Source organism: Scomber scombrus, chromosome 24, assembly GCF_963691925.1.
Source record: "Scomber scombrus chromosome 24, fScoSco1.1, whole genome shotgun sequence".
NCBI classification, from domain to species: Eukaryota; Metazoa; Chordata; class Actinopteri; order Scombriformes; family Scombridae; genus Scomber; species Scomber scombrus.
Genome location: NC_084993.1, coordinates 7311116 through 7417743, shown reverse-complemented (window position 1 = coordinate 7417743; position 106628 = coordinate 7311116). Strand labels below are relative to the sequence as shown.

General features: G+C 41.7%; 3 protein-coding genes across 6 annotated transcripts; all 3 read left to right on the top strand.

The window, feature by feature from the left end:
- Positions 1–9237: 9237 nt before the first annotated feature.
- Positions 9238–65407, top strand: LOC133976567 (histone deacetylase 4-like). Of its 4 annotated transcripts, none has more exons than XM_062414789.1 (27): positions 9238–9376; positions 11934–12275; positions 26657–26725; positions 35295–35596; positions 39767–39917; positions 41948–42071; positions 43412–43530; positions 50103–50231; positions 50354–50463; positions 51066–51200; positions 51358–51550; positions 53494–53717; positions 56282–56494; positions 57059–57254; positions 58020–58153; positions 58258–58360; positions 58459–58505; positions 58882–58989; positions 59555–59610; positions 59870–59957; positions 60098–60217; positions 60730–60827; positions 61090–61208; positions 61383–61516; positions 63107–63191; positions 63448–63592; positions 64402–65407. In XM_062414789.1, exons 2-27 carry the CDS (start codon positions 12254–12256, stop codon positions 64439–64441), a joined length of 3264 nt encoding a protein of 1087 aa, XP_062270773.1. In that variant the 5' UTR covers positions 9238–9376; positions 11934–12253; the 3' UTR covers positions 64442–65407. The 4 variants fall into 4 exon arrangements, with proteins under 4 accessions (XP_062270773.1, XP_062270774.1, XP_062270772.1 ...); XM_062414790.1 differs by lacking the exon at positions 9238–9376 and adding an exon at positions 9505–9582; XM_062414788.1 differs by lacking the exons at positions 9238–9376; positions 11934–12275 and having other exon boundaries at positions 26611–26725.
- Positions 65408–69163: 3756 nt separating this feature from the next.
- On the top strand, positions 69164–80846 carry LOC133976566 (ribose-phosphate pyrophosphokinase 2). The gene is made up of 7 exons (XM_062414787.1): positions 69164–69459; positions 73480–73663; positions 75478–75576; positions 76229–76353; positions 76533–76706; positions 76962–77121; positions 79139–80846. The coding sequence occupies exons 1-7, from the start codon at positions 69338–69340 to the stop codon at positions 79229–79231; spliced, it is 957 nt and encodes a 318-aa protein (XP_062270771.1). The 5' UTR covers positions 69164–69337; the 3' UTR covers positions 79232–80846.
- A 1515-nt stretch (positions 80847–82361) lies between these two features.
- Positions 82362–85042, top strand: LOC133976441 (thymosin beta-12). Its single transcript, XM_062414654.1, has 3 exons — positions 82362–82472; positions 83738–83850; positions 84041–85042. The coding sequence occupies exons 2-3, from the start codon at positions 83751–83753 to the stop codon at positions 84070–84072; spliced, it is 132 nt and encodes a 43-aa protein (XP_062270638.1). The 5' UTR covers positions 82362–82472; positions 83738–83750; the 3' UTR covers positions 84073–85042.
- Positions 85043–106628: the final 21586 nt, after the last annotated feature.

The following is a 106628-nucleotide window of genomic DNA, read 5'->3' as shown; positions in this document are numbered from 1 at the left end:
AACTCTTGACTGATACTGTACCTCCTCTACGAATCATTATAGAATAAAGTCCTCCTACTACTACTAACAATAATACTAGTCAAACAGCAGCATTGTGCAGCTAATGTGTTGCTTTTAACATTGTTTCTATTTCTGTGCTGTCAGTCTTTTGTCCAGTGGCGACCCAGGAAGCCAAAAGTCCTTGCATGTGCACATTTTTCTTGGCCTCCTCCTGACTCTTAAAATATCATCATAGCGTCTTCCTCATTGTGTGACTGTAACGCTGTCTGTCTACTGCCTGACTTCTTGTTCGCGCGGCCTTGTCGGATATCATCCCCTCTTTCACTCATTCACTATTCCCTGCATGATTAACACAGCAAATTGAGAGTTCAGACACGTATGAATCATCGTCACTCTGCTTGACCGCTGACAGGTGTCACAAAACCGTAATTTAAACGCCTGTTATTATAGAGGCAAAGGTGACGCAAGGCATAATGGGACCGTTAACTACAAATAGTGAAAACACTGTTGTCACTTCAGCTCATTGAGGAAATTATTGAACTGAAATTCTTCAACTTACACTTCCTTTATTTAATGGTTTGCTTTGCAGTGAGGCTAACACACAGACAATAAGTAGCACCAATCTATAGGCAAGGACATAACATAAATACAAAGATAAATGTCAGATAAAGAGCCAAATAAGTGCCATTCTTGGTAAGATAAAGCACATGAATGCACAGGATGTCACTGTATTGCATTCAGATATTCAAACTACAGGAATAAAAGAGTCTTATTGAAAGAGACCCGACTTCTTATGCATTTTATGATCAGGACAGCTAAGAATTAACTGAGTCTTACTGATAACTAAAAAATAAATGTCTTGAAGCTGAGTTTGCTGCACCCCAATCACCTTACCTGTCAGTTTTTATTTGTATCAGACTGATGTGACTAAACCAAGCCAAAATATAATAAATAAGAACAGATCAGTCACAGCGCTGAAGTATTTCTACTCAGGAACAACATCAGTGTCTGTGGAAGTGATACTGGCCATGTGTCCCTCTAAAATGAGTGATAATGTCTTTGTTTTTATCTTCAAAATATACATAAAACTTGTTACACCAGTGGTAGGAAAATAACGCACCCCCTCCCCTTAACAAACACGGAAGTTTTTCTCTTTTCTAAATTCGTCTCCATCAAAACCTTTACATGACTGTTAAAGTTCACAAACCTGCTGTAGATAACAAGGCTCAATGCAAATCCCAATGAATATGACCCTGACACTGTTTATTATGTTTGGATAAGCTCACAGATAGCCTAGTGTCACGTTTACGTTTAAGTTATTTTGAGGTGTTATGGTGATATTGTGTGTGTATAAGTGTTTCTTTCTGTTAAAGTTGCAATTTATATATGTGGTTTGGCCGATAAAACTGATTTTCTGTTTGATTTTCTGCAGTCAAATCAAACAAAGTTCCTCGTGTGTAGCGTGAATCCACCCCGCTGAAGTGCCGGTGAGTGAACATCAATCCCTGCAACATCAGGAGCCTGACCTTTGACCTCTGGAGGATATTTGTTTGTTTGTCCGCAGTAAACCACAGGAATATCATTAGAGGCAGAGCAGCACTCAAAAAATGAGCTCTCCTCTCTTTCTGAATCCCTCCATCTAAAGTTCTCCCCTCGGCCAGAGAAATTTTATGAACACTTAACACAGTTTGTCTACTTCAAGTTTCTTGGTCGGGGCCTCTATGTCGTCTCGCTATATGCTGCTGGCACAGCTCGTGGACTTGCATGCCCAAATAAGTTTTACTGGCTGCCTGGGCCCTCCATTTCAAGCCTACTCTGGAAAAATACAACCATCTCATGATGTGGTGAGATGTGGAAACATCAGGGTGTACGTTATTTAGACGTTTTAAATCTGCAGTGAGTGAGAGATTTATAAACTCTCCGTCAGTTGAGTTGGAAGAAGCCTGTTGAACTTTCACGCTGGAAACTTAGATGACATTAGTTACGACGCTGGTTGCCGCCGCTTTATTTCATCAATCTTTCTCTGCGTTTTTTTTTTCCAAGCCAAAGACTTCACTCAGCTGCTATTGACATAAGCTGCTAACTTTGTTGAATTAATTGGGGAATATTAATTGTTTTTTTGGGACGTTTACAGCGAGTGGCAGTTGATTTTGAAGGATGATGCAAATGCTGATCCAAGAGCTGATATTTTCCCATATAATTAAATTAACTCGTTTTCATACCAAAACATGGCAAGTAGTCACTGTTTTCCCTAGAAACAGCAGCTAGACCATCATGAGACACTCAGAGTCTCCACTGAAACCCAGACTTAGGAAATTCTTTCAGGCTTAGCAGCTCCTTAAGGCAACGTCGCTCATAAATAAACGTCAGAAAACATAAAAAGTGACCGGTCACATCAAAAGATTAACAGCATGACGGAGGAAAGTGTCAGAAGGTGGATACACATGTTTAATCCCTAAGAAGTAACAGAGATCATGCACCGGGTTTTTGACCTCAGAAAACATGTGAGTCAGTCCCCCGAGCAACCAGGACATCCACTGAAACATCAATCATGAGCTCACAGGAAGTTCTTTCACTCCTTTCAGTGCTTTAGTTGATCTTTTGCCTTTTTTTTTTTTTTTTAGGATATTTTGAGAGATTATAAACAGATTTTCCATGAGTTTTGAGTTCACTGATAGAAAGAATTTGATTTTGAGCTGAATGTGAAAATTCAGCAGTTGTGATAAGAAGAGTTTATTTTTCCATCTACTTTAAACTTCTATTTCTCTACATTTCAGAGGAAAATGTACATTTTACTTCACTACATTTATTTGACAGCTTTAGTCAGCAGTTACTTCTTAGATTACAAATGTACATATTAAAAAAAAAACCTATATGATAAACTTATAACACAATATGATGTTGAAGATTAAACCAAAGTCCAACCTTTTATGAATTGCAATCCTTCACAGAAAAACAGCACCTTGTTGGCATCAAGTCTCATCTAAACTTCTCTGATGTTTTCATTTATAAGTCATATGAAAGAGGTGAAATTATTTGACCACATTTCTCCAAAAAAAAGCAAAGATTATCGACAGTTAAAAAAATAAACGCTGCAGAATTATTTTCATAGTTTTTTTTCTACTTTCCTCCCCCATAAGTCATCTGATGATGACCCATGAGATCAATCTTGTGTCCTTTTGAAGCATGCCCCACCCTTAAATTGGGAACCACTGCTCTATCTAACCCCCAAACTGTATCTAAAAGTAGCAAATAATGTTATATATAATAATCAGGGCCCACTTTTGTTACTTTAAGTATATATAGCCGATTGCAGGACTTTTACTTGCAATGGAGCACTTGTATTTGAGTACGTCTTCTACCACCAAACATGAGTCAAATCCTAGTCGAAATTATGACAGAAACTTTTTGTAACTGCAAAAATGTGCTTGCAGAGTCAGAAAGTCTTTTAAACCTACATTTATTGATCTAACACCAGGCTGCGGGACTGCTGAGCGCCGGTGGAGGTTTTCTAGCGCCGAGTGCCTCCCCAGTTTGGTTTTGTCTTAAGTCTCTGAATATGCCTATTTTTACCCAGACACCCTGGAACAACACGTTGGGTGGGCTTTTTGTCTGCCGTCATCAGGACAGCAGGGACCAGGAGCAACCCGTCATAACAACATTTCTCGGTTTATCACTCCGGCACGCTGGTTTACGTCTGAAAAGCGGGACACTCAGGGGTGCTGTTACTTTATAGGGAACACACACTGCCTGACCAGAACGTGGACGCATATTTATCCCTGTGTGTGTGCAGTTTTGTGTAAAGGTGCATGTACCGTACACACACACACACACACACACACACACACACACACACACACACACACACACACACACACACACACACACACACAAACACACACACACACACACACAGTATCAGTAATAAGGCCTGGGAGCTGTTGCTGTGTGAGAGGTAATTACTCCATGCAGCTCTGCGAGGCTTTGATGGAAAGTTTTAGACTAACTGGCTCGACTGTAAGAAGCCTTGACTCTGCTTCTTTTTTAACAAGAACTCTTTATGGCTCCTTTTGCTCTCTTTTCTCTCTTAAACGCTCCAGTTTCACGGCATCCTGGAAAGATTTTAGGTCTCGTTTTTTAAATATGAGCAAACAAGGAAAAGGCTTAATTCAGCTAATGCCACTTATTTACGTTGGAGGCTGTGTCCCATCACATGCCGTCTGATGTAAGATGTGTACAAGTCTTCTCTTTCTTCTTGGCAAAGCAACATTTCTTTATGACACTGAGGTCTGCCTGCTTTGTCTACGCGCCGCGTCTGACTCATGTGGGAGCGTGCTGGGTGAGACGACGGCTTCCCCTCTCAAACCACTAACAGCCAGTTGTGTGTGCGCTCTGCAAGTGGTCTGGTCCACAGCCTGTGTGTGATGTGTCTGCTGTGGTAGCCGAGCGGTCGTTTGCACAGGTCTTACACGCTCGCCTGTTGACTTTCGAGCCTGATCGCTGCTCCTCTTCCAGCCGCCGGCCCAAAAAAACACCATGTATTTTTGGAACATCATTACTCAGGATCTGTGTTTTTTAGTTTGAGCCATGTAAGGCACTTTGGTACAGATTCTTTTAAAGGCATCACTCTCCAAATAAGACCACTAGGTATTAACGTGAAGTGGGAGAAGGTGGTTGTTAGTCTCCTGGATGCAAAATAGTTAAACTAACATAATCAGCGATTTGGCAACCTGAATAGGATATTCACTGAATTGCAAATGTTCTGCTCTGGGCAATATAAACCAATCTAATCCCTGCTTTGACATCACTGCTCTGGACACACTCAATCGCACACATGCACATATACACAGATGTGCGTGTTTTATGCACGTCTGCGTCAGCAAAAAGCTCATAGACAAACAATACAGATGCAGATGTCCAAAACCAATGTGTGCTCCCTGACAGCTGGAGTATAAACTCTGAGTTTTTTGTGTAGAGTGTTCGACAGTGACGTACATCTTTGTAAGTACGATAAGAAGGTTGTGTATGTTTTGAGACAACTGTTGTAACTTATCTGTAAAGCATCATCGTTACAATAAGTCTTCACATTAATACTTCTTTTATAGCTTTTTATTGCTTTCAATTTGCTCAAAAAGCAACATAATGTAGTTTATGGATTTAAGCCTATTGGATTTTTGCAATATTGGTTAATAACTCAGATAATTTGCTCTGAGATTGTTTACACACATTCACGCCCTACTGAGGATGAACTGAACTTTTGGTGATCCTTTATTTTTTCCTCTGGCAGAATCAGCTGAAAAATTCAGTTTGTTCAGTACTGTACCAAATACCTAAAGACATTTCCATCCCCCTTAACTATAATATAAAAAAATGTATTCAGTATTATTCACACAATTTCCAAAGTTAGGAAATTCACATGACATAGGCAGCAAGTCCAGATGAAGCAGCATTTTGAGACAATCTAACTTATGTATCGTGATGTATTTCCGAGTGAAATAGGACAGACAGTCGGGACGTAACCTTGGGAGGAATTTAATTTGAACGCTGAAAAGTGGGCGCGTCATAATGAATCTTCACTCTGTGCCACTAAAAGTTGAGACTGATCGATGGGCGGATGTCATGATATTATTGGTTGTAATCGGTCGGTTCAAGCCTACGTAAGCACCTTTTATTTTACAGGAAAAAATATGATTGGATTTTGATATTAGAATACAAATGTTTTATTTTCATAGCATATATTATTAAACAGGTGCACAATATGGCTGGAGATGTGATTCAAATGGGTTAAACAGGCAATTTGTCATTTCACCTTCACTTTAAGAGCATTTGTAAGAGCTAGAAAACATTTAGTATTGTTTATCATATTATTAACAAATATAGTATATATTTACAAAAAAATAGCTCATTGCAAAAGAAGTCTATCAGCTGTTCAGAAAGCTCTTGGAGTAAATTTTTTTTATTTAAAATGAGATCAGATTCTTGGTGATGCAGGTTTTTGGTTTTTGGTTTTTGGAAACAACGCACAGATGAACGTCTGCAGCTCTGGAGGTTTTAGCCCTAAAGAGCTTACTCAAGCACAACAACATCAGAGATGCCTCCAAGACCGACCACCTTACGTAACCGATGCTCCGTAGTTCATCCACAGAAATTATAATCCTCTGTTTCCATGGATACGGCTGTCCCAACAGGCCTTCCTCGTACTCCAAAAGAGGAACGACCTCGATTAATGAATGCAAGTTGTAGCCGAGCAGCGCAAAGCTGGGACTGAGTTAAAAATAAAAAGATCTTCTGACAGCAATGATAGCGGCGATGGTGACTTAGGGAAGGTCAGTCAGGCGATCGCCCTGTTCGGAGTGCCCTCGAGCAAGATGATGAATTGTTGGCAGCCCCAGTGAGGCTGATCCTGACCTCTTATCTCCCTGTGGAGGAGGAAGGTGAAGAGTAAAAACAGCTGTTTTCCTCTCAGACAGTGAGGAAAAAATAAAAAATGGTGATAATTGAACTATAAGAATATTACAAAGATGTTAGGAGATAAAATACCTTAAAATAAGTTGCTGTGGGAGTAGTCGAGGAATATTATAATGATACTATAGCATCTAACCTTTGACTTGCTGGAAGATGTGGGATTGAGACCATGTAAGAAACTTTCCCCTTCAGCTATAACAAAAACAAATATCACAAATGATGCTGATGAAAAACTTCAGTCATGTTTAAACCATTTCTTCTCTTCAGGCCCAGAGTCTCAACCTATCTGAATGTATCTGTGAACTTCAGTGAGCCGTCAAAGCAGCCCGAGGACAGGAGAGGAGCTTCATCTACCTGCACTGGTGAATAATAACACCGTCTCTGCCTGCAGATGCAGCCTATAAAGAAACTGGTTAGCATATTACAGTAATCAAGCCGGCTCAACCAGGCAGCGACGTTGCAGTTTTGCCTGTGGGCGGCTGCTGAGATGCAAAATCAAATATAAAGTAATGGAAATAAAAGCAGATTGGATTAGAGTCGGCAGTGGGGAAGGCGTTTCATGTTGCAATGAGTGAGAATTGGATAAAAATGTTTGTTTCATTTTGACGCTGCTGGTTATGTGAAGTGTTGAGTAATGGGAGGAAGGTTAGTAATGTTGCGAGAGATCACTTTCTATCATCTGTGCGATTCTCTTCCTGTATTTGAGTGATTAATGATTTCTGTTGTTGGCGTGGATACATTTGTGGATGCTCTCTCACACTTGACAATGACTTGTTTAAATCTACAATAACTACAAAAAACAAGAATTACAAGGAGCATGACAGAGCAAAAATGTAACATTACAATCTCTAGATTAAAGCTTGTTTGTTCCTTGTATTATAACAATTAAAGCAGCCATATGGTTCATTTTGCAAGGATACTACATAAAATACACAACAAAACTACAATACAGTCATGTAGGCATATTTTAAGAGCATTATAGTCATACCATAGATATGAGAGAGATAAAACATATGATTGAATTGCTATAAAAGCCTCTCTGAGGCACACAGACTAACTTAATGTCTATTAAACTATTACAGGAACATCTTAGTTATGCTGTACTGATATAATAGGAGATCAATCTATCATACATTAGGATCGAGTTATTAGAAACACACTGCTGAGATGCAGAGGCTAACTAGAAGTGAAAGCTCATTACAGGTGTATATTCATGTGAATTCATGATTAAAATGGATAGAAAGCACCATAAAGTATAATTAGGTTGCTGTACATCATAATTGGAGTAGCATAAAGACATTAATTAACAGTGCAAGTATATTACATGGTTGTTTTTATGGGTGAAAACCAGCGCTGCTTATTAACAAAGATTTCTGTCAGCAACAACTATTCAATCAAATAATCATTTTAGTCATTTTTTTAATCAAAAGTGCTTAACATTTGCTGGTTGCAGCTTGTCAGATGTGGGGATTTGAAGCCTTTTCTGTGTCATACATGGTGGCAAACTGAATATCTTCAGATTTTGGCCTGTTGATCAGATAAAACAAGACATTTGAGCTCGTGAGCTCTAAGAAATTATGATGGGCATGTTTCACTGTTTTCTGATATTTTACAGACCATACGATTAATCTATAATGAAAATAATCATTAGTTGTGGCCCTAGTATAAAGTTATAACCATTTATTGGGTCACTGTTAACATAATAGATCCTAATATGAATAATATAGGTGTATTTTGATACTGTGGTTTGTATATACAATGCAGTGGTTGAAGTTATAAGTTATTGAAATATTTTACTTCAGTAAAAGTGGCAATAACACTGCATAAAAAGACTCCATTACAAGTAATATGTCTGCATTAACTTCATCCTACCAACATATTTAACATACAAGGACTACTGGCTGGGGTCCCAGGTGACCCCAAGAATGAACTACTGTATGAAACAACCTACATAGCAAAATGTATTTATTCTCAAAATATTATTCTTTATGTTAATGTATATTGTGGGGAAAAAAATAACATTTAGGGTCTTTGAAAGAGCACATGAGGAAATCTGTGTCTGCTATATCTGTGTGTGTCTGTCTCCTTTTCTACCCCCCTATAGTGTGTGATACTTTAAATTAGGACCCATGGCAAACATGAAATCTATAAATAGTTACATCAATTTAAAATTGCATGGGCAGAATTGGGTGGTTTCAACTGGGGTCCCCTGGGTCCCCAATACATTGTTGTTGTTTTTTTAAGTATAACAATATATGAATAATTGACAAAGTTATAAAACAAATTGGAATGATAGAATAATGTGAGCCAATGTGAGATATTACAAATAAGTCTACTGGGGTCTGTGGGTTAAAATATTAAATTTAAAGTATTGAAAGTAGTATTTAGTTTTATTCCACCACTGACTATAAGACTGTATAATAATATTATAGGATGCCACAAACTATAAAAACCCAATAAGGCAGGAAAAAAAGTTAATAAAAACTCACTGGGTGAAACAGAGTCCTAAAGGAGATATATATAAGATGCATGTTTGAATATTACAGTAATATCTCCTGCACTGCAGGACACTTCCGCAGACTTTCTCTTTATTAGTGACAGACATAATCACAAGCTTTCATCCAAATCACCACACCACACACACACACTCGCAGATAATCACATTTTCAGCAGGCTAACCCCGCCTCTGGTAAATGCAGGGGCGCTCCATGTGACGCTGCTGGGGCTGTAACAAAAATCCAGTATGGCGGAATCTGTCAGGAGATGAATTTTTTCGTCTCCCCCCTCCTCCTCTCTCTCTCTCTCTCTCTCTCTCTCTCTCTCCTTTGCGCGGAGTCTAACATGGGAGAGGAATAAAAAAAAACCCGCGGGACACATGTTGGGACGTGTGGCTGTCTCCTGGCGTGTTTAGGTGAGCTGTTGGCTACTTTGTGTGTCCTCTCGGGATGAATGTGTAGCCGAGCTGCGCTGCTTTGATGTTGATATTCAGGCAAAGGGGATGCGATGCACAGACAGGATTCATCAAAACAATGTCCGGGGCTGAAGTTTCCACTCCGGGGCTTCACCCGATTATTCCTCGCCGTTTACCTTTGAGCGTGAACCGTACCCACTCTTCTGGTAGGAGTGATTTTTTTCCCCCACATGTTTAAAAGCTACACATTTCCATACGATTTATTTTCTGTAGCGGGCGGGAAGTGTGTAGGCAATAAGGAGGGGAGGGTGTGGAGAGGGAGAGGGAGAGAGAGAGAGGGGGGGGGGGATTGAACAGGCGATGTTTATTATGCCGATTGTTGCTGAGCTATTTTTAGAGCGTGGCCGAGCTGTAGGCTTTAATGCAACATAGCCAGCACGCCTCTTTCGCCTTTATACCCGTGTTATTGGCGAGAAAAATGCGTAAAATGAAGGCACAGGCCTGCGTAAGTGTGCGTTTGAGAGTATGTGTGTGTTTCTGTGTGTGTGTGAATGGTTTCGGGATGGGCGGTGGTAATTCTCTGCATGCGTCAATCTTTCTTTTTTTTGTGAATGGGGGCGTTGAAGCTGTTAAAGCAACATCAAAGCAGCATATTAAGGCTGGTTTGAAGCTGGCGTGAAGCGTAGGAGAAGGTTTGTAGAGGGAGATCTTTGTGATTTTTAGTTGTTGTTAAGATATGTTAGGGAGTTTTAGGGCAGGCATTTGTAGCAGCTAGTGTGATGCATAGTGAATGTTAACTGATGCTTTTATTTGGGAGAAATCTATCAATTTTTTTGGTGCAAATTTAGTTGATTCCACTTGTTATTTCTCCCACCATTAAGTCTGTTTTTAACCCCATTTTCCAGCTCTGTGTGGTTATTATTTCTTCACTTTGGGCTTCAGGGCTTGTCTCCCCAGATCTGTCACCCTGCATCAAGCAAGCTCTTTTAGGGACAATGGCCTAGGACACACACACACACACACACACACACACACACACACACACACACACACACACACACACCCCCCCCCCCCCCCCCCCCCTCCCTAGACAGATGAGATGCCCCGGGAGAATGGTGTTGCTTGGATCCCCCCTGGAGTGTCAGTTACTCCCCGTGACACACACGTTTGCCCCCTCCTTGCCTCTCCCATCACAAAGCTCAAGTGCAGTGACCGACTTTTCTTTTTTCGGGGGCAATTTGTCCCATGACTGCACTGTCTGGCCCTCTTGTCTTGAGACCCAATCCCCCCCCCCCTCCACGCCTTTACACACACATCCATCCTGCATCAGAGGACCTCCGAGACCTCTGCCAACACACACACAAGGGCGTGAACATGCACGCTACCCCCACACCCACCTCGCCCCTGGGCAGTTTTGCCCCTTTCTATTCGTGGTGGTAAAGTCGACTTGATGCTCTGGGCTGGAGCCGTGATTACATCTGACACCCCTGCTCCAGGCTCCAGGAATTTGGGGCGACTCTCTGAAAACAAAGAAAAGAACAATCGTTTATTTCCAGAAACAACGAAAGGCCAATCAGTTACTTGCAAAAACAAAGAGAAGAATCAAAGCTTCCAGCTCTGTAAAAATCACACGTTCATGAGACTTACATGACTATGAAAGTAATACATGATACTTTTTCCCATATTTTTTCACCCCAGTCGAACAGGAACTATGTCAGGGGCAAGCAATTTATTGCCTGATTGGTTTACAGCTGCTTTGCAGTGTAAGCACGAAGTTTGGCTTAGGGTCGTATTGAGTTTTCGTCAGCTGTCTCAGGGTTTTTCACCTTAAAAAACTCGGGGTGTATATCTATCACAAGGACTCCATAATTGACCAGATGAAAAGCCGAAAATTTCAAGATGTGGATTAAAGATAAATATTTAAATTTAATTGACACTTTTTTCAGTCAGACAACTTTCAAAGATGGGTTCTTTTGCATTTCTCCATTGCCCACAACGCAGGTGTTTCCATTGGCGTACTGTACTTTTTTTGATGGCAGCACTGCTATAGAGAATGAATTTAACCACAGTTACTTGGTATAATCTTGCAGTCATGTGACACCAGGAGGCAGCAGAAGTTTCTTGTCGTTGCTACCCATGCAAATAGCATTTTTACTCTGCCAATATAAACAACTGATAAATGGACTTACTTTGTCTAACTGTAAATGCTATAAATCTTAGCCATGACGGACATAAAACTATCAGTTTCTTTTGATAATTATAGATGACCAGTCATATCAGATCTATACTGAAAGTGGAATCCAAGACTTTAATTGTCATCTCTAAATGAATGTCACGATCAATACTGTAAATCACTGGAAAACGTGCCATGTCTTGAGATATTAATAGAATATCTTGTTTATGTGCCGCTTTCATTTTTTTCTTTTTCTTTTCTTGCTTGTGTAAATCGTAGATAAAAACCTTAAATATCACAAGAATTTGCCCGTTCAGAACTTAAATGTTTTAGTTTTAAAGATAAAAAGGGGTGACATATTCCTTTGTTTCTTCTCTCTGATAGGTTGCTAGACAGTGATCGTTGGAGTAGTCAAACACAGAAGGCTCATGGGGATTGGCTGCTGCTGCCGCTGGACATCTGAAGGATCCTTGAGGGATCGTCCTGCTGGATCAGCCTGAACACACACTTTGAAAACACACATCCAAGGTTTTGGCAGGATAACGATCTCCCTGATTGCCACTCTGTAAATCACATCTGCACTTGCACACACACACACACACACACACACACACACACACACACACACAAACACACACACACACACACACACATTCACACACACGCCTGCTGTACTGCACTGGCACCTGACCGACCTGTCAGCGATGACGTCACACAGCCACCAAGGTAAGATCTTTGTCATTAGTGTTATACTTCCCGTGTCCTTGCTTGTCAGCATGAATTGTGTGTTTCACTCACATTTTTTTTATTGTATTCAAGCCTGTAAGATAAAGTTACACCATCACAGTTTGACTAAGCAACCTTTTTTTGGAGAATTTTAAGCCTCGAGTGACAGTAGAAAGCAAGGTGAGACCCATGCATCCAGCTGATATCGCCCTTTTTTCTTAATTTCTTTTTTACTAAGCTGATGCATCTGAAGCCTCTGATTCAGTTAGATTCTCTTTATTACTGCAGATGTTCATTTGCTTTTTTTGGAAATTAAAGGAAAATAAGCTATGTTCTACATTTTTGTTATTTTTACATCATCAACAAATCCCATGAAAAGCCCCAAACCAATGTTGCATTAGTTTGCTTCTCAGTACTTTCCAACTTTCCTACCCTTTCTGTGGCCTCAAGCTCATTCGTTCCTACTGAAGACGTAAATCTCTTAAAATGAGTCACAAATGTATAGTTATATTTTTAAAAAAAAGGCTTGTCACCTCCTAAAACAACTGGGCAGTATAGTTTTTAGCAAATGTTATTCAAACAATAGTGAATAGTACTTTTTAAGGACTGTTTTCCACTGTGAATTTGGCATTTTGTGCCTTTATTGGGCACCATACAGTACAGGAAACATAGAGAAGAAGAGGGGAATAAAATACAACAAACATCAATGACTGGATTTAAACTTGGGATGTGGCGGTTTCATGGTATGTGTCTTTACCACTAGGTCATCAGATGTTGAATATCAGTATTTGGATTCTTGTTTGTAAGAAAAAGAAGTTTGTCTTTAGATTTTTAGGGAAACAAAAAAGGTCAAAATTTGCTTTATTAAATATAGAATACTGAAACAACTTAATATCATAAGCATGCCAGTTTGGAAAAGGACAGAACAAGAGACACTAAACAAAACCTTTCAGCATCTTTTCACCTCTCATCTTTGTTATCAACCCTGAACGTGCACTGAAGAAACGCTGATCTGTCACTGCTGCCGAAATGTGTCAGAGCATCTTCAAGAAACTGTTCAACAGTCATGTGTGTAGTGATGAGAATTTAAACTCAAGAGAAATCTCTCCAGCGCTGCATCTGCCGCGTTGATGTATGTGAACGTTTTGATTGTGAACGTGGACAGTTTACGACGTGCTAAAACACGATAAAACATTTTAATCTGGTCTCGCGACTGTTAACGGGCTCGATTCAAAATGAATGAGCTCTGGAGGGTGAGAGGGAAAAAGTCCATAACACGGGCTCATTAAGAGAGTCTGCTTTCCACTTTGACACCTAATCAAGCTCAGTTTAGATGCTTTGGCTCGTGTTTTAGTGAGCTGATAAATAATTCGGTAAGCAGCTGGCAGATGAAAAGGTTAGCTTCCCGCCCTGGTCGGCGTGCTACCTGACAGTGTCGACCGTGTTTACTTTGTACACCTGGGAGTGTGTGCACTATAAATACCACAGCTAAGGTAACAACCAGGCCTCGAGGGAGATGAAGGATCTGCAGCCTCAGCCGTCGCCCTCTGCACTCAAACAACTCCATCAATGACACATGTGAGCGCGCCACAGAGGGTCAAGCAGGTATATCACACTCCGTTAAATGAGCCTGAGTTGCTCATGTCTCGTCCAGAGATGACATTTTGTCCACAGAGACGTCTCACCCACTCTTTTCTCCGTCCCCAAGTAGAGCCGAGCACATTACATCGTTAGATCAACCTCGGATTAGCGCGGCTCAACAGTTATCATTAGATAGCCTATTCTAATTCCTCCACGCTTTCACTCGTCTCCTCTTCAACCACGGGCCGATAGAATTAATGCCCCTCTAATCCAGAGAGATCATTTTGACAGTGACAGGTAAAATGATCAGAGGTGTGTCCATCACCTTTAAATCAACAACAATATACAGTAAAAAAGGATGGGTCACTAATCTGCGCTACTGTATTGGAGTTTTTCTTATCAACCACTATTGTTATTTTAACAATGTTACAATCAGACGGTGATACTGTAGATGATAAAAGCCAACGTCAATCAATTGTTTGGTCTTTAAAATGTCAGTAAATTAATATGTCGAGCTCTTGTTACATTACCAGGTCTGCATTTTTATTTTGGGGCTCTCCTGGAATATTTCTAAAGGATTTCTAGTCGAAAATGTCTTATTTATCTTATACTACCTCTTAATGCAGCCCCTCAGTTCAGCCTGTGTCTGAAACAGGCTCTTTTAGCTCCTGTTTCTTTAAGAACCCCCTTTCTGATGAGCCCGCTCTGTTAAGCTATGGAGGCTATGTAAACAAACTATAGTTGTTGGATTTCACTTTTTTTTTTCATCTCACATACATCAATGCATGGTCATGCCCAAATATGTCCCATATGCAGGTAGACAACGCAAACCACCTTAGCAACAAATGCATGCATGAACAATCTGACGTCAGTTTGAAGAGTAAGTAGAGGTTACTTTGCAAATTTCAGTGCAGGCTGAAGCCCTGGCGTTTGATTTGCAATAAGCATTATTACCTACATCCAACATAATAACAGCATGACAGCAGAAAAATTGTGTTATGGCTCCTTTAATAATGAAACTAAACGGGTAATCCTGGTTGTATAGTGTTTTAAGATGTTTACCATATAATCGCAATGTTGTTTGGTTGGAGACCTTTGTTGCATATGTCTCACATTTCCTGTCTTCATATGTATATAAACTAAGTGAACTCTTACAGATCTGACAGTTTAATTGTCTTTTAAATTCTCTTAAACGATATCTCCATCATCATTTCATCACAATAGGATTCAGTTGGAAAAAGACAAACAGTAGTGTTGAATCACTGCCCAGCTGTGAACACAGCCAAGGCAGGAAACTTCACTCCTCTCTGGCTACGGCCTGCAGCAGCTGATAGAGCAGATAAACTAACCAGCTCCTGTCAAAATATTACAAGATTTAGTAGTTTTTAATTTCTCACTCTGCCCTCCGCTACCTCTCATCTCCACAACGCCTTCCCACCAGAGGGGCAAAGAGGGCTACCTAGGACCTGCCAATCACCTGTGTTTACTCACCTCGCACCAAAACTAAAATAGCTGTGATCTTTTGTGCGTCCGGGAGGGACGATTCATACTTGCAGCTGCCGTTTCTCACTGTCTCGTTTGCCTCTGAAAAGCCTTCAGAGGGTGTCGGTTCCTCGGAGCGCTGCCCGACGTGGGCGTCAATTTGAGGTGTTGCTTTTCATATTTGAATGACAGCTCGGAGACACACTTGTTGGATGTCGGCGCATGCAGGGAGACAGACAGAAACATTTAAAGACATGAAATGCGAAAAGCACTCTGACCTGGTGGCGCCTGTCAGAGTAAGGTGTACGCTCTGTTTTAAAGATTTCTGTTTAATCATTTAGAAATGGATACAGGGAAAATGTCATCTTTCGGCTTTAGGTTGCATCGGGGTTGTCTGCTACTGCTACTGTTAAGCTGAATTTGTTTTACATTTAGTGTTAATTAAACAGCATTGGCTTTGTTCTCGGGGTGAACAATGAGACTCTCACATCCACGGCTTTGTTGTACTCTTGTGTTTGCAGTGTGATCTGAAGCTGCCAACTTTTTCTGAGCTATAATTTCCAATCAGCTAGCAGCCCTCTAAGTAAAGCCGTGTGTGTGTGTGTGTGTGTGTGTGTGTGTGTGTGTGTGTGTGTGTGTGTGTGTGTGTGTGTGTGTGTGTGTGTGTGTGTGTGTGTGTGTGTGTGTGTGTGTGTGTGTGTGTGTGTGTGCATGTTCACCCTCATGCGGTTATGTTTGCGAGCGTGCCTGCTTGTGTGCCATTTTTGTAATCTGTAAATGAGCTTACTAGCACGCACGTTTTTTTGATCCAGGACTTACTCATTTTCTTTATTACGGCAGCAGCGGGATTTTTAGATTAAATATAATTTACCATAAATCTCTTCCTAGAAAAGTGAAATGTAAAACGCTTTGTTAGGTTTATGTTTCCCGGAACAAAAGGGGGTCAGACTGATAAGGCCGTCACATCAGTCTTTTTTGCGGGCATATCAGTAAACAGGCTGGAGTGTTTGCACAGGAGTGATTACTCTGTGTGCCGAGAGCTTTAGCATATTAGCCGGCGACATTTGTTTTACACTCGTGCTTAGCAATGAGCTAACATGTTGACTGTGCTTTATTGAACAGGGCGGTTTCTGCAAATGTTACGCTCAGGAAGGCAACGGTTAGCCTTACTGTGGACACACACACACACACACACACACACACACACACACATACACACACACACACACACACACACACACACACACTGTCTCATTAACTTTTTTTTTCCAGAAAGCTCAAATCATGACAGGTTACATGCTGAATCAGTAGATTTGTTTATGTTTCCGTGGCAACAACCCTGTTAAACCTATTAAACGTTTGTTTTTCGCCAAAGCATGAATTACTAACTTACACTAAGATAACTTCAAGCCAGTATGATTGTTAATTAATGATTATCTTCGTTTGGTAACTGATTGACTCGTTTAAAAGTTTGTTTAGCTGTACATTATCCTTTACTCGGAAACATCATCATAGCGAGGGCCAGCTGCTTTCCAGTGATTCTCTGGGGTCCCTCTGTGGTTGTGGTCACTTGCCAAGGACCCCTATCAGCTCTTGGTGACAGTATGGGATGCCCCCTGTCCAGATAAAGAGGGGAACTATACCAAACCACACGTTTCTGTGTGTTTAAACCACATTCACTTAACTGAGGATGTGAGAAAAACACCCCTTCCCATTAGGGGCAAATGTATAATGTAGAGAAACATATTGTTATTGTGTCCTAAAAAAACCTTCACCCATTTATAAAATGCAAAGGTTAAAAAAGGGAAAACCCCAAATTTGTGATATGCAAAACTTTATTTAAACTTTATTTAGAAGTTTGTTGTGGACTTTGAAGTCACTTTCATGCCACAGATATAACAACTATGAAGAAAATGACAACAAAGGATTTGTAATCTGCACATTGTAACTTGTACTGTTTATGTCTGTGCATACAACCAGGCCAAGAAATACTGTGTGATACAGCAGAAGAAAGTTAAATCTAATTTCTCATATTTACAATGGAAAAAGTGACAGTATGATGACAGATGACCGTACGTACATCATTTTATTTTCATCTTTCTTGGAAAAATTGGTCCACATTCATTACTAGTGTCAGTATTTTTGCAGAACCCTGCCTCATTTCAGATGCTTCATTGTGAAACTGATGTTGGCAACATGAGCTTTAATTGAAAAAGACAAAGAGATGAGTTTAAAAAAAAGCCTCCTCAGGTGCTCCAGTGTCTTATTAAAGAGAGATGGTGAAGCCACTAGCTGGCAACAATTATTTTTTGTCTTAGTCAGAAGTGCATGGGCTTTCCAGGAAAGTCTGCAGTGTTTACCACTGGAGCAAGAACTGGGTCTGCATATGACTCATCCACACACACACACACACACACACACACACACACACACACACACACACACACACACACACACACACACACACACACACACACACACACACACACACACACACACACACACACACACACACACACACACACACACACACACACTGAGGCCAGCAAGTGGTAAGTAAGTGCCAAGGTACAGTATGTGATTATTTGTGAATGAGAGGGTTGAACTTTACATTGTTATTTGAGATTTAAAAAATAACACATTCCACCAAAAGCATTCCTATAGCGGCATATAACCCGTGTTCAGATCAGATTCCCACTGCTTTATTTTGCAGGGTCGGTGTGGGCGTGAGCACCTTTTACGGCTCTGAACCTGTGAACTTGACACAGTGCTCCTTTCCTCGAAGGCTCAGTGGTATCTAGGCTACAAGCACAACAGTTTCTAGGTATATATACAACCTTCAAATACAATAAAAACAGGAAGGACTGTGAAACACAATCAAATGAACACTAATTAGTACAGGTGAGGGAGTTGCATTATTTGGGCTGTTATTCAAGATTAGCGGAGTCTCCTCAGGCAACTCTACCTACGCTGCTTTTCATATAATATACAGACTGTTGTTTTGCACAAACTTGTTATGTTTGTGCATCGGTGAAGGCTTTGTTTATATAGACACAGATTAAAATGGAATTGTAAGAGTGTGTTTATATTACCTACCAGTTTCCCTCATGATTTATTATTTGCCTACAGTCTCTTTACTCTGTCGGTTTTAAAAACTCATGCAGTGTCAAATGCACTTGAAACAATGCCCTAAATGAAGATATACTGTATGAGGTGACAGTACAGTTTCTATTGTCACCCACCTGACTTACTTCCTGGTTCTGAATTTTCATTTCTGATATGAAAACACTCAGTCAGTCAAATATGGAAACTACTGTACAAAGGCAGAGAGTAATATCAACAGAAATTTTGAAGATGACAAAAAAAGTTGAAAGATTTGGGGCTGCTGTTAGGCAAACAATAAACACCAATTAAAACAGAAAAATAAAGGAATAATTTCAACGAAAATCAACTACATCAAGCTGTTTAGTTGCACTGCTTCTGTAGTAATTACGGTACCCTAAAGACTTGTTCAGATTTGACTAGTCTGCCGTAATTACTGTAGAGGCAGCGCAACTCAATTTAAAAGTCCATTTAAAAAAATCTGACTCTTGTTTTAACTCAGTTTTGACTATGAATTTACTAACTGCATTGTGCTGCTGTATGACAAGAAACATAGAAATTCACTGTAATGGGTTGTTTTGCCCTGTGGAAAATACTTTTCATACTGTACAAGAACAGTTAAGGAAGCTTAGCTTAGCATAAAGGCCAGAAATGGGAAGAAGTGACTAGCCTTGCTCTGACTTAAAATAACAAAATCGTGTTAGTTTGCTAACTTGCTAGCTTAGCTAAGCTTTCTTAACTTAGCTAACTGACTCCTGTAGGCCTGAAACATTTAGTAAATGATATGATTAGTCGATCAGGTAGAGGATTTGCAGCTTATCTCTGTTTTTATAGCACTGTAAACTGAATATTTGGGGGTTCTGCTGTTGGTTGGACAAAACTAGACATTTGAGGATGTCTTCTTGGGCTCTGGAAAACTGTGATGATGCGCTCAACCCCTCCAAAAACAAACACCTCATCGTGGCTTTCAACAGGGTGGACGCCCTGGTACATTAGAAAAGCTCTGTTTTTAATTGGTATTAGGACAGAGACAGCAGAGAGAGAACATGAGCTAATGAAAGGAACGGGACGCATCTTTTGTCCGTGTGTCTTTTGTCTCATCCCACTCGAGAAACGGGATACAGTTTGTTCTGCCAGCGAGCTGTCAGCGGCAATTACGGTTTACACTGCCGCCTCGGAACCCCATCCTTATGCCTTTTTGCATTGGTCGCCAGGCCGAATGCTTAGCGACCGAAGCTTTTACAGTTGTATTATCTCCTAGCAACCATATGCGCCGCTATCATGGACGTCCATTAAAACTTGGCTTTGATGATGATTTTTCACCATTTTCTGTCATTTTATAGAGCAAACAACTAATCAGATTAATCAATAACGAAAATAATAATTTGTTTCCCCAAATTATTATTTTCGCTCTGTCTTTTGTCCCTGTGTCTTTGTCTCGTCCCAGCTGAGAAACGGGATACAGTATGTTCTGCCAATGAACTGTCAGCGGCAATTAAGGTTCACACTGCCGCCTCTGAACCCCATCCTTGTGCCTTTTTGACAAGGTGCTCTACAATGTTTGACAGGAAACGTGAATGCCTGGCCTGGGCATCAAGGAAACGCTACTGTTATTTGACCAGATCAAAGTGTGATCCATTTCTGGACTTGAAACATAAAAGAAAAAATCATAAAAGTCATAATGATGCACCTGTTACTCTCTATGCATAGTAGATGCAGAACAACTCACACATTGTGGGTGTTTGTACTTGTGAAGCATTCGGCCTCACGATCAAAGCTTTACAGTTGCATCACAAATCTCCTAGCAACCATTCACCAACCATCATGGACGTTAAGACTTGACTGTGATGGACATTTTTATCATCATCATTTTATAGACCAAGCCACAAATCAAATTCATCAATAATGAAAATAACAATTTGTTGCAGCCCTAATCTCCTGCCTACTCTAACTATTCACTGTACAGACATGAGTGTGGTGTTGATCATCTCATCTATTTCCCAACAAAAGTACTGTACTGTTTTTTTCTGAATCTGGTCTGAAAACTGGACCTTTTTTTCCTCCATAGTCCTGGTGTGTGTTATTGTTCACTTTTACTTTGTTGTCTGTTGGGAGTTGTGGCGGGGATGGCGAGGGACTGCTGCTGACGTCAACAGTACTACGGACGACATAGTGAAGGGTGTAACACAACACTCACACATATACCCTGGTGTAGGGTTTTCCTTCCGTTGCGTAGGAAAAATCACACAAGAGTCACCGAAGAGCTTACCACACTGTACAGGCATGTGTGTACACTCACAAATAAACAATCTCATATCGCTTATGTCACCTTTAAGAAATGGTACCCAGGTGTGTCGTAGGTGTTAAGCGCCCACACCTCCTAAAGGATCATGACTGATCATTACTAAAATCATTGGGGCTGTGTCTGACCCTCTCAGGTAATTGTTGTCGTGACCAAAAAGTAATCTTGTAGGTTTATTAGGGCAGGCTCTTATAAAACCTACAATATCACCGTGCTGCTGGCAGTCTTCTTTCTCTTATCACAAATGCTAGAGCCTGAAAAATGATTACTTGGAGGGATATGATTTTCTCTTTAGGGTTTTGACATCTTAAATTACCATTCATTTGTATATAATAGTAACTGTTTACTCCCTCATGATTGCAGATTTTCATTTTTTGACAGCCAGCAGCTTTCTCCCATTTTTGCCTCATGTGAACCATCTCTGGTCTCACCCCTGTCTTTGATAAACACCACAGTACAGTATGCACACAGATCTCCAGATGGCTATAAGTCTATATTATGGATTTGCTTTTTATTACACCTGCCAGATGCTATTAAGGAGGCAGCGGTGTCTTAGAGATTTAAGGAACGGTCTTAGGACTGGCTTGAATCTCTGACTAGCTTGTAAATGGAAAAAAATGAATGAGAAGCACTTTTCTTTCACCCAGTAAAGGAAAGTGAGGAAACCGGTCAAGTAGAGCTGCTCAGTGGTCCAACAAGGCCACGGTTGACCTACAGTAGACATGACAGGTGTGTAACTATTGGAGTGTGAAGTGAGAATCTCAAAGATTTAACGTAAAATACAAGTGAACCCTCCTCTGCAGTGATTGCCTATAGAGAGATTTGCTAAAAAAAAAGGCCAAAGTATAAGGACGGTTTAATTTACATTTCTCTCTACCTATTTCCATTTAACAGCCATTCAGTGACCCTTTTTCATCCACTTCTCCAAATGTATGCGATCACACATCACACTGCTTAAATCCAGGGGTGAAGGGGTTAAAAGCTTTCACTGCAATAAAAAGGGCCCGGCTTATCCCTGAGTCTATTTTTAGAAGCACACACACAAGATATGCGCACGTGTGTGCATGGCGAACAAACAATCATTATTTTTGGTCTCCCGTGTTGATTCTTCTCTTCACAACTGAGCGGTACGTTGCCGTGTGTCGTGTTTCTAAAAAAAGGAGCATGGGACAAGTGCATGCATGACACAACCGCTGCCTCTTTGTACAGCGGTCATTGTGATCTGAGCATTAGCCTCATTGAAGGTAATTTCAAGCCTTATTGTCACGTTTGTCTGCCGTCCACTTGTGCTGACATGTTGTTTCTATCCTACAAAGCCAAATTACGAAATTGTGGCAGATTGCAAAATGCACTTCAGCGGCGTGTTCCCACAATGCCGCACCCTCCCTCCCTCGCTGGAACCAGTGAACAGAGATGAGTTTCCTGCCAGCCAGACAGTTTGTCAGTTCTGTCCTCCCATGTGCCACCAACTTGGCTGAACATGACTACCAGTCCATCTCAGAACAAACCCAGGGGGGGTCCCTCGTGCAACGACTGACCCCCTACATGCACAAGCTCAGCTTTGTCCTCGGGCACCCACTTGGTCCCGCCACACCCATCCCCCTCCAAAAACAAACACATCATCATGGCCTTTATGCAGGGTGGACGCCCTGGAACATTAGAAAAGCTCTGTTTTTAATTGGTATTAGGACGTAGACAGCAGAGAGAGAGCATGAGCTAATGAAATAAAAGGGATGCATCTTTTGTCCGTGTGTCTTTTGTCTCGTGCCAGCTGAGAAACGGGATACAGTGTGTTCTCCCGACGAGCTGTCATCGTCAATTACAGCTTACACTGTCACCCATCCTTGTCCCTTTTTGACATGATGCTCCACATTGCCTGACATTGAACATGGACGTCTGGCCTAGGTATCACGGAAATGCTACAGTTATATCGCAGATTACAGTGTGATCCATTCCTGGTCTTGAAACACAAAAAAATATAAAAGATATTAATAAAAGTCACAATGATGCACCTGTTGCTCTCTTTGCATAGTAGATGCAGAGCAACTGTCATCTCACACATTGTGGGTGTTTGTTGTTGTGAAGCATTCGGCCTAACGACCGAAGCTTTACAGTTGCATCACAAATCTCCTAGCAACCATGTGCGACACCATCATTATGGACGTCCGTTCAGACTTGACTGTGTGCAAATAGTGACAAAATCAGTCTGGATGAAGATGAAGTTCAATAATTCATGAATCTATCGATTTTCTGTACTGCTTCAGTGGGTCACTGCAGGGGGGCTGAAGCCTAGTCAGGGAAAGACAATAGGCAGCTTGACCTGGATGGTTAGAAACACAATTGTGATGCTCTGATGCCCAAAAGCTTTGGGGCCTCCGATATGGCTGCCAAAGGGTGCATTAAAACAACCTTTTGTAGTGATGAATCTTGAAATCCTGTCAAAAGTGAACCAAAAGAAAAAACTAAACCAAATCAGTAATGTAATGGTTGAAGTTTAATTTCATTTTAGCTGTTTGGTTTCCAATGAATAATATAGTGATCAGGAACAAATGGTATCAGTATAACAGCATAACAGCAGAGGTTTGTAAAAGTTAGATCAAGCATCTCTTCAGGTTTTCCACCTCCAGTTTGGTTTGATTGAAATGTCTGAATCAAGTGGCAGCTTATACTCATATAATCCCTGCTTTTTCAATAGTAGCTCTGAATGCACACTCCTTAAATTATAAATGAGCTAACAAATCTCATACAAACCTTTATCCAACAATCATATTAAATTCATAAATCTGAACTGCAGATTTAGTGCAGGCATTGCTACCGTGCTCATCTTTCTCTATCTAACAGTTTGAGCATATTCGTCGTTGTTTGTGTCATTGTGGATCCGTTTTTAGTTGCAGCATCTCAGCAGTTTATTGGTCTCTTCATTGGTCTGCTGACCTCATGACTGTAATGTGTTTTGGACGTGCAACAGACACCCGCAATATAATAACCGATTCATAACTAATTTGTGATTTTATATCAAATGACAGCATTCACTGAGGAGCACAAAGAAGTGCTTAGACACACCACACCAAATTGCATTAGCGCCGTATTTTTCCGACTCTACCAGCATGAAATGAGGGTCAGATGGTTGTTTCCGACCGTTCACGGGACGCGAACTGGTGGCGGGGCTCAGACAGGGGTCACCCATTCTCTTTTTATCAGTCACCATGACGTCAGCCGGTGCCCTCGGGAAGCAAATTTGCGACCCAGAGGAAAAGGCTCTTCAAGGAGAGGCGTGTTTGATTAATCGTATTGTTCCTGTCTGGTTCACCTTGCTCGCTGGAGTCACCCTGGACGAAGCAGCCAGAACGGAAGTGCAGTGAATGTAATGAGGCTGGAGCATCCTTCCTCTCTTTCTCTTTCTCTCTCTGTCACTGTCTCGCTTTGTAAACGCCACAGTGGCACACACAGACGTCTCATTTCTCCTACGCAACAAAGGCCTCTGTCAACATGCAAGTATGCGGCCCGTGCCAAGACCGGGTCGAGCTTGCCCGTCCCCCTGCGCTGTCACAAAACTACGCCAAAGCCTCCTCACCATTTGATTATCTCATTACTCCTGCATCCTTCACCATTTACTGCGCCGATCATAACATGCATGTTTTCGACGAGCCGGAGCTGCATTAGCTTGAGTTGACTGACTCTCCGCCTCGGGCCTAGTTGAGGCTATTTATAGCTCCCCGTCTCCCGATGCCTGCCCAGTGGGACCGAGAAGAGAGGAGGATGGAGAGAAAGAGAGAGAAGGAGCTGGAGGGAGGAGGGGGCTGCTGGGTAACTAGGCTACATTCAAGACTGATAGACCCTGTTGCCAAGGTATAGGGAACTTCTCCTCTTCATTACGTTGCTCTCCCTTGCGTCCTGGTCTCCCGCTCTGACTCTTCGGGGATGTGTGTGTCGTGTTTGTACACACCTGCGCTCCCTCCACGTGCGTCTCAGGTATCAGCGGTGTGTGGTTTTGGACTGAAAGCTTATACGCTTTGTCAAACTAACCACAGACAAAGACATCTGTCCCCCTAATTCGCCGCACTTAAGATGTAAAGCTGCCACCAGCAATTTTGTGCGAAACCCGGCGTAGAATTACTCCGAGCCACAGGTGTCATCACACACTGATGCACCTAATTTCCATTGCAAAACGAAGCGGCGTGCGCGCCATTTGAATGGGCTCGTCAAGAGATATCAACTATCCTTGATGGGGATGTGTTTTGTTGTTGGAGAGGCATAGACGTGTGAGGCGCCGCGGCCACCTGTTTGTTCTTTTTCGCACCTTTTACATAAAGTCTGACACTGTGTATGCATAAGAGCAAAAGTTATTTGAATGGCACCTGTGTTGAGGTCGTTTGTTTTTAATGACAATACATCACGTAGCAATATGTGGCAGCCAGCGGTTAGAGGATTTAGGGAAATAAACCCAGTGTATGTGTGTGTGTGAGTATATGTGTGTGCGCCCAGCATGTTGAAATTCGTTTTGAGCAGGACCAAATGTTATCCCATCCACACCTTTTATATACAGTCTATGATCCACACCCAAGTCCTCGCAGGAATTGGTGCATCAGAGGTGCAGCCATTCATGCAAGGTGGCGCGAGACGAACACGCACGCACGCACACACACACGCATACACACACAATCAGTGTATGATGCATCCTTGAGCTTCATGGCTAATTAAGTATATGTGTGTCTGTGTGTACGTCTGGTCCAGAGAGAATTTCAGAAATAGATCATGCACAGTGAGACGCTCGCCTGTTTTCCTCTCTTTTATTCCCCCAAAGGGATTTTACATGGGTTTCATCTCCTATCCAAAGGAATAATTGCATGTTTGTGCGCCTCAGATGTGTTTAAGCCTTGTACTGAGAATATATATGGATCAGGTGCTCATGAATAAAGCTAAAAATATATACACATGCACACACACACACACACACACATATATATATATATATATATATGTGTTTGTGTAATATAGTGTGTGTGGGTCAGCTTTTTGTGCACTTGTGCTGCATCTCAAGTCAATCCTCTCCTCCCGTTTCGTTGTTTTTCTTCCATCTTTCCATCGCCTCATCCTCCTCGCCTCCCTCTCCTCTCTCCCCTCCTTACCTCTGTCTTCCCCCTCTCCTGCGTCCTCTTCCTCCTTCTCCTCCTCCTCCTCCTTCTCCTCCTCCTCCTCCTCCTCCTCCTCCACCCCTCTCTGTCGCTCTGCTTTTTATAGCCATGTCTTCCCAGGGCTCGGCAGCTACAAAAGCCTTTTCATGTTGCCACTATAATTACAGCCTACACACTTGCACACACACACGCACACACACCCACGGACAAGCATACACACACACACACGCAGGAGAGGAGAGCAGTGTGTCTTTGTGTCTGCATGTGTGTGTGTGGTGTGTGCGTGCTCCGCATGTGCTGTTATACACAAAAGGGTGAGCTATTTTTACCTCTCTCCCTCCCCTCTCCTCCTCTCCACCACCACCTCCCCCTCCTCCCCATCTCTCTCTCTCTCTGCCGCTGCTGCCAGCCACATTTGCTATGCTGAGCACAGGCAGTATCAGTCGAGCTCCAACATCCCTCCTCTCGCACACTGAACTCACACACGAGCCGATGAAGGCTGCTCCCTCAGTATCCCTCACATTTCAGGCTGATTCCAGGGCACCTCTGCAGCCAGGGACCTCTGCAAAATTCACGGCTCGCTTTTTCAGGGCTCATGGATCATTCAGTTGCTCATGTGGCGGTAGTGGCGCCGCGGCATGTGCTCGCCACTGTGCTGATGACCTGAAGCCCGCTTGCTCGCTTGGACTCTTAACTGCCTGATTAGCAGGTTTGTTGCTGGAAGCTCGTCTCAATGTTGCGGACCATATTTGAAGCGGAGTGTTCTCTCTCTCCCACAGAGGGGATCCTGGGGAAGGAGCAGCCACTGGCGGTTCTGAAGACATCAGCGCTCAACCACATCCCAACAGGTTGGACACTGTGTGTTTGTTTGTGTATATATGTGTGCATCAGCATCCTTAAACCAAAATCTGTGTGTGTGTGTGTGTGGGAAGGTGTGGGGGTGCGTGTGTCCTATGTAATTTCACTATTAACCACATCCTGTGCGACTTTGCATGCTTGTGCGTTCTTCCCAGGATGTGTGTGTGTTTCACTCCAATTATAATTTCACCTGCGAAAGCTCAGCGTGTGTTTTCAAGAGTCCTCGCGTCAAAAATAATGATCATCAACTCACAGTCGTCTCAACAGCTGACAGGTTTCTGGAAGTCTAGAGAAGAGTCCGCGCCAACTCCTGCATGTTGCGTTCATGCAGTTATCTCACAGTGCCATTTTGTTGAATGGAAATCGAGCGGTCCGAATGTAGGCGCGCTGTTTGTGAGATTACGTGAAACTGCTCTGAGATTTCTCCAGAGGAAAGTCGGCCAGAAATCCAGAGCAGAACAAGCAAATGTGCATCTTGGTGATGCATTTGCTGCAAGTTCCTGACACAGTTTAAGAGCCAAAAAACAAATCCGGTGTTGTGCTACTACTTATGTATTCAAACACGCAGTCAAAACATTACCAAATCTTTGACTGTATTTACAATAGCTTGCTTGAAAAATGAAGACACACATCATAGCAGTGGAGAGGAGGAGCTGAGAGTACAGAAATGAAAGGGCCACAGAAGGAGATGAGGTAATCTGAAGGAGAAACGAGTCTGAGGTAATATATGCATAATGTATTATCTAATTCTGTAATGAGCACGTTTAAACTCACCACAGAGCACAACTTGGATTTTCCCTCTTCAAGAATAATGGTGAAAGTGCAATTCATACTTTACTCCCCATGCTGCTCCTAAGCTTTCTGTTTTCTATGGTTTCACAGATCAGCAGTGAGCAGGTAGGTGAGGCAAGGTGTGAGGGCTCAGACAGCATGTTGCATTCAGAAGAATAAATAAACAACGATTAACTTTCATCTTTATCTTGTACCGAATCTCGCTGAGACTTCACATGTTCTCTCATGTTGTTGGCGGGGGGTTATTTTTCAGCGTGCCTCTGGCTAGGCTGATAAAATATTGAAATTCACTGGAGTGACTTCATCAGATATTCTCGAAATCTGTTGTCTTGGATACAGAGCGTGTGGCCTCCACGATGATAGCGTGTGTGTGTGTGTGTGTGTGTGTGTGTGTATGTGACCCGGACCTCGCAGAAGCACCTGTCCAAAATCATTTATTCTGCACTTTGTAGCATGTGCCGTCCCCACTCCAGCTTGTAGTACTTGATTCCAGTAAAAGCAAAATGAAATGGTTGTGTGCCTATAAGTCGTCAGCGCTTCATGTAGTCAGATCCAGATGGAATGCAAAGCAGTGGTCGCCGCACCTGCAGGGCGAGCTCCATGAATCAAAGCAAACACCTGAGTCTGGCTTCACACAAAGTAGCAACAGTTGTTGCTGTTGCTTAGTGACTCCTTTTTTTGATACCTTAACCTTCAGGTTTCATCAGGATTTATAGAACTGATCATTTGACTTTACGGCAAGATTTTTTCAAGCTTGTGTGAGCCGGTGATGAAACATTTAGTCTATTATTTGATTGACAGAAAATGACCTTTAATCTATAAGTTAATTAATTAATTAATTAAGCAAAAATGCAAAACAGTGACAGCTTCTGAAATGCAAATGCATGTACTGTTTTTCTTGCCGTTCTATCACCTTAAATTGTTTAAATTTAAATTTAAAATGAACTACTACATTTTAAAGATTTGAGCATTTTTCTCTATTTTCTTTTAAAAGATAATTATTATCTTTATGTATTTATTGTACATTTATCTTTAGAGAGTTCAATACTCCAAACACCAAGGACAAACAACTCAGTGCAGTTCACATAATATTTCAGCTGTGTGAAAAACAACCCATCATTCCCTCTCCAACAGGGTACAATCAGTACAGTCATAGATTGCTCACTATCTTATTTGCCCCTCTGTGTCAACTCAGGACTTGAGTCCCGGGCCAAAGGCTGAGATGGACTTCTGCACGTACTGTCCTTCAATCCTGTCACGTCTTCGCCCTTCTACGTCTTGTGTTGTGTCTCTGCCTCGCTTTCAACCATCTCCTTCCTCTTCAGCTGCTGCGCTGCAGACCGTTGCATGATGTCATTGAGTCCGCGACAAGTCGAAGCTTGCTTTTGGCAGAACAACTCGCTGCACCTCAACACGTCCCTCTGTCACACCCTCCCCTGTTTTTTTTCCCCCTACTATGTTTGTCTTGCCTTGTTCTTTTTTTTAAGAGGTCACGGTGCCATTTCAGAGCGAGATTACAATCGGGCTCTTATCTTCTCCCAAGACTTGCGTGGAGGGAAAACTCTTAATTCAGACCAGCTGAGAGTCAGCGGGAGAAAGTAACGTAGGCTGATGTTTCACCCAACCCACCCTCGGAGACCAATCAGTAAGCCGACCGCAGCTATTTTCCACCATCAACAGATGTGCTACTTGTTGCCTCTCATCTCGCCCTGCTGCTAAATTCACTGTGAGACCCTGCGCAGAATATCGTCTCCTCTTTGTCATCTCTTTGCATGGTTAAAGAAAAAGAAAAGATCTCGGCCACATTTTACCGAGGCCGCTCTAAACAGCTCTGCTTGGCTCAGTATGACATCTATTAAGCCTAACGAGTGTGGAGCTCAGGCAGTCAGACCGTGGGATATACACTCAGCGAACCGAGTCTCAAATCAGAGACGCCAGGCCTCTGCATTGTCTGGTATAAATAGATCTGCAATTGGAGCCAGAAGAGTTGTGGAGTGCGCCCGAGGGGTTGTAAACAGATTGTGATTTGTTGCGGGGAGATGGAGGGGAGAAAGGTGGGAGGGAGCTACTGAGTGAGCGGGGGAAGGACGCAGAGCAAGAAGAAGAAGAATGAGGAGGAGGAGGGGGAGGATGGAGGGTAGTGAAGAGAGGAACCTGCTAGTTCTCAGATGGAGAATTTTGCTCACAAAGAGTTGTTTAAATCATGAATTATACGCGACTGTCGCGGAGATTCCCTCTCATGCTTAAAAAATGTTCCACATCAAACTTCAGGAAACTTTCAAATGCTCAAAGGAAAGACGAGGATAGGAGCAGAAATGTGAGGTCTCTCCTCTGTTTCTCTTTTCCCTCTCTGAAGTCTGAGCTGAATCCGGCTTCAGAAACTTTTATTTACAGACGGTGCCTTCAGTCTGACAAGCTGGAACTGAATTGAAGCCCTTACTCTTGTCAGACGTGCGTCGATCCAGGTAACGTTTTACAGTTGTGTAAGAGCTCCGCCGGTCTCCCCCGAGACGACACGTTTGTCTTTGTTTTGGTTTTCTGCAAGTGCCCCCATGCTGTCTTCTATCTGGCGCACATCAGTAAACCGAGGTACATGTTTGACGTCACTGCTTGTATACAAAGATGTGCTGATATCAGAGTTTATCTTTGTAAAGTGGCAGCCAAGTTTGTCTGATAGGCTTCCCATGGCCCATAAATGCTTTTTTATAAGCTGCCCTACATTGTGCGTGCATGATTCAGGTTGTTAACGCCGGTTTCTCCATGGTCATTCATGCAAAATGGTGTTTTTTATTAACTGTGCTGCAGCTCTTTTGCCTTTTATTGAGCTTGACCTTATAGTGCTGAAGCTAATGATTATTTTCATTACTGATTAATCTGCTGAGCATTTCCTTAATAAATCAATGACTAGTTTGGTCCAAAAATGCCCCAAAAATAGTTTACCAGAACCCGAAGTAACATTCATATTGCTTGGACGTTAAACAATTTATATAGCACCTTTCTAGTCTAACCGACCACTCAGAGTGCTTTACTCTATATGCCAACATTCACACATTCATACACTGATGGTAGAGGCTGCCATGCAAGGTGCCAGCCTGCTCATTAGGACATTTCACACACATATTATCACACAGCCGCCAAGAGCAAGTCAGTGTTTAGTGTCTTGTCTAAGGACAGGCTGGAGGAGCCGGGGATTGAACCCCTGATCTTCTGATTAGGGGACGAGTCTGATCCACAGCTGCCCTAAAGCTCCAAAATATTCAGTTCACAAGAAATAAAGACGAGGAAAAGCTGGAAATGTCTTTAATTTGTGAAGCTGGAATGATCAGAATGTTGGTATTTTTGCTTGATATGAGACTTAAACAGATGATGATCAAAACGTCCAGATTAATGAATCCTCTAATGAATGAACTGATTCATCATATATATCCAAAATGCACACATGAACCTGAAAACAGGTTGTGCAGACTTTGTGTCACCATTTAGTTACAACACAGTGAAGTTTGTCTTGAAATCGATGCTGCAAAAGATTTACACAATGACAACAAAAGCTTGTGAATTACAAGCAGCAAAGTGTCAAATTAAGATCCGTGCGATGTTATGACAGCAAAACAACAGCAGCGAAATCTGGAAAGGTGGTCAATCAAGCTTGATCGGGTTAAGAACGCACCAATAACAAACTTATCTGATACCAATCCCTAATTTTATTATGATCCTCCATTATTTAAATATCTCGGGAGCCTCCCTGCGGGGAAAGTCCTTACTCGGCTTCACATGAAACCATTTTGTGGTTTGATTTGTTTGGGAAATGCAGGCAAATTCCAGGCCAGGAATTTGAGCACACAGTATTAAACCGCACGAGAGAGAGACACAGAGAGGGAGAGAGAGCTTATTATAAGCAGAGAGGGAAGGGACATGCAGCCGACTGGGGCGCCTGCAAGTGAGTGGGAGAAAGAGGCAGAGATATTTGATGCACTACAACCGGCGTGTAGGGTTTTCCTTGGCCTTGGAAGCAAGGAAAGCAGGTCGAGCGAGGAAAGGAGCAGAGAGGGTAAGGAGAGAGAGACAGAGTGAGTGCTCTCTGTGTGTGTGTGTGTGTGTGTGTGTGTGTGTGTGTGACGTTGGTTCCTGGAAAAGCAGAGGGCTGCAGAATAAACAGGCTGCATGCCTGAGACTGCCCTGTGATGTCACCACTGGGCAAACGAGGGACGAGGGGAGGAGAGAGAAAGGAGTAGAGCGAGAGAGAGAGAGAGAGAGAGAGAGCAGAGAAACGCCCATCAGGTTAAAACAGCAAGAGGGGATGAACGCTGAGCAAAAAGTGACGGAGGTGGAGAGCAAGAGGAGAAGTCAGATGAACAGGAAAGGGAGCTGACTGTCATTCGCAGTAATAGACCAAAGGAGGAAGGGAGGAGGAGGAGGCGCAGCGGTAAGGTGAAGAGGACAAGGAGAGGAAGCTGCTGTAAAAGAGGAGGAGGAGGAGGAGAGCACTGATGGGTACGTTTAACGACACCACCGTTTCCCAGTTTCCCACTCCTCTCTCTCTCTGTCTCTCTCTCTCTCTCTCTCTCTCTCTCTCTCTCTCTCTCTCGCTTCCTCTCTCTCTTTTTCTGCATCTACCTCTATTGTGTGGCGAGCAATTAGCCCTGCCGGCGACACTGATGCCATATGAGGGTGTGTTTGCGTGTTTGGCGTGCGTCACCATCAATAAGTGTGTGCAAGGGCTGTTTGTGTGTTGTGTCAGGGACTCAATAACCGTAGAAGGAACATTTTGTACAGGCAGACTGTGTGTGTGTGAGTGTGTGAGTTATGGATTTGCATTAGCCAAGATTGGAGCCGCAACGCTTTGACAAGTTCGGTTTTCAGTCTTAATCACATCCTACCTCTCGTGTCTTTCTTCCCAGAAATCGCAAAATAATTGTCTCTGGCTGCTGAGACCAGAATGAGGTGTTCTTCTCCACGTATGTCACCGGTGTCACAGCGCATATTTACCTTTGACGTCAGCTTGAAACTGACCCTGAAGGCTTAATATGGAGTCTTTGCTCCTTTCAGCCGTGAGTGAAGACTCCTGAATAGTTTGGCGGCTCTAAAACTGCAAAGTGACTCATGCATGCAGGTGAAATCATCCCATGACTGCAGGCTGCACACACTTTTTTTGAGTCTCAAAAAAAAACTGAGAAGTAAGCAAGAATTTAAAAACAAAAGATGTCACCAGAGACAAAAAGTTTTGTGTTTTTAAAAATATTTTCAGAATCAACATCATCTTTTGTGTGTCCTGATGCAAATTGCAAACTTTCTGCGCAGAATGATTCACGGCTGTAGGAGTGCAGTCTCTCTCTCTCTGTCTGTCTCTCTCTCTCTTTCTCTCTCTCTCTCTCTCTCTCTCTCTCTCTCTCTCTCTCTCTCTCTCTCTCTCTCTCTCTCTCTCTCTCTCTCTCTCTCTCTCTATCTCTCTCTCTCATATCAACCGTCATCGCCTCTGAAACGAGCGAGGGCCAGAGAACAGCCGAAGCTGTGGGCGTCACTGCATTTAATTAAATATCGGGCACCTTGTTAGTCAGATTCACAAATGGCAAAAAAAAAAAAAAAAGAGGCTTGCGACTCCTGAATGAGGCGTCAAAGGACATGTGAACGAATACATCTTCAGTTTGGACGACTAAGCCTGTGCTGACTCACATGTTGTTGTCATCCCTCATATGATGGCAGTCCTCAAGGACCCGTTGCGTGTTGTTGTTCTGCTCTTTGTTTGCATTGGATGACGGTAGCCGGGGGTGTTCGGTGCGTTTCACCTGCCGCACGACAATACTGAATGAGGAAGTGCACTTTTCTAATGCACCATATGGCTTTAATGGCAATAAAACAGCTTATCTTACATGATAACTGCTCACCTGCAGTGACAGTGATGTTCAAAAGAAGAAAAAAGGGTTTTTCTGAGATCGTGATAAGCCTGCAATCCATTTAAGACATTTTTCTGTGAATGTCTTTATGGCTTTATTTTTCAAACGTGGCACGTCTCAACGAACGATCGATCAGATCTGAGGAGAGAGTGTGTCTGTGTTGGAGCCTGACAGATGCAGGATACTTGGTCTCGTGGCAAAACTTGAAATGAGAAGGTGCGAGCAATCCTTTATTTTTGTCAGACATCCCTCAAATCACTTTGTCATAGTAGGCTAGTTGACAAGTATGTGTATTTATGATCATTGGTGCCTTATTTAAATCGTTTTTTCATACTTAAGCTCTTCCAAGGATTGATGGTCATTTTCTCTCTGGATTTTAGACACATGCAAACTGATTTTTTTTTTTAGTGGATAATGCTCACAGTGTATTTTCTCATGTAAGTGGCTCTGCACCCCGCTATTAAGTGTGCCACTGATGGCGTGTTTGCCTCTTTATTAACACAAAGTTCCAGGCAAGTATCTCTGGCTCACGCCGCGCTCTCTGTAAACATGTAGGTAAATAATCAGCCAATCGACTGCTATTTATTCAGATTTAATGGGGAGGAAGCCGCGTGATTGGAAGGCTTCCTGTGTAGTGATTTGTGGGTGGCTGGCCCGGCTCGAGGTCTGCACCTCGCAGGGTCAATGCAATCTTTGTCAGATGTCGTCGGATTCGGCGTGCAACTGCAGCATCAGTCACGGACTGTGTGTGTGCTGCAGGTTTTTTGGGTATAAAGAAGATAAAAAGGGAATGTCACTTTTTCATTGATGTACTTTTTTTTTTTTTTTTTTGGTGAAAAGCTTTATGGACTTTTATAAGAAGATTCTGTTATGATTGACCTGCTTTCAGAAAGTCAAAGGTCTGGGTTTGTGTTTTTCCCAGAAATGGAAGATTTAAACTTTTTGTTTGGGATCAGCGCTCCAAATGAAAATCCAAAGTTCTCTGTTGCAGGCATGCGTCATAAAAAGGGTTTTATTCTCAAAGGCAAATTCAATGAATCAGTTTTAACCCTAATTAATGTTTTTAATTAATGTACACACCACAGTGTTTTCTAACCATATGCATGAATGTATTTTCCTGACAAAAACTGCAGCACAAGCTGGTGAAAATGAGACAATTTAAAGCTTTGAAAAACCTTCGAAACCCTTTGATGCTGATATTGATGCTGAATATCCCCGCAGCATGACGCCAACAGCCATCTTTTTCGTGTTCCCTGAGCAGGTAGATGCATTAAATAACATTTCAAAGAGCTTTGATTAAATCCAACTGAGCTGCACAACTTATGCAAAACTAACTACACACCTTGTAGGATCGGTGTGACACATAGGAAGATATATTCATACAGTAAGTTCTCCTACTGTAGCCTCACACTATGTTTTGGTCCTGTCTACTCTTTTCAAAATGTTGCTTACCAGAAGTATGAGCTGGCTGTGTACGGCTTTATCACAGTGTGCAGATGATTATGACTACAACATCTGATTATAATAGAAAACACTTAATTCATCAGGTATCGTTTGTCAATGAAAAACACAGATATCAACTAAGTGACTCTTGAGTTTAAGTTAATTAACTCAATGAGAATCTGTTGGAGGATGCTTCCCTTCAGGTAAAATGTTCCTCAGATATTAAAACATGTTGTCATGATGTTCAGCATGGCAACAGTCTGTCCTTGAGTATCCAAAAGGCTCTGTTGAGATGACACATACTTTGTTCCGGTTTCGTCTTAGTGGCGTCTGTTATGTACGTGGGAACCAATCATTAAAAAAGGACACATGCACCTTCTCTAAAGCGTCCAGTTCTGTTCTGACTCGCCTCTTTTCCTCTCCGTCCCCGCAGTGGACATCAACTCGGCGCTGCCCCTGCGTCTCCCTCCAGCCGCCATCCCCATGGACCTGCGCGTGGACCATCACCAGCACCAACAGCAGCAGCAGCAGGTGTCTTCGCTCTCCCCGCCCTGTCAGCAGTCCAGCGGGCAGGTTTCACCATGCTCCTCTTTGCGGGAACAGCAGCTGCAGCAGGAGTTGCTCACCCTGAAGCAGAAGCAGCAGATCCAGCGGCAGATCCTCATCGCTGAGTTCCAGCGGCAGCACGAGCAGCTCTCCCGTCAGCACGAGGTCCAGCTCCAGGAACACATCAAGGTATATCGCTCACATTTCTGAAGGATTTATGAATGGAGTGAGATGTTTTTATAAGTTTATGTAAGTCAGGTTCAAAATACTGCAAACCGCAAAGAAAACTAATTCAAATATTTTTGCAAATCAGAGTTTCATACTTTCACAAAATGGATAAATCACTCACAACATTTACTACAGAAATCCTAATAAAATAGTACTATTTGCCTCTTTTTCCAGGCTTTTGAGACAAAGTCATTACATTTAACACATTTGATCATCTGGACACTAGAAGAATATTTCAGGGTTTTTGTGAGCCGTTTCAGGACGATATAGTATGTACAGCAAGGAAGAAAATGAGACTTACTTTCCAATTTTGTTAAAGCACACACATCTCACAATCTGTTTATCTCAAAAATACTTTGAAACTGCTAAACCTCAGCTGCCTGATGAAGAATACATGTACGGTTTAAACCCAAACATTTGTTTAATCTAGATAAATGTCCTTAATTTGATTAAATTTTCTTCAATCTTGAACAAAAATGTACTTTTCAGACTCAAATTACAACAGAAGTGATGCCTGTAGACACACAGTCTCCTCAAAGATTCATTAAACTCAGCATATTTGAGCGTAGTTTAATTTCAAGGAAAAATAGCATCATCAGTCATGAAAGCTTCAGTCCAACAGAGCAAACGCTGCACAGAAGAACAAGAGTCTATTTTCATTTAACTCCTCCATCAGTCCAACATCAAACCAGAAGAGTCGAAGTCCAAACCTATTTAAAACTTTGCTAAACAAAGCCGAGAGAGCTCCTAATATCGTCTGCCACAGGATTCTTCATTAACAGGCTCGACTCACCAGCAGAAAGCAGCTCTCTCTCTCTCTTTCTCTCACTCTCTCGTCCTTAAATCACTTTGCTCAACGTGCGGGGAACAAGAAGGCACTTGGGCTTCATTTGCTTCAACTTCAGAGATGGATAACAGCAATATAAGGATGCCTTCAGACGCCTTACATAACCGAACCGTCGCTGCTGTAGCCCTACTTACCAAGATCAAATATACATTGTGTAAGTTGAGAAGAAGCAGAAAAATTGTGTGGCTTGAATATGAGAGGCGAATCTTTCAAGGGACAGCAGTTGTTGTATTTTATTTAATTTTTTTAAAAGTCAGAATCGCTCTACATCTCAAACAGTAGATCCAGCTGGGAACTCATACGGAGCCCGCACTTGGTTCGTAGTGACCTGGAAATACAAAGCAAATCTAGATCAGCACGCCCACACTCTGAAGCTTTAATACACTGAAGCTCCTGAGAGCAGCCCAGCGCTCCTGTGGGGCTGAAATATCACATAAAAATATTCTGTTGTTTGTTTAGTACTGAGTATTACTGTTGTAATAGGAAATGTAACAGCTGAACTACTTCTTTTTCCTTTTTTTCTTCTTTTTTTTTTTGGATTAAAAAGTCTAAAAATGGATGGTGGGGGAAGGAGATTAGATTGAAACGTGCAGGATTACATTCATTTTTTTCTCTCATTAGCAACTGATTCATACTGGAGCTTTCTTTTCATCCTTCGTTTTTTTACTCTTCATTCGTCTTATTTTCTCTCTGTCTTTGTTCTTTCCTCTCTTCCTTTCTTACTTTCTTTCTTACTTCCTGCCCTTCTTGTTTAATCTTTTCCTTCTGTCCTTGCTTACTTTTTCACTTCCTTCTCTCTCAATCTTTCTGTTCTCTTTCTTTCTTCCTCCTCTGTCACACTTGCTGTCCTCTCTTCTCTTTCTTCTCAATCTTTCCATCTTCTTTTTTCCTTCATCCTCACTTTTCTGGCCCTTTTCCTTCTTTTCCCTTCTCCCTGATCTCCTCTTTTTCCCTCATCCGTCTCATTTACCTTTATGCCTGTTTCCCTTCTTTTCTCTCTCCTCTTTAATATCATCCTTCCTTCTGTCTTCCTTCATTCCTCTCATCTTCCCTTTTGTCTTCATTCTTCCCTCTCTTCTATCTCTCCTCTTTTTCTTCCTTACTTCTTTCCCCTCCTCCCCTCCTCTTGTCTCTTTCTTTCTGTCTTCTTGTCTCTTTTTTCCTGTCTTTCTCTCTTTTTGCTTTTTCTTCTCTTCCCTCCTTTTCTTCTTCTCTTATACACTCTATTTCCATTTCCCTTCATTTCTTGCTTCTTTCCTCTCCTCCATATCCACTTTCTTTTCCCTGCTTCCTGTCATTTCTTCTTGTCTTCCATCTTTCTTATCCTCCCTTTTCATTTGTTTCCTCTCTTCCTATTCCTCTTCCATTTTTTGTCCTTCCTCCCACCTTCAGCTGCTTCATTATGGATACAATTCACATTGTATTTAGACTTCAGCATCTTACTGTTCCTGCTCCTCTTGTGAGGCCATTGAGTCTCATCTGTCAGGTCGTTTAGTGATGTTGAGGGATGAGTGATGCTGTCTGAAGGGCCGTCTGGCCTGTGGTAGGGCTGCAGGACCACTCAGGTGGAAGCCAGTGACGCACAGCCCGGCCAGGGAGGCCCGGCCTCAATCAGCCCCATTCACAGCCCCATGTGTACACACACACTCACACAGACACACACAGGCATTAAAACATACACATCTTCTCAAATGTCAGCAAACACACACTCACATGCATGCCCAGTTTGCTTCCACATTACGGGCAAAGCTCTCATAAATCGAGAGGTATCCTGAAGCTCTTAAGAGTCAAAAGGGAAAACGAAAAAGTCTCAATATCTCACATCTGTGGTCGATCGAGCCACAAGGGTTTGGTGTTTGTGTGTGTGTGTGTGTGTGTGTGTGTGTGTGTGTGTGTGTGTGGGTGGGAGGGTTTCTTTGAGCTTTCCCACCCACTCAATCCCCTATCCCCAACCTTGATCGAAAGGCAAAAAAAAAAAAAAGGATGGAAGCTCGCCAGCCGGAGTGCCAGTGTGCTCATCAGGGCTTCGGCTTTTCTCACGAGCCCCACCTTCACCTTCCTCTCACCTTCAGCTACTAATATATTCAGACTCTTGTCTCAAACATTTGATTTACCCCTCGCGGCAAAAACACAAGTGAATATCTTTTTTTTTTTTTTTTAACGCCATTGCAAGTTGATTACATGCAGTTACAGTTAACTGATCAAATACTGTGATGATGAGAGGGAGTCGACGTCAGACACGTTACATAGCTGACTGATGCTGCTTGCCTTTTTTATTTTATATTATAAACACATTAAAGAGTAATTCGGGCTCTTGATTTGGTGCCGAAGTGCATTAAGGTGAAAGCAGGTTTTGTGCAACACAACATTTTTTATTTTTTATTTAATTGATGCTCTTATCCACAGTCACTCACAGTGCGTTCTGGGTCTCATTCAAGGACACTTTAATGGGAAGAGGAAGTGTCTGCGGGCACGTTTTGACTTTTATTTCTGACCTTTTGGTAACAGGACAAAAAACACAAGAAAGGTTAGAGTTGTACTTTGCTTGGTGATCAATAAGTCATAACCAAAAAAAAAACAAAAAAAACAAGGTTCACTGCTTTGCAAAAATTAAAAAGGCTTTAGTAAACGCCTACACGTTTCAGCTCACCCTGGCCCTGAAGAAGACTGTGAGTAGAAACACGTAGGCACTAAGCCCATTTATTACATGCTTTTTAACTCTTTCAAAGCAGTGTACCTCTGTATTCTTTGGTTATGACTTATTGATCACAAAGCAAAGTACAAGTCTAACCTTCCTTTTTTTTTTTTTTTTTGGTCTCATGATAAGTCCCTGGGTCCAAAGACCACCTGCCTTTTGAACCTACATGAAGTAGTACTCCTCAGCCCATCTACTAGCATTTGCTCTTTCTACAGCCAGATGTGTAGAATAAAAGCATGAAGATCATTTAAAGCATTCAGTTGACACTCTTCTTTCTCTTATCTGAAAAAGTGAGCAGATTGGATGATGTGTCTTGGCAAAGCCTTATCCTCAGTTTAATTGTTTATATTTATTTAATGGCTCTTGCTTGTGGCCTGAGGTTTTTATAGTATTGCAAAGGGTTTATTTTATTGCTTTAAACAGCTGTCCAGCTTAATTATTTCAGATGGCAGCTAAAACAGACCAGAAGTAGAATGTAAATAAGAAAAAAAAGAAGAGAAAGTAATGAACTGATTATTAGATGAGACAGAGGTGATCCACAAGCACTGGGCTGTAGTTTTTATCATTTTGATGTTTCTCCCTACAGCAGCAACAAGAACTGCTGGCGTTGAAGCACCAGCAGGAGCTGCTGGAGCACCAGAGGAAAATGGAGAACCACCGTCTGGAGCAGGAGCTGGAGAAACAGCAACGGGAGCAGAAACTGCAGCTGCTGAAGAACAAGGAGAGGGGCCAAGAGAGTAGGTTGCAAATACTGCATTTAGTTACTATTTAAAACTGCACAAATGTGTTGTTTTAAACATTTACGTCATATTTATAGATGCTTTAATTGATATTTGAAACACAGCTTGAAAAAAGTAGTTTTTGTTGTGTTTCTCACCTTCAATGCAACCTGAATTAATACATTATCACATAAAGAGCAGCAACACACATGGAGGAATGAAAACAAAAAAATAGACGTTGGAACAGAATCTTCCGCCAGGTTTTCACAAATATATCAATCTGAATAAGAAATTCCATACTAGCTTTTAAATAGCATCCAGTTTCACTCTAACGCCTTCATTTCATTGTTTTAACTGGCATTGTAATTATAGTATATTATGGTTTTGTGAAAATGCACTTTTTCTCACTTGTAAATTACTTGCACATCAGATTGTAAACCTGAAACTGGTCTTTTTGACTGGATTTGCAAAGGTTTTAAGGATCTCGTCCACCACTGCAGATGACAGACAAGAAGTTTAGTGACAGTCAGGCTGCTTGGTGGCATCTGCCGGGGTTTCATTCATCATTCAAAATGCTCCGTTTAGCGTTGGGATCAGTATTCACTGTGTGTTTGTGTGTTTCTGCGCATGTGTGTGTGTTTCCATTTATCTTGGAGAACCTGCGTATTTACTGTGGTAAACGAGCTGTATTAGCCGGTGGCCTTGGCGGGGGCTAAGCCGAGTTATTACCGCTGCCTGCTGGATGTCTCTCAACAGTTCATTGAAAGCGAGTGGACAGGAGTCCTTGAGAGCAGTTTACACACTATACGGAAAGTGGTTACAGATCGAGGCTGCATCCGTGTGTGTGTGTGTGTGTATGTGGGATTGCACAGTGTGTTTACTCTCACATGTACCTGCGTGTGTGCAGTGTCAGTGCCTCTAATTTTCTCTGTATGTTATGCTGTTTTTATGTGGTTGTCCTGCATTTTTAACTTCTAAGTCCCACTCCTCTGGTTGAGATAATGAAGCTCCAGGGCTGTGTCTGGAAATAAATGCGTTATATGAATAAGTGCTAGGGCTAAAGATCGTTTTCATTGTGGATTAAATTGCTGATTATTTTCTCAATTGGTCAATTGTTTGATTTCTAAAATGTCAAAACATAATGAAATATTTTTTATAATGCCTGTGGTGATCATTTATAATAATGTTAAACACAGAAAGGAAGCAACTCCTCTTATTGAAGCTGAAACCAGAGAATATTTGGCATTTCTCGTTGATAAATCACTTGCTTGCTATGTCGATCAACTAACGTATTTAGTTCTAGATGGGGGGGATTACCTGATTATTCAGCACTTTTTAAGCTTGGAAGACACAACAAGGCTTTAAATCTAATCATCTGTGAAACATCAGTCATCTCTGTTCAGATTTCCTTCATTAGTCGGCTCAAATTACAAGATTATGTTCATATTAGTGCATATTGAGCCATCCTTGTGGCCGAGTGGGTTTAACAGGCTCACCATGTATTCACAGTGCTCCTACAGAGCTTGTTGAGTCTCTCCCTTCATTTCCTGTCAGCTCTCTACTGTCTAATTATATACAATAAAAGTAAAAGTGTACATATAATACCTTTAAAAAAATCTACACATAAAAATAAAACTTGTTTGAGAATTTATATACTCTTTGCAGCAACATCCATATCTGATGCACTGTCTACTGTCATGGCTACAGCTATCAGAATCAGCTCTATTGGTCAACCCTGTGCATACACTTAATAACTTTTTATTAAATTCCCTCAAAGCCTTCACTACAAATATTGCGAGTCAGATATAGATGTAAACTGCAACTCTACTGGCTGGTGGAGGCTTTCACAAACTGGCTCAACATATGTGACAAGGAGGGGAGACAACTGCAAGGTGTTATTTCTAGTGTAAATTTTGAGGTTGTAATCATGTACTTTGCTTAAAATTGCTTAAAATATAGAGAATGCAGCATTTACATTATGAACCTTTCCTTATGATTGTTTGTCAGTTGTTGTATTTCTCAATGTCTTCTCCATCTTCAACCCTCAGGTGCTGTGGCCAGTACTGAGGTGAAGATGCGTCTCCAGGAGTTCGTCCTTAACAAGAAAAAGGCCCTGGCCCAGCGGAGCCTCAACCAAGGAGGCCTCCCCAACGATGCTCCCTACTGGTACCGGTGAGTAGAAGTTACTTCACAGCTTCACAGCAGTGTTTTGACATTTGACATCACCAGCAATCTCAGATAGATAATCAGTATCACTCCTGTCTGTCTGGTGTGCTCGTTTCAAGCTGAAAACCTATTAAATAGCTGCTGTTCTTATATTTCTGTTTCGGTGCAGTAATTGTCAGTGTTGGAATACGGTCTGCAGATCATTACAAGTTTGAACAACAATTCTCTTCCCTGACTGCAGATGAATAATGTATTGGATTGTGTCGTAATCTGTCAACAAGCTTCCCCCTCACCCTCACCTGCCACACTATATGAGCCTAACTGAGAGATGGATCGAGCAGGGTTATAAAACAAACACACACACACACACACACACACACACACACACACACACACACACACACACACACACACTCACAAAAACATACACGTGAGAGCAGGATATTGGAACCTGATGATAGGGTCTCTTAGATCGAAGGCTCACCCTTGAATGTTTATTGTAGCATCTCTGGAGCCTCTTGCAGGTGTGTACACTTGCCGTATCCTCTTTGTTCGCTTTGGTAGCCATTATAACATGCATCAATTGTTAGTAAGTAACTTACTGTAGGACTGAAATCATAGTCGAATTTATGTTGCAAATAAACACATCATGAACATTTGGATAAAAATCTGGCTTTTAAATATATTTTAAATGAGTTCATACTTTTGCTTCTGTTGAATGAAAGATGGAACTTGGATATTATTTGAATTGAATGTATTTATGCTGCAGAGAGAGAGAGAGAGAGAGAGAGAGAGAGAGAGAGATAGTAAGGCATCATTTCAATATCATATTCTCTGTAATTATGGATTTTGTTTGGGCATAATAAAAGGTCTACAACCATTTAATTCAAATACATAACCAAACAAATAATGTTACATAATCTTGACGTGTGACCCAATGAAACGCCCACAAGCATTGACTTTCAACAGAGCAGGATGATACTCTAGTTTCTGTTTCTATATCTGCCTGTGTCTGTCCTTTCTCTGCTCACTGGACTGACAGTCCTCTCAGTTTTGGAAGAGAAGAGTGTGTACATCGGCTTGTCAGGAACATGCATTTGGGCCAAATCCAACTCGGCTTAACTTTGCCTACAAACACCACCTTATTCTGTAGGCAGTGAACAGATGGCAGCACATGTCTGCAGCCTTGCCAAGGGATTTGCATGATGCTTTAATCATACAGATCTATGACAGCCATGAAGTTAGTAACTTTGTTGGGATTAATCAGTCAGTCACATGTCCAGAGAGTTATCACTGTGTGGCTTTGTGGCACCTTTAACAGTTTGTGTGTGTTTTGGTTTTTACAGAAAAACCCAGCACAGCTCCCTGGACCAGAGCTCGCCTCCACAGACTGGTGTGTCCACCTACAACCACCCTGTGCTGGGCGTCTACAACCCCCGGGACGACTTCCCACTCCGAAAGACCGGTAAATCAAACACACATGGTTACACACTTGATTTTGGCAGTGCTGCTTCTATGCAGGCTCACGTTTAGAGAGGGTAACACACACACACACTTGCAACTTTAACGTCCAGTAGCTACTATGCAGACTCACGTCTAGCATAATTTAGAAGTTATCAGAGCTCTGCACCATTAATCACATCCACATTAGGCTGTCAGGGTCTCCCAGCATCCCTCACATGAGAGTGTTAGAGAGTGTAAGCGTAGGTGGTTCAAGAGTTCAATAGAGTGAGAGAGCTTTTTACCATTTTAGCACCTGATTCTTTATTAGATTTTAATAGTTTCTTATCCCCAGCAGTCTTTTTGAATCAGCTGTTGATCAACACCTCTTAAGAAGCCAGATCCTGACACTGACAATGTTGAAAATTACAGACATATACCAGAGTTACCCTTCTTCTAGCCAAGACTTTGGAGAATGGAGGTATATTCCTAGTTCGGATTCTGTCAGGTTTCAGGTCGTCCATGAATTTCTATGCTGCCTTTGATTTGGTTTCATCATTGCACAAAATAAATGTGTCTCACAGGTATAATTTGAGGGCTGTGTCAGTTGGGAACTTCTTTATCAGTGCAACAATTACTTTTGAGGATCCCCAGGGCTCTAGTCTCAGCCCTTTATTGTTTGTAATCTACATGATTCCTCTGCGTCAACTAATTCACCGCTGCAATATTTCTTTGCACCATTATGCTGATGGTTTTCACTCAGAGTAACCCCATCAGACCTCTCCTCTGTTAGCTCATAAGCTGTCTTGGAGACATTATATCCTAGTTTTCCAGTAATTCAATAGAAGGCTGATAAAGCCTATGGGCCCAAAGCAAACATGTTAGGTATGTTAGGCTCTAGTCAAACTTGCACCTCAAACAGAAATCTTGAGATGTAAATACATAATTTAATTAATTTCAGGGCACACAAACTTATATAAATGCCTTGGTATTGATTCATCAAACATTGAACTGAGGGTCTGTATAAAGGTCCAGTATGAGATAAATAAAGAGTGTTTTAAACTGTAAATCATGCAAAGCTACTCTAGTGGAGTCCCTGAATAAAAATATTAGAGCTGTTTTGAGCATAATAAGCCCCCCTTTTAAGTAATTTATAATGTATGGCCAAAAATGTGTCAAATTCTTTCATTTGAGAACCCAGAACTATCAAATGTTTGGTGTTGTTGCTTGAAAAAACAACTTAAATGTTTAACCTGTTATCAGTAGTTGCAGATGAATATTTTTTTGATTGACTAATCTCTGCACTTATTAACTCAGTGCACTTTAAAGCAGTGACACACTACTTTAAGTAGCGACAGTGCTTCTGCATAGATCCAAGGTTTTCTTTTAAACGGGTGACATATCTTGTCAAAAGTCATTAGAGCTGCTAAAATGCTGCAGAATGTGCAGCTGGAGAAGAGTTTCTTGTGGCCTAAAATCTAACGTCTTCAGGCTTATTGCTCAAAGTACCGAAACCTTTACAGAGTGAAACCAGCTGTTTGCTGTGTGTTTCCGTCAGGTGTGTGTATGTGTACAGCTTAGTGTATGTGTGTGTGTGAAGTGTGAGTGGTGTGTGCGGTGGTGTAGTCGTGAAGCGGCGGTCGTCTTACAGTGCAATTATTCACTTAGTGCGGCGGCAGGCGGCTTCAGCCAGCGCTTCAGCCCTGTTGACTCTGAGTCTTTGGGCTGCTGGCCACCACAGCAGATAGACCACAGTTGACACTGGCCCACACAGCCACATTCCACCCTGGGAGAGCAAAAGAAGAAGAGAAGTGAGGAAGAGAAGAATTAAAAAAAAAGAAGAGATATTGAGGTGAGAAGGATGAAGTGTGATAATCAGGAAGATGGAGAGAGAAACTGAGTGGAGAAGCTTTTGGTGGCTTCACTGACTATTTAGAAAGACCTCAAGACACGTTTTTTTCTTATTAAGAAAAACATTTGAGGATGGAGGGAGTGTTGGTTTCTTCTTAAAAGCGGAGCAACAGAAGATGAGAGCACAGACGATGAGAGCTGGCAAGCAGGATTTAATTTAAATCCACCAAGTGGCACAATGATGCCACACTCCCAAAATCTTGCTTAATGTGGAGAAGGAAAAAAAAAAAGCCAGGAAGATGGAGGGGAGTAAAAGATTGTCCCTGGAGTGTCAGTTCGTCCCTTGATTTCTATAAGGCTGAGGATTGTGAGAGCAAAAAACCTGTGCCACCCTAATATTTGCCTACAGCGATGACGTGCTTTGCGGGGTTTACTTATGGTAATGCCAGCTTGGGAGAGGTTAGAGGCTCTTTTATATCACCGCCTGGCCATAAAGTAGAGCACACTGGCACCCAGGACTCCCAGCAACGGTCAAGGGGAAGCAACAGCGCTCTTTTGTGCATCTCCCATCTCCCCTTTTACATTTTAGAAAAGTAGTGCAGCTGATACTCTTATCCATCTATTTATAGTGCACCCAAACAAACTCACGTTGATAAAGAAGATCTGATTTCATGCTGCGCATTGAGCGGGTAGTTTTCCACACAACAGCAGGGCACAAGTGATTGTTGTCAGCGCTAACCTCGATGACAAATGCATTGCTTGTGTACACTGTGACTCCTTCACAATGGAAGCCAAACAGTAAGGCTGATAACAATGAGATAAGATTAGAAACGGTAACACTGGATTACATGTTGCATTATTGCCTGTAAATCCTACATGCATAGGTAGAATTCAGGTAGTATTTGCACAGGAATGGCGGACTCTGCCACTAAAAATGAAAACTACTATATACAGAGCTGAATGTGAATGCATTGAATGATGACCATGAATAGTTAAAAAAACAGGGTTTAATTTTCTGAAAACCTTAAAGAGAACATATGTGCATTTCCAGGTTTATTTTTTAAATTCTGGTGATCTACGGCCCTTTATTCAGCCCCTCAGTTCAACCTCTGCTGAAACTGGCCATTGTAGTTCCAGTCTCTTTAATAGCCCCCCTCCAAATGAACCTTCTGTCTTCTGATTGGTTCCTGCAGCTTCGTAAATTGGAAATGGAAGCTTCTTAAATGCATCCTTACTGACGGCTCTTTGAGCATGCAGAAAAACGCTCTAACATCATCACAAGGTGGACATATAGGTGACATTACAGCATTCACATCAAGCCAAAGCCCTTTCTTTGTACTTGAAGGTGGCGTTTCTGCATATGTCCATTTCAAGTTTTGGACTTTTTACTATGTTGAACATAGACATCCAACATCATAACAGGATATAAATAACAGGAAAAAAAGACATATCCCCTTTAAGGATTTAAACTTTATTGCTTTTATGATAGTTTTAATAAAATACCATCACCTATAGATGAAGTGCGTGACGAGGTGCCTCCTGAAAACCTGAGCTTCTGCCAAATGGCATCATTTAAAATAATTGACCCTCCTTATGCAGTACAGATCTAAGGGTGAGAAAGCATCACATGAATATACAGTATGTCTCGTCTGTAACACATACTCACATACACATGAGTGCCTCACAAAGATCCAGCCAGGGTGGGAAAGTTTGAGGCCCTTGAACTTACTGTTCTTCTCTTTGTTGGAGACAGAGCAAGACACACTGTTCCTGTCTTTTCATTGATGATCAAATGTGGGATGTTTTTGTAGCTTAACTGGGGCAATGGGTCTTCATGTGGGTAGCACATAGGCAGCCTGGTGCTGTACAGCAAACCAGACTTAACAGCTCAGCCGTGACTACAAAGCAACAAGCGGCTGTCTGAATACAGGATGTCACTCAGTGAATTCACAGTCTTTCACCTCTGTTGTGAGGCCCTTTTTAATGAGGCAACATGCTCCATCTGTGCATTGATATGATGTGGGATTGTCTGTGCTCATGCCTCCATAAGACCTGCAACAAAGCCTTCAATTTCCAAAGAATAGTTAAAAAAAATACCAGTGATCTGGTCATTTTGGATGTCATGTAATGCAAGGCTACAATAACAATCATTTCATGTAGCTAAGTCGTGTCATGTCTTACTTTGCTTGATTGAATTAATCTATGAAAGTGGAAATAATTCTATGCAATCATTTACAAAGACATCTTAGCAGCTCAGAGAATTAGAGAAGACACATCTTCGTCACACTTGTCACGCAGCGTACTTAAAATGTGACTCATACAAGATTTTCTTTCTAAAACACGGCTTTGTATCATTCTTCTCTGTAAGCACCACACGATGTTGTTTTCTTCTTTGTCCACTCAAAGGGCATAGAAAACCTCTCTCGCAGGTATTGACATTTTCTCCAATTTACTTAGCTTTCACCAAATCTTTGCTGTGATTATTTGGGTGCTGTCATACTGGATCATTCACCTTTTCAAATTTGTCTTTTACTCTGCTGAAGGAAACAAGAACCTAATTACACTCCTGCAACAGGCTGATAGCTGTCCCTTTGCTGTTATCCTCACCAACAGACACTGTCAATTGATCAAATCCGGAGAAAATAAGTTCTGTCATTAGTCTTGCACGCTCTAAATGAAATGGTGATGACTGTAATGGCTTTTTATTTTGTGATAGATTTCGAGATCAAAGTTATGGCCTTTTGATATTCAACATTGGTCACGACGAGAGAGGCATAACTTAGTTTCCCTCCTAAAATATCGAAATAGAATCTCTCTAGAAAGTCATATTTGTTTTAATTCATGTGACAGAAATGATTTGAGGTTAGGATCTTAATGTTATTCCTTATGACAGTTGAGATAAACCAATAGTATGAGTCAGATGTAGCAAGGTGTGGCATCACCTACTGGTTTGTATTGGAGCCAGCTTGAAGCACAGAGTTGCAGTTTATGGTCTAGATTAGAAACATGCTCTGCTGCCTTGGACCAAAGCAAACGCTAGATTGTTGGACAAAGGAGGTGGGAGGTGGGAGGTGTGGGGCACTTTAAAGGGAATCAAGGGGAGCAAGCTTTATCTTTTAGTCTGTACAAAATGTGGATTAAGGAAGATGTCTCATAAAGACATAAATACATTATTATTATCTTATTTCAAAACTCATCATTGTCTCACGCTTCATTAAGTGTCCATTATATCATGTTGGCCTCTATTTTTTTAGACCCTTGCAAATTCTGTTTGAGTACATCTTAATTACTTCCAAAAATTGAAAATCTGGTACATTCAAATAAGAAATCCTGATTTATAGTAAACTGGCTTTAGAAACTTCCATCAAATTAATTAGTTTTGACTCCATCTGGACTGAGTTCTCCCCCCCACTTTGTGCTACTGTACCTTCACACTTCACACTTCACACTTCACTCTTCTCCACACATTTATTTTTACCTGACACTGTGAAATGGGAACAAGTTCATGTTTTGATGAATGTTTCCTGAAATTTAGATTTTTTAATGGATGTTTTCCCCAGTAGCTGGTAGCTTTTCAGTATTTGTACCTGTTAGAAATATAGTAGCAGATTAATCTGGTTATGTAATAAACAGGGTTAGCGGTGTACTACATTCGGAGCCCTCCTTAAAAATTGGATAATGAATAGTGAAATTATCCGAGGCCACTGATTGGCAGGGCAAAGTAAACAGAGCATTAGCCTCCATGGCTGGAGCCAAGGTGACATGCTGTTCCCTTCTCCCTGTCTCCATTCACAAGTCCGTGACAGCAACACAAAAGACCAAAAGACCTTTAGGCAATCAGACATGGCTCCCAAATTGAAGCTAATTGCTTTTTAGCTGCACTGTCTTTAGGAAAATGGATCAGAATTTGGCTTGTACAGAGGACATCTGAAAGAACAGGGAGGAATCGCACAGTAAATGAATAGCGGCATGTAACAGTTTGTCTCCCAAACAGGTTTCATAACAGCGCGGCTCTTTGGAAGGTGCTCCATGACAGATCAATGTGTACAGCTCCCTTTTTAAGCTGAAAGCCTGTGAGATTGTAGCTCAAATAACTCTCCCAGCCGTTGGATTGACTCGTCCAAAGCTGCACAGCCGCCAGTTATCTATTTAACTCCAAGGAGGTTTGACAGGAGTGTTGACGTTTGGCATGAAACTAAAATCAACCAGTTAGAGGCAGCAGAAACAAATAGGGATGTTGCAGTTTAACGGTTTAATGGCACACTAAGCGTACAAAATGTAAGGATGTGTGAGTTTAATTTCTAGACAGAATCATTGATTAAGAGAAACAGCAAAGCAGCTTCTGGCCTTTCTCAGGCTGCAACTGCATTGACACACCTCATCATTAGTCCAACAGATAATCAGATACTGATTTGGCTCCAAATTAACAACCAATAGGAGGGACCACTTTCATATTTGTTCCATTCAGAGCATTAATACACTATTCATTTTTATTTATTAAATTATGAAATTGGCATCACAGTCTTTTTAATGTCATTTTTCTCACCTGTATTCTGTAATAAAAGCCCTGAAACCCTGTTTTCTCACTCAGCTTTTTACTGTGAGTGATGTTGTCCTGCATGAACACTTTGCGACTTCTACCACCTGTTGTCTGTATTAAAGTATTTACACTCATGGTGCAAGATATGATTGTGAAGACTTGAATTCCTCTAATGTCTGGTTTGTCTCTCTCCGTCTTCCTTTCAGCCTCTGAGCCTAACCTGAAGCTGCGCTCCAGGCTGAAGCAGAAGGTGAGCGAGCGAAGGAGCAGTCCGCTGCTGCGCCGTCGAGACAGCCCCATCACCTCCGCCAAGAAACGCTCCCTCGACATGGCAGGTACGAGACACACAGACAGCTTTTCAGCATTCAGAAAGTTTTATTCTAGGCTGCTGTCTTTATTTATTTTTTAATTTTTTTATGACTGGATGTATTTGATTTTTATGCTTTTTGTGTTTCAGACTCCGTTTGTAGCAGCGCCCCTGGCTCAGGCCCAAGCTCCCCGAATAACAGCTCCAATAACATCCCCAATGAGAACGGCATCACTGTGTCACTCTGCAACAACACGGAGGTAACACACACACACACACACATGCAAACACGCACACACATACACACACACTTCAAGTAACCACTCACTTTAGTGTATATGAGCTGATATTGATCTGTCATTTAGTGTTAGTTTTGTCATCGAGCTCACATACAATCGAGGTTCCTCTTTGAAGTAACTTGTTGCAGTCACATGATCTGTAAAATGCTGATATATTTTCATGTGGGGATTCAATAATTGTAATTTGCAACATAATGTAAAGGCACAATATTTGTTTTGGCCATAAAATAAAATAGACACACCCTTTTCTGTCAGTGCAGGTGCTATTAGCTTTTAAACTTAGCAGCATATAGCATGTACATGCTACTGTATAAATGAGATCTTCAGATGACGGCACTGCAGAGGAGGAGGACGGCTGAGGAGCTGGCAAGATGCTATTTGTGGCAGCCATTAGGGGCACTAATGCACTAGGCAGTGTGGAGGACACTTGATGATTTTCTACTGCCAGGGTGCCAGTGAAGCTCACGACTGCAGTGTTTGCCCCTGTGCTGGTGTTTTTTGGGCTTTTTTTGGTTTTTGCTCATGATGCAAACACAGATAAATCATTTAAATGTGCTTCCCAGGCATCTCTGGCCCAGAGGCTGTGCAGCGGTGCTGAGCGGGGCTCCGTTAACCAGCTGTCCCTCTACACTTCACCATCCTTACCCAACATCACCCTGGGGCTGCCCGCCACAGCCACGGCCACTGCTGCTTCCAATGTAAGGACCAAACTGCTGCCAAGCCGGCGAAATTGCTAGCAGACTGACTCTGAATATATTTAACTGTGAATTTGTTTATGTGAATGTGTTTCTTATTTGTATTCAGCATCGGGAGTGTTTTTGTTTTGTTCACTCTCTCTCTCCCTTTCTGTTCCAGGTCACCTCAGCCCAGCAGGATGGAGGTCTGCAGCCGGCCCTCTCCCTCAGCCCTCCCTTCCTCTCCGGTGGCCACTTGACCCCCTACCTAGCCGAGGCAGGAGCGGGAACAGGCGGGCACGGTGGGCACAGTCCACTCCTGCAACACATGGTGCTCATGGAGCAGAGTCCAGCACAGAGCCCCCTGGTGACAGGTAGGAGTAGTAACGGTCATATTACTGAAGCTAGTAGTGATTCAAAGTTGAAAAAGTAGCAAAAAAGTTGGGTAAAACACGGGGTATAGTTGATGTCAATGCAGCTACTACTGAAAGTATTGTTCAGTCTCAGTCTGGCGACACACTAAAAAAAGAAAAGCATCTCCACACTCAGAGATGTGTGCTCATGGTACACTATGTGCCCCCTCACACTGACAGACGTCCATTCATTAGCTCAAACTAATGAGCTCCTTTCATATGTCAGCGTACGCTATGAGAGTATGACACGGCCGCATTGTGCGCCCTTTCCCATCAGCTCATTCACGGACTACAACATCGGCGCTGCTATTTTCAGCGGGACATTAGCAGTGAATGGGCAATGACGCACATACAGACGCATGTTTGTGTGTATCCACGCGCAAAATAATACGTACAAAAAAACCCACCAAAATATAACACAAGGATGTGTGTGCGCCCACACACAGGCCTGGAGCGGAGGGTGAATTTTTACAGGACAAACGCAATAAATTACCTCTCACTTCAGATATAATATTCATTCAAAACTGCTGGAAGATTTTTCTCATAGATGCAAGAAAAAGCTTATTTTTCTACTTTCTTCCAACTCTTTCCTACTCCACTATGACGTGGTTTCTAAACATCAGCAGGCTCTTTTTTTCCAAAACAATTTGAAAATACTCGGTTAGGCAAGTAATTTGCTCAGTGATCAACCTTCTCACATCTTTTCCCAGACTTGATTGAGGCTGTTTTCTTGCTTTTTTCACCAGGATAAAAACACTGCAAATGCTCTCAGCTGTTCACTTTTTTCCAAGCTCGAATCATCACAATAAAAAAAAAAATCACAGTGTGGCGGCACAGATGGACATTTTTATTTGGTTCACAAATACATCTGCTAACTAATCTTAGGTCCAACACCAGTAAGAGTAGAATAAGGAATCCATGTGTTGATGTACGTGCATCTTATTTAAAAATGTGGTGTTGTCATCGGTGCAGCTCAGGTCTTTTCTGACCAGGCTTGTTGAGTTGACATCTGTCTTTGCTTCTGATTTTTAATCTGGAAAAATTTGTTCTTGTCACATTTCCCCTAAACCAGCTGCTTCAAACAGATCATGCAAGTGCAGAATCAGGCATCATTGTGACACCTGGTTTAAATAGTTTTTCACAGGGTTAATGTGTTTGGGAGTGACAGGAAGACATGTCATCATGCCATGGTTGACACAGTGAAGTCAATTTTACTTTTAGAGCCCAGTATCACAAATCATCAATTTGCCTCGGGGGGCTTTAAAGTCTGTACAGAAATACAACATCCTCTGTACTTAGAAACTTCATTCAAATACGGAAAAAATCAGATGATTTTTTTTTCTGATATGAAAGTCCTGTAACATCTTATTAGCTTGAAACATGTAATCTTCCTTTGCTAAGAGGGGTTGCTAAGATGATCACTGGGTGTTGTGGACACCTTGACATAATAGATCCAGGATAAGTGCAGGATGAGTTTGGTATATTGCCTTCTTGATTCAACAAAGTCCAATTCCATAAGAAAATAAATAAGATCCTGGAAGTTTACTTGTTAAATGAGGTTGTGCTGCCAGATGAAATTCTCTGATTTAATGTGAGAATGATGCACTTTATTTTTGGTATTTTTGCCTTTTATAAGACAGCTGATAGTGAAGTGGTAGACAGGAAACAAGGCGAGGGAGACATGCAACAAAGATGCAAACACTGATGACAGGAAAATGGAAGCTGTTGTGTCTTAATTGAACATAAATCAAGCACATAGACTGAAACAAAGCATCCTCTGTTCTCCAGAAGCGAACTGTCACCAGGGACATGACTCTCTACTATCTATTATTGGGTTTCACTTCACCCCCCACTCCCCCTTCCTCTCTCTTAACATCTCCTCTCTCCTCCGTGTCCGACTGCAGGCGTAAGCGGCTTGTCCATGTCATCGGCGGCCTCCATGGCCAAGCTGCAGCGGCAGCACCGGCCCCTGGGGAGGACCCAGTCTGCCCCGCTGCCCCAGGGGAGCGCGGCCCAGGCCCACGCCCAGGCCTTGGCCCTGCAGCAGCTGGTGGTCCAGCAGCAGCACCAGCAGTTCCTGGAGAAGCACAAGCAGCAGTTTCAGCAGCAGCAGCTCCACCTCAACAAGGTAGGAGAGGACTGGAGATACTGGGTGACTTTTCTTCCCCACTATATCTGTTGGTCTTTTTATCAAAGCACAATTGCCCTTATTTAAACATCAAAAACACTTTACTCTGTAACCCAACCTTTAACCAACAAAATCTTATTAAATATAAACTTTCAATGTAAATATTAACTTCTAAATTGCTCCTACCTTTCTTTTTTTTAATGCAAATGAGTATTAAATGTCAAGAGAATGTCCTTCTGTTCCCCTCTACACTCTCTACACCTTAAATATATTCACAAGTACAATACAAGTATGATATACTAGTTGTACAACATGTTGTGAGCAGTTTTCTCACTGTACTACTGAAGGCAGCTGATGGAAGGGGTCGTGCAGATCTGACATCATATTCAAATACATTGATTAATTCATTTGTCCTGTAAGCCACAGAGGGTCAGCACAGGAGGTGTAGTGTAGCTGTTTGTGTAGGCGGGTTTATTGTGTATGTGTGTAAAGTCCTTGATTTTTTTTTTATTCTGGCGTTTTCTTGCACGCGTTTCTCTCTCTCCGCTTCGCTCTATGTAGTATTTTTGTTTACAAGTAGGCGGAGGCATGTATGGGTTAACGTGTATCGCAGCGTTCGTCTTTTGAATGTTTGCGTCCACGTTTCTGTGACTGTGGCCCGAGACAGTTGCCACGGGCTGCGAGGTAACTGCGCCGCTGCCATGGCAACAGAGCGGAAGCCCATTGCCTTATATGATCAGGGAGGAAGCGAGCGGCCGCTGCTTGTGGATGGCTTCACCTATTCGAGTAGAGTACTCGCTGGAGGAGAGGTGGGCGGATGAAACAAGGGATTTCCTTTCCTCCTCCGCCTCCTCCGCCCCGCTCTCTCTCTCTCTCTCTCTCTCTCTCTCACTCTCTCCATATGCTTCAGAGCTCTCGAGTGGCAGCTTTTCGCACAAACATATCTGTAACAGCCTGTGGCACACCAAGGACAGATTCTGCAGCTCTGACAGTACGAAAAAATAGATTTCTACATTAATCATTGTTTCCTGTTAAGATGATCAGAATAAAGGAGGATGCAGAGTATTTTTGATCAATTTTCTTTTTTATTCTTAACTTTATAATACAATTAGTAATGAAGTAAGTTGATGAACAGTTTGAAGTCATGTACAGATCATCTGTGTGTCTCCACAACAGGAAAACAGACTTGTTTGACCTAAGAGTTAAATTATAATGTCACTATCACTGTCAAAAATCTATATTTTGTCCACCATATCTAATTTACTGAGCACATAACATATCGAACTATTTTCTTTCTATTTCAAGGTTGAAGGTTTATTTTAATTATCACAATGCTGCGCTTCACAATGATGCTACACACACAGACAATGTATGAACATATATTACAATATTTTGGATTAGAAGAAGAAGATGGAATCAAAAAGGAAAAACTATTACATAAGCATTTTAGATTTTAGGCCGTTGGTTGGTCAGAAATCAAGAGCTCAAATATGTTGACGTCAAAATTAGTCACAAAAAAACAAACTTTTAATATATTTGTTCATATAGAGTATCTCATGCCCAACGGTAGACACTTGGACACCCTATAAACTTGTGAATCTTTGCTGTGTTTTCTGTGATCTGTATCTCTTATCTGAGCTTCCAGTCTGACAGAAACAAAAAGGAAAGGAAGAACATCAGGTTGGAGAGGAGGCTTCTGGGAAAGTAGAGCAGAGAGGAGGGGGAGTGGGGGGTTTAGGGAGGAGGTGAAAAATGAGGGGGGAAAGAGAAGTTCATTTGGACGCAAAGACGAGAACAGTAGAGGGGGGGGTTGCGGGTGTGTGAAGGGGGGGTGAATGAGAGCTGGTGAATGCTCTGACGTCAATGCTGTCCCTTGGCACAGAGCCAGAGGACCCAGAGGCTCACAGCTCTGGGAAACACACACACACACACACACGTACACCCCCACCCTCCCACACACACAGACACACACACGCACCCACCTGTAGCTGTAGCCTACTCTTGAGACTTCCAGCAAACACTGTTTTATCTTTCCCCGCTGTTTGTCTCCACATCATAAAAAACACGCTCACACTACGGAGGCACATACTCCGCCGCATTGAATGGGCCTCTGAATGGTTGAATGTCAGTAAAAGTGAATGAATAGATGACTGAGTCACAACTTGGTTAACGGCAGGTCCCGGAATGAGTCGATGAAAAGCAACACAACGGGGAGCGTGGAATGTCTCTGTTCGACGAGACACATTTTGCCCCGGAGTACAGTCGGCAGAGTGGCCACTCGCATTCAATTAGAACGGATAGGTTTGAAATGAGCAAGACACCAATCTGACTGCGTAATCCAAATTAAGCTTGTTAAAAGAAGAATGCTCCAGAGAAAGGAGCGATTTGCCAGGAATTTGATTCAGCGGAGAGCGTGCCCGTTTGTCTGTTGCCTTCTCTGAATGCAGCCTCACACATTTGAGGGGATTTGTCACATCCTGCTGTTCGATTGTTAAAATAAATTTCCCATCACACTGCCATCACTGACCCCCTTCCCTCCTCCCTCTCTCTCTCTCTCTCTGCAGATGATGGCCAAGCCCAGCGACTCACCTGTGGGCCGTCAGCACCAGAGCCACCCGGAGGAGACGGAGGAGGAGCTACGTGAGCACCAGGATGGCGGCTCCCTGCTGCCGGGGATCACCATCAAGCAGGAGCCCCCCGACCCGCAGGAGCTCCAGGAGGAGGCGCTACAGCAACACAGGGAAAGGCAGGCAGAGCAGGAACTCCTCTTCAGACAGGTACAGGATGGGCGGTCGAGGGAGAAAAAAGAAATAAGTGAGACGTTTGTAGTTGAAAGCTGTAAAATGAGAGGAGAGAGAATCGATATGAAGGTTTGGAGAACTGATTTGATATACTTGGCGCTGATGTATCATAGGTGTTCCTGGAAGTCACGCAGAGGTAAAAACCCTTAACAACCAGACACAGAAATGTAATTTTGGCTGCGGGAATGTGCCTCTCTGTGTGTGTCCCATGGCATCCCTGTGATTAAACGCTGAGAGAAAATCAAAGCTGCATCATATGTTTTGGCTGCCATCTTTTGGCCATAAGTTGAACTTGCAATGTCAAAGCAATTTCTCTCCCCTTTTTTCCCCTAATGCGTTTACAGTTTAAGCTTTTCAGTAAGCGATAACTTCAGAATTCATCTTCTTTCTTTGTGTTTGTCTGTGTGTGTGTGTGTCTGTGTGTGTGTGTGTGTGTGTGTGTGTGTGTGTGTGTGTGTGTGTGTGTGTGTGTGTGTGTGTGTGTGTGTGTGTGTGTGTGTGTGTGTGTGTGTGTGTGTGTGTGTGTGTGTGTGTGAGCAGCAGGCACTGTTGTTGGAGCAGCAACGGATTCACCAGCTGAGAAACTACCAGGCCTCCATGGAGGCTGCCGGCTTGTCAATCTCCTTCCCGGGACACCGCCCCCTGTCCAGGGCCCAGTCCTCTCCAGCTTCTGCCTCCTCTTTCCCAATCAGTGTGCCAGCTCCCGATCCACCTGTCAAGCCTCGCTTCACCACAGGTCACTTTGAAATCTCAAAGCGCTGTTAAACTGCCAGTAATGTTTATTGATGACAGCAGCCTCTGTGGTCTGCCTCAAGCATCCATTTGAGAACTTTTTGGCTCCAAATTTCAATTCCTCCCTGGTACACTGGGGAGATCTCCATCCAAAAAGCAGGTGAAATGGGCCAAAAAAAATGGTGTAATGGCTCCAGCTTCTATCTGGTAACAGTAGTAATGGTGTCTGATGAGTACATTTTCTCTCCCACTCTTTCTTCCTCTCAGACATCTGACTCAGAACAAAGAAGATATTACTAAAAGTAGAAGTGCATTCACCCTTTTAGAGGAAAGAAACTAAACTCTTCCAGTGTTGATAAGATGGTTTCACATTTTAACAGAGAAGGGGCTTCATAATGTGACTGTTTTTGCATGCATGCACCAAAGTTGTAGATATTTTTATAGATAGTTTGGCCTACTTTACTCCCACTCAGCACCAAACCGCGCAGAAAACTTGTCAAAGTTGCTTCAGAATGTGAATACAAAGCTTTTCAGTCACTGTTTTGTATTAATATCTATTAAGTGACGATGAGAGGAAAGATGAAACAGGGAGAATCTGCTTCTGCTTTTTGAATTAAGTCCTTCAACTTTAAAAAAAAATGTAGTTCTTTAAGCTTAAAACTGTCATCCTGCTCTTTGCCAACACACTTTAAACAATTAGCAGTGACATTAAAGTTATACATAGAAATAGATGTTTTTTGTTAACAAGTGTATATGTGTGGTTTCTCAGGCCTGGTGTACGACTCTCTAATGCAGAAGCACCAGTGCATGTGCGGCAACACCAACAGTCACCCGGAGCACGCGGGCCGCATTCAGAGCATTTGGTCGCGGCTGCAGGAAACCGGACTAAGAGCACAGTGTGAGGTACGGCGCTACTACAAATGGACTGTACACCACACAAAGTAGTAGACGGTGTACTATGTGAGAGCTGCGTTCCTGAGTGTGTGTGTGTGTGTGTGTCTTTGTAGTGCATCCGTGGGAGGAAGGCCACACTGGAAGAGCTGCAGACGGTTCACTCTGAAGCCCACGTCCTGCTGTATGGAACCAACCCTCTCCGACAGAAACTTGATTGTAAGTTTACACACACAGCAGCAGCAGGGTTACACAACTCCTCATCTCCAGTTACTAACTGTACTTAATCGTAATGTTTATTTCTCCTCCATCTTCAGGTTCAATCACTCCCATGTTTGTACGGCTACCGTGTGGAGGAGTGGGGGTAAGTCGCGCTAACATTAGCAGCAGCAGTTTAGTGTTGTATAAAACTAAAACAAAGTTGTTTGAAAGAGATGAGTTTATTTGTAAAACATTTCAAACACAGGCAATTGAAACTTTTGTATGTAAGGCAAAGTAATGCCATAATCTTCAATATAATAAAGAAAATAAGCATGCATTATAAAAACGATCAATATAAATAAATGAATCATTTGATAGGAATGTATTTGCACCATTCTTAGTTGGTTTAAATGGAAACAACAGCTCTAACTTTTGAACTTTTTAGTGTCTTTAATTCCTCTCAATTCTTTCCATATTGTGGATTCAGTTCAGATATGATAAGTGTGTGTGTGTGTGTGTGTGTGTGCGTGTCTTTGCAGGTGGACAGCGACACCATTTGGAACGAGGTCCACTCTTCCAGCGCGGCACGGCTCGCTGTCGGCTCCGTGGTGGAGCTGGTCTTCAAAGTGGCCACTGGGGAGCTGAAGGTAACCTTGATCATGCTCGTCTGGTTTTTGTCTCAAACTCTTTATGTCTTTTCCACATGTTCAAAAAGAAATACACGTTGCTTTTTTATCTTAAAGATAGAGCAGACTTCTACTTTGGGTATAAAAGCTGAATAAGTTATATGAAGGGTTTTGAAAATGAGTGCATGACCCTCAAACTGTACTACTTGACCCCACATCCCCAGGAAAACCCCATGAAGTACATTTGTTTGATATACTTGCAGATTTATGATGATTCTACTAGGATGTATTGTCTTGACATGAAAGAGAGAAAGAAACAAAGGCTACTGTCTGTCCTTTTAGAAATGTTATTTCTTGAAAGAAAAACTCAGACACTAAAATATTACATCAGTGAGTGAGTGTAGTTAAACTGTTGGTACATTAACCACAAGCTGTTCAGTATTCCTCAGCGTTTCCTGCTTTGGAGTGTGTTTTTGGCTGAATTACAATGTTTCGAGTGGTGGTTTGCCACTGCTCTGTAAACGCAGAGGAAACACTAAGCGGTGGCTAACGGGCTCCTGTCCTGTCCTTTCTGTCTGTCCACCAGAATGGTTTTGCTGTGGTCCGCCCCCCCGGACACCACGCAGAGGAAAGCACTCCCATGTAAGGCCACAACACAACCTCCGTACTCTGGTGTAGATACTTAATCTACGCATATACAAACTCCAGACTCATCTGGAATAGAAATGATATAAACCATTGAGTTTATTTGCACATAAAGCACTGAGTGTCTTTATTCTGCCCGCTGTTTGAAGAATTGTTTTATTTATTTTTCATATGTTTTAAAATGATATTATAAAAACATGAAAGTGCTTTGGCACAGCATGGCGACTCAGCTTCTTCCTCTTTGTTGCCATTCCAGGGGCTTCTGCTACTTCAACTCCGTGGCCATCGCCGCCAAACTGCTGCAGCAGAGACTCAACGTCAACAAGATCCTCATCGTGGACTGGGTGAGTCACCTCACCTCTCTCTCTCTCCTCGGTCATGTGACGTAAAGGGTGCAGTTAGTTTGATTTCACAGTATCAGCTTGACACAGTTAAATTTTGGCACGTTTGTGATGACATAATTTGTGTACTACCTACCATTTAGGATGTTCACCATGGAAACGGCACCCAGCAGGCGTTCTACGATGACCCCAATGTTCTTTACCTGTCTATGCATCGCTATGACGACGGCAACTTCTTCCCAGGAAGCGGAGCACCTGATGAGGTGAGCGTGTGTTTATTAATTATTAATCAGTCTTGGACAAAGGTTCAGTTTTAATAGTCAATTCAATCTGGATTACTTCTGTTATGCAAGTTCACTTTAAACAATAAACTGTTAAACTATGATTGTCTTTCATATGTTGTAATATTTACTTCCAGTGTTGCATAGAAACAGTTTATGGTGGCGTCTTTAAACGGTCCGAGACACTGAAATTCAGAAGCCTTTTCACAATTCCCAAAATGGTTATTGATTAATTTTGCGTTGATCAAACAAGCAATCATGAAGCTCGTTTCAGTTATTTTATTACTCTTGTACTCCTGATTTCACAAACATTTGATATGTATTTGGACATTTAGGAACCGTGTACATACAGTTCCATTAAAAAAATAAGTTATAATGAATAAAATGAAATAATACAATGCAGAATATTCATTAATTTATTAATTCAGCTAGTGGACTTCATGTTCTTTTAGGGGCTTTCTGTCCTGTATTGATTGCATTGGTCCCCTCTACAGGTGGGAAGTGGTCCTGGAGTCGGGTTCAACGTCAACGTCGCCTTCACCGGAGGTCTCGACCCACCCATGGGAGATGCAGAGTACCTGGCTGCCTTCAGGTACCAGATAGACTCTTATAAATCACACACAGATAAAACAATTTGTCTTGATTGGTTTTGAACTTGGGATAAAAAGACTTGAAAAATAAGAAGTTTACCTGTGCCAATAAGGTTATGTTTTCATTTGACTGTCTTAATTTCATCCAGTAGCTTATTGTTTCATTCGCTACGACTATTGATTATTTTATACTGTTGTATCTTTTAATTGCACATTGAAATATTGGCACTGTTTAATCTCTCTTCTCCACCCTCCCACTCTCAGGTCAGTGGTGATGCCCATAGCCAACGAGTTTGCCCCGGACATTGTGCTGGTGTCTTCTGGCTTCGACGCGGTGGAAGGACACCCTCCACCGCTGGGAGGCTACACCCTGACGTCCAAATGTGCGTATGAGATTATTTGAGGAGTGTTTCTTATCTGGCGCTCCTTCAGTGGCCCCACACAAGACAAAAGTAAACATGAGCGCATTAGTTAGGAGACTGACAGAGGTTAAAAATCTGGTTCCTGTTTAAATGTCCATGCTGTATACTCACCTCTTTTCTGTTACTGTCCTTCAGGTTTTGGCTATCTGACCAGGCAGCTGATGACCCTCGCTGGAGGCCGGGTGGTCCTGGCTCTGGAGGGGGGTCACGACCTCACCGCCATCTGTGACGCCTCTGAAGCTTGCGTGGCCGCCCTGCTAGGCCAGGAGGTAAGGAGGTCACTTTGCCAGCATGCAGGATCTGAATCCTAATGAGTGTCCTTCATGCTGTATCAAAGAGGAAGGAAACTGATAAATGGGACAGAAGAGGGCATGTTCCCATCTCTAGTGTTGAATCGGGCCCAAAAACCTTCTATTTGTACTCCTGGTATCCAATGTTTTCATGTGCCCTAATCACAAGTCTTTATTTTAAAAACTAGTGATTTCATTCATTTTAATTCCATTTTTTTGGTGATGTAATGAGGAAAAAAAATAGTTAAAATGCATGTGCCTTGATTGGTATTAATCTCATGCAAATGTATCATTACTTCTGCTGTAATTTAATGTCTTTCTTCTTTTTGATATGTGATTTTAGTTTTTTCATAAAACATAGAAGCAAGAGTGGAATAAATAGAGGAAAGTTTACATTGTTAAATCTGCAGCTGCAACTAATGATCATTTTCTGTCTGTATTACATTTGATATTTCTGATAGATGCTCATCACAGTTTTCTTCAGCCCAGTGTGACCAAGCATGCACTTCAGAGCTCAAGATATTCAGTTTAATATGTCAAGAGAAGAAAAAGCAACATTCAATTCGAATTGATTTGAAAAATCAACTTATTTTTGCAGCTCTAGTTGAATCAGAAACTGACAAACTGCACTGTGAAATCTTGCCTTGATTTATTGCACTTCAGTGTCTCCATGGCTACATATTAATTTTAGGTTAAGCTGGGCTCAGACTACGGGGGGTTTCAAATCCTAGTTGATTTTGAAATCAGGTTGCTTCATGCACATAAGGAAAAACTTCACAGATGTTCTTCTCTCTAATCTCAAACATGCAAGATTTGATAATAGTGCCTCACACACTACAGGATATTAGGATTATCATGCCGAAGGGTAATGCACCACCTCACGTGGACTCACGGGAATGCAGATGTAAACAAAATGTTTTGCAATGAGGAAAAAGAAAAGCTGAAGACTGAACGAGACTGGATGAGAAAAACAGTTTCGGAGATTCAGTCAGTTCAGGTTGTCTGAGAATTTTATTGTCAGCTTTGATATCTGTTAACATTGCATTTTAGCTAACGTTAGCCTCAAGGGCTAAAATGATTACTGTTGCTTGGCAAAACCATCAGCTCTCTCACATTGGCTACTGTGGCCCCACTACTAGGGAAAGTAGCCATGGAAACATCCAGATTTTAAATCCTAAATATCATGTTTGAAATTATCGGATTGGCTCTGATGAGTCTGTGAGCAGTTCTGGAGGTTTAAGATTGAATCTTTACACCCCTCACACTACCAAGTTATCTGGACCGAACATCTGTCCCAGCCAAGTTCATAGACCAGATTTTTCCTTCACTGTCAGGAGGGGTGAATCAGGGATAAATCAGCCCAAAACTACTGTAGTCTGAGCCCGGCTTTAGTCAGGTTGCTAAAGTGTAAAGATGTGAGCTAACAGGAGAAATTAAGATAATACTAAACGCAGTGCTTTCTTGTTCCCAGCTGTATCATTTTCAGGCCAGCACCTTGTGGTAAATATTGGAAATGCAGCCAGTTACATGCTTGTGTTAATATTTGGTGTGTATGTGTGTCCCGTGCAGCTGGATCCGCTGCCAAAGGCCGTCCTCGAGCAGAGGCCCAACCCCAACGCTGTCCGCTCCATGGAGAAAGTTTTAGAGACTCACAGTGAGTTCAACCTCAGATACACAAGAACACAACAGAGAGAAACTGATTTCTGATTTTTATTATAAACAGGAACATTTTTAGGTGACTTACATTTCAATAAAGTATTAAGAAAGATGAGTAAGAGGTCACACAGTTTTGGAGAGAGATGGAAAATGTGTAGAACCATTCATTGTTGATGTATTTGATTCTCATCACCTCTGTTTCGGTGTGTCCTTGCTTCTCTTTTATCTTTTACACTTCTTCTCCTTCTCCTCAGGTAAGTACTGGCGCTCAGTGCATCGCTACTCACCGCGGCTGGGTCTCTCCCTGCTGGAGGCCAAACGAGGAGACTCGGAGGAGGCTGAGGCCGTCAGCGCTATGGCCTCTCTGTCTGTGGCCAACACCAACACTATGGATCACAGGTAGGGATCCTTTTACAGAAGGCAGAACAATGATCTTTTCCAGACTGCTGAAGAATTTACAAAAATCTTAAGCATGACTAAGGAGCCCAGAAGGAGCTACAGAGGAAAAAAGAAACTCATTTGTGCTCTTGATTTAATCATTCGTGCCCACAGATTACTTAATTAGTGCTCTCATTTTATCTATTTTGCCTGTTCCCCTGTTGTAGAGGGCACCAAACACATTCAGGCAGCTGGAGGTTTGAAGAAAGCGACAAAGAAGACATTTCCCCTGTAATGTCAGTCACAGCAATTATCAAAATGAAAGCAACAATTACCAAATGGAAAGCATGAATTATTAAACCGAGAGCATAAATGAGTTGTTTTTTTCTCCATTGTCCCCCCTGAGGTCCATGCATTAGTGATACTGTTTACTGAGGAAGTATAATGACTGACTGAATAGGCACAATGCAACAAATAATGTATTGTTAATGGATTTATTAAATGATAAGATAAAAAAAACAAGTCAAATATTTAAAAAGATAAAATGTAAGTCAAGTCAAGGTGATTTGGGAAAATAATTTCACTTTGTTTATATTATCTGAAATGTATTCTCAGACCCAAATTAAGTTCCCCTAATGCATTAGTTCCCCAAAAATATGTGAAAGGTCAAAGAAGAGAGGGATGATTCTGAGTGACTGTACTTGTCCTACAAACAGTGGGTTGAGTCCAAAGTCCATAAAGGTCAGGAGGTTATCTGTGTGTGAAGCAAAGCTGCAGAACTGAAACAGAACACAGATTTTACATGTGCTGATGTGTTTTTTGCTCACCAGGCCGGAGGAGGAACCGATGGAAGAGGAGGAACCACTGTAACGGAGGGAAAACGTGAGGGTGTCACACTGTTAACCTTTGACCTCTCCGGAGAAGAGTCTCGACTGATCCCTTCATTTAGTCCCCCCTAACCCCACTCACCACGTCAGTCACCTTGATTGGCGGCCCCTCGGCCAAAACGAGGGAGAGGGGGTGGGCTCAGCCTCAGAGTAGGGAGCCAATCAGGAGACAGAGGACTGAATTGGGAAAAAAAAAAATTGAACATAAAAGCGATGCTTGGCGGCGCTCGCTCAGAGACACTCATTTTTTTCTGTCAGTCTTCGCACCACCTCCACGTTAGCCCACAGCGGCTAACCAAGTGACCTCGGTAGCGGGGCGAGTGTATTTGGAGCGGGGGCGAGATCAGGTCTCATCACAGAAAGGTGTGATAACAGAAACATACGGTGCTTTATACGGCTACCCTCTGACCACATCCAGTATGGACACCAGGGACAGCAGACGTTCCCGGCTGTCGAACGCAGCTCGGGAGTTTTCTTTTCTCTTTTCTCGACTATTTTCCTGACAAAATAAGGGCATCGCAGCAACCGAGATAATACTTTACAAGTTCACTGTGGACTTTGGTGTGGCCGAAGTTAAAGTAGGCTTTTACGAAGACTCGATGATCTCGCGATGAGACGTGTCACCTCGCTGTCGCCGAAAGTTGACGAATGGGAGGAGTGCCTTGGTGAGAGGGTCCGCTGGATTTCAGGATTGTTCAGGAAAAGATTGCCTTAAGTTAAAAGATTTTTTTTTCGTCGCAACAGAAGCGGAGCGAGGGAGGGAAACGGGGGGGGGGGAAGAGTTCCAGTCCTTCGCGGGACGAGAACGAGACGAAAAATAAAGCAAACAATCTTTCAGCATGTTTACTTGGAACGTGACGCAGACAACATTTATGTCTCTCACAGCCTCTCTTGAAGAGTTACTTTACTTTTGGATGGATCTATTTTTCTGTAAAAAAAAGAAAAGAAAAACGCTTTGTAAAGGTAGTTGCCAGCTTCAGTAGAAAAAAAGGTGCAAACATGGAGACCTTCAAACAAGGAATTAGAGAACCGTCAAAAAGGTTTAGCCTTTTATGTAGCTTCCCTTTAACCGAAGTCATCGCTTTGTAAAACACATAAAGCATGCATTTGAGCAGAGAGACCAGACGTTTTTTATTTTGGAAGATTTTGAATGTTATCAAAAATAAGAGAAAGCCAAGCAAGAGAAGCCAAAGCATGAGTTTGCATTTACAGTAGTACTTTCACTCCTCTTCACTGGAAACATTTCTTGTATTGGGCCTTTTGGATAAGCCTCCTAATACCCAGTTCAATGTTTACTAATTTAATCCTTCGCAGATCAAGTGAGCATTTCTTGACCTCCCATGTTTTGCCGGTTGGCAACTACCTTGGTTAACTAGTGTGAGCTCAACATTAGTCATGTATATTGAATTGAATATATTTTGAGAGGCAGTAATCGAGTATTGCCTGTTTGTATCTACATGTACGATTTTTTTCCACATCAAGTTGTCGATTTACAATATCAGAAATGTGTTTGGTAAGCGTGTCCACTTTTTATTTTTTATTGTATAAGATTATTTTTCTAACTTTTTTCATCCATAGATTTTGTTCTGTGTTTTTATCCGTTTTCTGGATAGTTATAGGGCTGCCATTCACATACTTAGTACTATTGTCACTTCTCGTATTTATCAAAAATAAGGAGCGACTCTTTCTTTCTTTCTTTCTTTCTTTCTTTCTTAGTTTCTACGGCTCTCTAGGCCTTTCTGCATTTTCATCAATTGTGTATTTATAACATGTACTGTTTATAGGAGATTTGTATATGGAAAAATTTATAAATGTACTCTAACTAATGACAGCTATGATATTGTGAACGAAAAACAGTATGGTGTATGATATTACTCCATGGACTAAAAAGCAGCATATTTAACTTGACTGCACTGTTTCAAGTTGCCCTAAAGTGAAGCATTACATGGCACTGCAATTGACTTTCTTCAGAGAAAAAAAAAATCACTTTGTTGCCTAATCGACTAATTTTTCCTCTTGTGCATGGGCGATATGCACTTACCTTTCGACTGTGACGACATCCAAAAAAAAAGAAAAGAAGAGGTTTAGAGGCCGTTTTATGTAGCTAGCTGAGTTTTTCCTTGGCGGGAAAAGTACAGAAGGTGGACACGGATGTTAAGGAAGCAGGAAGTTTTGGACGGGAAACACGGACGGTCATTTAAAAATCTCTCTCCGAGCATGTGTTACACTGTCATGTTTGACCTTCCGTACCATCAGTGTCTCCTTCCTCTTTCTTCCTGCTCGAATTCAACTGATCTGACACTACTAAGTAAATTACACTCAACTTAACTTAACCCCCTCCGTCTGCTTTGTTACAAACACTCGATTAAAGACGACTATCATGTTTCCTTTGAGTTGATATCATTTTATAAACTTGTAAAATTTGATGTTGAGTTGATATTTTTTCATGTCTAACAAAACATTCCACTTGTTAATTGTTTAATTTGGCTTAACTTTTTTTTCTTTTCTTTTTTTAAAGATGAATTTGAGGATTTTTGTAGAAACTTTTAATACTACTCTTTCTTTTTTTGTCTGCTCGCGCCAACTTTAACTCTTTGCATGGTTTGTGAGTCAGCATGCCTGCTTGTCTATGTAACAAAAATGTATTTGCACAATAGAAGAAGAACACTGGAGGGCTTAAAAAGACAAAACCTCCCCCTGTGGGTGACTCGAGAGCGCCAGGGGGGGGCGGTTTTCTTCCTCTCTGGTGTGCAAACAATTCAAGACTTTGTCCAAATGAGTCAGCTGAGACAAATTTGATATTGTTCTTATTGAATATCGTTTTCAATAGGTGATTTTAACATGATTCAGCACTTATGACATGTATGGACTGTGTTTGAGAGAAACGTGCTCTGCCAAACCTCTGCTACATTCACACCATAAAAGACTCTCCCAAAGAATGTTCCTCTTTCAAAGATTTTTAAACAGGCGCTGTCGCGGTAGAGAAACAACAGATATTGGTTGAGAAGAAGGTTTGGAGAAAAAAAAGGGCATCGCCGTTTGATTGTCATACCCACCACCTCGGCCAGTTCTATATATAACCACTGTGGCTCAAGAGCAAATCTTGGTTTACATGTAAATGGGGAAAAAAAGTTATTTTTTGTTTGTTGTTTGTCTCTATTGATGAAAAATGTTATCTTTCTTTGGGACCTACGCTTTGGACATTTCATCTCTGACATCATCTATAAAATATATTTCTGAAAAATACAAGCATCTGCCGTTGTGTCATTTTGCCTTTACACATAAAAAAAAACATCCATAGGGTTAAACAAGTTATAAGTATCAGCTGCTATTTCAGGCATTTTCCACAGCAATAGAAAGGATTTTTTTTTTTTTTTATGAGACGTTTGGGTGAACCAGATGCACTCACAGTTTACAGAAATCCTCTTATCATTTGTAAAGAATCTGCCTGAGAGGCAGAGTTGAGATGTGTTAGGATTTGTCACTTTGGGAAATTTGATTATTCAAAGTCCATGTTAGCACTGTCCCAATAATCAATAGTGCTGGTTTTAGTAGAATTCCTGATAAGCTTTCTAAGAGATTTCTTCAGTATTCTTCAGGTTTCTGACCTGTGCTGAGTCTCAGAGACAGTTAACGAGCTGTGCGGCACATGACAGCAATGATGGTAGAAAGTATGTCACCAGAGTGAAGGAGGCAGGTCTCTGGTTTGAGGGACACACGAGTGGTATGGAGTCTCAGCTGACTTCTCTCTGAGTGGAAAATCTAATAACAAGACCCAATATCACAAGTGTGCAAATCCAAGCAGCGGCTATCAGGTGACCTCGAGTGAAATGAAACTGCAAGAAGAGAAGGAAAATGTTTTCTCGCATGTGTCAAATATACTTGATTCAAGAGGCTACAGCTAAGATTTGTTTTCATTATTGACTTGTGACTTCCCAAAACTAAAGCTGAAATATTCAAACAGCTGTCTGAAATTGTCCAAAACTCAAAAATATTCAGTTTGTTGTCATAGAATAAAAAGAAAACCATAAATTCCTCATTTGAGAGACTGAACTGATTTATGGGGCTTTTTTATTTATTTAAAAAAATACTTTAAAAATTGCAATATTAAAGAAAATATTAGGAATAATATTAATATTATAATAATACACTTTATTTACATACTACTTTTCTTAACAATGTTACAAAGTGCTTTATAGAAGAAACAAAACCAAACAAGGCAGATAAAAATGAAGAGCACAGAGATAAAGACAGAGCATAAGAGAATATGACCCCAATTTATCACGTTTTTTTAATGTTATATTGTTAAATTATTTTATTCATAAGAATAAAATATTGTGGCAATAATATATCAAACTGTTTGAATTAATGAATAAATGAATTGATGTATTAGTTTTAAAAAGAGCCAATGTATATCTGTTCTCCTGCAATCAACAGTTGTATAATAATTTTTAAAAAAATAAAAGTAGTTTTGAGGGTTGTCCTTCCGGGTGATCACGTTCATTATATATATAGCCTATACATAGTACAATATTATAATATGATATAATATAATATATACTATAAGGACCAAAGTGTGGTAACCTCTGAATGTGTGTTAAGTAAACAACAGAGCAGGGTAATGAGTGTGCATGTGTCAGTGTTCTACTACACTGTCCAATGAGGGGAGGGCACTTCCCTTTTACCATTAAAACACTGATGTGAGATTTCCTCTCTGCCGACGGTCCCCAGTGCTGCACCAGTGCAATGCCAAGGCTGCAACATTAGCGAGCACATTTCCCCCCATTTTCACAACCCCCCTGCCGTATTTCTTTCCACTCTTCCTTTTTTCTTCTTTCCCCTCTTTTCTTGAGTAAACTGCATCGTTTTTTCCCCGGCCATGCCGAACATCGTGCTGTTTAGTGGGAGCTCTCACCACGACTTGTCCCAGAAAGTGGCTGATCGACTGGGACTGGAGCTTGGGAAAGTGATAACGAAGAAATTCAGCAACCAGGAGACGTGGTGAGTAGATTTATTATATTTACGTGACTTATTCTTCTTTATCTGTTTGCACGCTTTTGCATTTTTCTTGCAATTGATAGCTGTTGAGCCTTGGTGTCCCATGTGGGAAGCTTAGCAAAGAAGCTAACAATAGTTTACTACTGAGCGGGCATGTAATGTCCACACGTGACTAGTTAGCCACATGTAAACACACACGGCTAGCGAGCTAACGCCTGTGCGTCCTTTATCGGACAACGCTTTTCTGACCGTGTTGCTACTGAGTTATTTTGGTTAAGTGTTACTTATGAGTGTCCCCTTAGTGTGTATGTGGCCGTTCACATAAAACAGGCCTGACAAAACGAGCGCAGTTGTGAATTACATAATGTTACAGACTACTTTGTTGGCTGCGTATCACGCTGGCTAGCCACGTCTGTTTCTCGCGTAACGTAGTGGTGATTATGAAGGTGTCAGGCCAAAATGTTTACGCGTCGTAAAAATGATCCCCCAAATTAAGTCAACTTTAGTCTAAACTATTTGGAATAACCCTTCTTTAAGAAAAATTGTCTCATTTTGATTTTTGGCCCGTTAAAATGTTTACCTTGAGCTAGAAAGCTGCTCATTTTAGTCGTGGGAACTGATTGTTACATGTATGCCAAATTTGTCGTAACACCTTTTTAATGCGTTTAGCTAGCTTGGATGTTACTGCCTTAGCAAAGTCACTAAATTCTGTGGATATTGTAGCAAATTACTTATAGCAGTTGGTACACATTATCAAACACGGTGGTACGTGTATTATTATAGTCCAATTTCCCCCAAAAAGTTTAACAATTAACGCGTAATGAGTGTATCCGATAATGGATGTCGGCTAATGTGCCGTCGTTGAAGCAGGGATTCACGTTAGCCGGGCAAACATGACGTGTGGTTGTCTGTGGTTACGCATCTGACAGTGACAGGGTTTGATAGATAAATGCCAAAACACTGTCTCTGAAACTGACTGGATTACTTGCAGCAGTTGAAATAAGAATAAAGTAGCTCTCAATACTGCTTGTTTGACCAGGGAAAGTTAGTTAACTCTCCTCACATGCATTTAATTTGTGCTAATTCCCCAAAAGCAGCCACCACTAGTTGAATCATTGTCTTCACGCTTGCAGTAAAGCCTCGTTTAATATTAGCATCCCAAAGAACTTTTTATTGCTTTTACTGCCTCTGTTACTGCCTGGCTTTGAACAGAGGTAGTTGTACCCTGTTTGAACCCTCCTGCATGCTGACCTGTTGGCTCCATGATGGCCTCTTTGCTTGACCTGAACTTGTTTTTGCACCGGGACCTTAAAATTCAGCATATATCTCAATGCATTTTTGGTTTCCTCTGATCATTCATCCATTAAACCAATTCATCTAAGTGCATTTTAATTCTCTACTGATGCACTAAATTAATGTGTTTTTTTGTGAGCATGTGGCTCAGTATTGCATTAACATTGTCAGAGTTGGATTTCATTGCTGCTGGGGTCACTCACTGCACAGTAATGCACTCTGGATAAAAGCATCCCGCTGTCACTGAACTGCATATGTTGGTTTGTAATCTTTCCCTTTCACAGAATAACAACAAAGTCAGGCCTCGTAAATGTTTCTTGACCCCTTTATCCCTTTTATAAGACCCTCTCTGCCGGTAATGTTTCTACCCCACAACTATAAAAATCCAGGGAAAACTCTGATTATCTATGCTGAGGTTTCTCTCTTGGGAACTCAGCTGTTTGGACGACAGAAAGTGCAAAACAAAGATTATTTTCTCATGCTCAGTGAAGTGAGAACAACACACTAATAGCAGATCTTCTCACAGCTCTTGCACCCAAGTTTTGCCAGTTTACTTGCACAGGTCAAGGAATGGGAATGCAATGGGAGTGAATCTCAGGGAGTAAAATGTCATGCCTTTTTTCCCAAAATTAAGATTAAATTGACACCGGCTTGCTTGGTGTCAAAACATAATCGCTCCGTATAGGGCAGAGATCCAAATGGATGCAAAATGTACAAAAAAAGCCACTTTTTTTCACCATCTGTGGCAAGAAATGTTTTGCTTAAGGTGATGGTGGCTGTCCATCCTGAACGCGTGAACAGTTTGCACTCGTTCTACAACTAACGATTAATTTCATTATCAATTCATCGATTTGTTTGGCTTATAAAATGTCAGAGAATGGTGAAACCTGCTGTTTTTTTCAAATAAAACTTCTTGTAGACTTGTGAAGCTTATCAGGGAATGTGTAGAAGAAGTATTTGTGGTTACTGAGCTATAAACAGTATCTAATGCTGTCTGTGTTGATAAGACTGATGTTGGCTTAGTATTGAACCGCAAAACACACTTTTTTGATGTACCAAAATGTGTTTGAGACACAGAGAAATAGAATCTGTGAAAGAAACGAAAGCTGGCATCAAATATCTGCTCAGAATCCAGTTTGTTTACTTGTTGTTTTAACTGAGAATTCCCAATTTAAATCTTAATTTAGTCAGTTTTAGACAATTCATTCAGACAGTTCTTGTGTAAAAAGTATAATATTGGTACTAAAAGATGGCCAGTCTTATAGTTGTAAATAGAGCTGAAACAATTAATTGATTAATTAAATTATTCTAAGCATAAGTGCAAAATATTTGTTGGTTCCAGCTTCTCAAATGTGAGGATTTGTTGCATTTCCTTGTCTTGAACTGCTGGTTGGACACACAACTTGGAATAGAGATGCACCGATCAATCGCCCAGTTATCAGCTGATTGACCATGATCAGCGACAGGCCGATCAGTCTCATATATCTGATTCTGTACTGGTGTTATTTCACATTGTGTACTCATTAGCACAGACGGTAACATCACAGCCACACTCACACACGTGTGCTGATACTAAATATGAACTGCAGCAGAGACTCAGCGCCGACCGTTAACGTTACAGCTCGTCTACTTCAGTTTTTAGCTTGTTTAAACATTAATTTTCTTGTTTTATTTAACGGCAACAAGTCCCACACCATCATCACAACTACCAACAGGCACGCCTCAGACAGCAGCTTGAAAACAGACTCCACCCAAGCCATCCTGGGTATGCTCAAGATGGGACAGATTATTATTTAACATACAATTGAATTTTCCATTAAAATAAAGTTACAAAAATGTTTGTTAATTCTATTGAAATCACTCAAGAAAATGTGATTTGTTCATCTGCACTTTTGAAGATGTCATCCTTGACTCTGGGGACATATTTCTCTTCTTTTTTTGTGGGGCATTTCTTCAACAAAACAAAGAATTTAGCATGAAAATATTCATTGTTGCAACTCTACATAGTTGTGAATCTTTTCATCTGGTCACAGTTTTACTGGCACACTGCACTACAAGTTTGAACAATGTGAGCTGCAGCATTTATTTATAGAACGATTGTGAATGATTTTGAACTGCTCGCCTCTCATAAAGATAAAATTTGCAGAAAAAAAGCTAAGCCCCGTGACTGTCTGTGCTGGCCTCTCACTTGACTCTCACCCTTAAAAACTGTACATGTTCAGTGAGATCACATGGCCGAGGCCAGCGGCGTTGGTCATGATGTCCCACCGAGGAATGTTTCACACGCACACGCTGCATGCTTTCGGCTCTCTGCATCTCCGGCGGGTCGACGGTGCGTGCCTGGCAGCGTAGTTTTTACCTCGAGAGTCTTGAGATGAGCGATGAGCGAGTGGAGGGACTAGGCCTCAACTCGTTTCATAACATTCGCGGCCGCTCTGACAAACCTGAATCGTACAGGTTTAGTCTCGGTCGAGGCTGAGTGGGCGAACACTCACTGCTCATGAATGTAATGTGGGAGTTTAATAATTGACTGTGTGGGATTATAATGTAAAAAGAATAATTTGCACAATGTAGATACTGCAGTGTATGGATGCAGGGATGGTCAACAATTTCTCATAAATTGTTAATCAAGATGTCAAATTACTTTTGAGTATTAAATTTAACCCCAAGTCTGTCATATTCCTATAATAACTCCTGTATTTTTTTTTTTTTTTCTTTTCCCTCGGACAGTGTTGAAATCGGGGAAAGCGTGCGTGGCGAGGATGTGTACATCATCCAGAGCGGCTGCGGCGAAATCAACGACAACCTCATGGAGCTGCTCATCATGATCAACGCCTGTAAAATTGCCTCCTCATCCCGCGTCACCGCTGTCATCCCCTGCTTCCCCTACGCCCGGCAGGACAAGAAGGATAAGGTAGACACACACACACACACACAGTACAATAGTGTATTTAACTACTCTAAACTGCACACCGGGTTACTGTAACTTTTTGTTTCACATCCTTTATAACTTTTGCAAAGCTTATTTATAGAGCTGCTTTAACTAGAAGACACCCTATGACCAAATCTGATGACACCTACTCAAACTTTGAAGAAAGTCATGATAACATTGATGCATTTTGGTAGCCAGAGTATTATCTCAGAAGTTACTCTGAAATACTGCCTTGATTCTACTATGTACTGTCTAACAGATTCTGTGCTGTAATGCCTGCACACGTCTGCATGCTGATACTTGTTTTGTCGCTTCCTGTTGTGCCTCCACCTGACGAGAACTTGCGAGAACTCATAAACATGGCGGAACAAGTCACTGGACCTTGTAATAAATGCTGAGCGTCATTATTTCCCCTCTCTAGCGCTGCAGGTCGACACGTTAACTGACTTTGCGAAGACGTATTAATGAGAAACCTCACATGACTGCAGAACCAGCAGCACAGCAGGTTTAAAAGCAGCCGTGAAGATGAAGTGGGTTTTTTTGAAGTGTTTACGTGAGCCGTTCGCTGCTCTCGGAAAAATCTGGAATTGACACATGAGGCATTTCAGTAGGGCCGATAAACTGGTTCACCTGCTTATCTTGTAAATCATTATCTCATGTTGGCCTCAGTTGTTAATGTAACTACAGCAGCACATCAAGTCCACATGAAGCAACAAGAGAAGCACAGTTTTGGACCTGTTACTGCCTGTTCTCCTCTCCTGTTTCTCCTCTTTTCTTAAGCTCCAGTCGTTCAATACGTTCCACAGCAATATCTCATTTTACTCCCATGAAGGTCAAAGCTCTGCAAACACTTTTAGTTAAAGGCTGATAAAGATTTCACCTTGCAAGCCTCCTGCAGGATATCCTTCAGCATAAATTTAATTTCAATTTGCATTAAAATGAACAAAATGTCTTCATTTGTTTTTTTTATTGAAATCCCATCGAATTTGAACTTTATGTAATCCCAATCGGTGCTCATAAAAGATTTTCCTTTTCCAAACCTGACTTTTCAATCACAGTGTGAAGAAGACTAAACAAAATGTGAAATGTAACACTTGTTTTGTTCACACAGTGTACAGCTTTGACACTGGAACTTAATACAAAGCTGCTGAGTTTCTCATCGTCGTCTTACAGAAAGCATCTACAAACCTGTCATTCTCTGCATGCCATCATTCCCAGGCAGACGAGTGTTTTGTCAACACGTCCTGCAGTCCGCTGCATCTACACGCTGGCTCTGCTTTTCTGACGTACACACACTTTACAGAACAAGCCTGTAGCGGCAGCAGCAGGGCTTGTTTGGTTTCTTTTGAGTGACAGGCTAGAATGAAAAGGTTGCAGGTAAAAGGTCCTTGATCGTATTCGTCATTCTGTGTCTCCAACAACAGCAACAGGCTGCATCTTGAGAGTGAAAATCAGCACTCGCAACAAACGCATCCATCCAAACGTGTTGATGTGGGAAGCATTTGTTTAATTTGAGCCGACTGTTAGGTGACAGGAACAGGATGTTTTAGTAACTTCATGATTCTTTTAGAAATAATAGTCACTTCTTGCTATCAGGCTGCAATAAAATGTCAAACACAGAAGATCTAAAGTGGCTGAGAGTTCAAATAATCCCCAAGAGGAAAGTTTGCATTAAATGATTTTGACAAGTGCGGGTTTCCAACACTTCATAAAAAGAATAAAACAACTTTGTAGTGGTTTAATTATTTTTTTTTACTCACTCACCTCAAGCGACTATGTCTTGATGCTTGTCCCAGAGCCGAGCGCCGATTTCTGCCAAGCTGGTAGCAAATATGTTGTCCGTGGCCGGTGCCGACCACATCATCACCATGGACCTCCACGCCTCACAAATCCAGGTTAGTGAAGATTTTGACAAGAATCGAGTTCAGTTACTGTCACTTTTCTGTTTCATGCAAAGCAATCAGTGTTCATGTTAGCAGATGTTCTACATACATGAAGACGTATAAAGTGCGAGGTGGACACATTTCTGACAAGAAGAAATAAGCTGAACCCACACAGCAGTAGTTTATGTTCAACATAACAATCAACTTAATATATGTATATCCTCGGGCCTTAAGCCGTTCTGCTAAATGTATGATTATTTTTTTCAATTAACATTTGTTGTTTTCTCTATAAAAAGTTTAGTTTTGCCTGATCAACAGTCCACAATCCAAAGATGTTCAGTTTACTTTCATGTATAACTCAGAAGAGCTTCAAATCGTCACATTTAACAAGCTGTAACCAGCAATCTTGGGGTATTTTTGCTTAAAAATGACTAAAAATCATTATTTGGTTATCAAGACAGGTACTGATTAACCTTCCAATTGCTTAATCGTGTGTTACAGCTCTGTACCCAGCAGTTATTGTGTGCTATGAGTGAGTCATTTTATTTAGTCAAAGCCTTAGTCATAATTTCACTAAAGCTGACTGTGTTGTAGTTGTATGGTATTCGGCTGATCTATGTGTTGTTTTCTGTGAATAAAACAAGGATCTTTGCTATTTTTAAAGGGATTCTTCGACATCGCCGTAGACAACCTGTATGCAGAGCCTGCTGTTCTTCAGTGGATTAGAGAAAATATTCCTGAGTGGAAAAACGGCATCATCGTGTCTCCAGATGCCGGCGGAGCAAAACGGTAAGATAGCAGAGACTCTGAGTCAAAGGCCGTCACATACTTGCATACTGAAATCCAAATAACTTGATTTAAATCTGCCTGCTTTTGCAGTCTCGACCATTTTGAAGGCAAGTTCCAGTTTTTAAGGTCAAACCATGACTGCATATTGTGGGCTCTAATGTGTCCTCTTCTCTGTCCAGCGTGACGTCCATCGCAGACCGTCTGAACGTGGACTTCGCTCTCATCCACAAAGAGAGGAAGAAGGCTAACGAAGTGGACCGCATGGTGCTGGTCGGTGACGTCAAGGACCGCGTGGCCATCCTGGTGGACGACATGGCCGACACCTGCGGCACCATCTGCTACGCTGCCGACAAGTCAGTATCATAATATTCACATTTATTTAGTCTCAGTCATTATGTTAGTCTCGAAAGTGGGGCGAACAAACTTTCTGCTCAAGGATGTGGTGACTCCAGGTTATTGACTTTAAACTGATATGGTGCCTTTTATCAAGTAAAGTGTTGCAAAAGAAGTTTGTGTAACACCTTTGATCCATTAAACAAATCTCCTCAGCATGAAAACCTCAAGACTTGTTTTTAATTAAACCTGTCCTTTCTTTACTTGTCCTGCAGGCTGATTGACGCCGGAGCGGTAAAAGTGTACGCCATCCTCACACACGGCATTTTCTCCGGTCCAGCCATCTCTCGTATCAACAGCGCCCCGTTCGAGGCTGTGGTGGTAACCAACACCATCCCACAGGAAGAGAAAATGAAGGCGTGTCCGAAAATACAGGTACACATCAACACACACACATACACATACTAAGATTCTGACCATGACTGTGTAGCATTAGCTTTCATACGTTGTGTTCTCTTTTACCACAAATTAGGCACTTAGCTAATGATTATTTTCATTATCGATTAATCTGCTGGCTGTTTTCTTGATATATTGATTCATCGTTTGTCTAAAAAATGTCAGATAATAGAGATATGATTTTCTAATAGCCCATTGTAACGTCTTCAAATGATTTATTTTGTCCACGGTCCTAAGTCCAAATATCATGTATGACACAGAAAAGTACAAATCCTCACTAAATGAAGAAAAAAAGAAAAAAAAACAATAAACAAAATGACTAAAATAGTTGCTGATGAATTTTCTGTTAATTCTTTAATTCCAGTTCTATCTCAGATACTTAGAAATGTACTATAATGAAGCTGTGTGTTTGCTTAGTTTAACCTCAGGCACATAAATTACATATCAACTTGTACAGAGTACACATTGTCACAACTTTAGTCTTCTGTGTGCAATAACGTGATCCAAAATCAAACATCTTAAGTACACACGTGTATATTTGTAGTTTGTCTTGTATAATCAGTTATATTCTCAAGCCTGCTGTACAGTTATGGTCAAAGGTTTACATACACTTGTAAAGAATATGTATGTCATAATATGTATGTCAGGCAGTTTTGAGTTTCCAATGATTTCTACAACTCATTCGTGCATTTTGTTTCCTTTTATATATTTATGATGGGTCTTCTGGAAATTATAGTGTGTCAATCAAATTTCCTTTATGACCCTTCCGCTTCCTGTGAGTGGTTATGTTTGACTACAATTGGTAATTTCCCTGAGCCCATTTGAATAAGGCTCATTTGATTCACTCATTACACTCAGCCACAAACACATACGATGTGACACTCTGACAGCACTGCTCTGTGACAGCAAACGTGTCAGACGCATTTTTCATGCACACATCACACACACTCATTTTAATCTGTGCAGCTGTCTGCAGAGCTCCGTGCAGGCCTACGTCTCATGGGCGTAGCTGCAAGCTGAACGCCTCCAGTGCAGACACACAGACGGCACACTCGCTGCTGCTACTGCTCTGCTGATGTGCTGCTCACACTACACTTGCTGAAACAGGGTGAGGTGGGTAATTGACTTGAGCAAGACAGGAAAGTCACTTGGAGCCATTTCACAGCAGCTACAGATCAACCCACCCAAAATCAATTGTTTGAGTATAAAGTGCATGGAACAGCTGTGTCACTGACACAATCAGGGAAAAAACACAAGCTATCACCTGCTGTTTAGAGAAAAAATGGTCAGGATGTTCAAGAGTCAACCAAGAAACACCAGAAAGGTGTGCAGTGAATTCAAAGCTGTTGGGACACATTGTCAGTGTGCAGAGTCGAGCATGATTCACATTGCTATGATCTGAGAGGCTGCAGTGCAAAAAGGAAGCCATTGTTCCACAAGCAGCACCTTAAGGCTCGGCTGAAGTTTGTTGCTGATCACATGAAATAAGAAAAAGCCTGTTGTCAGATGAAACAAAAATGTAGCCACAATGATCAGAAATATACAGGCTTTTAATCCCAAGAACATCATACCTACTGTCAAGAGTGGTGGTGGTAATAGTAGTAGTACACTCTGGGACTGTTTTGCTGCTAGTGGAAGTGGTGTTTTACAGAAAGTATTAGCATCACTGTATGTGTGTTTTTGACTGTGCAAATTTGGTCACATTTAATAACTCCAAGCCAAAATGCATGTATGTGTTCCTGCCATGTCATGTTCTTCAAAAGTTTATGTAAGCTTTGACCACAACTGTATACGCAACTAAGCAAAATGTAGACGTGAAAACAATAGTGACATCAAGTGGTTTATCTTCTCATGTGTACGTGGTAGAAACGACAGTACAGCCAGCTTCACTTTTTGTTCATTGGTCACATTGGATCTTCAGTGTTTCTGCTGCAGAAGGTCGCACTTCCTTTCCCTCTCAACCTTCTCACATGTTGGACTTGTTTTTTCCCACCAGGTAATCGACATCTCGATGATTCTAGCAGAAGCAATCAGGAGAACCCACAATGGCGAGTCAGTGTCCTACCTCTTCAGTCACGTACCGTTGTAAAATAAATAAGAGGGGGTGGCCCTCTAACCCCTCTCTCTGTCAGGCCCCCCTCAGCTGCCTCTTTTGACCACATATCCACCTCCAGAAAGGCTGAAAAGGACCAGATGGTTTTTTGGCCAGAAAACATGTGACTTTTTAAAGGTCATTGCCCACACATCGTCTTTGACATTTTCACCCAGGAGACAGAGCGAAATATCACTTCCTTCGCTGAAGACCAAGTTTGTATTTATGAGTATCTCTCTCTTTTTTTTCCGGTTCAGTTTTTTCTCTTGTTTTAGTTGCAGTTTTGCCAACCTTGAACCCCAGAGGCCTGGCCTTCACTTTAACCAAAGGGTCCATTATGTAACATAATGTATTATTTGTACCTCAAATCGACTTCACTTTAAATGAGGCATTCCACGATGTCATGTGATTTGAAATATTTTGGCTACTTCTGCTTCACAGAGAAATACAGAAGTTCAAGGCACACTATGCAGGATTTGTATAGACAACATTCAAATTTGGCCCCTCATTCCTGGCTCAATGACACCAGAGCAAGCTGGAGGAGTGAATGAAGAGAGGGAGCAGCGTAGTCAATCAGATAAATAGAATCAAGTTATTTTCTGACTGGTTCACTGTGGTTACACAAACACGCTCACACCTCTACACAACCCTGTGGGTAGGTGCTTCATTGCCAAATTTGGTGTGTGTGTGGCGCCCAACCTGACCATCGGTCAAACACAGACCCACAGCAAAATTATACTAAAATACAGGCAGAGAGAAATATACACACACACACAGTGGATCAAAACACATGATTGAGAGGGACTGTTTTTTGTTTTTTAGGAAAATCCTGCATAGTTTGCCTTTTTTTTTTTTTTTTTTTTTTTTAAATGTGAACAGCTGCACCCCCCCCCCCCCCCCCGCGCTTCAAAATGTTTGCTTTAACAGCTGCTAAAAGTATTAAAATAATATAGTTCTAGTCTAACCCCTTTTTAGCTAATTCTATATTGATTGTAATAATAGTTTCTGCTTTGTGCTATCATCAGGCCCCACAGTAGTTTAAAAGTTGCACCACAAGTCGGATTGTGCCCACTGACATAAATAGGAGGCTAAGAGAGATTAGACTGAACACTCTGAGTCACTCACCTGACAAATGTACTGATGCGTCTTACAACTGCGATGTCATTTCCTCCAATAATAAGCTGCTGTGTTTGTAATGACAACCCCCTCCAACACTCTTAGTTGTGCTTAAGAAAAAAAAATCGACATTTACTGACAACTTTCCGCACTCTGGGACTGGTCTGTCATTGATTCAAAGTGTCTATTACGAGGTGTAGTGGGTGCTTTACCTGCTGTTCAAAAGGTCACGAAAACTAATTGAGCCCAAAGCTTGGTTATAGTGTTAAAGATGTTCATCATGATTTTAGGCGAAATCATGAAAAAAAAAGAAAGAAAAAAAAAAAGGGGGGGATTAATTGTCACAGCTGTAAATGGGTCACTTTGTTTGAATAAGGCAGGCTTCACTGTTTGCCTCAAGGTTGATTTAAAAAAAGATGGTGGAAAAGCGTGATTAAATTTTGTTTTAATATGTAACACTTTCAGCTGTTTATTTGACAATAAAGCTTTGACAATGGCTTACAGATACACTGTCCTGCTTGCCTTTGATCTCCACTTCACTTGTGTGTGTGTGTGTGTGTGTGGAATAGAAATATATTTAAAATTGTACAGTTTAACTCCTTTTTAAATGGCTGTTGAAGCCCTTATATAACACATAGTTGTCGTTTTGAACTGGAGGTTAAGAAGAAATTGTTTTTTTTTTTTTTTAAAAACAACCCTCCAACCTGCGTTTGGAAGCTTTGGGGAATTTCCAGTAAGTTGTCCTTGTGCCAAGTTTTTTTTTTCTTTGTCAAACCTGAAAAGTAAGCTACTTGAAACACTAAATGCTAAAATTTAAAAACTCCATCCATGTTTTGAGCCAAGAAAATACACATAAAGTGCATTCTCAGTGTTTGATGCCTCATCTTCCACATCAGATTTCTGTAAGTTGCATACTGGACCATGAATGGCTACTAAACTTAACTACTAGTGATGTCAGAAATCACGCTCAGAACTGCGCACCTTTTACTCAGATTTAAGGTGAGCACAGGAACTTTCCACCTTCAACAAATGAATGTAAAACCTTTTAGTGTCATTCTGCACAGTGAAGTTTAAACATCCAACAGAAGCAAATGTAAACAAAACATGGTTTTAAGAGAAGGAGAGAGCCCTAAACTTTTTACTTGATGAATTTTAATGGTTTAAAAAGATACTTAATTTGTCACTGCAGAGAAGCTGACATGTGACTCATCTGAGAAAGGAGGTCAAATGCCAGGGTCAGCTGCCCAACACCGTGCTTAAGGGGTCTTGCTCTTCACATCAAATATTATTATACTTCAAAACTTGCATCCTTGAATTCAGAGCTTCTGGTTGTTAAAATGCTATACAGATCATAATTGGATGAATGCATCTTAAAAGGTAATATAAATACTCATTTGGCTTAATCCAGGGGCGATTCTAGGATCAGACCTCACAAAATATTTAAAGCTGTATAAAATAATATTTAGAAAAAATAATACAATCATTATTTATTTTTTTATTAAAAGGGTCTAAAATCACCACTGGTTTAATCTGTTAATTAATGCACAACGAAAGTCACTGAATAATCTTGCGTCTGCTTAAAAATGACGACGGTGGTGCATAATATGATACCACCACCAGGGGGAGCCAAGTGTACATAAATGTGCCACAGACATAAAAGTAATGAGAATTAATACACTGCTGAAATCGAAAGAGTCCTTTTCAACTTGAATACAGTTAAATAATGACGCCTGTATGTAAAACAGCTTTGGTGATGTTGAACTGAAGTGTATATAAATCATGTGGATATGTATCATACATTGCAATGATATAATAACATATGGGGTGAACCGTTCTGCGCCATATGACCTACAGTGAAACACAGACGCAAAATAAACTCGTATATTTCCATTTGTTTCCTCTGGGAAACACTATAATGTGTCTTTCAGGGGGTTTTCAGTGTTTGCTTCCAGCATGAGAGCATGGAGGGTTTGTGTTTCACCAGCAGGGGGACAGAGGATGGGAACTGGTGATGTCAGATTCATTAGCATATTTCTGACTATATCTAATGCTTGCGCAAAGACGCACCACTACTGCTGCAACGCACTGACCAGAGACCTTCTACTCATCAGACCACACCTCGGTAAGCTCTATTCACATCATATAAGTCACTCTTTGTGCTTTGTTGTCTGCAACTTTAAGAGTAATACTGTTATATAAATGTGAGAAATATAATAATTAATGCTTCAATATGGAATGTTGTGCCAAATACATGACGAAGCACAAAAGATGAGATGATATGTGTCTTAAATGTGTTATTTTATTATAATAGCAGAGAGAAATGTGAAATATGACAGGATGGCAGGCATGTGTGGCATGTCTTTGTGTTAGGCGCACACATGTATGCATATCAGCCCGTTTCCTTTGTTGTCGTTTGTGATCGAGTGTGAGTCTGGCTCCGTTATTAAAATGATGGCTTAAGGCGTTCTCGGTGCTTTATTTGTGTACGAGCACGCACGGTTGAGGTTTGTATGAGGAGATATTTTTTGGGGGATTTTTTCGGAGTTGAACTTGGATGTTGAGAGCAAGATGATTGAGCAAAATGCCAATCTGGGCGGTGGTTCCTTCAGATTGCGCCCCAAGGGGAGAAGTAGGCTACGTGACAAGTGAATTTGCGGATGTTGCACAGCGTCCATGTGGAAAGCCCCTGCGTGGACACACATGAATCAAGATTTTTACCTGTAGATTATATAGATATAATCATTTTTATTATTCTAAGATCGTTTTTGAAAGAATATCAACACACAAACAGGCAGTCATCTTTTTTCCCCTCTTTTTTTTTTTTTTTTTTTTGGAATGCGTTTTGCTCGGTCTACCCAGCATGGGAACTCCTATTGTTATGTAAATATCTGGTTGAACTGGCTTCATTGTGTGTAGCAGCCAGTCCCCTGTCTGCAACATCCCGGGGCTTCGTGTTGGATAACGGGATGGATGGCAGTCAAATCACACCGGGCAGAGCCGAGGGCGAACAAAAGAAGGCGGACACAGTTGAGCACATTAGAGAGAAAAGTAGTCTGCGGTGCGCATGTAGTTAAAAATGATTTTTTATTTTTTTTTTTGGCCACTGAGATTTAGGCAACGCCCTTCGACTGCTTACAAACTGCTCCTCTGAGTTTTTTCTATTAGATATTTTTACATTAATATTCTTCCAGAAGCACACAGGTGACGCACAAGCACCTGTAGTTTGCGCATTAATACCTTGGAGCTTTAATGTGGTCAGTGGTGCAGTTATAAGACTGGAACTAGTTATATGCTGTCTGCCTGTCTGCCTGTCTGTCTGTCTGTCTGCCTGTCTGTCTGTTTGTCTGCCTGTCTGTCTCACCCTCTGCTTATTCTCTGCTTCCACAGACCAACTGCAATAATGAGTGACAAGCCCGATATCTCAGAAGTGACCAGCTTCGACAAGACCAAGCTGAAGAAGACAGAGACGCAGGAGAAGAATCCCCTGCCTTCAAAAGAAAGTAAGGATCAAATTCCTGTGTGTGTGTGTGTGTGTGTGTGTGTGTGTGTGTGTGTGTGTGTGTGTGTGTGTGTGTGTGTGTGTGTGTGTGTGTGGGAGGAGCAGCAAGGGAGGTTATTACATCATATTTTCTCTTCATTTTTAACCATTTTTTGTGGGAATTTCACCTCTCCTTTTCTCTCCCTCCACAGCCATTGAACAGGAGAAGGCTGCAACGTCGTGAAGCCCCTCCCTCCCGTCATGCACTGTACACCCCCCCACCCCCCCACCCGCCCCTGCATTGCCTTGTTTTCAGTCACTTCTTTTAGCTGTATAATTTTGTAACCGAAATTATGAAACGACAACAATAACCAAGCTGCACAGTCCGCGGGACGACAGATGATGCCTTCGCCCGGGCAGTCGGCCCCCGTCCCCTCAGCAAATGCCACCTTGAACCACCTTCATGTGATGCGCTCGTCTTTTTGGGGAGATGAGGGAAGATTCGTCTGAGGCGGAGGGAGGACGGACTGACAAGATGGTCCCAGAGGCGTACATCTCCTCTCCAGCACCACCTTAACGACCAACATCAGAGTGAAGTGCAGCAGAGAGGCGTGAGGGACGAGGTTTGCATCCCAGGAAGCTCATCATCGTCTCACCACCACCGCCACCACCAACACCCAACTTCCTGTGTGGCCGCTTTTGCGCCAAAGCTGGGGCGTCAAGCTTTTTTCTTTTTTTTATTGGTTTTTTCGTCTTCTAATTTTCGGAAATGCACAACTTTGTTTGTACGCTGGCCAAAATGTAAATGCCCCCAAAATTGATACTGTTGACTGTCACAATGTTTTTTCTTTTGTATGTACACATGGATTTAAAAAAAAATAAAAATGTAACGGATTCCATCTAGATCTGGGAGATACTCAAGTGGACCTTATTTATAAGGTTTAAATTGTAACGTACTTTGGCCATTTTTGTCAGAGTGATTCGGGATAGCTTTTGTGTTGCAATCTCTGTCTCTGAATTATAACAAATGTGGGAAAAAAAGTTTTAAAGAACAACAAAACACCGGCAATTGATTCCATGTGTTTGCTTTCAACCGTAGATCAAATTCTTTGCAGTTTTGTAAAGTCCCAGCAGTCATGTTAATCTGCCACAAACCATTACCCGAAATGGAAAACCGTGAAATGTTGTAATAAAAAAGAATTTGTTACTAAGAAGTGTGCTGAGAAGTGATTCCTCCGGCTATGCCACACACATTCCAAGACATTTATTTGTCCACGCTTCACCCAACATTCGCTGCACCTTTTTATCACACTTTAAAAGCCTCACTCCAGTTTCACTAATATTTACGTAATATTGTCACAGCTTCATTTTCCAGGCAGAATTGCTCGTCTTTGTCTAACCCACTTTTCACACTAGCTTCCACTCTTCAGCTGCCAAACAATCCTTCAGCATTACTTAAAGGATGAGGCTGTGCACTGTTGAAGGGATAAACTTCTCCAGAGCAAGCCACGCAGGGATTTACCAGCACAGGGGATCAATTTTGCTTTTGTGTGTGTGTGTGTGTGTGCGCAGTGAGGGAGAAGAAATGAAAGCAACTTGTTAGACCACCTGATGAAGTTCTTCTCCTTGAAGAAGTTGGGAACAGCGCTGTCAGCACAAAGCTCATTTAAAAAGCTAGTGATTACTGCAGACTCACTCCAACCATGGGAACAAAATGGTCTGCTTCCTGAAGAACACAGCAGGGGGACTTTGATCATTTAAAGCCACAAGCTACAAGCTATAGGGAGCAATTTAATAGAATATACATGAATAACACAGGATGCGTTCATCCAGGTTAATCCCAAACAGTGCATTTTTTGCCTGCACCCTTTCCTTTAAAAGACTTATGGTAAAAAATAGAAGGAATTTAAGTACTGATGCATGGTTCACTTACATTGCACAGGTGTTTTTATGCAGTGGGGAGCAGTGGCTTATAAGACAGCCTGCCCTGACCCAGAATACATGGTGTAGCCTTAGCAGGAGATTTACTCAGCCCTGCGTCCTTAAACTGCCTTCGTCCTAAATTAGCCACCGCCTACAAAGCCTTAATGTCATTAGCATGACATTGCAGTCATTTCTTGTAAACGACGTGCATTGTATGTATTGCTGACCACACACGGGTCACAGATTCATTTTTCAAGCAAGTCAAGGTGCGTCTATGTGACAGCGTCTCACTTGTGAGTGCGTTTCCTGTGACGAACAGCTGCGATCACCCAGCAAAGAGGGAGACATCACAAAGTAGCTACCTTCTTCCCTCACTGATGGTGTGATTGATCTCAGGCCACGTAATAGTCGACAAATCTTAACATGTTAGTGTAAGTGGATTGGTTTTAAGTCAGTTGCTCTTAATAAGGCATTAATCTACATTGGAGGAGGTTAGTGTATAGTGCAGGGAGACTGCAAAGCCTGGCAGCAGCGGCCTTGTTCTCATGGGGGCCGTCCACATCCTCGCTCAGACGGGATTAACACCTCCCATCTCCCATTTGTCTCTGCCTCTCCTCTGCATGCTGCGTGGCTCCACACAGGCCTGCATCAGAGCCTCCTGAGAAAGTGACAGCGGAATTCAGGTGGAGCAGCAGATGGGGTGGAGTCACTGTCTGCTGCTTTAAAGAGGGTGGGTGGGGGGGAACGTGGAGGGCGGTCGGATGTGTAAGCTTGTTGGGTATGCTATGGGTGTCCTGCATGGTAACCCATGGCAACAGCTGCTGCTGAGTCACTTCTTGTGGTTGGGCGGTCGGATGCTTGTTATCCACGCGGAGGCTGTTTCTCCCTGGCAAGCACACTGCACACCGTCATCAAACCTGTCCTGTTGGTGTATGTTTAATAGTGTGGAGATTAAGAACGCAGCACATTCTGCTCTGTGGTCTGTCTTTAGCTATGTGTGGCCATCTGTCTCCTGCAGCCTCTTGTCGCTGCACTAAAGGCACGTCTTTGAAACTGGCCTCATTTACTGAGGGATTGATTAATGGTTGCCAGGCAAACATACCATTGTTGAAGCTCCATTAGCTGTTGCACTGGGGGATTGTGCTTCTTTGTGCTCTTGAACTTGCTGGCATCTGTCTACTGTAGGTAACCAGTAGGTATGGCTAGTTTTTGGCTACTAGAATGATTGGGCTTTCATGTTTGCAAGGCATTGTATCCTTTTACACCACCCTGAGGTTCATATTTGTTTTGTTTGTTTTGTTGTTTGAGTGAAACAACAACTACTTGATGAATTACCATGACATTTGATTCTAAGATAGTGAACATGGCAAACCTGCTGAACAACCTGTACAGGTACATTCCACAGAGCCGACCAGCAGAAACAATCACTGGGTCTGCAGTGGATGGCATCTACCCATCCATGGCTTCATTTGGCTTTGCTAGTGAAGCCCGGCGTGCCTGCCATCGAGCAAACGTGATCACTTGACCATTACAGTTAATGCACTGTGAGATAACCAACATGTGATTGGCCGTCAAAGCTGCAGAGAGGGAAGAGCAAACAGGAAAAACATGTTTGTGAGGGGATTGTTTGTGTTATTGTTGCAGTTTCCTGTCCGAACCATATCTCTCTGTGACCTCATTGTTGCTTCTGGTTACTCCGCTGATGAAAGACCAGCAATACAAAAAAAAAGCATAGAAAGAGAGAAGCCAAGTTAGCTGCACATATAAAGAAGCCCAGCATGTATACATATATCCAACACTTGTCACCACTCCTGCTGCTTTGTTAGTCATCGGATTCAAATGCTGAGCACAGGTGCTTTTTCATCGACATATGGCAAAGAAATGACAAGCACATGAGGTATGAGCTGCCATGTTATAAGGGTCAGGGGCCATTTGTGTGTGCGTGTGTGTGTGTGAGCTCATAGGATTTGACTTCAGAGTGTAATCTTATACAGCTATCAAAGTGCTCAGGGACTCCCCAACCATCCTATGGAGGAAACTAAAGCTGGCTGGAATCCTCAAACTGAGCTATTGAATGATTATTGTTAGATTTGGTTTGTAGTTTTTAGTTTAGTTTTTGGTGATGCTCATAAAAGGATGACTGTAGTTACATAAAGGCAGATCTCTATTAGTTTTTAAGGTAGTAATATTGCATAACTACCCATCTTTGCAAATCAACAAGCGTAGTAGCAGCATAAGAGACTGAATCTGTCTTGTGATGTTTTCTCTAACTGTGCTACTTCTGTTTACCTGTTAAATCCGGTAGGGGATTTCCCCTTATGTGATTGGTCTATTTCCTTGTTTCTTGTTTTATATCAGTCTGTGAATCACTTTACTGTGATAAAAATCTGCACAACTAAACCTGGCATGAAACATTAGCAGAAATATCACTGACCAACAACTGAGAAGTAAGCAATGTGTGCAGATCTTCACACACTAGCACAGGCCTCAAAATGTTTCATCAGCGCTTCCTTTTTTTTTTTTGGTGCAGTGTGTTTATAGATAAGTGCTGTTCTGCATCCAGAGCTCGATCAGGGAAGCAGGAACTCACTTTTTTTTTTTTTAGCACATTTCTGACTAAACACACAAAGAGCTACAAAACACAAACAAACACACATACAAACCAACACTTAAAACAGAGTAGACATGCACTGTTGGTAACAGGAAGTACAAAAATAACCTCTCACCACCTGTAATATCAATGCTAGCTCTCTCTCTCTCTCTCTCTCACACTCTTGCATAAATGATTACAACAGATCTTGTGGATTTGTAAAAGTGTGTTACTGTGACCACTAATTAAACTGGTGCATAAAACACACAGCCGGCTGGTTAAGGGTCAATGGGAAAGAGAACGGGCGTGGTCGGACATTACACACAGCTGCAGCAGGCTGAGCTGACAGACTATAGCTTGGGTTGATCATCCCAGACATGTCCTATTACTCTGGCCCCAGGTGGGGCCCCAATCAATAGCATTTAAATGGTGTTGGCGTTCCCTATTGCTTGTAAATGCATTAGCCAAAGCATCGCACAGAATCAATGCTGCAGCACAGACAGCAGAGCTATAGCACAGCACATCACAGGGTGTCAGATCCACTCTTGATGAGGTGGTCCCGAAAATATCCACTCTTAGGTGTGAACAAAGAAGTGACTGAGTGTGACTTGCACTTTCTGCAACAATGCTGCATTCAGGAAACGGCTGATCCGATGAAGAGATGCATGTGCGCCTCACTTTTCATGTGAGTCACCTTGGCGAAAACACAGAGGAGCTCTCAGTGGCTGCTCTCCTGAGGGCTTATACAGAGCGACAGCTTTGACATTTCCTCCGAGCGGAGAGGCTGTGGCCGCCACACTGCAGACGAGACGCACCCCCCCCCCACCCACCCACCCACCACCATCACCACACACGTCCCCCTCTTCCTCCTCCTCCTCCTCCTACCCCTCTCGCCGCAGGCAAAGATCTGGCCCACTCACTGTCTCTCCTCTTTCTCTTCACAAGAGATGATGTTGCTGCAGCAGACACCTGACACTTTTGGTTTCTCTTTTATAAAACATCACAGAGATAAATTCTCTATAAGACTTGTTTCTGTCTGTACAGTACCACAACCCTTTGATTGCTGTAATTGTGCCACTTTCCATGCTGCTGTTTGATATTTCACTGAGTGGAAGATGTCCAGTCCATCTGCAAGTACATTAAGGAAATGCCGAAGTAGCAAAAACATCTAAAATATCATCAATGAATGCTTTCCCAAAAGACTCATTTCCTGCTCCTTGAAATACATGTTTTTTAGTTCAGCTACTGTAATTTGTTCGGCATTTCTAAAAGTGCTTACTTCTCCTTTTCACGTCTCTCAAAATAAAAGTCACATGTTTCTTTGGGTGGACTTAGCAGAATTAAGTCTTCTGATACAGACTGTAATAAACAGGAAATTGCAAATATTGTCAATTTTTGAACATGAGCAGGGACTGTTTCTTGGCACCTTTTTTTGATCATATAAACAATCAATTCTTTCATGGGCTTGACCAATTTGATGTGATTTGAACTATAATCAGTGGCCTTTTAACAATCTTTTTCCGCTCAATCCAATTCAGCAGATTAATAAAAAAAAAAATTCTCAACCTGGGAATCTTGTAGCACCCTGAGACTCTCCAAGGCCAGGTTGCTCTGCGGAAGAATGTTGATCATGAGCGTTAATTACCCTGCCAGTCCCAGAAGAGCGCTGCTTAATTACTGCCCCCATGTTAATAACGAGCTTTTGTCATGCCATGTCCTTATTTGAGTTTGATTAATCAGCATGGGACAAATATGCAGCAGCACAGAGCACAACATCAAGGAAACCTTTCAACTAGAGATCCACCCTGCTTCAGTGTCCACTCATTACGAGCTCTAAGTGTGCTGGTTTTTCTTACAGGTAATCCATAACATGTCATATTAGCATTATTAATAATATGGTGGGCAGTTGACATGGTTGCACCTTGTTTCCAGCTGTTTTTTAAAGGCAGAATATGTAGGTGAAGCTTTTCATTTATCGGCTGATTTGTGGTAATGAGGATGGAGACCACTGAAGGAAGCGGTTAAAATTAGCTTCCCTTGTGGGCTTTTTTATCTCCGAGGCTGAGGAATTCACAAACTTGCACAAGTATCATCCGAGGAAGTCCATGTGGTTGTTCCTTTAATATATGAATGTTTATTTCCCCATTTCAAACCTGTCTCTGGGTTGGATGCACCAACAGACATAATCGACGTGACAGGCCACACGACGTAACGCTGATTTAAGCGAGTACATGGTCACCTCTGTCTGCATACATCTGGAGAAATGATTTGATGTTTTTTCACAGAACTATAATTCCAGGTTAAGGGACAGGAATCAAGTAAATCTTGATATTATTGTGCTAATTATTCAGCGTACTTATCTATCCTTCTCTTTTCTTTCATTGTTTTTGGCCTTTTGCCTTTATTGCACAGTAATCCTGTGTCCACAGCTGGAATCACACCTGCAATGCTGAAGTTATATGTTATGTGTCTTAACCACTAGGTAGCCAAGGTGGTTGTTATGACTGTTAAACTAAAGCTGACATGATGATATACATATCCTTGCATAGCTTGTAGGTTTTATATGTAGATAAAGAAGTATCTTATCTTTGCTTGCTACCTTTCTGTTTTGATCCAGATAAGAGATCTAATGAATGGATGGATAAAGTTCCACATAAGTTTGAAATTATATGCCTCATCTTATAGAACCTGTGGATCACACTGATTTATTACTATTTCATAATGTTCTTGACTCTGCAGCTCTACGCATGCAGGTGAAATGCCCGAGGCCGTCCTTTCAGCTCACACTGTTTGTGTTGCACAAACGCTGATTGATGATTCCATTTTTGGAAAGGCACCAAAGCTTCACACTGTCCTGACTCAAGCTGTGGGTGTCTTCATGTGCCCTTATTGCATTTGATAGAAAATAGGATGGCTGGCTCTCTCATGCTGCTGGTTTCAAATTAAACCAGGAATGAATGGTTTCTCTCAGTGGAGGTGCAAATTAGTCAGTTGTGTCTGTATTGTCAGGGTGGAGTCATACTGGTAATTTAATCTGTCTATCATGGTCTGTGCCTGACACTAGCTCTCTGTTCTGCTGTGTACATGGCCTGGAGAACAGCTGAACCATTTTGAAATAAAATCCAATTGTTTTGACTGATATTGCAACTGCGATATGATTTGTGATATTAGAGGGAATTATAGTTTTTACATAATTTTTCTCATTTTCATTTCTGGTTTAACAAATATTGCAGCAGGCCATATTGTGATGTTGATAAAGCTTCTTATAATTGTTCTGCACTAGCCTGGAGGAGCAGTTATTATTACAAACATGAGTAACAGAGAAACACGTAAAATGTGCTTTTTCCCGTCTGTCAGTTCATTATCTTCGTTTCGAGGCCCTGAGGTTAATGGCATGCTCATACTGCGCCGCTCAAGTTGGAAGTCAAAACCGCCTAGTGCACTGTTCCTCATCTTATTTTCATCTTGAGGGAGACCTTAAAAGCCTCCTTATAGTTTTACATCATATGGAGTGTGTGACATGGGGCTTGCAGAGTTGCTCAAACAATATTGCTTAAAGGCTTCATTGTGTAACACCTCGCTGAGGTCTGAAATGCATCCAGGATACTATCACCGTAGGCTTTAATGAATCATATGTTAGGTGGTGTGAGTTGCAGACGCACGGAGAGCTCGGGGGAATTTAGTCCAGTTTAATTAAATATGTTTTAACACAGAGATCTGACGCGCACACCGACATTCACAGTTGTGATTGAATCTCAGACGCCGCACCCTTAATCCACTTAACCTCATAGCTGTTTGCCATGGTGTTTATTTTTTATTTCCCGTTGGCGAGGTCGGTCCAGTGGCGATAACGCCTGCTGGCATGGCAATGAGTCACGCTGGGCCAAGGTCAACTTGGAGTCGTGTCAACAACTGCAAAGCAGTACAACTTACAGTGCAAGGTATAAAAAACAAGGAAGCTGGACTCCTGCCATTCTACAAGGAGTTGGCAGCGTTCAGAAATCAAAGCATTACTCCTCATATTATCACCATTATCCATAAAGATCGTTAAGGTTTTGATAGGTGATCTCAGGATCAGGAGAATTTGTATCTGTTTGTTGCCCGGAAGCCATAAAAAAAATTAAGATATGTATCAAAGCAACATAAATAAACTGTGTGCCAAATAGATTATGCTGATAGTGTGAGATAAACATACAGCTAATGGTGTTGTAATGTGTTTTAACCCACAAAACCAGCAGCAGCTGTGGTGATCTTTGGAATACACGATACCTTCCAGGTTTAGACTTTGTGTTGGCTCAGTTAGATGAGAAGATTGGTATCGATCTCCTCCTCTAACTCTTGGAAACAAATTAAATAATAGTATTTTCTAAAATGTCAAGCTTGTCATTTGATGATGTAAATCGGGGTTTTATTGGAAGCAGTCCTGGTTGCAGATATTTGGGTTCAGAGATGGATTGAAATACAGCATAATTGAGCTGAATACATTATGGCTACCTTCATATGTACACAGGGAAATGGGATAGCAAGGCTGTTTAGTCTGTTGTGCTGAGAACTGAATAGACGAGACAGATTATTACACACACACACACACCTGCATTCACACCCACAAACCCAAACACACTCTCATGAATGCCAAGAGGATTTAAAGAGCAAGAATTGGCAGCTTTCCCTCTCGTTAGTGGAAGGTTTTGCCTCATCCTGCGATTTATTGAGGCTTTTACATCTGAGAAACAGGACGATGGGGGTGTGTGCATTGAAATTTAATGACACCGTTGATCTCACAGCTCATTTTCTCTCGGCTATGTCTGAAAGTTGTTTGTTCATGAATACTTTATTTTAAGAAGCTTTGACCTACACTGGAAACTTCATAATATCATTACTATAACACACACGTTTACAGGCCTTGGCACAGTTGGCAGCACAGCACAGCACAGCACAGCACAGCACAGCACAGCACAGCACAGCACAGCACACACATTTATTTCCTCATTATCACAATGTAAACCAATCCTAAAGTAGCAAGTAACTTCTTACAGCTTTGAAAAGTGAAAGAAGACGGGGGAAATCTGAAAGTCATTCCTTTAAATGTATCAAATTTACTTGTTTTCTTGTAGCAGAGCTGAGATTCTTGGCCAGCATTTTGTTGAGCTCGAGGTCAGCCGTAGCCTTCGCTGTCAACCATCCAGCTCAGTCAAGGACGTCAAGACAGACGTGCAGCAACACAAAAAACTAATTTACCAGTCTCCAGGCATTCATGGAATTCTGGACCACATGTTGTTTTGTCTTAGGGAAGTCAATACTCTCATTGAGAACGCTCATTTTGGCAAAGCACAAATGTTATACTGAAGAATAGGATGTTGAATATATAACCAATTATCACCTCTCCATGGTGCTTGTTTGAAACTTCAAAGACTTTACATGTCCCGAGACATTTGTGAGGAATATCTGATTACAATAGAAAAGTTGTGTGCAGGCGTAGCGGTGTTGTACGAAGGAGATCATCCTTCAGCGAGAGTGCTCGTGGTCAGGAATGTTTGTTTCAGAATCTCTTCAGTCTCCTTGGATTGGTGCCTGACCTTTGACCCCAGTAGTTGGCGGTGAGTGAATTCAATATCCCAGCAGGGATAAACTGACTATGAGATTTATTATTATCACACTATTTTACAAAATTGATTTGGAGTCGATTTCCTAGGCCTCAGCAACCAAACCCACTGTAATCTGGATAGTGAGCTGTCAGATGTGGTCTCAGTCCAGTTTAATGTTGCCAGAGGTCAGAGGTCAAACCCAAACCCGCTATGTTGCAAGGCTTCTTTTTCTTCTTTCCAGGATCCTATGAGGTTTTTACCCCACGTGGAGGAATGAGCCCACATTGCAGCCAAGATCTGCTCAGCTTCCTCAGCCTTCTGAATGTCCCAGCATGCCTTTCCAGTCCTGTTTTTTTTTATTTTATTATTTCATTTTATGAATAAGGCCTTTTGTGTACTCTTAGTCCAAAAAGGGATGTGTGGCTGGACTTTAATTCCTCTCACACTCACAGCAGCGTTTCAGAATTAGTTTGCTGTCTAAAAAAAGATAGAGAGAGAGAGAGAGAGAGAGAGAGAGAGAGAGAGAGAGAGAGAGAGAGAGAGAGAGAGAGAGAGAGAGAGAGAGAGAGAGAGAGACACGTACCAGTAACTCAATTTTAAATGTCACAGGATGTCAGAGCTCTAAAAAGAGGGTGCAGCTTCTGGTTAAAGGATTATTTTTGAGAGTTGATAAGAAGGAGGAACATGATATATGATGTAATGACTGTCGCATGTCAAAATGATGTAAATTAAATATACAGAATAAATGTAAGCTTGTGCAACACTTCATTACATTTAAACACATTTAGAGGGCTGCGTTTTGACTAACGGTTAAATGATACACGCAGTAACTGTCATGCTGTCCCCATCATGTGTGGCTTGAGTCAGAGTGGTCTATACGCTGTCTCCATGGCAACATAAATGTGGGCTCGTCGCTGTCCTTTGGGTCTTACTGCTAAATAACAAATGTATCTTACCTGATGTATTCTCTCAGTTGATGCTTCCTCATTAGGGCCCGTGTTGCTCAAAGTGAACACTGCGTATCAAAGGGGAAACTAATGTGGAAACTCGCTGTGTAGCAAAAAACAAGATGCTGTCTGCTCATTTTTTATGAAAAATGTCCTACACTGCAGTTTAATTTCACCCATTAACACTGAGGAAGTGTAATGGACTGCATGCAAGGGTGCATGTTTTGGTCAGCTGTTTATTGATATATTGGATCTCTAAAAGAGATGACTTAACTGTCACAGGTTGCAACGTAATGTTTTATTGTTCTTTTGAAGCTTGACCAGACTCTGACTCACTGATACAATGTGAGCTATCTGGGGCAACAATTAATCAATAAAGATAATGAGACCTGATTTACTTACAGTGTACACAGACGTAGTCAAAGTACAGACAGTGATAATTTGCCTAAGTAGATATAGAGTCTTTTGTTTCTATTAATGGAATAGTTTTGGATAAAGAAACCAGCTCTCATGGCCTCGGCAGGTTCTGTCCTCCAAAACAAAAGCTGCTGGTCTCATTTTTTCTATTGTTGCTGCACAAGGAAGTCAAGGAGCTGATTGCTCTTCCTGTTTTTTGGGTGCAATGCTTTTGGCTCAGCTGCCCTCCTTTCTGCCAAGTTTCCTCCACCTGAGTATCAAAGGTGAAACTGTGTTGTTCTGAACAGGTTTAACAAATTATTGTAGTGGGCAGAGCATTTGTTTATGGTGAAAGATGCTTCCCATGAAAACAAACCGAAAGGGACATAATGTGAAGAGGTTACACCACTGTGGAAAAGGAACCAATGAGAGATGAGAATGCCCAAATGAGGATCTGTATGGCTGCACACAGATGCTGATATTTGAAACACACATGCTAATGCCGCTCTGCTTGTACTTCAAATCAGCAAACAGGACTACCCACAAGCTGCTGTAATACCCTCAAATGCTCACTTTCGAAGATTTTAGCCGTTGCTGGGTGAATAGAATCCCAGATGCCTGAGTGCCTCACCGTCTTTGCAGGGTGAAACAGCCGGTCTCTGTGTCTTTTTGTCCGTTGAGGCCCCCCCTCCTTACATAAAGGCTTTGGTCAGACGTGTGCCTACATTCCCTCGCCCCCCCCCTACCTCCACCGTCAACTGGACTCCTGCCCAGTTGAGTACCAACTCACCCTCTTTGTGTCCAGATTTGGCACATGACCCACCCTGGCAACTGGCACTGTGGGCTGAGATCCAAACGCCACCCACACCCCTATTGTTCCCTGTGCCCTGCTTTGCTCCCAAAAACTCCCTGTGCCCCAGCGTAGGCACGGCGCCAAGACGGGCACAACAATGGCGTCAGTGCTCATGTGTAAGCGTTGCAGAAGCCGCTTCATTGCAGAGCCTCGGCGTGCACGCTTTGGCACAGCGTTGTTGTTTTGGGGATTGTCTCAGCATGGCAGGATTAAGACAAATTTTGACAACAATGAGATCCACATTCATATACTGTACCACCACGTCTTAATTATCTGTTTTTGTACTAAAACACGACATCTGTCCTGTATATCATTCATGTAAATTACAGAGAAGAGATCTGCAGTTACTGTAGGTGAACAAACAGGTGTGCAGGATTTTGTTCAAACAAGTCCTTTAGCATATATTTCACACCAACGGTTTGACACTTCAACTCACAAAACAGAACATCACATAACCAAAACCAAAACCACTCATGTAAAAAAAAACGCACCAAAAAATCCCAGATGATCACTGTTAACCACAAGCAATAAGAGCTGATATTGCTTCAGCCTGAAATGTCAATCAAATGGTGTTGTTCAAACCGTGACAGCAGCTTGTCTCGCTTTTCCAAAAACAGCTGATTTGTTTCATTTTCTGATAGGAGCCGAATTCTAAAATTACTCTTTATTGTGGCATGGATGAATGCACGCAGTATGTGCAATAGAAGCGGTGAGCCACATCTGAGAAGAGAAGTGTAAACCCAGATACAGGCCTCAAATACTGAAATTGCTCTCAACAGAATGTAAATGTTTAGATTGGCAAAGAGGAAACACAGGGTTTTATCCCATCTGTTACACAATAGATTAGCATTGCGATGTTGTTCAGGCCTCGCTAGGATGTAGGCGGGAATAACTGACGTGGGATAAGAGGGAATGTCAGCCGTGTGAGGCTGACCGAGGACTGGAGCGCCCCCGCCATGCCGGAATAACAAATCCATGAACAAGAGAGAAGATGGTTGGATGATATTTCCCCTAGAGGCTAAAATTCCTTTGGTAATTATTTTACTCAAAAGCAGCAGAATGAAGCCTAAAAAAATGCTGTGAGCACGATGATGTGTAAAATGAAACTGGCTCCGCACTCCTGCCAACGGAGTGAATCCCAAGTTGATCTCCCCCTTTGTTTTCATTTGATTAAGAGGGCTTTTTTCTCCTTGCCACGGCTTGTTATGAACATTACTTGGTCCTCAGCTCCGATGGGAAACTTGAGACGAAAAAGCAGGGGATTAACATGAGAAACAGAGAGTAAGAGAGAGAGAGAGGGAAAGTTGTGTGGACAGAAAGAATCCTCCTCTCCTCCTTCGTCCTCCCTCCCCCAGCTTCTTCTTCTCAGAGGTCAGAGCAGGGTTACTTCCCAGAAACAGGCCCACCCTCCATCTCTCTCTTTCCATAACAAATCTCCCACAACAACACAATTGCACTTGTAGCCCGAAGAGGTATTCGAAACTTTTCTGCCGTGATACAGCTGGATGGGTTTCGCATTGCCACTAAATGTCAAAAGTGACTGTGAGGAGTGATATGTGTCGTCGTCTGCTGGCGGAGTTTTCTCAGTCTGTGTGAGGTCGTTTTTGTGTCTTAAACCAAACTCGCTGTAATAATAATGAGATTTAAAGAGATTTGTTATGGTTGCTCACCTGAGCTCAGAGGTAAAGTTCAGTTTAACACCACTGACTTTCTTTTCCATTATACTCTGTTCCTAAATTCTTGTCAATTATTTCTTGAAAGACATATTTTGTTTGCCTGGGTGTATGGAACTCCAAAAAACAACAACATTTGTACCATCAAACTGTCCCATAACTACCTACCAACCATGCCTCTGTTGTGAAGCAATTTATTCTCTGATCGAGGAGGTTTAATGAAGCTAAATGTTGCTATGCAGCTAATTTGCTATGATATCTTCCTCAATTTTGGACTCAACCACTCTCCAGTCCCTCAAAGGTCAGCAATGTCAAGATGGCTTACTATAAGGTGAATGTACATGTTAAAGGACACAGATGTTAATCCCAACTAAAAGAATTGCATGGGTTCACTTCCCTTTTGGAAGCCTAGGCGATTCCATTTAATTTATTTGATTGACGGTCTACAGAAAAACATTAAAACACGCTGAAACCTAACCGCTTTTTCGCAAAAACACAATGCAATATCCATCAAGGCACTGTGTTTGCCGATTTGTTTATCGTGCACTAACTTGTTGTAAAATCCTGTCTCCTAGTATTGCAAACCGGTGGGCGTGTTGTTCCAAGTGCTATTGAGGCTGTGAAGAATTGTTTTCAACACAGGAAACATCTGGCGGGACAATTTTAAGTCATATTCTGACACTAGAACCAAATGTGAGCTCTGGTTCAAGTATAACTGCTGGATCTGGATCAGATTTGAGTGAGTTGGGATGTTTGGAGTTTAGAATCAGCTGCAGTGTTCTTGTAATGATTCCTTTATGATAATTTGCAAACTGGGTACAGTATGTAATCAATGTGTCCGTCTATCAACGTCAGAGTGCAGATATTGTTTGCACATGCATGTACTGTATGCATGTATCTGTATCTTGATCTGTCAATGTAATCCAATGCCGTAACACAAAGTCCTGCTAATACTCTGGTTTTACCTGAACTGGTGCAGGCTGCAGACAAATCCAGAGCCATTGCATAATACCATAGGTAAGTAATTACCTTCCATCGTAGGCTGAGCGGTTCAAATTACGATCCTTAAATCAAAAACTAATTAGTTTAAGATGGATGTAAAAAATGACTCCACAGTGTATGCACCGATTCTGAAGTCATGATGATTGATAGAGCAGTAAATCTGTTGACATTGTTACAGTAAGTGGTGACAAACACAAGAGCTGTTTTAAAGTGCCTCCAGCTAAAGTGTAATATAAGTCAAACTTGAAAGGTAAAGCAGGGTCTGTCAATAATATATGTCTGTCAATGAATATACGACCATTTACATCACATTTACATTCCACAAAGTGATGAGATTAGATAGTGGTCGAGTCAAAACGCAAGTTTCCCCACAAGGCAGGCTCTGTCAGCTCATCAGCATCTGATAGGGAGACAATAGGCTGTTAAAGACTGGCTGTCTCTCGCATTCCTGCATCTACTGGCCAGATTGCCCTATACAGACAACACATAGCCATTAGAAGCTAATCAATTTGCACAGTGACGGGAACAGCACTGCTAAATGGATTCTTGCTTTTGCACATCTATGTCATATCAGGGCTGGGCTGGGATCGGCAGCAGGAGCGCTCGGTTGCCAGAGGGGCAGAATGGCTTAGATGGATTGCTAGGCCGGGCTCGGAGCCGATAAATAGGACAACTGGTGCTTCTAGCTACAGTAAAAGCTGCATGTCGGGAGGCTCTCTGCACAGCGACGGCTTACTTTTTTTTTCTTTCGTTACTCTCAATAGAAGAGACATGCTGGTGCATGTTCCTGACAGCCACAAGAGCTAAGGATGCTTTTATGGTTAAGGAGATTTCAACAGCTAGCTTAAGAGCATAATGTTTGAAGTTCCCATGCAAATTGACTAACTTGCAGCTAAATCTGGCCTTAAAACTAGAGATGAAATCTTATTACAATGCAGAATTTGTTGTATAATGTTATTTTAACAATAAACTGAGTGTCTTGTTTTTTGGATGAGCCTTCAGTGAGTGTTGTGTAGGGAAACCAGGCAAATGTTGAATGCTAAATGAACCGAATCAGGAGTAGGCATGTGTCTTAATTGGCACCGACTCCCTCAGTATCCACCTGACCGTCTAAGAAAACATGCACACACACACACATACACTCACACACACAAATCTACACTGACAAAATGCTGATATGATATAGGGGGGTGTTGCAAGATACTTCAGATAGATGTGCAGGTCCTGTCAGGCTCATGCAGTGTGTTTTTGTTTGGAGTCCTCAGGCTGGATCTTATATAACATCATGGCAGACAGAAGGACAGACAGTCACACAGATGGGATTTGAGGTATCTCAGGGCCAACCAGTCCTATTTGTTTAGTTTCCTGCTGTTGTCAGGCCTTGAGTTGACGTGACTCACCTACATTTTCAGTATTTATGTGACACTGTCACCCACTGACATGTATGCTGACCGAGCAGACAGGGGGTACACAAAGTGCCAGGAAAAAGCTCAAGAGGAATTACTGTGACTTTGCAGTGATTTAGCAGAAGTAGAGGTAAAATTATTGGTGTTTAAATGGATTCAATAGAACAGTTCAGGAAAATCTGCCTATTCACTTTCTTGCAGAGAGTGAGAGTAAATTAGACACAACATGTTAATTAAACTATATGTCTCAAGTTTGTTTTAACTCTTCTACTTTATGCAAATTTGTTTTAATAAACAAAAACTGAAGTGTAAAAATGACATTAGCCAGGCCAGCTTTTCCCCCTGTTTCCAGTCTTTATGCTAAGCTAACTGCTAATTACACTCTATGAGTTTTTAAAATACTGGAGTCATAACTGCATTACATTTTTATTGTCACATGTATTTTGTGTGTTTAGATTATAGAAGTTATTCAGTAATTCAAGTTACAACGAGCCAAGATGTGTAGTTTTACTCTGGTGGAGCCTACAGTATTAAATCTCCTTCCTGCTTAAAATATACAGCCTGTAATTAACAGTAAATTAAAGTGCAGGAGCCCCACTATTATGTCTGTTTTTAGACTCTTGAAACAGGAGGCACACTTTACCCTGCTGTTCGCTGTCTGTGGTTTTGATGCAAACAGAGTATCTGACAACTAAACATGAGTTTGCATCATTTAAACATCTGTCACAAAGCTTAACACAAAGTAAACTATGCTCAAAGTCACGGTACAGTATGTGCTGCGATGCGATGGAGCATTAACACAATACCTTCAGTGTGACACATTTACAGCTTAGCAGGTTACAGCGCCATTGAATTGACTGAAGGGTGTTATTTATAATAAAGCATCTATACATGAGTGGGAGTGCAGAGGAATTGAAAACGTGTGGTTAAAGCATGAGAGGAAAGGTCAATGGAAAAATGATCTCCCCGTACACAAAAGGAGAGCAACCTGCTTTCATGGGAACTGGAGCAGCACTGGGGATGTTAGTTTTTGTTTGCTGGGCCTGGGCTGCATTTTCAAAACCACTGTTTAAACTTCTTCTAAAACTTAAATGATACTCTGACCTGGTTAAGATTTAAAAGGAATAACATTTCAAGTTGCTAAATCCAAATAGCAGTGGTGGAAAATGCTTGAGTATTTCCATTTGATGCTACTTTATACTTCCATTCCACTACATGTCAGAGGGAAATATTGTACTTTCTACTCCACTACATTTATTTGACAGCTTTAGTTACTTTTTCAGGAAGATTTGACACAATGGATAGTATAACACGCTTTTAAAATACAACACATTGTTAGAGATGAAACAAGTGGTTTACAACCTTTTTGGCTTTTGACATCTTACAAAGAGCAGTGTGTTGTCAGGGTCACTTTTTTAGATGTCTATGAGTTGTTAAAAGCTCCACCAAATAGTGAGCCCCCCCCCCCTCTAAACTTCTCACATGTTTCATTCCATTAAATGTTCAAATTATCCAATATTTCACCAAAAATAAAAGATTAGAGAAAAAGTCCAACATATTTATGTATCAGAACTTCATCTCACGACCCCTCAGATTTATCTGGTGACCCTTTGGAGGGGCCCACCCCCTAGGTTGTGAACCACTGGATGGAAATAGCTAACTGTATATAAAGTAGTGTAAACTAGCTCCACCTCCAGCAGCTACAACAGTAACATGCTGCTCTAACACTGATGCTTCACTAATAATAATCTAATGATGTCATGTATCATAATATATCAGTCAGAGGGACCAAACCAGTACTTTTACTGCAATACTTTAACTACATCAAGCTCATAATACCTATGTACTTTTTCAGTAATACTTTAATTACATCAAACTGATAATACTTTATATTTCATTGGTTTTAGTATTTTTACATATGTAAAGGACCTTAGTATTTCTGCCACCAATGTCCCACAGTATCATTCTTAAAAATACATGTGACCTGAGAAGTAACTGTTCATTCTTGAAAGATGTAATGCTTGAAAATATGTGTTTATGTTCCTGACAATCCCTCTGTTATGAAAATGTTGATCCAGGATTGCAGCTCATCTCATATCAGCAGCCACAGACCACAGTCATTTTAATAAACATACAAAGCAAGCAGTAGAGAATGAACTTCACCACATGAACAGATTGCAGACTTAAATAAGACTCTCCTTCATTTATCAACACCGTGTTGTCATGGAAATGGTTGTCGGGGGCCAAAAAAGGGAGCAGATGGCCCGAGAAATCGATGGCTCTGACTCAAACTAGCTGATCCACTGATTTGCTTCAGACCTAGGGGGAGAGTGTTTGGGCTCGCTCTCAGCTTGTGTTTCACCAGTCGTGCGTGGGTGTGTGTTTTTGCAGTCTAAGATAGGGGACAAACTTGCACAGGCCTGCCTCACTTCAAAGGTTTCTTGTCTCCTGTTTGGCTCGGACAAGTCAGACATTCTCAGTATGTCAAAGGTGGTTGTGACTCGTCTATTCGAAGACTTTAGGTGAAACTTTCTGAGCTGTCTTAAGCTTTAAAGGACAGCTTCACAATTTTTCAAGACTGTCTTATAACAACAGTCAGAGCCCAAATGAACATTGAAACAGGTTTTTCTTGCTGTAATCCTCCCTCTTGTTTATACTGGCCATGGGAGGATGCCTTCATAATACAATGTAAATGATGGGGAACAAAATCCACAGTCCTCCTTCTGTGCAAAAATGCTAAAGCTAAAATTAAATCTAAGTGTTATTGTACTTCAACTGCAGCTAAACAGGGAAACTCAAAGAAGGATTTTGATGTAAATGTGGCAGATATCCACATGATATGAACCCTGAAACATTTTCATTTAAAAAAACAAAACTGGTGCACAAATAAAGAATAATCTCATTGTTTTTCTCTTTGTTTTCCTCCCACAGCCCCACCACTGTATTATTATGAGTATTAATATCAATAGAGCCTGGTGAGACTGAGTAAACAGACAGCCCGCCCTTAATACAACTTCCCGATATTACCCATAATCCACTGGGATGCATCTGTGCAGACCCAGCCAGTTGTCATGCTTAGAAGCAGCCAATCAGGCTGCGTTTTATGTAATCCATGCATCTATCTAGCGGCACAGTAGAGGCAGACAAATTGTGGAGGAGTGGTTTGCACTCTCTTTCTCTCTCTCTCTCTCTCTCTCTCTCTCTCTCTCTCTCTCTCTCTCTCTCTCTCTCTCTCTCTCTCTCTCTCTCTCTCTCTCTCTCTCTCTCTCTCTCTCACACACACACACCAGTTTACTTAAGTCACTTTTGGGGTATTTCCATAGACTTACATTTACTTCCTTGAGACCATAACTACTACTTGCTTGAACCTAACTATAACCTTAACCTTAACCACTGACCCAAACATCAGTGTTTTACCAATTTAGGACACAGCTTTTGTTCCTAATTGCACAAGCCACCTCCAATTAACTGGTCTTAAGTCTGGTGTCTGTGCCTGAAAGGAGGCTAAGTCATACCTCACACATACACACACACACACACACACACACACACACACACACACACACACACACACACACACACACACACACACGAACAAGACTGGTTCCCATTCTCCCTCAAGACAAATTTTTTCCTCTGCCTTTGTCCTTAGTCTCCCAGCCCTTTTACAAACCCACATCTCACACACACTCCTCCACTCCGCCTAGATCCAGCAGTATAATTGCGAACATTCCTTCTCCCCGAGCCAATGTCTCCTGTTGTGCATTCCTAAGACATTAGACCGGGCCGCTGCAGCAGATGGGAATTACTGTAACCGCTCCTGCTCCACTTATGTCATCACACACATTGTATGTGAATTAAGAGTGACGTATAAATCTCTGGTTTGAGATGTTATGAATGACGATTGTGTTTGTTGACTCAGCAAGGCACTGGGCATGTGCAGTGTGATGGCATATGTGGAGAGTAACACTTTTATTTATCACATTGCAGCAGGATTATGGCTGTAAAATAGTTTAACAGAATTTTGTGGCCACAGTAAATGTGAGGCCAATTTTCCAGCATAAATCCTTGAATATGTTTACATGTAGCTTGCAGGGGGACAGTTATCATGTGGTTTATTTGCCTAAATGCACATATTGAGTTCCATTATGTCATTTTTTCTGTGGCTGCACCAAAATATTAGATCATTTTCTACGTATTTCGCTGTATTCCTACATGACATATTTGGTGCCTCTGGAAGCCTGAGGATCTGATTTGTTGAAACAAATTTTGAATAATTAGTCAAATAATGGACTTAAACCTGCCTGTGTATGCATTGAAAACGTTTATAACAACTCAGCTAGTTAAACAACTGGTATTGTAAGATATTTATGAAAAATATTAATCTGTTAGTCAAACGTGACTAATTTGTACCAATTTGAATGAGGGAATTATTATTATTATTATAATGAGAGAAATAAAAAGACTGACTATTTTGTAAAGATAAGAAATAAGAAAACTTTTTTTTGGTCTGTAATCGAATCCTGAAAGTCAGAGTAAGATTATTTCAACCTGTATCCAATAAAAATCTGCTTACTTTTAGAACATCAAGTTTAATTTGTCGTAGCTGTGGTGCCGCGACCTGCATTGCTCTTTGCTGTTTCAAGATAAAGGAACTCATTTCTGGGGAAGTCGATTTCTACTTGAAACAGGTGGAAATATTCTCACTGCCCAAACAGATTTTTGCTCCCTATCTTGCATCTAAAAAAAGAAAATAAGTGTTTCAGGACTCAATTTAGGACTCAAAAAACTGAGAGCTTTAATTTAACTCTTGAAAATGGGCCTAACATTCACTCTGTCAGGAAATGTAGCTAAAAACTCAAATGTGCAACATTTTATCAGGAGATAGGAAGTGTGCAGTCATTCATGCCCTCATGCCCTTCAGTTGATAAAAAAACCCCAACAGTCTCAGTTTGAGATGCATTTCCCTTATATTAGATTTCTTACGGGACAGTTGGTCCTCTGGATAGCCATTATGAGTGAAAGTTTGTCATCTTGTAGAAGCTGTGACTCACCCCTGTGCCCTTCAAACTATCATTCACCTCCCCTCGGCTTCCTTCTCCGTCTCTCACTGTACAGTAGAAATACACCCGTGGCGGGAAAAGCCAGGCGTGCCATTGTCTGATTGGGGGGCACCGTTGGCTGCAAACAACAGCCGACCAGTAAGAGGACCCCCTGCGGGACAGCTGTCGTGCTGTTTCACTGATCTGTGGGCATTCCTACTCATTAGCAGTCATTGTTGTCCATTCTGTGTGTGTGTGTGTGTGTGTGTGTGTGTGTGCATGCATCGCTCACTGATGAATTGACTGTGGCAGGTAAAATAAGAGAAAGGAGATGAATATTCATGAGATTTCCCGGACTGCCAGAAAATATGTGTGAGGCCATCTTTGTAGCTGAAAACAAGCTGCCTGTTTGTGCACAGCAGGTGCACCGAGCAGCGCTGCGAACAGACTTCTCAACGCCTTCACTGTTTGAAATGTCACTGCTTTGAGGCTCCACCTGGGGTCAGGGGTCTATTCTTCTGTTTTCAAAGCATGGACCTTGACAAAATGAGCCTTTTTTTCCTTTTGGGACGTCTGTGTGAAACGCACACACGCAGAAATCTGTCATTCTTACCTCATTTTTTGCTACTTGCCAATTGCCAGCATGCATCCATATTTGGACATGAATGAGCTGGTTCCATTTTCTGTACAGGAATTTCTCAATCCATCCTCCTATCCCTGGTAATCGAAGCTATGATAACAGGAGCTTAAGGTTCGGCTCAGGGCATTTTTCAGTGAAGAAGAATGAGGAAGAAAGTTAGAAATAAATAATGACATTCTTTGTCCCCAGAAACTTGACTATGCTTTTATCTGCTTCACTGTTTGCACACAAGAGGAACTACCATGAAATTATGCATTATAAGCTACAAGGACACTGACACTTTTATTATGAAATGGTAGGTTAGAGCTTAATAAAAAGGTAAACAAGCAAGGCGCATTCATTAAAGAAAGTATAAAAGACCCAGCTGGATTTTGGATGTACATACGCTCTTTTCGGTTTTCAGAGCAGGCACACTGGTTTTCAAGCATGAGGTCAGCTCTAAAGAATGTGGGCTGTCCCTTCCTCTGTTACACTGAAACCAGCCAGATAACCTGCACATTACAAGGACAACATGTTACCACATCAAGAGGGACTTTTTTTTTTTGTCCTCTCCGCACCGTTCGGTCCTGAGCTGAAGAATCAGTGTTTTTGGTACAGAGAGCAGCCATTGTTTCAGGAATGTGGGAGGGTGGTGTGTTTAGTAAGGTGAGGACAGGCCTGAAAAGTCATCCAGCAGCATCTAACTTTGTGTGCTTCTAATGGAAAATGGCAACAACAGGATTTCCTTATCACCATCCATATCT

Coding starts and splice junctions, on each gene's coding strand:
- LOC133976566 (XM_062414787.1), top strand. CDS start 69,338: ATGCCGAACATCGTGCTGTTTAGTGGGAGCTCTCACCACGACTTGTCC. Junction 76,354..76,532: donor GATGCCGGCGGAGCAAAACG/GTAAGATAGCAG, acceptor TTCTCTGTCCAG/CGTGACGTCCATCGCAGACC. Junction 77,122..79,138: donor AGGCGTGTCCGAAAATACAG/GTACACATCAAC, acceptor TTTTCCCACCAG/GTAATCGACATCTCGATGAT.
- LOC133976567 (XM_062414788.1), top strand. CDS start 26,611: ATGTTGCGGACCATATTTGAAGCGGAGTGTTCTCTCTCTCCCACAGAG. Junction 60,218..60,729: donor GAAGCGGAGCACCTGATGAG/GTGAGCGTGTGT, acceptor TCCCCTCTACAG/GTGGGAAGTGGTCCTGGAGT. Junction 63,593..64,401: donor ACCAACACTATGGATCACAG/GTAGGGATCCTT, acceptor TTTGCTCACCAG/GCCGGAGGAGGAACCGATGG.
- LOC133976441 (XM_062414654.1), top strand. CDS start 83,751: ATGAGTGACAAGCCCGATATCTCAGAAGTGACCAGCTTCGACAAGACC. Junction 83,851..84,040: donor TCCCCTGCCTTCAAAAGAAA/GTAAGGATCAAA, acceptor CTCCCTCCACAG/CCATTGAACAGGAGAAGGCT.